General features: G+C 43.9%; 1 protein-coding gene across 2 annotated transcripts; it reads right to left on the minus strand.

The window, feature by feature from the left end:
• Positions 1-330: 330 nt before the first annotated feature.
• On the minus strand, positions 331-95,722 carry HIC2 (HIC ZBTB transcriptional repressor 2). Of its 2 annotated transcripts, XM_073313415.2 has the most exons (4): positions 95,369-95,707; positions 50,819-50,962; positions 10,826-10,969; positions 331-3,145 (listed from the first exon to the last, which is right to left on the minus strand). In XM_073313415.2, the coding sequence occupies exon 4, from the start codon at positions 3,107-3,109 to the stop codon at positions 1,409-1,411; it is 1,701 nt and encodes a 566-aa protein (XP_073169516.1). In that variant the 5' UTR covers positions 3,110-3,145; positions 10,826-10,969; positions 50,819-50,962; positions 95,369-95,707; the 3' UTR covers positions 331-1,408. The 2 variants fall into 2 exon arrangements, 1 of the variants encoding a protein (XP_073169516.1); XR_012155125.2 differs by lacking the exons at positions 331-3,145; positions 10,826-10,969; positions 50,819-50,962 and adding an exon at positions 77,992-78,274 and having other exon boundaries at positions 95,369-95,722.
• Positions 95,723-144,179: the final 48,457 nt, after the last annotated feature.

Below are 144,179 nucleotides of genomic sequence, written 5' to 3' on the forward strand. Positions count from 1 at the left end.
GTGGTAAAAAAATCCCTTAATTTTAATTTAGCTTCTACTTTATACATTTACTTACAATAAAAAAAAAATACCTGCCTAATCTTTCACTAACCATCTTATTGTTCTCATGAATTCAAGAGGTAGCAAAGGTAACGGGTCTGTTCACACAGACTCGCTCTTTAGTGAGGGAGGAAAGCTAAAAACATACACACACACAAAAATAAAATAAAAAAAAATTAAAAAAAAAAGTACCTAAGGAACTTGTAGCAAGTCCAGCCTACATCAAACCCCTTCCCTACCCCACCCACCCCAAGAATTAACCTCAGACCTTCCAGTTCAAACATTCACATAAACATTACAATGGTTTTTCCTTTAATAAAACAAGTACCTCTAAGCAAAGAATATTCATACGAAACTACTAGAAAAGTAAAGACTACCCCCTGCTCACTGAAAGAAATTTCCAGGGCACCCACACCCCTGTTCAGTCATGGGTAAGGCTGCAGAGGTGGCGAGGAGGGGTGAGGCATGTGGTTAGGTATGCCAAGGTTAAAGACTAAACCCAAAAGGGGGGGAAAAAAAAAAGTGTTGCCATTTCCTGAACTGAAACACTACGTGGCACACACCTAGGTAGACTGCTTTAGCCATCTCCACCTCATGGGGAAGGATGACGACTCCCATCACCATCACAGCTTCCCACAGAATTTAAATGGGCTGCCAACCCTGTCACAGTCAGTCCACAGCTTCTGCACTGGGTACAGCAAAAGCAATGCTTTGTGGTTTTGTAACACATTGTTAGAAAATGGGGTTCTTTTTTTTTTTTTTTTAATTTTTTTGTTTTTTAAAGGAGTCGCAAGAAATGCCCTTATTGAATCTGGTTGTAAGGACATTAGTAATGTAACATTAATGCAAAAGGAAAGGCAAAGCCCACAGAGTAGCCAGTGGATAACACGTTCCACTTGCACTTTTTGTTAGTGCAGAAAATAACACTTGATCAATGTCTATAAAGCACTACAGGAGTGCCAAGGAAGAGGGGGGCGGGAGAATAAAGAGTTGGTACAGCCCCAGCTGATCAGATGGAATGTCTCTCCCCATTCCCACTTACCATCCAACAGGCAGGAGACCTCACTCCTGCTACCTGGGTAGAGGGATCAAAAGAGAGACCAAGTCAACACCCACAAAAATAAACGGCATTTCTTGCCACGCCACTGAGATTTAGAAAGGGGGGGGTGGGGAATGATTTGAGAAGGGCATCAGCTTGGCTGTGGACCTACGTTTCTTTGTCTTTTATTAAAAAAAAAAAATCTTAAAGCTACGTTTGTTTAGGCCGCCCATGACTGAACAGAGGAGGGGAGTTGCCCTCTTAAGCAGCAAGTCTACAGAAAGGTAAATCACTGCGGATGGGCTTGAAGCTCATTCTGGAGTCTTTGGCTTATGTGGGAGAGGTATGCATTCGCAGGTGGCTGATCAGATTGCGCTGCTGGGTGAATTTCCCACCACACAGTTGACATTCGTAGGGTTTTTCTCCTGAGTGGACACGCATATGCTCTGTCAGTCGGTACTGCCGGGTAAAGCGCATCCCGCATTCCTCGCAAGCAAAGGGCTTGAGCCCTAAATGGCTGCGCATGTGCCGTGTCATGGTGCCCCGCTGTGTGAACATCTTGCCGCAGATGTTGCAAGGGAAGGGCCGTGTCAGCCAGTGAGTCTTCTCATGCTGCCGCAGAGTGGCTGGATCCTTGTAGCTCTTCTCGCATACTGAACACTTAAAGGGCCGGGATTCTGCAGCATAGGGCTGGTTAGGGTTGGACAAATCCTCAGCTTCCTCCTTGTCGCCATATGTGCCTTCCTCCTTGATGTAGAGGTCTTCCTCAGTGTGCGTCTCTACGTGGGCGTTGAGCTGCTCGGAGCTGGGGAAGCCCTTGCCACAGGGGATGCAGACATACAGGTTGTCACCGTAGGCCACAGGCTCAAACCCCTCCTGCCGGTAGACGTAGTTGGCGCTGGTGTGCCCCCCACTCTCACACTCGCTCTGTCCACTGTCATCGCTCATCTCCTTGCCGTTTTCTATCTCCTCTTTACACTGGAATGCCTGCTCCGGGCCATAGGCGTTGCTCAGGTTCCGCTCGGCCGACTTGGACAAGGGACCCACCAGGATGCCATTGGGTAGCCCCTCGCCTTCCTCACCACCTTTGCCCCCCTCTTTCCGGTCAAAAGCATTGTCTTTCTTGATCCACTCCTTCTTGCGTGCCGAGTGCCGGAGGCTCTTGCGCTGGCCGCTCTCCGCCAGGGAGTGGCTCTCCTCGTTCATGTCCATCTCCATGGGCTCGCTGCTGTCTGCTGCACTCTGGGGGGCTCCGGCTGCAGACTCGTCGAATGATGAGGCACTGTTGGCTGCGGGGGCTGAGGCAGATTGGGGAGAGCCGTGCTGGCTTTCACTGTGCTGTGTGTCGTCCTGGGAGGCTGCCGCGGGGAGCGACGGGCTTTTTTTGGACAGGTCGAGGCCGAGCTCCTGGTCGCCACTGCTTCCATTTGCACTGCCGCCGTTCTTGCTGGCTCCCCTGCTTAAGGAGTGAGAGTTCTCTTGGTTAGAGCTGCTGATGAAGATCTCATCGTCAGAGACCTTTCCCTTTGGCAGCTCCTTTGAGTGTGAGCCCTTCATGCCCTCAGTTGACCCTGAATAACGAGTTTGGATGACTGAAGTGGTAGAAAGCCTCTGACTCCTGGGGGGTCTCCCGACACTGGGGCCGCCGGCCCTGCCAGTGAAAGACCTCCCATTCCGCTTCAGCTTCTTCCTGCAGAGAGCTGCCAGGTCGTGCAGTTGGAGGTAGCTTGCTGCGGTGAGGAGAGCATTAAAGTTCTGTTCACCGGGCTGGTCAGTCGTTAAGAGCTTCCCAGTATAAATAAAGTCCAAGATCTGTCGGAACACGGTGGGGTTCACCATGTCCGTGTCTAAGTTAATCAGGTTGTCATGCAGGACGAGGGATTTGAAATACATGCTGCTGGCTGCCAGGATGTTCTTGTGGGCACGAAACAGGGCATTTTCTACCACAATAATCACATCACAGAGGAAACCTTTGGCTCGTTGCTGGTTCAGCTGCAGTAGCAGTTGTTTGGCATGATTTGGCAGTTCCATCTCCACCTTCTCTTCCTTTCACCTTCACTTTACCACCTACAAGACAAGAGAATAAGATCTGTGAGCCCACCATTTCCACTTGGACAAACCTGTGTTTAATAGACTGGTTTAACAGACTGCTGTTTAATATTAGGTTTGACACTGACTAAGGAGTTCTGGGTGCATTCCAGCACTGCAAGCTGTGCTCCTGCTAAGAATACAGGGAGAAACATTTCTCATGCTAAAGCCTCAGGGTTTTTAAAATATATATCTATATCTATATCTTAAACACTCATGATAGGCTGAAACTACCTATCCAAAGATCAGCAGGGAAGCAATGGTTAGTTTTCAGTTTGTTTTTTTCCTTCGGCGTGAACCCCTTTAAGGGGGATGGGGAAAAAAAGCAAGCTGTTCCACCATTATTCATATATTTGAAACATGTAAAATATTTATCATAAGCAGCAGCTTTCATTGCTTTAAATATATGGTTTCTGTCTTTGGGGTTAAAAATAATACAGGCAGCAATTTATTCCATATGCAATGCAAGTTAATTACATCGAGGTGGGAAATCGGGGGGGGGGGGGGGAGGGGAGGGGGAAGAGAAGGGGGAACTTGTAAGAGTATAAAATGTGAGTTTAAAAATTTCCCCCTGTTCAAATCCACATCCTGGTCCCCAGGAAGACAAGGACGACAAAACCAGGGCTCCAAATTAATTAGCATTGTTAAAGTTCTTTAAAGTGCTAAATGTTCATGTTACCACTCCTAAAAAAAAAAAAAAGCTTGTCAATAACTTTACATTATTTTCTTGGATTAAAAAAGAAAAATGAAATAATAGTACACAAGGGTTTTGTTTAAACAGATAAATCACCTATCTCATGTTTCCTCTCTCATTCTGTCCCCTGAATGATGGTGAGATTAAAGACCACAAACACCTTTTCTATCCATATATTGCATATTTTTTATTACACACACACACACACACACACACACAGAGTGCGCTAATATATCTGGACTTTTAATGTTGGCAGCACGACTGACTTTTAAACATCATAAAAATCCACTGGATTTCCAAGCACTATTTTATCTTTTGAAATGCATGGCAAGGGGGAAAATCAAGATCAATTACATTTGAGGATTTCCTGGGTATTACATGGAATACTTGACACTAACCCTCTATTATGCGCATTGTATTTGGATTTCCAGTTCCTTTTATACTTCATTAGCTGGATTTCATACACACAGAATCCAGCCCTGTACTTCACTGATCTCAGCATTCAAATTCTGTGGAGGCATTTCCCTGACATCTATTTTAAAAAGTACCTGTTCCCTCTCAGCCAAACGAGTTTTGGGTAACCGGTCTGGGGTTAATGAACTTCCTCCAGATAGAAATGTAAGTTTCCTCTTAAAAAAAAAAAAAGTTTGTGATTTTTCTCATTATAAATGGTTGCTTAAATTCATTGGTCTCTATTAAACACCAAACATACAACACACGTCAACACGTTCTCTAGACCTTGGTTAATTAGTTTGTAGATTATCCTCTATTCTTCTCCCTCTAGTGAACCTCAAGAATTAATTCCAATTAACTTTTGACCCAGAGCTGGAATAAAACCACTATCATCTTCATTATGAAGCTCTTACCCAGGGAGAGTTCATACTGAAGTAATTGAATATAAGGACTGGTCTCCAAAAATCAGCAGTAAGCAACATGAGAAGTGAGAACAGAGAATTAAGCAGAGCGTTTGGAGGCCATAAAAGTTCTGGCTGGATTCTCTTGGATATACAGCATCTGCCAGAGCGTGTTCATGCTTTTAACCATCTCTGTGACTTGGGCCTGTTCCACACAGTTTTTGTACCAATTTAACTATTTCAGTTAATGCTGTGATTTTATACTGATATTGTTAAATCAGTACAACCACTACAATTGACACACAAACAGTTATATTGGTATAAAGGCACCTTATACCAGTAGATCCTATTGCTATAACTTTAAGTACCTTTGCACTGATATAACTGTCACCACACTAGATGTGCCAACTTAACAAGACCAGTTTCAAATCAGTCTAGTTAAAGCAGTCCAGGAATGGAGGGTAGACCAGCCCTTGGATTTCTAAAAGGAAAAGAAGGGAAACGGGGTGGGCAAAGGCTGAAGGTTCCAATGTGCTGACAACTCCTTTAGAATACTCCAAAATATTCTCCCTCCCATTTGTCTACATCTTTCTAGTTCCCTCCATGCTCATATGAAATCCAGAATTGTAGTGAAAATTTGCTTCCACTAGGTCTCTTTCAGCATTACAAGCTTCTCTCCCACTCCCCATCCTGCTGTCTATCATTCAAATGGCTTTCTCCAAGGAAACAGGCCTGGAATATAGTATTCTGGTAGCAGTGAAGGGGTTAACTTCCTCTTTTTAAGCTCAGTAAGTTAGTTACCAGTTAATGTTTTTATTACTTGTGCTTCCCATTACCCCATTCAGACCCACCGTATCCCTCTGGGTCAAGTCTCATGTACTCAGGCTAAAGAAATATTGAATTATGTTGTCAATCTCGAGGCTTGAAGGGAAAAAAAAAAATCCATGCTACCATTAGCCAGTGGTAAATGGTTAAGAGTTCCCTGTCAAGGGTGGCCTGTGCCATCAATTTCTGTGCCATGCAGGCTTTCACTGGACAGCAGAGTTTCTAGCTCTTATGGCTGTATAGAAAACCTTCCAAATATAAGCCAATGCAAAGCTTTCTTCCCAAGTCGGCTAACAGGCTGCTCCACCAGTGCTTCCACGGCTGCTAACAGTTTGCAAGGCAGTCAGTTTACTCTTCTACAAGAAGACTCACTTTTTACATCTGGCTAGTAGGTGGATCTGACAGCAAGTAGGTGTTTGGTAAAATTTTCAAATCATGTTCATTATCCACATTCATCCAATCCAGTGCTCGCGCACACATACTTGGTATTTGAATTTAAATACCGAGAGCTACATTCACCTGTACACCCTGGCTGTTCTGTATTGTCTCAGTAACACAAGGCAGCCAGAGCGTACTGGTGAATCTGGCCTCTACTGTGCAGAAGTTTAACACTGTTCCCAGAGATGGGTGGATGCTAGAAAGGGTGGAGGACAAAGAATAAAATACAAGCCTGAGCAAAATAGTAATTATTCATTTCTTCTCCCCTCCCCATATGGCATTTCTGTCTGGTAGGGAAGCACACACTAGCTGCATGAAAGCCCTAGGAGACTAGGGTCTCCACTATTTGATACTGACAAGCACTTTAAAAAACTATGCATGCTGTAATTAGCCAAACTGGAGAGTTGCAGCACACATCCAATTTGTCTGGTTTTCATGGCTTGTTTCCGGAACTCCTGATTAAGGGGAAGAGACAGCAGCACACAAAAGCACCAGACACCCACATTTATCATCTAGTCATGTAAAATATGACTAACTTCTGCGTCATCGAGCCATATGGACAGGGAAGGGGAGAAAAACGTTACTTACAGCATAACTAAATACAACACCTACACATAAATAAATACCCATTGCTCAAGCAGAGCAAATGGTCAGCTAGTTGCATTGGTCTCACTAACAGTATGGTTGTTGTTTTATGTGCATATAACACCCCTTCCCACAAAAAGAGAGTGATTTTAAGCTGTTCCATAAAGGAAATATGTGGGAAGGAAAATGAGAGACAATAAGAAGTCTTGCCTAGCCAGACAAATGAGAAATTTAGTAGGTTACTGAACTAAAACCCAACTTATTTCACAGTTTATGTCACTTGGAAATAGTGATTGTCCAGGCAAATTTGTATATACAGAACATGCAATATGCCTGAATTGCAAATGCCAGTCTGATATAAGGCTTTGCAGAGATTAAAGGGCTCCTTTAGTTGCTCAGGGGAAAGACCTTTGATTAAATCATATCAAATAAATCAGGGAACTAGCTGAAGTAGCTGGCATATTCATTTCCACGTTACAGCACAAATGCCAACTATGGAAGTAACTATCCTAAATGGGCAAGTCAGTACTTGGAGGGGTGGGAAGAAAGAAGTGTTGAATTTTAACTCTTATTTATGAGGTATGAAAATACGTCTGTGACCTTCCTTCCTAAGTAAGTCTTCTTTAGTTTTTTTAGCATGGTGCGTGTTCTTTAATGATGACTGCTTATTACAGAGCTTCAATTTGTATCTTTGTGCATCAGCATCACAAGTATTAAGTAATTACTACCACACATTGCTATTTTGTGGCACTCATGAAAACCAGTGAGCTTTCTAAAGCAATCATGGAGTAGCAGAGATGGGGTTGAAGATTTTAAAACCAGTAGTCACTTTTCAACTTCAAGCACTCCAATGCAACGTAACGGATTAAGTGTTCCCCAGACTAGAGATTCCTGTTGATTTAGCAGCAACAGCGTAGTGAACTCCATGAAGCAGCACTGTCCCAGGCCAGGTCTAGAGGCACTTTGCCAGTATAGCTATATCAGTATACTGTACTAGCAAAAAGCTCCTAGTGTGGACACAGCTTATTTCAGCCCCCACAAGCAAAATAAGCTTTACCAGCAAAAGCAAGTGGCACAACTATGCCAGCAGATATTTGTAGTGTAGACCTGGCCTTTATCTGTATCTTCTGAAGTGCTCAGCAAATCATCATAAATCCATTACAGACATTGGTCCAGAACTGACCAGCTCCAAACACCCACTTAACAGGGATGCATCCTGAGATGGAGTGCATCCTCTTGTTCACTAGATGGGTGCAGGAATTGTTCAGCAATCCATAGCATTTAGGAGACTATACAATCCCTAGGATGCTCCCAAACAGTAAGGAACAGCATAGATCCAATTAAAAAAAAATACCACAGCATTCCAAATAAATAAATGGTGAACATTACAACTTTATTATAAATACCTGGTGCACCTGTATCATAGCTCTGAAAGGGGACAGGATATTAAAGCTTTACAACTGTATTAGTGCTGAATGCTCAAGAGAGCTTCCTGAAAAAACCCAAAACAACAACTGTGGAGCATCAAATGCTAAGACTGTTTTTGGACCACTGAAAGAAGCCTTGCTCTATTCTAGGGGAAGGAAATAAAAAACAAAAGTTGTTCCATTCCAGGAGTAGCATGGGCACAGTGGGATTTCAGATGCTTTTCCATTAAGAAAGATACTTAAAAACATGGCAGACTCTCTTTGCTGAGTAGGAGACTTATTACTAACATTTGTGATCAAACACAATGGAGCGTCCTTTGCATACTGTCTAGGACCAAACAGAACTAGGGGTGTATTGGTCACATAGTAGTAGAGATAACCCAGTTATAAAGGAAGGCTCCTGCCCAGTTTCAGTGACCCTGCAGTAACAGCAACCGCTTAGTATACACCGTTTCCAGAAGTGTGAACCTCATCAAGGATCCTGATGCACAATAAAGGAAGGAAACAAAATGGGAGTCTTAGCGTTACAGGGAATTCACCCCCACCCACAGCCAGAGTCTAGCTAATGGAAAAATGGGAGAGAACAGAAATGTTATGCTTCTAAGATATTACACACAATGAACAGCATTAAAATAAACCTACACTAACTAGGAGCTGGCAGTGTCTTCATAAGCAATATTGCCTAAGGAACTGGATGCTTGTGAGAATTGATAATCAATTTATTAAATCAGTGGCTCAAAGCCAAACTAGGGCATATTCTGGTCTGATGGGCATTGAATACAGCGTAGAACATACCATGTGCTCTAAGAGCTTTGCTGCTTTATTACAAAGTGAGAACAACTTAATCCTCTCTCCATTTACCATCAAGACTTCGGAAAGGAAATTGGTTAAAATTAGACTGTCAAAACACATACAAACAGTAACAAAAAATAACTACTTAGGATGAAATACTAAATGCCACTACAGTGCTTTAGGATTGTTTAAGGACCATAAAAAAAAAAGATACTTACACCCATCCCCAAAGCAAATCCCAAAGAAACGAAGACTGTAACTATCTTTGCAACCTATGGCAGGAGACGCTATTTCATTTCACTGCTGAGTTTCAGACTGGAGTGTTAGACAGTGTTTATATTTTGAAAGGAACACCAGTGAAGCAAAGAATAGTTCCAAAGCAGACCTAACGAATCCCTTGCTTCATTTAGAGAATTTGTGGGCGGCAGAGAGGCTAGATATGGAGAAGCTGTGTACTGAAATAACTATGATTGATAAAAATCTAACATGGAGATCAGAAGCTCTGCATCAAATTAGATGCCATTAAACTTTAGCCTGCCTTGCACATTTTAATATACGAAGGAAAAGGTGGTATTCTCCTTGACTGCCTGCTGTCCCCAGCAGCTCTGCAGCACTCCGGTGAACATGAACAAAAAACAAACGGGAAGTTTATTCCCTGTTCTGCTTTCTTCTTCCACCAATTTATTTGGGTCCCTCTAGCCTTTAACAGACAGAAGAATGCACTGTGTCCAACTGCCACCAAATTCCTGTGGGCAAGTCACTTCACTTCTCTCTGCTTCAGCTTCCCTATCTGTAAAATGGGGTGACAACACTTAACCCTTTTCAAGAGGCTTGGGTGAAAAAGGGCTTTATCAGGATGTATTCCTACTCTAACGCTCCCTTCACCCCACGGCCATCTGCGCTGTGGGAATACTGCCCACATGTTAATTTCATCGTGGTCTTTGGGACGAGGCATAGGAAACGTGGGCTCTCACGGATGCGCACCTCCCTGCAGACTGGTGGTGCCTCACAGGTTCCCTGGGGAGCTGCAAATGCCCTGTAATTAAACACACACGGGGTGCATGGGTTCAGCTCTAAAGCAGTCAAAGCTGGCCCTAGGGATGTGCTGATAGTGATATCCCAAATGGCAACCTCCCATCCCCTGAACACAGTCAAAGCACTGGAGCTGAAGTAGCGTCAATAAAGTCCCCCTTTTCATTCTCTCTCTCTCTCTTTAAAAAAAAAAAAGAAGAAGAAGAGGATCAGCAAAAGCTCTAGGTGGAAGGGGTGAAACCCCAGGAGATCCAGGTGGGAAACTGGACGCAGCACCATGGTGTTCATGGAGAGAGAATCTCACACTTCGTCTCAATATATTTCAGACTAGCCCTGCAAGCAATACAAGGGCAAAGGTGTGCACAGCAGGGGCCGAGCAGCATGCACAGTAGGAACCGGCTGCACAGTTAAAGCGGTAGGAATAGGGATGGGGGAGAGAAGGGAGGAGTGCGATATCTTGTCAAACCATAGGGTAAGATGTTGGGAAATTAACGTGAGCCACACTTGGGCTGCTGTGGTGAAATTAGTACTGTGCAGAACTGCTCTCAAAAAGAAAGGGAGTCTCTGCTTACTAAAGCAAATGCCTCAGAATTGCTGCAGAATCTGTTCTGCTTGGTTTTTGACACAAGCATCCTTGGGTTTGGTAGCCTGTGTTGTGATGTCTGGACATGAAGCACGAGGGGAAAAACAAGCTCAGCAGCTAGGGACCCCTGGCTTCTGTCCTCAAAATGTGAAGAGCAAAAAGGTTTGAGGATTCCTGCAGCACCGTGTCCTCCTGCCCAAAAGGTAACAAGCAGCGCCAGATACCTGATGCATAGCAAACTGCACATGGGGCAGAAAAACTCAAGAGGGTGAAGAATGCAGGGATTCCTTAAGGCTAGTATGTGTTGACAATACCAGGAAAACAAAGGGCGATCAGGTCTGCGTGAAGCTGCAGCAAAGCAGGGGCAACTTGTTATGTGTTGAAACTCGGAGCATTAGAATGCACGTTAACCACTTCGTTGCCGCTTACCATGCCAGGTACATTGGGCTAAGGGCACCTCCATCCAGTGCTGCCTGACGTGCCAGGTACATCCCATGATGTTCCATTGAAATCACAACAGGCCATCAATAGAACGTGGCTGCACAGATGCTGAATGAAGAACCAGCAGGGACGCTGTTAAATGCAATTAAAAAACTGCAATCAAAATTGAAACGTACATTTCAAATGGCCACCTAATTTAAAGACAACAACAACTGCTTCTATCGTTAACCCCCTCTCAGACTGTTGAGCTGCACAGGGCAGGGATGTGCAAACATTATGGGGAACCCCTTGCAAACCTCTTGGATCCTTTTCTCTGGCAACCTCCTTTCTCAGAAATACAAGAACCCGAAGAGCTTCAGATAGGAACACGGAAATGCTTCCCAGGGAATAGCTGTCCATAAGACACCTTCATCACCTCATTTTGCCCCCTGAAGGCTATCTAGCAACTAGACACTACAGTGATGGGTGATTTAGAAATGCTTCTCCATTGTTGAAGTCTTCATGCCACAATCTTCAGAGTCCCATACTCTGCACGATGCTTTTCGCATGGCTTTGAAGGAGCACTTCTAAAAGCTGCCACTGCCCTACCTTGAAATCCGCCTGTCACAGAACTGCCATCGCGTTAAGCCAATCTGGTTTCCTGTGGACCCAGTTATATACAGAAAGGGAAAGAGTCCATTATTCCAAGACTGAACCTCAGGGCATGGCCTACTGTATCGCACTACAGTGGCACATCTGCAGCTCTCCCAGGGACGCACCGTAGCGTAGAGGCTTCTTGCGCTGACGGAAGAAGCTTTTCCCCCTACCTAGTTAATCAGTCTCTCCAAGAGGCAGCAGGTAGCTGTGTTTACACCAGGGATTAGATCAACCTAAATACAGCACTCATGGCACAAAAATGGTTCACAGCCCTGTGTGACGTAGCTCTGCTGATCTAATTTTTAAGCATAGACCAGGCCTCAGTGTACCACAATGATAACGGAGCTCTGACGATTTAGGACTTTCACTGTGTCTCAGTGATTGAGGATTAAACCGATTCATGGCAAACTACACCACAGTCCCCACCTAAAACTTAGGTCCATCTAACTACATTGCTCAGGGCTGTGAAAACGTTATGTCCTGTGCGACCAGATAGCTCAACCTATTCCCTGTTGCAGACACAGCTAGGTGGACAGAAGAATTCTTCCATTGACCTAGCTACCGCCTCGCAGAGAAAAACCCCTTCCATCATTGCAGGAAGCAGCTACACTGCAGTGCTGCAGCTGAAGGTTGCTATACATTAAAAATGTATAATTCCACCTTTCCTGCTGAAAAGAAAAGCTTATGCGACCTCCCCATTTTAAGTGAATGTTACATAGATGCTCCAGGCTTGTGAAACTTAGTGCAAGTCCTACAACCTCAGAGTCTCCTCCCTCAGGAGTTAGCATAATCAAATAAAGAAGGATTACTGAGAAGGATAATCCTTTGGATGAGACATTAAATATGGGTCCCTTTATAGGGCTGTTTGTAAAAGAGGTATATACCACTTGTGAAATCAGGGAAGTAATTAAAACTAAATTTTGCTTCAAATTGGAGGAGAGCCTGCAAAGCACTTTTAATGCTGTGAATGTTGTTGTCAGGTGAACACAGTTACACAATATGTCTGGGCCTGATAAACCAGGGGTTCAAGGACAGAACATGGCAAACATTCTTTCCCTTCCCCACAATGTCTCCCAGCATCCCTCCTACTATTGGTCTACGTGGAAGCCTGTGGACATACCCCCCCAAAAAGACTCGGCCGGGGGGGGGGGAGGTAGGCTTTAAAGGAGGACAAGGTAAAACTCAGGAAGAGGAAGGATGGCTGGAAAGTTCCTAGACAGCATTTGATTTTTGGGCTCAGGCCTACCTGGCTTATCAGGCATAGTTTTTATGAGGGACTGTGTTGATATTTCAGAATTTTCTCAGCAAAAGTAGAAATTACAATCTACAAAGCTTGTCCAAGAGGCAATAAACCCCCTGCCTAGCTTCATAGGTACTCATGGACTAGAAAACTTGCCTAGCTTCACAGGACTCTCAGCAATGAGGTTCTGCTCCCCTGTTAGGGAGCAATACATTTGCATAGCTCTAGTTCTTTTTGCCTGCCTTGTGTGCCTGTCCAGCTGGGAGTTAATGATTGGATAGCACTTCTCAAGTAAGTTACGATTCTGGCCATCATTTCCATGTCCCAGAAAAAAAATCAAACTGCAAGACACCTTCACTGTAATGAATTTCCTTAAAAGGGATTGATAGTAAATGAGGACCACTGGCCTTGCAGCTATAAAGCTCCTCCCTGGAGAGGATACAGAATGCAGAGAGAAGGTTCTTCATTCTGCCTGGACGTGTGCTGGGTTCAGGCCCGAAATATACAGAAAGCTGAACCAATACCACCTGTCACTTTTGTAACTAAATCATTTTTATGCTGAAATAACAGGCCTTTTGCATTAAGATTATAGCTGTCAAAACAGGCCAGATTTATTGACAAGATTTCATCAAACAAAGGTGAAATTTAAGCACATACACTCCTACTGACCCAGTTTACACTGGACCAGGATCAGCAGTGCAGAACCGGTTTAAAATGGACCACTGCCAGTGTGAAAAGCTGTGTTTAAACAGAGTGTCTGTATTAGCTTAGGCACAAGGGTTTCAGCCCCTGCGAACTGGAACCTTTACCTCTCGGCTCTTTCTGGAGTAAGCCAATGACATCCAGGCTGTGGGTAAGCTACTGCTGAGTATATAATGGTGGCTGCATATGCCAACACTAACTCTGTGAAGCACGTGGCGATACCCAGTTTAGGAGGGGGGTGCTGAGCAACGCATTAAAGCATTTCTGGAATCTGGAGTGAGACAGCAGCTCAAATGCAGATTTACATACAGATTACAGCAATTTGCTACTAGCTACTGTGAAGCAAGAAGCTCTGCTCAGTGGTTACTGCTGTAAGGGAAAAACAGCTTGCGGAAACAACACAGAACTGTTTAAATAAAGATACATTTCCCACTGGTGGAGCCTCCCCATTCACACGGAGGCCAAACTTCCCACTGGTCTCTGCTTGTGCTGCCCATCCCTAAGCAGAAATCTTGTACAGAACACGTTTGTCTACTGCTGCCCACATGAACCAGCACCCATGAAGCAGTGAAACCCTTGTGATATTTGCCAAGCATGATGGACTCCAGGGATGTAGCAGAACCATGAAACAAAAACCACAGGAGACAGGAGGAGCAGGTAGCAATCAACAGACGCTGACACTCATGCAACTCAGAACTGGCTGAACAAGCTCACCAAAACCTGCATTTCGACAAAACCCACCAGACAAAGGCAGCCCTAAAGCCAAGCAGTCGTCTGACACAGCCTCTTATTTCAGAAAGACGTCCATATCCTTAAGCAGACCCAGCACATACAAGCAGAAGACACCCCTGACGCACCTACCACCCGGGTCCCTTTGCCAGAAGCTGGAAATGGGCGACAGGGGATGAATCACTTGATGATTACCTGTTCTGTTCATTCCCTCTGGGGCACCTGGCATTGGCCACTGTCCGAATACTGGACTAGATGGACCTTTGGTCTGATGCAGTATGGCCGTTCTTATGTATGCAAAAATTAATCTAGCTTCTTACAGTCAATTACCTTTGGGCCTTGATATACAGAGTTCTTCCTTTAAGATTTATCTGGATGTCCGAGACCTTTCGAAGTCTTTCTTGCCTGGAGCAAGTCAAATGGTCACGTTTTCCCCTACCTGCCCTGGCTTGCCATGTTTCATTTTAGGATGGCAGGCTAGGGGACTGGGCATAGAACAACTCTCTGCCAAAGCTGGCAAGTGACTCATGAGAGGTGGAAAGAAGTCCAGGAGATTCTTTGCCTATTCAGGGGACAGAATTTACTATGCTTGTATCTTAGAGCTTCAAGAATTAGCACATTTCCTCTTTGGGTTGTAGGGTTAAAACTGAAGTCAAAAACCTCCAGGCAGGCAGGTTCCCCTTTAACGATCTTCCTTTGCATAAAACTAGCATGATTGACAAACCAAGCGCCATGTACAATGGCAACCAAGTCCACCATCAACACCAGCAACATGCCTGCCTGACCCATGCTGCATCACATAAAATCAACGTCCAGACTCTACAGCCACAAACTAACCTATAAACCATGAGAGCTACATTCTTCAGCCCCATCATTCGTTCTCCCAACCCCTCCTGCACACCCTTTCCAACAGGGCACTGCACATGCACTGTTGCTATAAGCAGCTCTGAATACTCTGCTGAAGTCCTGCTCCAACGTGAAGCCGTGCCCCTCAGCGAACCCCAAGTATGGCTATCCCTCCAGCAAATAAAGAGGTGGTCAGGGATGGGAAAGGAGCAAACATTCCCACTGTCATAAGAGGAGCTGAACATCAGTGTGCTGGACAGCCTGGAGGATGGAGGAAGCAGTGGCTGTGGAGTTTAGTTGGCAAGGGAAGAGATTTTAGAGGTTTTAGATTTTCAGCCCCGGTCTACATTTAACATTTAGATCAATCCAGCTACATTGCTCGGGGCTGGGGAAAATTCACACCCCTGAGCAACAGCGGCTATCGGTGGTAAGCTAAACTAGCTCCCGGTGCGGACGCTGCTGCATCAATGGAAGCATTCTGCCATTGACAAAGTACTGCTGCTCAGGGAGGTGGAAGACCTACACCCACAGAAAAAGAGCAGTTCTGTTGATGCAGGAAGCACCTACTCTACGGGGTAGCACCCATAGTGTAGACGTACCCTTTCAGGATCCCGGAGCGGGAGGGAGTGCCCCACTCAATCTTTGGCGCTCTCCTTTGCCCGACGGTGGCAAACTTCACAGCTGTAGCTCCGCTATTCCTATCTACTACCACTTGCATTGTTGCAATCGCCGGTAGAGAATTAAGAGTTATAAAGTTTGTTAAACCAGGCTTTGGAGTGCTGAGGGAACGGGGCAGATCTGGAGACAGGCTCTCCCACACAAGTCCCATTTATTGTGTGTCCTCAGTGAGCTTCGCTGGTTGTGTCACGAGAGGAGCATTCCACACAGAGCTGACTGCACAGCGTGACAGTGCAATAACCCCATGCACTCACTGCTGCAGCAGCTGCCCTGAACACTGAGTGTGAAGGCAGTGATGGCAGGGGCTGAGGAGAGGAAAAGGTATATGAGCACATTTTGCGCTGCCATGAGAACTTAGACCAAGCTGTCATTACACTTCTACATCCTGACTACCAGAGAGCACAGAAGTTGGGTGTCCTCAACAGACAAAGAAATAGATTTTGTTATCACAGGTATGCAATTTTTGCCTAGACCCAAATGTCTGTGCAGCTAGTGATGACGTAATGCATTAAACAGCAAAGTCGTCATCCAGCTCCTCAGCAAGAAATGAAGGCGGTGCCTTTGGCGCTCAGTTACCTTGAGCGGCCATTATGTACTATGAATGGTTTGCTAAGTACTAACTGGTTCCTCAGCCCTGTACAGGTTTCTACACCTCAGAGAAGTCTCCACTTCTGAGTCAGCCGCTAGAAATTCTTGTCCTGGAAAGTCCTCTCCCTCCCACCAGTAAAAGGCAAAAAAGAGTAAATCCAATGAAAGATGAAATTGGCCACAAATTCCGCAGGACAGGGCGCATGTCTTACTTTGTAAAGCACCATTTAACTTCACAGAGTACCAAACAAGGAGTAGTAAATAATAAATAATCATCATTTAGCAGAGATGCTGTCTGTAAAATTGGAAAAACACTGCTGTTCCATACCTTAATCAATGCTGTTGGTAGGACTGCCAGAGATACTGCTTGCCCTCACCTGACTTACTCCAACAAGCACCCTGTTTTTATTTTAGAGGCGATTTGGAAGATTTCCTATGCTGGACATCTGCTTTTATTGACACTGTTGAGATTAATGTTTTAACAGAGAGGTGATGAGGATGATTAAATATACTGTGGGAGATGTCTCTTCCCTTCATCCAGTAGAGTCTAATTTGCCAGTTTGCATCTGTGTACCACTAATGATTCATTTACAAAGCATCTGTGTCTGTCTAGGCTTTCATACCATGCTGAGCACCATGGTAGCTGAGCATATCACTTGCCAGTTACTTCATATAGTTTGGAGGACCAGATTTTGCTGTTACTCCATGAGAATCTCGTCCTGAGTTGGTAGAGCTAGAGTCTACAGCACAGTGATGAAGGGTTCCCCACCCTCCTACCCACCACGGCTCTCTTTTAGTTCCCCACCTTCCTGTGTCGCTGAGTTTTCATGCCTACGTGTTCTGGCACCAGTTTCAAATACTGAGAGAATTCAATGTGGCACAATCTGAAGCAGATCCAACAGCACCCCTTGCAAAATTCTGTTTGCTTGGGGTGTGTGATTTTTTTGTTTTCTGGACAGGTGAGTGAGATGCCATTAGTATTTTCCATCATCACCACCACGATACAGGCAAGTGAGTAGATACTGACCTAGGCAGGTATATTGTCATAACAATTCTATAATGCCAGTTTAAAGTACATTCTATGGGTTACAAAACAATCAAGCGATGAGTATGGGGCAACTAGGAAAGTCCCATTATCAGGATTACCTATGGGTGTTTTGTTGGTAACTGCCTGAATACCCAGGGTTAAGTATTTCAAAAGTCATTCATCTTCAGTTACCACCTATGCAAACTGCTACTTTAACTGCCTATTCATTTGCTGAAGGACAGAAGCCTCAAAGAACATTTTATATGAAGACTGAATGGATTCCCTTAGTTCTTTAAGATATATTAGCACAACCTCATTTGGCAATTGCCCCCAAGGGTGCTGGGGAGCAGAGGGGTGAGGCAGATTCTATTTATAGAGGATAACACTGGAAGAAACAGGAGCTACTGGAGAATCAACCGTGAGGGGTGAAGCTGTGACAATGCTGAATCTAGCAAAAGGTGCAGACACAGTCTTTGTGCCAAAGAAAGCTCTCACAACATGCAATAGGTGGGGCCACATTCAAGTTTTAGGCTTGGCTGGCAGGTTTCACAGGCACTCCTGATGAGAATTCACATAGGTGTATTCCAAAGCTGCAGGAGAGAAGAACTAAAAGGCTATTTAAATATAAAAAACTGCCAAGTCACTTCCTATAGAGCTCTCCCCTTTCCACTTGAAGGGGCAGGTGGTAAAAACAGCAGGTTGGACTGATTTACACTGGTTTAAATGGAGTAGTTGATCCCAGCACGTTTACAGCCATATCACGGAGATCAGAGTCTGGCTCAGCTAAACAGAACAAACTATCAGTAACCACCTCAAGGAACATGGATGCTATATATCAGGGGGGAAAAGTATGGTTACCACTCTGCCATTTCTATCTGAGCTCACTAAAATAAAGTAACAGCATCAAGGAGCTCTCTAGAAGGGATGCCGATATGCTCTTTGGAAGAATATATTTGGACTAAAACTTTACTCTTGGCATGGTGAATTCTCAAACACCTGTACCCAGTATTTAACTGCCATTGCAGGACCTTGGCTGAACAGCATTTAACCACATGGTGGGCTAACTTAAATTTAAGCATCATTGTGCCACAGTGCAGGTGCATCAGCACAATCTGCATCCTTGCTGCCTCAAACAAAACACCTGGTGAGACTCAAGCAGGTGAAGAAACCGCACTCATCAAGAACCCTAACCACACTAGGTAGGAAACAGTCATACTCTGATGCAGTCCAGCTGTCTTCAACCCCTGGTTGGTTGATTGCCTGATCAATCTACTACCCTAGCTATACAGTATTCAAGGTGATTTCTCTAGAATTCCACAGAGGTGTCAGTCTTTAAGATAAAATACACTGCTCAGCCATTTTAAAGAACTAGAATAGCAAAAACCACCTCACCATCCATCCATCCTGCAACAAGGAACTAGTCCATCCTGCGACAGGAGGAGAAGATAATGTACTAGTAGTAGGTCTTCTCCATCCCCGACTACTATGATGCTGATGTTTTTGGAGGCTTGTCTCCTCAGCTTCCTTATTAATACCAGTGTTCCTGCAGACCTTAGAGTAACAACGACAATACACCCGTATCCAAGAGTCCTCGTATCTCTGAGTTTCTCACAAAGTTAGTCCTTGCATATCCAGGTCTCCCACTGAAGTCAATGAGAGTTTTGTAACAAGGTATTTACTGGGCCCCTCATCATCTTACACAGGGGAGAAATCCTAGATGGCTGGGAGCAGCCTGGAGAAACATTCCACTTTCAAAGGGGGTTATTTCCTTTTTTAAAAAAACACTAACTTTTTTTAGCCAATTTTTCATCAGTCTGGTTTAATGCATCCCAGCTGTATATGAGAATGCTGGCTCCCTCACAGAGATATTCCCAACTGTACATATTCATTTCTGAACAGGTAATGGGTCTTGGCACAGCGGCTGGATCCTATGCAGGAGTTGGATGTGACATGTTGGGAAAGGGGTTGAATTCTCATCTCCTGTTCTAACAGGAAGGCCATTCAATGAATACACCCAAGAACCTGAAACAGACACATGTCTAAATTTGTGACTTTTTTTTTTAAACTACGCTTTACTGTTAGCATTTTTATTTTCAATGCTATTGCTCTCTCCCACTGATTTTGCCCTGACTATTTAGCAGAGAGATTTTCTGACACCCATTCCTGGAGTTTATAACAGGGAGAACCCTACTTAGCTCTGTTGGGTTTAGCTGGTATACAAAGAACAGACATCACTGACAGCCACAGAAACATCTACAATGCTAACAGCAGGATTTATGGGTAGCTTCTGCCCCTCAAACTGCAGAGCCAAAGGGATCTTGGACAGCAGGTTGGTGTGTCTCAGAAGAAAATTGACTTTTTAAAAAACAAAAACAAAACAAAAAACATGGTCTTAGTAAGAAAGTGGAGGAAATAAATAGAGCTTTGGAATTCTGAATTCCATGACTAGGGTAGTTTTAAGAGAAATTCCTGCATTGGGCCTAAACACACAAGCTGAGATTTATAAAGGAGCCTAAGAGTATCTCTACACTACAATTAAAAACCCGTAGCTGGCCCTTGCCAGCTGACTCGGACTCATGGGGCTCAGACCAAGGGGCTGTTTAATTGCAGTGTAGACGTCCAGCCCTGAGGCTCTAGGACCCTGAAAGGTGGGAGGGTCCCAGAGCTCGGGCTGCAGCCCCAGCCCGAACAAATTGTCTACACCACAATTAAATAGCCCTGCAGCTTGAGTCAGCTGGCACGGGCCCAGTGTGGATCTCTAATTGCCATGAAGACATGCTGTAAGTGACTTAGGAGCTGCTGAAATCCCCACCCACAATGATTATTTATACATACTACAAATTTTAGAAACTGATGAATAGTATTCCCATTTTAGGATATAAAACAAGCTTTTTTAAAAAAAGATATGGGCTTATCTAAAACACATTAGAACTTCAGGGAGAAGAAAATCCAGGTTCAGATCTGAATTTTACATTTAGGACTGCTTGTATTTAAGAAACAAAACCTAAAAATTAAACCTCCATAATTTTGCGTGAGCGAGATATTTAAATCTCCAAATTGAAACCAACACCTAAGGCTTTTTTCCCTGGTTTGAATTAAAAAACAAAAAAACCACACAACTGTAAGGATCCATCCCTCTTTCCAGTTCTGGCAGCTGAAATTTCACAGGAAAATGCCAGACTTTTGCCAAGGATGGTGGAAAGTCTCATGAGAATGCTAACCTACTAAAAAAATCCTCCACTTAACATGGCCAAAATCCCAGTGGATCTTGCTGGATCTCAGCCATTTGGAATTCAGCACCATTGAATTCAAACCTTAGCCCCCAGTGCATCCTTCTTGGATCATTGCTAATTAAAAAAAGAAAATTGTTATTCAACTCTGCTTTTTTTTTTTTAAATTAATTGCTATTTTCCTAGAAAGGGTAAAGAGTATTTCTCTTTTAATGAGTCAAATTATTGGAGAACTCAGTGACAGATTATCTTAAAAATAGTTTGAGGGAAAAAAATAAATTAGAAAGAAAACCCCCCCCACAAAACAAGAAGCACTTTACCACCACAGGGTTCCTTTCCCCTGCTGTGCACAACCATTAAATGCCATTCTGCCTCCTCATTTGAGACACTGAATCTGAAAGATCCAGCATAAAAGGCCTGGTGAACACTGTGCCCGATAAGAAATGTTTAAAAAAAATATGGTTATAACGACACTGAAATAATTAGAATATTCACAGAAGTTCCCCTTGGATTCAAGTCAGCATGTGGGAGTGAGGGATTAAGATAAAGTATTCACAGCATTTCCCAGTCAGATGCTGAGATATCAAAGCCTGCGTACTAAGGTGTACTGGTGTAGCGGGGGTGGCTACCTAATAGCAGACACTGCAAGCAGCATGAGTGAGTGAGTATAGTTTGGTTTTTTAAGTTTGTGATCTAGTTTTAGTGCTCACATGAGAGAGTAACAGCTCTAGCCTAGTGTAGGCAGGCTCTGGGCAAGCTTTCCCCAAACCTCTCTGTCAACATATGCCAAACCTGAATTAAATCAGTACTGCTCCTTGATATCGCCCACCCACCCACAGCAAGCCGGAAATGCCAATTTTGTCAACTTCTTCAGTCAACAAATTGGGGCCATTTTATTGTCTCTTCTCCTACATGACAGTAAACAGTTACTCTTTGATTACAATAAAGCAGGAAGCCACCTGAGCAAGGAAAGTATAGTACTGAATTTTGTCATCATCACCTTCCGTACCAGATCTCAGCTTTTCACGAACCTTCCTGGACACGGCTGTGAGGGAGAGTGAATGAGTGCATTACTCCCATTTTACAGCTGGGGAAAATAGGGCACAGAGAAATCAGTGACTTCCCCCAAGGCCATATTTCAAGTCAGTGACAGAGACTAGAACAGAACCCAGGTTTCCCAAGCCCCAGTCTGATACTTTAGTCACTAGATCATTCTTCATCTTGTGGAAGGGAAAGGCTCCTTTCCATAGAGTTTGCGACTCCCTTTCTCCCAAATGGCCCTGAAGCTACAGCTAGAATCTGCTGCACGGGGGCGTGCATTGTAGCAGCTGATTCAGTAAGTAACAAGGTCTTCTGAAACCAAGTCGAACAGCTCAAGTGATTTAGTGTTCCTGCCTGGGCTTGCCAAAAGACCTTAATGCAAATACAGCCCCAGGAAAGTGAGGGTGGGCTCTATGGTTCCCTCCCCCTCAGGGCTTTTTCTTCAATCCCAATACACTTCATTACAGTTGCACTTCAACTGAGAATTCAGTTTATTTTCTGAAGCAGGGAAAGTGGGTTAGTAACCCACAAAGAGCGCAAACTCTGGTGTTCCAGAGGATTTGCAGTCATCTCAAAGGGGTGTTTTGTCCATTGACATGTTTGCTGTCACATGAGCCACTGGATTCCAGGCAAGTAAAACAGGCTCACTCACTCCAAGGAGTGACACATTCACACATGGCATTACTTTTCTTGAAGGTATTTACAGTTTACTTTTTAGTGCTACTTTAAGTTCAAAGGGTCTAGTAAAGCCCCATTAAGCCATTTACATCAAACTGGTTAGTTAATTATCCTGTTGTAGACTTTAAATTAGTGATTTATAACCCTTTCCCAGAGATGCCAGTATTTGGAAGCACTTCAGCAGGGCAGGGGTTTTGCGGGGTGGGGTGACAGATGGAAAACACACAGACTTGTGTTGCACTCAATTAACTTTTTGGAGGAGAGTGGGGGAAGACACCCCACTGTTTAACAGGCGGCAGGGTTCGGAAGACTATATAGCATGAGCTCTTCCCTCCTTTATAAGTCTGTCTCACTTCAATACTTCCTCATTTGTTTTTACATGGTGCGTTGGAACACCTAAGTTGGACCAAAATCCACGTGTGCTAGTTCAGATATAAAACCAAGGGCTGGATTTCCAGAAGTGGCCATCACGCAGCGGGTTGAGCGCTTGGAGGATCCGACCCCTTATTTTGGTGCCTCAGCTTCTTCTGAAAGCCCAGAACATGGTGGCTAGAAAGGGAACCCGGTGACCTGCTCCGACCAGGGTTTATTTGGTCATTCCTTTTCAGAAAGTGCTCTTCTGCCAACCATCTCATTTTCAGTGGACAGCAGTTTGCTCTCTAGCACCTTTATGTCAAACTCAAAAAGCGCTAGAGACATCCTTCCACTAAGCCTCATACGTAGGTGCTGGAACTGGGGTTGGGGAGGGCTCTTGCAGTGCTGCCGCACCCCCTGGCTTGAAGTGGGTTCCATGGCTCTCAGAGCCCCTCCCAATACAAACCGTCCCAGCGCCCCGGCCTTTTCTCTCTCTGAAATGTGCTATGCCCATTTTATACAGAAGTTCATCAGTTCAGCCAGGGGGAAGCCACAGCACGGATAAGTGGCAGAACAAAGTCTAGACCCTGGGAGTAGTGACTCCTAGGACCTTGTTCTAAGGACCCCTCATTTTTAAAGGATATTTTTGTTCCTGTAGGCTCGGGTTATTCCCATTAGTCCTTCCAGCCCATTCAGGGGTTTTCACAGGTAAGTGAATGGTGCCCCTAGGCCCATAACCACAAAAAGCTAGTCAAGCCCCACAAGAACAGCAAAATGGACAAATGTTAGTTTCTCTTCGCCATCCCTAACAGCTATTACCGGGCTAGAGGCAAATGACCTATTGGACCAGTATGCTGAATTTTACTGACCAATTAAAGTGGTGACTTAAAACCACTGCTACATACATACAGACAGACTGACAGTTAGGAAGCAACTTTGGTGCCAATCCTGCAAACTGCTTTATGCAGACCAGTCCCTGTGCTCATCTGCAGCCATATGAAATTCAGGGATCCAGTCACACAGGCCAGCTTGCAGATTAGGGCTTTCAAAAGGTGACCCATTCTGTTTTACCCTCAAATGAAGGCGTGTGAAAAAGTCAAAGTGTGTTTCCATTCAAAATATAAGGAAGTGGTCCACTTGTGTGGAAAAGTCCCACAAAATGTAGTGTTTTTTCTACTCCCAAAATGGTCCCCTTTCCATGGAAAAGGAATATTATTCTCAAGCAAACCCAATTTAATTTGTCCAAAAATATCAATTCACATTGGAAAACTTTGAAACTTTTCATTTCACAGGTTTTTGATGTGAAAGCGGCCATTTCGTGAGGATTTGGCATAATACCCCCAAAGTTTTTGGGTCAAAAAATGGTCTGGAACAAGAGGATGAAACAGTTTCAAACAAAGTTCTATGAAAATATTATCGCTTTTTCACAATTTACTGCTGCTAACTGCAAGCTCTAGGTCTTCTAATAAAAACATAAGTAAACAGAGGAGTACTTAAATTGTCAAATAAATAATAAAACATTCTCTGAATTCCCCCGCCTTTTCTTGGAAGTAGTTACACCCAAACCATCAGTCACCGGTATGTCTACACTACAGTAGTTATACTGCTGTAGCACTGTAGTGTAGACTCTTGCTATAGGGACAGAAAGGGTTTTTCCATCGCTGTAGTAAATCCGTCCCTTTGAGAGGTGGTACCTAGGTCAATGGAAGAATTCTTTTGTCAACCTAGTGGTGTCTACACTGGAGGTTAGGTCAGCTTAACTAAGTCTCCCAAAGCACACTTACATTTTAGGTGTAGACCAGGCCTCAGTCCAGTAGCTGTTCTGTTGTGCTAACCCTGCCGGGAACACACAGTAAGGTAAGAAAGTTCAAATGCAAATCTCAGCCACCAAACAGCCCATCACAACCTGAACATTAGGATTCTAAACAAAGAATATCAATTTTTCTAATTCAATAGGAAGGAGGGGAGAGAAGAGGGAAACCAGTGTGGATAAATGAGCAAACCTTTCTTTTACCTCCCTAAAACCTTCCATTTCTAAGGCATGCAACAGCCATGACCACTTCTAGAACAGGTGTGTCCCATTAAATACTTCCCATGTCACACTTGTGTCCCTTGGACACTGTTCTAGGGATTTAGTACCACTGCACACCAGCTGTAGTTCACCCCACAGAGGTATCCTGTAACACCCTACAAAGGGGGGGGGAAGAGGAGGGGCTACTCTCAATTGCGTGCAGAGCCCCTCACCATATGACCTTCTACAGTCATTCATTGGCATCTTACAAACACTTGTGCTCTCAGTGCATGCACAAATACAGAAGCAAAAGGCATGCCCTCCTCCCCCAGACTCACATAACAACGAGTGTATTTCCAAGTTAAATGTACAAAGGGTTTCAAATAATTATGCTGGTTATTTTTCATTTATTACTTGCAAATCCTTGGCTGATTTTATGCCAAATGAAAACACGGAAGATCGCCTTGAAGGAGGATACAGAACTACTTAACTAGGGAACAACTGCTCGGACTCACTTCATAAGCTGGAACTGCTATTCAAATATTGTATATGCAGGATTATCACAGGCTGACTGGCCCTTTAAGAGGAGTTGGGCTCAACCTTCCCTGAAGCAGGCCAGCCATCCTCCCAGCTGGTCCTAACGGACTAGGAATCAGAGGGCCCTGGTCAATTATTGGGCCCAGCTGGGGAGAGGTCAGAGGGTTTTTAACAACACAGCTGGGCAAGCTCAGCCAGAGGGAAGCCAGAAGGATGGTTGGGTTCTCTGGGACCCCAGAAAAGCTGGGAGCAAAGCCAGAGCAGACCCTTAGCGTGGACGAGCTGGGCCTAGTAGAAGATTCAGGTGTTTCATTTGGGACTTTGATTACTGTGGGAGGGAGAGTTGAGCCCTGGAGGAGCAGGTGACCAACCATCAGTTTTCTGTTACGTTAGGACTCTGAGGGAAGCAGCCTGAAAATCTGCTATGGTAAAAAAGACTGGAAGAGGACAGGGTCTCAGCCCACAAAGGCCAGAAGGCTGTGGGGGCCAAGCCATGTGCATCTGCAGGAGTGACTGAAAAGTTGGATATGTGGAAACTGAGGCAGGGAAGCCACAGGGCCTCAGAGGAAGTTAAACTGTGACAAGAATCTGGAACAAAGGAAAGTGAGCAACATATACATCTAAAAGTAAGTGAAAAGCCATCCACATTGTGTGCGTGGGGGGGTGTTGTTATTGGTTATTCGTTTTACTGTTGCACCTAGGGACCCTAGTCCTAGACCAGGTCCCCATTGTGCTAGATGCTGTATAAACACAGAACAAAAAGACTGTCCTTGCCTTCCTGGGTGTACAATCTAAGTGTAAGACGAGACAACGGATGCGGGAGTACAAGTAATCATGAGACAATACTGGTCAGCAGGATAGGGTGTAGGCTCTGCACACCAACTGCCTGTTGTCAAGTTTTCTGTAGCCACTGTGATAAAGGAGGGACTTGAAGGTGGATAATGAGGTGGCTTTATGGATGCTTGAGAGGATGCCACCAAGTGCAGCATGGGAGAAAGCACTAAGGTATGTGTTTGAAAATCCACATGGGCAGGGGAGGCTGGCATCGTGGGTCAATCAGAGGCAAGCACCAGCAGTGTGATGGTGAATCAGAGATGGCAGGTAGGGTGCGGACTGACTGAAGGGCCCTGCAAGTGAATAGAAGCAGTTTATGTTTGATGTGATAGAGAAGTTCCAATTTAATTCTTAAGAAACTGTTGGCCCAAGACCCAGCATTTGCCAAAGGGACTGTGGGTTACGAAGAGGAAACTTGAGGCAGCAGGTCAGGAAGTGCCATCACCTACAGCAGATACCAAGAAAGGGCAAATTGAATAGTAAAAGCTTCTGGGTAACACAAAGAGCAATGCTAGTTTGGTGGCCAGTCCTTACTTCTCTATCCTCCTCCACCAAAGGGGCCAGCTGGACATCCCTACACATGTATACGGTCACTGCATCACCTCCTGCCCCACAAAAGACAGCTCAAAGTATGTGGTGGGGAGCCTGGGGACCGCTGGTACCAAGCTGTCCCAGGGTATTCATAGGCTATCGCAACGATGCCCAAATGGCGGGCATGCACCCCTAGGGAGGATGCAGAGGGAAGTTCGGGGAGGCATGGCGGGGACTAGGTCAAACCCCACAGGAGGTGGGGAGGGAGCACTCCCCAGCCATGCTTTGCCCCCAGATCCACTCCGGCCCGGCTCTCAGTCCCCAGGGGGTGTGGACGGGGTGGTGGTGTTTGAGGACCACTGGGTTATAGAGTAAGGCCAGAAGGGACCACTGTGACCATCCAGTCTGACCTCCTGCATAACAAAAGCTAGAGAATTCCACCAAGTGATTCCTGCATCAAGCCCATAATTTCTGGCTGAGCTAGAGTATAGTTTAGAAAGGCATCCAACCTCAAATTAAAAAGACTCCAAGTGATGGAGAATCAGCCATATCCCTAGGTAGACTGTTCCAATGGTTAATTCAGATTGAACCGCCTGAACTCACATGAGTAGGGCCCTACCAAATTCATGGTCCATTTTGGTCAATTTCACGGCCGTAGGATTTTTAAAAATCATAAATGTCACGATTTCAGCTATTTAACTCTGAAATTTCACAGCGTTGTAATTGTAGGGTCCTGCCCCCAAAAGGAGTTGTGTGCATGCGTGTGTGTGTGGGGGGCGGTTTTGCAAGGTTATTGTAGGGGGGGGTCGTGGTACTGCTACCTGCACTTCTGCGCCGGCGACGCTGCCTTCCGAGCTGGACAGCTGCGGCTGCTGGCCAGGAGCCCTTCAGAGCCACTGGCAGCAGCAGAGCAGAAGTAAGGATGCCCTGCTATGGTATTTCCACCCTTACTTCTACACTGATACTGGCAGGGCGCTGCCTTCAGAACTGGGCACCCAGCCAACAGCTGCCATTCTTCGGCTGCTCTGCTCAGAGGGCAGCGCAGAAGTAAGGGTGGCCATACTGTGACCATCCCCCCCCGCAAATAACCTTGCAACCCCCTTGCCACTCCCTTTTGGGTCAGGGCCCCAGATTTGACAAACACTGGTCTCCCCCATGAAATCTGGTCTTTTGTGTGTTTTTATCCTATACTACACAGATTTCATGGGAGACCACCAGGTTTCACGGTCCATGACGTGTTTTTCATGGCCGTGAATTTGGCAGGGCCCTGCAGATGAGCATATCCGTCCATCCATACTGTTGTGAAGGTAGAGAGAGCTTCAGAAATCATGAGTAGCCTGGAGGCATGAAGCAAATGGATGCCCAAGTGCCTTTAATAGGGCTGGGCAGAGTCCAGAGTTCAATCATCTTCTGAGACCCAGCTTTTTTAGGACTGGCTGAGAGCAGGTTAGATGAACCAGCTCCTCAGTCCAGTTTAGGTCACCAGTGAAGAGAGGAGTCCTTGGTTTCAGTCTAGGCCTTAGTAAACCTGCATCCATTTATCCCACAGAATCTTAAACTGCCTCTGTCTGCACCGGGGAAGCCTAGAGCTGGGGCATCCTCTGGCAGTTCTGATTTGAGGTTTGTGTAGGCAAAACATACCCCTAGCTCTAATCACTGTTCTCTCCCCTCTATTCAAGCGATCCAAATTCATACCTACACAAACAGCTGTCAGCTGTACCCTTATTCTTTACTCAACTTGGTCTTTGACCAGGAAAAGATCTATGGCATAACAACCATCACCCGGTGTTCTGTCACAACTGAAGTTCAACAGTTAAGCTTTTCCTAACCCAAAGATTTTAAACAGTTTCCACTCTTCACTGCTATTACAAATTTATTTGAGCATAAGCTTTCGTGAGCTACATCTCACTTCATCGAATGCATTCAGTGGAAATCCACTGAATGCATCCGATGAAGTGAGCTGTGGCTCACGAAAACTTATGCTCAAATAAATTGGTTAGTCTCTAAGGTGCCACACGTCCTCCTTTTCTTTTTGCGAATACAGACTAACACGGCTGCTACTCTGAAACCTGCTATTACAGTGACTGCTACGTCAGGGATTTCTTGGCAGAGTATGTCTACACTGCAGCTGCAAGCCAGCCTTGAGCTAGTTCTACACAAGCTAGCATGCTAAAAATATCAGCGGGGACGTCACAGCTCTGGCAGAGACTTGGTTTAGCCACCTGAGCTCAGACCCAGGGGTCAGGTGGGCTTGAGAGTCTGAGTTGCCACATACACACTACTATTTTTAGCATGCTAGCTAACACGAGTCTGTCTACCTGGGCTTGGAAGCTTACTTCCAGATGCAGTATAGACATAACCGAGCTGACCACTAAGGGTAAGGGCCCAAGTCACTCCACAAGAAAATGAACACACAACGCAGCTCTTCTGCTGTTTTACTTCCAGAAAGCCAAAACGCAGGATGTTAACATTCCAGCTACTGAAAACCAACCACAAGATCACATCTGCCTCACCTGGAGAGAAGTTTAAACCCAATTACTTTTCTGTTCCTCACAACAAACAGGATACAAATCTAGGGAATCTTTCATACTTAATTGCTACTTGGTTAGATATAGTCTTATTTAAGAGAGAGCAATAAAATATATTGTCTTCAGCTCTAGTATACTCACTCACTTTCTTTGCTAAATGCAAGTGTCAGGAGTGGAAGAACTCATACCACCATGGACAAGGTCAACTTATAACTCTATCCGAACGTGCCCACATCTGGACTGGGATAGTACACCTTTCTGTTTCCACACAGAGCCACTGGGTCTTAATTTCGGTGCAAAGGGGGGAAAATAGCTAATTTCAGCTTGATGCACAAGGATTTAGCTGCCAGTTGCTAGCTGTGTGGGAATTGAGCTGTACAATAGCCTATGGCCAGGACTCAGTCCAAGCGTTGAACTCTCACTGCTGCCAGCATAGCTAAGCACCTAATCCACTCGATGTTCTCCAGCAAACTATAGCTATTTTGAGAAATGTCAGTCTTGGGAGTATAAACTCCTAGCAACATTCCCTTTAAACTGGACTGAATGCATTATGTAATTGAAAGGAGTTTTATTAGTGAAACAGCACAAATCCCACTGCCATTAAGAATAAAAATTCATGAGCTACTGAACAGCAATGATTATTCAGAAGGCTGTCATGTTTACTGTGAAACCATAGCCATGAATTAGGCTTTTAAAAATGTAATGTATAAATAACCTACATTTTAAAATAATTTTACCCAGCAGCTAGCTCAGCATTCAAACCATTTTACCATCTGCCTTTCATATCACGTTTTTCCCTTTCCTAAATCACAAGACCAAATATATGGTTAAAGGGTTAAATAAAAACAATCCCCTTAGGTTTTCTTTTTCAATACACAGAGCATAGGAAGATAGAACAGCTGTACATGAATGCTAGCATCCTGACAACACCAGATCACTTAAATTTTGCTCTCAGATTCCTATAGTTGATTTGCTCCCTGGGAGGTCTGGAAGATTGGTGTTAGATGCCTGCTATTCCCCCTTCTTTTTTTTAAATTTTTGGGGATGAAAGGAAAATCCAAGGCTATGCTATGTGTGTGCATAATATTATAACACACTCACATGCAGAGTGGGTGCCACTAGAGTTTTTTTTGACATTTGTCATATTACAGTATGTGTGCTATTTCCTGTAATAAACTTGCTGTGGTGGTTCCTATTCTTAACGACCATGGGTGGTTAGCAACCACTTCTTCATGGCACCTACTGTACACTTCCCACAACCTCCTCCAGCCTTCTACCTATGTTCAATTCTGAAAGTGTAAGTAATACTAAAACCACACCCAAAAACCCCAGATAACGCAGACAGTTTCCTGACAATTTCCATTCTGCTTTGCTTTCCATGGTCTAATGATGGAGACGCTGATGTGCTGGATACTGGTCACGCTGGAACCTCCACCACACTTCCATAATACCCCTTATTAGAAAATGGACATTGTGTCAGTTTAAAAAAAAAAATCATAATTTTCAATTAATGGTAACCATTTAATCCTGTTGTCAATCTACATTTCCTTTAACTGCTTGGATTAGGGAGAGGAGGTTACGGAAAAATATAGGACATGTCCTGAGTATAAAGATTAAGCATATATTGCCATCAGGGAAAGTATTAAAAAAAAAACCACACAGCCTTTTTCCTGAGCAGAGCCCACTTTACATGAAGAAGCAGAAGACAGGTATTCATCACACTGTTCCTATGGAAACTGACACTAAGCAACTTCCCTGTTCTACCTTTCGGCTGTCTGCATGTGTGCCCACAGTACTGTCTGGAGCATCCATCCCTTAAAATGTTCTCTCATCAGGAGAGAGTGAAACTGTGCAGGAGGACAGCCACATTAGAGTCAGGGACTGGGACAAAACTAGGAGTGAAAATTAATGAGTCCTGCAGCTTGTTGAAGAGAACAAACAGGAGAGTAAGAAGCTGGCATGATGAAGAAAGGAATGAGATTTATCCCCACCTGAGCCTTGTCTATACTAGTAAAAAGTATAGCTTCTCTCTTTTCTTACAAGATAGCTTTCTCATTGTAAAAAACCCACACCATTATGCTTAGAGTAGATGTGGCCTTTGACTGAACCTGTAAAGCCTGGAAAACAGAAGTGAAGCAGAGTTGTAAGTTCTCTTCTCATTGCACACCCAGATTTGACGTTAGGCAGCTGGTTAGCACCCCTGCAGAAGGTGTACCTGGACTCTTTTATTGGAAAATAAACATTCCATTAACTGATGGAGAACAGTAAAGCTCAGAGTCTTGTTTAAAGACTATAGATCAACTTATTACTATGTTTACTCTCATAGCAAGTGGACATGCTAACGATTTCCTGCAGCTAAACTAATGCCAATGCAAAGCTAACCTGTTTGGTTTTTAAATCAAGGGACACTGATCCTGTGATGAGGTTTCTTGCCCAGCAATGTAGTTTCTCATACATCAGATGAGTGATTTAATCTGATGGCTGTTGGTAGAATGAGTTCTTCATTTTACCCAGTCATTAATATAGTACACTCTGATTGGCTTTAGGAACAGACCTCTTGTACACTTCAGCCAATCAAGAGGCAGAGTTAACCACAAAAGTACATAATAACTAATCTGGTCTGGATTTAGTTATTAAGATTAAAACAAACAAGCAAACAAAAAAAAACCCACCCCACACCACCCAACCACGCCTAAAGATCAGCCATCCAGTAACCTGTTTGGTGTAATTACAATGATAAAAAAAATCCTACATCAGACTGAGCTAAATTTTCCTAATTCAAGCATGTGTCAGGACAAGTGTGGCAAACACCACTCGGCCACTCACACTTTCTGGGAGGTTAACAATATTGTTGGTTTTCAAATGGGGGGTGAAATCCTGGGGCAGGGCAATCAAATCCTGAACTTTAGTATTATGGACTGAATAGGCAGGAGAAAGAGGGGGGTATGTGGCTTATTTGTCATGTATTTTTGCTGCTTGTATTGTATGATGTGCAGGCCTGGTGTGAATCACCAGAGCATATGCCCCGGGTGGTATAAGAGTTGGTGCTTTCCTAGTGCCTTCCACATGGGGATCTCAAAACTCTTAACACACACACACACACGAACAACCTTTTTTAAATGGACTGATGGGGGAGGGGAGATTCCGATGGTGCACACTTCGAATAGAAGGTCCTAAAAATTAAAATTCAAGACCACATCTGGCCAAATAGTGAAACTGGTGACTCCTTTGGAGCTACAAATTTGTTGCTATCTATATTAATTCTTGTTTGCGTGTGAGTGGGGGCAGGCAGGTGGATGGTTCAAAGACTAGTGTACTGTTCCTTTAAACAGGGGCTGGAGGAGCTTCTGGGCAGCGACTTCAGAAAGAATGAAGAGTTTTATGGACAATACTACTTCCCTTAGCTAATAAAGTTCTTTGTTCAGTGTTAGAAGAAAGTGACTTTTTGCAATAGTTTACCAATGTCCATAACAATTCCCTTAATAAGGAGGCAGAGGGGGCTGTTCTGGTCCCGTTTGGATAGGTCTTTTCTGCAATTAATCTGAATTACAGTAATAATACCCGTTGGCCCCAACTGAGATCAGTGCCCCACTGTCCTGAACAGCTTACAATCTAAAGAGACAAGACTGACGGAGGGTGGGAGAGGGAGAAAACCCATGAGTAAGTGACTAAAAATATCCATCGGTTAAAACCAGAATAAGACCAATATTGTGTGCTTGAGGCCTTTGGAATTAGAAACCTGCTTAAAAAGGAGGAGTTACTTCCACGCTTGTTCAGTCCTGTCCGATAGGGAGGACAGTCCGAGACTGTCGACTCCCAAGAACCTCATTCCGCAGAGGTTTTAAAAGGTATTCGCGTCTGCCTGGTGTTAACCAGAGGGGCACCGAATCAGGCACACTGGGCAGGTACAACTCTCCTTTGCCGACGGAAGGGTTGAGCAATTGGGTTTTACTCAGACAAGTGTTTGCAAAAACAAAACAAAAAAGTCAACAACTCTTGTGCACTCCCAGTTTTTTGTTATATAAATCAGACTAATTTAATCTTGGCACAACAGGAGCTCCCCCAAGACCCTTGCTAGAGCCCTGGCATGGAGGTAATTGTGAGAGCCAGGCAAAGACCTGACCACACCCATCACAGCTACTTTGTGTGAAAGGAACATTACATTAGCCCATAAGCATTACCATAGCCTAACTTCTCTCTCTGAATACCACCTCAGGCAAGGACTGTGTAGCCCAGAAAGGGGAAAAACCATTTCCAATTTTCTAAGATTCCCGGATCCTGCTTATCTTCAACCTTTCCCAAAACTACGGAATCCCTAAGACATGCCTTCTCCGAGGCTGCCTCCAGATGATAAAATTACCCTCTTCCAATCAGGGAACAGAAAAAGTACAAGGTAGCCTATATGACCAATCATAAATAGCAGCGTGAAGATTGAACAGTCAGTCACACAATGAACAGGAGCAATTCATAGAATAAAATAATTCACAAAACAGCTGCCAAATAAAATGTGACAGTGACCATCTGCTCATGGATATTCCATGGGCAGGAAGAGGGGCTAAATTCACTGGGCTAGCTATTTGCTGATCATTGGGAGAGAAAGCATGTGCACCAAGAAGCAGCTAGCACTGGCTGCTGGGAGTGCTCTCGGCCAAGAGCTGAGCATCAGCATGTTCCACCCACTACTTTGAATAGGTACCCAGGGGAGGTGGTGTGTATGCCATGTTAGCCAGCTTCAGCATACTCCAGGGAAATACTTTTTATCTCAGTCTAAACACACAGTTCCAGCTAATCAGGTTTCCAACAATGGTTTGGCTGGATACTGAGGATGCCATAGAACGTGACATGTTCTGACCACCTTCCGGGCCAGGTTTTGCTCTGTCAGAAGCCCAGTACTGACAGGACCTAGGTTTGGAATATTTGACAAACGGTTTGTGGAAAATGCATTTAAAAACTCAGGCCAGGTCTACACTACAGACTTTAGTTGATGCAAGTTACATGGGCAAAGAGCTGCTAAAGTTGATATATCATTTGTGCACAGGCATAGTTGGCTGTTTGGATTGGCACCATGCCTACTCACCAGGAGTGCTTTAGTCAGTGTAAAGTGTGGTGCACCAGAGATAAGTATCCCAGCATGCTACGTGCTGCCATCTAGCGTGAGGCCTTTTCACAATGTGTTCTGGGGTAGAAAATCACTGTCCCAGGAATCTCTGGGAGCTAGGGGTCAAGTTCCCAGCACGCAACTTTTGCCATCCCAGAATGTCATCCACGTCCCATAATCTTTTTGCCTTTTTTTTCCAAAATCCATACAGAAGTACAGCACTTTTGGCACTAGCCCGCCTTGCTACAGAGTACATAAACAGAAAAGGCTAACTTTCTATGAGTATGCAAGTGTTGGTGGATCACACGGCACCAATATCCAAGGCGGCTGGTCAGGGAAGACGCATGACACTTGAATCTATAAGAACACAGGACTGTTCATAAAGCTGCGGACAGGGACAATCTTTCCCAGCTGAAATGCCCATAGTCACTCTGGGAACCCAGACTCCCTCTTGCTCACAAAGTCGTACACCAGCCACCTTGACAGCACCAAGGAGAGATTCAGTTATTGGCTCAGCTGGTGCCAAATGACTTGAATGTGCTGTTGGTAGACTGTTGGGATGCTGGCAGTGAGAAAAATACCAATGGTTAGAACTGCCTGTAGTGACGGACGCTATCCAAGAGGAAAAGCCACAGCCAAGGTGGAGGTGCAGCAGCTCTCTGACTTTGAACAGCTAGACAAGAGCTCAGCTTTGAGTTATGCAGTTGAGGGAGGTTTTGAAAAACCCCTTCAGTGGTCAGCCACAGTAATGTTCTGTGCTCGACTGTTCTCCGTGCCTGGAGAACCGGTGCTTCTAGGAACTGTGTAGTGCTTGCTGTACATTTATAAATGTGTATTTCCCTCAAGCTAGGAATTATGTGGTGCTTGCTGTACACTTACAAATGCTGTGTGCTTTGAGTACCGCCGTGCATTCTGCAACATTTCTTGGGAACTCAAAAATAATAGTATTCTTCAAAAATAGAAATTTATTGACTTGCAAAACCAGTGTAGAAAAGCAATGTGCAAAAAACAGCAGGCAATGAAATACAAACTTTAAACTTAACAGAATGGAACTTTGACATTGGAAAGGCAGCAAACATTTCTGCCCATTTCAGTGCACAAATGTAGTCTGTGGCTACACATACACTGACCTGTAAGAGCCAAGGTTGGTGTACGTGCAGCTGGGGTTTCCCTTGCTGTCACCCAACATGGAATAGAAAGGCTAAGGATGCAGCCTGTGATGCCACGGGGGTGAGGGGGGGGGATGGATGTAGGGAGCTGCTACTATGGAGTCCTCCAACGATGGCAAAAGGAGAGAGTCTGGAATCCTTGGATCTGTAGGTCAACCAGGGTCTGCAGCAGTTGGGTTTGCTGCCTGAGAAAATCCATTATGTGCTGGATCATCTCCCTCTCCTTTTCCTGACAGGATTTCTGGGCCTGTCTCCTGTCCGTTCTTTCCTTCTCCATGCCATCTGCCATGTTGGCCCTCCAGGCCATTTGTTTGCAGTCCAGTGCAGCATTAGCTTGCAGGATCTCCCTGAATATGTCCTCCCTATTCCTCGTTCTCCTCCTAGTCAGGGCCAGGAGTTCTGTGAGCAAGGGAAGGGTGCCCTTCAAGGCTGCAAAAGCAGCAGCTGCTGATAAAAAAAACAGATGTCATTGGATTTACAGTCCCAATGGAAAGGGAAAGACTTTCAAAACTCCCTTCTCTTGTTCCCATAAACACTTAATATGAAATGCTTATAGATACTTCAGCTTTGGAGCCCAGCCACAAGGAGAGCAGCCCACCAAGGGCGAGGAAGGAATTTCAGTTGCATGAAACAATAAATGTTGGTCTCTATTCCATGGTTACATGTGCAGGGCAACGGCACTGAATAGTGGCACTATTTTCCAAGGCAGCGAGAGTTTTAGCTGACCTCTTGCCCCTGAGGGTAACGAAGGCATAGAACACTCAGCTGCCAATGGCTGCCCGGGTCCACATGCCTCTTGCCTGTTCACTGCAATGGTGTGGGAACATGTACTACCGCGGAGGAAGAAATCAGCCATCCCTGGAAATCTTCAGGAGAGGGTTGCAGAGTATCTCCCGGCTATAAGAGACTTCCCTATGTAGATAAACAAGCTCCATCTGGCTCCCCACCAGCTCCCACCTCTAATCCAACAGGGGAACGAAGAGCAGGTGCCAGCTCTAACTCGTTTGGCAAGAGCAGAACAATGAAAAGCAGATACCTTTGTCTTAACCAGGGGATGGGCCAGCTGCCATCTTGGAACTTCAACATTGTAAAGAAAAATGCATGCTTGCCAGAGGTCCCTTCCCCTCCACTGGGCTCGTCCATGCTCGCCTGCTGGGACTCGCTAGATGGGGCGAAGTCTCAAACAGGTCTTGGCTCATGACATCGTTGGAGTCTCGTCTCTTCCTCGTCGCTGTTCACAGAAGAAACCTCTGGCTTCTCAGAGGTATCCATGGTGGTCTCTGGGGTCTCCGCCAACAACGGCATGCTGCTCGTTGTAAAAGCGGCAAGTGTGTGGCTCAGCACCAGATTGATTGTTGGCCTCCCTGGCCTCGTGATATGCCTGGCCAAATTCCTTTATTTTCATGGGGTGCTGCAGCTGGTCCCTATTATGCCCCTTTGCTGCAACCCCTGTGCTATCTTTTCATAGGTGTCTACGTTTCTACAGCAAGGTGACTTATGTCAACCTAACCTTTAGGGCTGTCTACTCTTAACTGAAGATATTCCAGGAGATTCCCCCCTCCCCCAACATTACGTAATGTCGTTTTCTTAAAATATCCTATTAAAATCTCCTGGATTGCTTTCAATAGTCTGTGGGAGATTGATGCCAATTCCAGGAGACTACAGGCCAAGCCTGGAGGGTTGGCAACCCTGCTAACTTTGCAGCGTAGACCAGGCCCTAGTTCTGCTAGTGTCCTATCCCCAATGAAGACAAGTGTCTAAGAAGTGTAGCCAATAACACTGTTAAAACACAAGACACCAGAAAATACCACTCCAGTAGATCCTCCACATCTTCATAATCTTTGGCCCTGAGCAGCATAGTACTTGAAGAGAAGTTATTGCTGCTAAGAGACACAGGCACTTCTGAAAACTTTACCCATAAGTCACATGGACTGGGGGGTGGGGGAGGGAAGAGAACTTTGCAATTTGGGATGAATATTTTGAACAAACTAAAGCAATCACCAACAAACTGATGTTGAATAAATACAAGGAATCAAATTAGTCCTTTATAGAGATGAGTTATAAAGACTGACAAGTCTGAAATGACCTGAAATAATAATTTTCCATGTACATGAATATTTCTAACACAACTATCCAAGGGACCGGAGAGAGAGAGAGTTGGTTGCCTCTTAAAGGTGGACCTTTAACTAAAAAGGTTGAACAAGATTATAGTGGAAACCCTGAGGATACTTTGAAGTGGTTTTGCTGTGTTTGGGTACACCATCTAAAAACCACACTCTTGGGATTTTCCAGCAAGCTTGTATTTCCTTGCTCCACCAACTTTCCTCCCCCCACCCCCCCCATTATTAAAAGGAGAGTTGCTTGATAAATTAAAGTAGTATACTGAACAGAGAAACCGTGGAGAGGTTAAGTAACTTGGCCGAGGTCCCAAAGCATGCCCAGTAGAAGAGCATGGTCTACAACCCAACTCGCTGTCCTTTTGTAACAAATCCAACATAGTAGACAGGCAGTTAAGTAAATTACGTATCTGCATAGTTTGGACTAGAGCACTGATCTTTCAGCTCCCCCAAAACACACACACACACACACACACAATGACCTCTATCACCTGGGCTAAAGCTGCTCCCCCATAGCTTATAATAATTAATAATAAAGCCCCTCTTCTTCTGAGGGCCAGACACTAGAGAATTATATTACACACATACATAGGCAGTACATTATGCACAGATCTATAGGGTGAGCCATGCAAAATGTAACATTTAAGGTGCCTATCACAGAGATATCTAAATGCAAATATAACACTTTATAGAGACCAGACAAAAGCTCCCTGCCCTCTGTTGCTTACAATGTGTGTGTTCCAGTGAAGCAGAGAATCCTGCAAGGGGATGATAATCATGGTGATCACTGAGAGAATGATTTAGGTTTGAGACTGGAGGAAGGCCAGCTGGACTAACTTGTTAAGTGCTGTAGTTAGAATGGAATGGAGAAGCTCTGTTCCACTCCCATCCCCGTCCCCCCCCCCCCCCGGCATTACCTCCCCCCCAAAAAAGGGGAGGGGGGAAAGAAGAGTCCAAAAGGAAAACAGAACTAACAGTACCCAGGTCAGGAGTAGTATACCAAATATACTAAGAACACCATCATGAGCTCTCTCTCACAAAATAAATTCTACAAGAGCACCTCTCCCCTCCACCCCCCGAAACACACACATTCACTTCCAGTCTTAGAAGCTCATATCAAATTCCAGGCCAAAATAAAAGTTATAAGCCTCCTGGTTCTTAGAGTCAGTCTTAGACAGGACTGTCCTGACCCAGCATACACAGATTTTTTGTAATTGTAGGGACTGTTCATATGTTAGGGGTATTACATGTAAACAAATTAATGGTATAAAATACACAGGTCCTGTCCACACTACAACTTTTAAACCAAGTTTATCAGTTACCTGCATAAACAGCTCCAAACATACTTTGTGTTCACACATCACAAGGTTAATTCTTGTTTGGCAACTGGTAGCTTACAGTATTCCACCCCTGCCAGAAGAGAAAACGGTCTTTCTATAACCAGTTCAATGTAGTTTTTTGCATGGTGAATAGAACAGCTCCCCCTACATACTCTATTGTGCACGTGTAACCAGTTTTTCTATTTCTACTCCCTCTCAACTAATAGTAATAGGGTATCATAGTGTGTAATGCCCCATTCACTGCTAATGCTGCTCTAGCTGTAGGTCTTCCAAGAACACCCCTGAGACAGTATGGGATTGTGTTCCAGAATGCAATTATAGAGAGTTAGCCATTGTGATAGATGTCTATACCAGGGGTGGGCAAACTACGGCCCAGGGGCCGCATCCAGTGCTTCAGACATTTTAATCCGGCCCTCGAGCTCCTGCCAGAGAGTGGGGTCCACAGCTTGCCCGTTCCGTGCGTGCCGTGGGTCCATGCGGCTTCCGGAAGCAGCAGCATGTCTCCCCTCTGGCTCCTACACACAGGGGCAGATAGCATCACTCCTGCAGCTCCCATTGGCCGGCAACCACAGCCAATGGGAGCTGCAGGAGGGATGCCTGCAGACCGGGCAGTGCACAGAGCCGCCTGGCCATGCCTCTGCGTAGGAGCCAGAGGGGGAACGTGCTGCTCCTGCTTCTGGGAGCAGCCCTGATCCCCCTTCCATCCTCCAAACCCCTCGGTCCCAGCCTCCTGCACCCCAGAGCCTGCACCCCAAGCTGGAGCCCTCATCCCCCCACTGCAACCTCCTGTCCCAGTCTGGAGCCCCCTCCTGGTCCCCAACCTCCAATTTCATGAGCATCCATGGCCCGCCATACAGTTTCCATAGCCAGATGTGGCCCTCAAGCCAAAAAGTTTGCCTACCCCTGGTCTACAACGAGGAAATGAACAGAGAGTTGTGCTGTGAAAAGAGCTGCTACGTGGACATAAAATTAACCGATGCTTGTTACAACACAGTTGAGACAAGAACTCGTTAAAAAGCCATGATTGTACTTGTAGCATAGAGAAGGCCTTATACACATGCGACATTTTTGCACTTTAAAACCTCTGGACAGATTTTCTTCAAATTTGGCTTATTCCTCAGATTTAAGTGAGGTCACAAGTCAAAGGGATCTTTGAGCTTTTTATGTTCTTCCATTATTAGCGTAAAAGATTTCTGATCCAAAAAGGATGGAAAATGCCTAGCACATTAGGGATGCTAGGCATTATTGACTAAATTAAATAAACACCTGACAAATTCTCTCCCCTCCCTCCACTAAACAGATGCAGATGTAAATAAAAAAATAAATAAATAGAAAACTTCTTTATGTGCAACTGAAAGGGTAAATGGAGGAAAAACACAAACACTGAAATTCAGCCTTCACTACAGTGTGCGCAACCTATGTCCACTACTATGTGAAGGCCTGTCACGTGCAATTGCATTAACACATTCATAAAGAATTTTTTTATACGGGCTCTGCACGCTTTTAAGGAAAATACAAGTCAGGCCAAGTTTGGAATCCTCCAACCTATGCAGTTAAAATTACAGCAGCCCAAATTAAATTCCTTTGTGGAACTCAGATTCAAAAAAAGAGGGGGGAAAAAAATCTCCCCAAACTTGAATTATCTAAGGATTTTATCATGAAGCCAGAGAGTAGTAATATTTATTGACATGCCAAGAGTCCTGCAGCGCAAGAATTTAGGAACACCCAGAATACAGATACACCTAAATATCTTAAACCACCATTTTGTTTTATATAATGTAATCTTACAAGTGGGGATGATCACACTGCCCATTAAGGTTGCTTGATCCATTTCATCGTAAGATGGTGTTTTCAGTTGCTCATAATTTTACCAGTTTGTAACTGATTGGACTGAAGTTTTCCATGCTGTCTGCCTCAGGCTGATTTTTTTTTTTTCTTTTTAAAGAAAATTTGAAAGGAAAATAGTTCAGCCATTGCCAAGGGAGGGTGGGGGGAAAAATATATAATGTTTGGCCCATATTAAATTCTAGCAAACTTCTCTTTGAAAAACTCCAAGCCCGCTATGTGTTGAAGGTAGAACTTGACTTTTAGCGTGAGGGTGGCCTTGGTGAAAATCTGACCAAACCTAGCCAAGTTATGGAAACTTTTTTTTCGGGGGGGAAAAAAAAACAAAAAAAACCAAAACCAAACCCAAGTTCTCTCATGCTCAGACTTCAGATTTTAGCAGCTTAATTACTACGATTATTAATACCTTTTCCAGAATGGCTATTCTGGTAAATTGTCAAGTATAGACAAACCCTCAGACTCTGTCCAATATCTGTGAAACCCACTGGCAAAGTGTCCAATCCTCCTCTAGTGCCAGTCCGCACAAGGTAACAGCCTACTACAGTTACTAGTTACTCTGTTTGCTCAAGTGGCAGAGGCCAGTTTGGTGCATCTGAAGGGTCCAACTCTGCTGATGACCTACTTAGGTGTCAATATGATGGAATCAGCTTCTTCAGTTCTCTCTCTCTCTCTTTTTTTTTTTTAAAGTAGGCTATCAAAACACCCACAACCATGTTAAAAGGACATTAATGTCACAAAGTCAAGCCCTCAGAATCAAAGTGGCCTGTGCAGCTTTAATTTGGTCCCCTTGAACGTATGCATAAGTACATATTTTCCACAGGCCTCCTGCCTCATTCAGTGCCCAGGATGGATGGCGCTCACTTAATGAGCGGCTATTCACAATATTGCTTTCTCGTTGCACAATGTGTGGCCAGGAGCCTTATTCACTGTATTCTATCCAAACCCTGCTCTGAGGCAGAGTTATCAATTTCCACAGTGGTTTTTCTATGGTGCTCGTCACTAGAGGCCGAGTACTTCAGAAACATTCATGAATTTATTTTCACAACACCCTGTGAGCTGAGGGAACATCATCCCCATTTTGCAGCTGGAAACTGAGTCAGATTAAGGTCAAAATTAACACTGAGTTTGGGTGTACAATTTGAGATGCCTAGGCCCTCGGAGCACTTATAATCACACTTCATTTGTTCAAAGCAGAGCTCAGCTGCTTCTGTTGCAGCTGTGGGTGCCCGGCACTTCTGCAAATCAGAACCAGGGTCTCAAGCAGGGCACCCAGAAAATGAGGCACAGACAATTAGTGAGCACCTGTGCAATGTTTGGTTTAAGTGACTTAACTAGCATCACACAGGAACTCTGGCAGAGACATCAATAGTCACGTTCTCCAGAAGTCAGCTGTCTTATCTGTGACACTGTCCCTTCTATGCCAGCAATCCCCCGCCTCACTTGTGACACTCTTTCCAACTGCTGCAATAAGCAAAACATGGGTCCTACTGAATCATCCCCAGAATAGGTCCATCTGCAACGTATGAGACAAGCATCCTGTGGGGAAAAAAATACTATGATCATGTAATTAAATCCTGTATCAATGCATATGCACAAAAGGCTGAATTAAGGTTACACAGGCAACCTTAATAGTGGCATTTCATAACTTGACTTTGCAACCTTACTAATGTTCTTTTAATGTAGTGTTGTGTGATTGCTTTTGAAAGAACATTTACAGACCATCTGTGAAAACACAAACTTGATTTTTCTCAGTTGAATTTGCCAGGTTTGGGGGCTGCTCAAGGCTATAAAAAATTGGAGCCTGAAGCAACTTTTGTGGGTTCATTTCCCCAGAGACCAGCATAGCTAAGAAGAATAGTCAACCTAATGGAGAGAGGAAAATTATAGTACGTGTAAATCAAATAGGGTCACAGAAGTAAACTGAAACCAGTTCTAATCTCTGTATCCCACAAATCCCTCTCCCATGTGCTCTCTGGCACCACTTCAGAGTAACCTGGGGAAGAAGCATGTTCACCTGTTTCAGTGTACACGATTTCCTCAGTGGCTACAGAAACAGGCACGAAGAGGATCCCACCTGGAACAGCCATTGTACTTCCTGACCAGAATCTTGCACATGGTAAACTTTATGTTGAAGGGGAGGAAACGAACAAACAGCCTGTGCTTGTGCCCTCTCTGTCTTCTTTGAAGAACTAATATCAGGAGATTTATATTCAGGGCAAGAGCCCATGCTGGCAGGAGAGGAAACTGCTTCTGAGAAGGAGGGGGAGGTGGGTAGAGGGAATAGCCTCCAGTTTCTTGGCTTGTGATCAGCAAGCTGGGACGCATTCTGTGGAACTAGGCCAAAGTATTAGTAGTTATATTCAAAAGAATACTTGAATCCCAGCTCAAGGGAGCCTAGTTTGTGGCTCTCATTTATGCTGTACATCAATTGAATATCAAACCACATTTTCTGCCTTCTGAATAATAAAGCTTAACAGTTTGGGACTCCCATATGGTCTATTGTTAAGATATTTCCAAACACTGGCGGCTGTTTTATTTCTGAAGGAAAGACGACTTCTCCCTCCTCCGAGCTTTACTTGGTAAAAATAGGCATGTGGCAAAATAAAAATAAAGTGCACCAAAAGTTCTGAGAGGAGCTTAAAAATGAAGGGGTTGAAAAGATGGGAAATACATTTTGAAATATAAGGGGAGGGGGGGAGGGGAGAGCCACTGTCTCATGCAAATGCGTGTTTCAGGCAGAAGCAGCTGGTGCCACCAGGCCCTGCAGTACAGAACAGGGGGTGCAGAAGCTTTCAGAGCCCACGAGCTGCCCTAACAAAGGAGGACCACACAGATTCAAGCCATTCACAAAAGGAGCCAGGCTGATTATTTGATGATTACTTACAGGGGGGTCTTTGCCAGTAACGTAGGCAATAATACCGGAGAACCTGTTTAATGTGTAACCTGGGTTTGTCTTTTCACACGTCCCTCTTTACTCAGCTACTCATTCTCAGAGGGCAAGGCTGTTGGATGAAATTATCAATTTTCTACACAAGACACTAAATTTGTTAATAAATCAATCTACAGTGCAATACACACTGCCACTATTTTACCTGAACATTCAGGTGAAGACGGGGAGTGTTTTTATTCCCACTTCACAGATAGGACAATGAGGCAGAGAGATATTAGAAAACTTGTTCAAGGTCAGAGTCATGGTCAAAGCTAGGATTAGAATTAGACGTTGCCCACTTCCTGTCCTGTGTTCAGACCAGTTGGCCACAAGGCCCTCTTTGAAAAAGAGTAAGTCAGTTTGTACTGTAACAAAATTTGACAAGTGTGCCCAAGCACCCAGTTCCATTCAGTAAAGGCCAGCAAACTGCTCAGAAACCTCTCAAGTCCTATAATCCTAACAGACAGTGCTGTTAGGACATCCAACTGAACAAACTCCTGCTCTCAGCAAAAAGCACCACAAACTGGCCCGAAAGAGGGGCTATCCAGGCCTCCTCACGGAAGAAGATGAAACCCTGCATCTTGACCATCCATGGTGTAACATACTGGACTGTGTTTAAGCAAATGATCCAGGAAGATAAAAGAATTCTCATACCAGGCAGGGGTATGGGGACACAGCAAGATCACCAAAACCTAGCAGCCACTAGACTCCAAGGAACTAAGCTTTTTTTCCCTCCTGCTGTTGTCACTGCTTCACCCTTGCCCCACAGCACCTTCTCATTCCTTCCTCCTCCCTTCCTCACACATTCTGCTCTAGAGAAGAACAACCAGTAGCTCACAGCTGTCACCTGCCTCTTCCCTAGAGCTATGCAAAACCCAGAATTTCCATCCCACAGGGAATTCTGACATTTCAACATTTGTCTTCATCCCGAATCAGGGCACAAAGTTGAAATTGTGAAACTTTTTGCAGAACAGAAATTCTGAAAAATGTCTTTCCAAAAAGTTGTAATGTTTCAATTGGACATTTTCCATCAAACCAGTTAGACACTGAAACTAAATAACTTCAGTTTGGGCAGTTTACTGAACTGAGCTGAAATGTTTTATTTCAAGTCAGTGTGCTATTAAACCTCAGTCACAGGAAAATCTGTGTTTCATTAAGGGAAGGCATAATCCCCAGGGATTCTGCCCCACAGAAGATAAAGATGGCTTGAACAACTCCTCCCAAAAGGCAATGCGCTGTCAGGGAAATGCAGTGTAATGTTTTGTTGAACTGACCTGAAACATTTTCTTTCCAATCAGTTTTAACATTTTGATTTTTTTTTTTAAACTCTGGTTGAACCGACCCAAATTTATTTCATTTTCTTAACCGGGGCAGGGGGAAGAGCTGAAGATTTTCAACAAAATCAATTTTCCCCACAGAAGACTTTGATTTTGCAGAAACTGTATTTTCCATTGGACAATCATTGACAGAATTTCCAAGTAGCTCCGTGTCTCACTATGTATAAAAGACACTTCTGGGAAGCATAACGCAGAATCGAGGGGCACAGAAAGTATCCTACAACCCCACGTACACCCTTACCCACTAGCTACAGCCTGCACCCCTTCCCAGCCCTCATTAACTTCATCAAAAGTTCCATCAAATTTTATACAGAAGGATAACTTCTCTGTGGAGTTTCCTGGATCCTCCTAGAATAAATTCTCTCTCTGCTGTAGAATTCTGGGATACTTTAAAAATAAGCTTTTGATTGAAGCTCATTCTCTAGAACAGAAATTTCTCTAAAATGGTATTTTAGACTTGAGTCAGTTTCACAGCTATGGAAAGGGGCTTTAGAAATTAGGGAAAACACCCCTTCCCTCCCCCCCACGACCTCAAAAGGATTGAGGTCATCGTAAGACTAGACTGTAGGGTTTGGAAAGAATTTTGAGAGCCTCTACTATAGAGGTTACTCAACACAGTTGCCCGTAGGTAGATCCCATCCTTCTACTGCTTGAGCTGTTGATGCTTCTTTACTCACTGGGTTGAAGCAGTGAGTGTGTATGGAGGTTCTTGAGGTTGCAAGTTCTTTCTCATCCCACACGTATGTGTCCAGATCATCCATAATGACACAATGGAGGATCCTACTGTTAGAAGGAGTGCAGGGTTACCCTCCCACTGTAAATAGCAAGATGCTGCATAAGGACCAATGTGTATTCCTAATTCTTATATATCTTGGGAAAGGGGAAATGGGAGGTGCGCATATATTTTGATTTACTTTTTTAAAAAACACTTAGCCCACAGAATTCCAATGTTGGAAACTGTAATAAACTTTTTTATAAACCCCATAACCTTGTGACTGTTTTATAGTTGTAAGGAATCATAACCAGAGAAAGATTTAGTCTAGCAGTGATCTGCCCTCAAACATATTAATCTGTCACATCTAATATAAAGGCAATAAGGAGACTAATGATTTCACAGAGTAACTTATACAGACTGAGTATGGATTTAATGGGATCTTAAACTTAAAATTACCCCTGAAGCCAGAGTAAATGTCTCAGCCCAGCACCTACTAGCCCAAGGACTAAGCCTACTAGCCAGAGTGGAAAAAACACTGTTTTTATTCATGATTTTAAGCCTTCAATATATGTTTTACAGTTGTATTTTACTGCTGTTGGACATTCTCCATATGGCTGTGACACACATGACCAGCTTTCTTTTTATTTCCTCCTTTAGCTGGGAGATTTGATTTTTCTGTTTCTCACTACAGTAAGATATGCAATGGGGGACAGGGCCTTTGCCACCATGCACTCCCCAAAGCTATGCTGCCTGACATGTAAAGGAATACAACAACAATGCATTGTATACAACATTTTTAAGAAAAAGAAAAAGGAGTACTTGTGGCACCTTAGAGACTAACCAATTTATTTGAGCACAAGCTTTCGTGAGCTACAGCTCACTTCATTGGATGAAGTTGCATCTGTTCATCCGATGAAGTGAGCTGTAGCTCACGAAAGCTTGTGCTCAAATAAATTGGTTAGTCTCTAAGGTGCCACAAGTACTCCTTTTCTTTTTGCGAATACAGACTAACATGGCTGCTACTCTGAAACCTAACATTTTTAATATCAATTCTCTACTTAATATTTGAAATGTTAGTTTTTTCTTTTCTAGCTTCATTCCACTTTCTTTCCTAGCACAGATCATAGGGTAGGTCTTCTTGCCTTGTTTTTAGGGTATGTTTCATGTCTCCTTCATTTCCCTACACCCTAGCTGCTCTTTCCCCTCTATTTTCTCTCTCCTGCCTTCTCACCTGAAATCTGTCCTCTACTTCTCTTCTCTGGCTTAATAATTCAATCATCTAGATCTTAAACCTCTCCCTTCTTTTTCCTACCCACTCACACGCTCCTCAATACCCTTCAGGGAACAGAGTTCTGGCCCACTCCACATTTGGTTCCTTCCTATCCTCCAGAGAAGTAGCAAACAGCTCCTAGGGACATGCAACTCCCCACTCTTCCTCCAGAAAGGAAGACAGCAGCTCACTCAATCCTTCCGACCCCGGACCTGCTACTCAGCCCTCTAACCGATCCCAGTTGCCCGTTCACTCTGCAAGAACGGTTAAGTAAGTTTTTCCAAACCGAGATTAAGAGAACCCTGAATGCATTTTATAGTCGCTTGCATACAGAACGAGCCAGACCTGAAACCACTACTGATGCTTACAAAAAGTCTTTTGATGTTGAACCAGGGAGCCCTGGTTTCAACAGTAGCAAGACCAATGAAACCAAGTGTGTCAGCACGGCTGACTCAGGATACTGGAGAGAGTTTTCTACACTCTCACGTAGTGCTGTAATATAGACGCCTATGCCAACAGGAGCATTTTTTTTCCTGAACGACGTTGGCTAGGTCAGCAGACGCCTCTTAAGTTGACATAAGCCCCAGTGTAGATGGAACTATGTCAGCATAGCTACATTGGTCAGGGTGTGGGTTTTTTCCATATCCATGACCTATGCTGCTAGGCCCACATAACCTTTCACAGTAGAATCCCATCAAGAACTTCAGAACATACAGGGAGGGACATTGGCTCCCTGATAGCAGAAGGAATTCACGTTTGAAGCAGTAGGAAACTGCTTCCTGGATACAGTTATTCACCACATGGAACCAGTCACCTCCCTGCTCAATATTAAATTGTAACATTATTAGTGCCTAGGATGAACTTTTAGTTCCACTCTACAGCAACGGACAGACTACAACATGTTGGAGAGACAGAGAAAAAATATCCAGGTGTGAGACGCTTATTGCTCTGGCCACTGCAAAAAAAATGAAGGCTTGAGCTCACATTTTTGCCTGATTGCATAGCTGTCTCTGCTACCCATCTAATCTGCTTAGAAAACTGGTTTTGAAGGATATGGTTCAGACATACCAGTCTGGGGGGGTTCGGGGGGGGAGTAGCGAGAAGTGCTGCAGCTGCAAAAGAGATCTCAGAGGTTGCAACACACGCTCTCTCCCCCTCCTCCACATACAGTCAACTGCACTGGGCGGATAGGCTGGAGATTCTACAGCGTAAGCAATAAGGCAGAACAAGGTGTGAGAGCCTCTCCCCCCCCCCCCTTTCCCTAATACCCACACCCTTTGGGGGTGCAGTGGAAAAAGCAAGAGGCTGAAAGTCCAGCCACCAGAAAGAGGGAGGTGGCAGAAATACCTGTCCTGGCTCATTTCAATTGTGAAACCACTTTCACGATGGGCTGGAGGGAAACACATGTCACTAGATGTTATACTGAATAAGGAGTTGCAACGTCTGTTTCGTGGTTCGGTTTTGAACCCTTATTGTGCAACCTGATTTTCTCCTATTATCCAGACCATTTTGCAAACTCCAACACAAATTCAGTTGAGTCATATGTCCTGGAAATTAAACATATCAAGGGGGAAGGAGGGAAATCCACTGCATGTTTTGGTAACAATATCTGAAACTCACACACAGAAATCTCATTTTATAGGTCGCTGCCATCTCTAAACTACGGCTGGATGATAGAGGGAGTATAATTTTAAGCGGCCCTTGAACACCACAAAATAGGCCAAAAATTTCAGTCCATAACTCGAATAGGTCACCAACAGAAGATGAAGCAGCAAAATTAGCGGACCAGATTCTGGCTGCACTTACATCACACCAGTTAAGTTACTCCAGATTTACAGTAGCAAAACTGAAATCAGAATCCAGAATCAGAAGCACGTTAAGAAGGCAGCTGCATTTTTTTTTTTCTTTTTTTGTTTTAAATGCGTAGGACTTCAACCCAGTTTGCTTTGTTTCAGAAGTTTGCGCTCCCCTTTTCAGGGGGGCTAATGGTCTTTAGCAGTTGAAAGAAGACTTCTAAACATTTGACATGTGTGCTTTTTGTCTTCTTTGTGATGGCTAAAGAAGGTATAGGATAGATACCGGTATTTGTCACTCTCTCAAAGTTGTGGTTTTTCCCCTGTTTGTCATCTTCCTCTTCCCCCTCCCTCCTTGGAAATATCAGGAATGTGACACTAGTCATTAGGAGGGTCTCTGAGGCTGTATTTTGCGAGCACGGACTCCTTAATTGGTGCAAGTGTAGAGAGTCTTAAACAAAAACTTCCTCTCCCCAAAATGATTATCATTTAAGTTAAACAGGTGTTAATGAAAAGAGTTTGAGTCTGACTAAAAATCCCTTTTCCCGCTTAATTGTTCAAACTATCACTGTCTTAACTCTTGCAAGGTCACCATTTCATTCATTCTCAAGTCCTCAGAATCTTTCAGGCCACTCTTTTTCCTACCAAAGACCAGACAAGGTTCCAAGTGCAATTCTAGCCACCCACCCCCATTTGCTGGTCATCTCCCCCTCACCCCCCAATTTTTAGGTTATTATACGACAGCTGGCTGAAGTACACAGGTATTATAGATGTAAATGGAAGCCAAAAATATAGCCAGCACAGGGATGCTCAGAACATCTGATATCAGGGGACACCCAATCCACCAGCAGCACACCACATGGTGTTGATAGGGCAAAACCCAACCTGCTTCTGCTGAAGCACAAAGCTAAAAGACCAAGTATTTTTCGCTATCCAGAGAAGTGCCGTTTTTTCCTCCTGCTTAGCTCCCGTCCTCAGCTCGGGGTACAATTCCGAAAAATCATTAGAAAAAGGTATTTGTGACTCTAGATAACATGACTAGTCCTTTGTCTTTAAATAGGTCACTTGATTCAAGAATCTCATGGCGCTTGGCAGTACTATTTGCCACTTCACAGATGTGAGGTTAGATGACTTGCTCAAGGTCACAAAGCAATAAAAGGGGGAAATGCCCAAGGCCAAAAAGCAATAAAGGGGGAAACTGGACATGGAGTCCAGACTTCTCCAATTCTGAACCCACTACCCTAACCTCTAGACCAAAGGCGTCAAACAATGGGGTAGGCAGGCCAGATCAAGCTCAGCCGATGGACTTGTCTGGCCTTTGACATTCAAATACTGCAAAATCTGAAGCTTTTATTTTGAAAAAAGCATTTCTAGTCTTCATGGTTATGAAGGTAACAATCCAAATAAGTGTGTGAAGCCCGACAGCAGCATCCTTCCAGGGCTGCAGGCAGCCTGAAAGATGTTGACTGCCCACCCCCCATTAATCTCATTAGGATATTAATGCTGAAGCCCAATGACAACACTTCAGTGATCAGCAATTAAATAGTTAATGCTTCCATTTGAGCAGATGGAATGGGAGTTACTGTAGGGAAGAACAGAGGTGGCACAGACAGGGAAGGCAGAGAGAAGGAAAAGGAAGATGGGAAGACGACAAAAGGCGCAGAAATAGCAAAGATCCTGACGGGCAGCATAATTTCCCTCCTTGGTGCTAATTAGCAACCAAACCATGCAGCTTTTAAGACCCTCTGCAGACTAAGCTAGTCAGGACACGTTAGCTAACATCACATTTCTAAATCCTAGTAGAAGCATTCAAGTCTATATGGATCGAGTTTCTGATGACATCACAGGGACCAAGAGCAAAGCTATAATGTGGTGTGAGGTCACTGGGATGACAAGCAATAGAGAGCACCTTGCATCTATGTTCTGGTGTATTTTATATTCGATAGACAAGAATAAGTTGTACTTCTCAGGCCGAAGGTTGCATGTGAAAAAGTTAATATTTCAATTTCTAGTATCATTTTGTAGTTAGACACTACCACAAGGCTAGTATTCTCTCTGCTGCTTCATCCAAAGCCCCATTACCCAATGGAAAAAGGGATTAAACTACTAGTTTGCACTCCCCTCGAACTTTCCAAATCAGAGGATTTCAAATTGCTTTAAAATCAATGACTCACCTACCTTGAACGCAGCTATAAATAGTATACCCGTTTGATAGATGGGTAAACAGTCCCTCTGAAGTCACCGAGATTGCAAGGCTGTGATTGAGGGCATATTTGACCCAAAGATGTTGACTTCAATGTGAGTTGTGGGTGCTCATCATTTCTGAAAGGGAAAAAAATAAATAAATAAATAAAACCACCAATCAGGCTACCTTTACTTAATTATTGAAGCCTGGAAATTTTGGCTAACATTAGGCACCTAAGTGACTTATCCAAGGCCACAGAGACCAAAACACCCACCCCCACCCCACTTCAACAAGGGGATTCCACTTCTTGGCAATGGTCTCTGTTCTCTAGAGCTGGGGTCGCATTATTAGGGGCATGGTCTCCTTGGTCTTTATGGCTCCAAAGAGTGTATAGAAGGAGAGCAAGGAAAGTCTAAAACTGAACTCTGAAGTTTTATTTTGTGGGAGTGTGGCATACATATGGGATAGGGGATTCTATCTGAGAACCAGTGATTCAAAGAGATTTGGGGGTCATAATGGATAAGCAGCTGAACATGAACTCATGTTCATGTGGCCAAAAGAACTAATGCAATCCTGGGATGCATCAATAGGGGAATCTCGCATAGGAGTAGAGAGGTTATTTTACCTCTGTATTTGGCACTGGTGCGATCACTGCTGAAATACTGTGGCCAGTTCTAGTGCTGACAATTCAAGAAAGATGTTGATAAATTGGAGAGGATTCAGAGAAGAGCCATCATTAAAGATTAGAAAACCTGCCTTATAGCGATAAAATAAACAGATTGAGCTCCTTGAGTCTAACGAAGAGAAGGTTGAGGTGACTTGATTACAAGTCTAAGGGCTTGTCTACACAGACAGCACTGCAGCTATGCTGCCGTAGGCTTCAGTGAAGATTATGTCGATGGGACATTTTCTCTCGTCGTCTTTGTTAATCCACCTCTGCGAGAGACAGTACCTATGTCAATAGGAGACGCTCTCCTGGGAACATGGCACTGTCTACATGAGGGGTTAGATCAACAGAACTACGTCACTAAGGGGTGGATGGCCATAGTATCTCCATGGGGAACAAATATTTAATAATGGGCTCTTCCATCTAGCAAAGGTCTAACACGATCCAATAGCTGGAAGCTGAAGCTAGACAAATTCAGACTGGATAGGAGTAAATATTTGACAGTAGGGGTAATTGTTCCAGTGGTTAATTTACCCAGGGTCATGGTGGATTCTCCATCACTGACAATTTTTAAGATCAAGATTGGATGTTTATCTAAGGGATATGCTCTAGCAATTATTTTGGTGAAGTTCTATGACCTGTGGTACACAGGGGGTCAGACTAGATGACCACATAGATTCCAAGACCAGAAGGAGTCAGTGAATCCGTAAGAAGGGAACTGGACTTGCCCCCTTTCCTCCTCCAGTGATGACCAAAGTGCTTATAGCAAGTTTTCAAGGGGCAATAAAGATGATGCCCTGGATCCCTGCAACACCATTTTCACAATCCATTACCCGACTTATTATTCAAATACACAGAGTTCCCCCGTGCTGGGGCAGCATCGCCCATCGACACAGAGCTGGTTCAGAGTTCTTACAATAAATACCAGAAGAGTTATGAATCTTGTGACGTCTTCTAGCCCTTTCAAGCTGACAAACTGTTCCCCAAATACTGCTGGAAGACTGATAATTTCTCATTGCTTGTCCTGGGCAATAGGTGTGCCCCTCACCAAATAGGCTTACCACTTAAAAGCTTAATTGCACCTGTGGTTTAAACATTATCCCCAACAGCACTTGGGAGTATTTGGATTTGGGCATTCCAGGTGTGGGACTCAGGCCTGCGTTCACAAACAGAGCTGGGCAAGCAGGAGTGGAAGCCGCTGGTAAGAGCAGGTTATATACACCAGAGGGCAAAGGCGGGGTGGGGGGGGGGGAAGTGTTTTTGTTTTGATCAGATTTGGCTTCACTTGCATTTCCAGCTGGGTTTGGGTAATGTCCACCGCATTGTTTGTGACTAAGGGCAGGTTTCCTGGTCTCAGATTTCATTTCCACAACAAAAAGATGAAAGTTTGAACCACTTGTACAACTTGGGCGTTTGCAGCCAGCAACGGTAACTGCACAGCAAGCACACTCCTCTGTGCTCCTTCATCCCACAGGCTATGTGAAAAATGGAGGAAGAGGAAATAGCCCAGGTCTGACCTGGATTACAACTTGCCATCCTTCCTTTACAATCTGACGTTTTACAAAAAGGTTAATGCTCCAAGATTGAAGGCACACTCAAATGCTTCTCTATAAAACCTTTTTAAAAAAACCTGCAACCTACAGAGGCAGTCCTCCTTTTCTCCCCTCTCATTTGGCAGATAGGGATTCCTATACCCCACAGTTCTTCTGGAGAAGACCACAGAAGATCAAGTTCCTTTCATTCACTCATTTGTGGACCCATTTAGTCCATGCTATGTAGACATGCAATGCACTCCGTTCCCAGAAAAGAGTTTGTGCTGCTTCTTCGGACACGGTGGGAGAAAACAAATAAAGTAGGCCTTGAAACTAGGTACATCATAGTAGCCAAACTTAGAGCCAGGGACCAGGAATCAGCAGGTCTTAAATTCTAATCTCTGTTTACAGTGACTTACCATATTAACTCAAGCAGCGCACAAACTTTCCGGGTCTCAGCTCTGCAGTCTACAAAAGGGAGAAACTATAGGGTGTTGCATGGTTTTAATATAGCTCAGATATGGGGAGCTTGCCCCTCTGAGGGTGTCTGAGCCCCTGTTGTTACTGCCTTTGTGTACTCCAGGATCTGGAAGGACCATGCCCACCTATAGGGGTCGGATTCCCTCCTTACTCCCCCGCCATATGAGCTCGTTCTGGGGGAGCCTACCCTTCTGGAAGGGTCAGAGGCCCCATCCCCAGCCAGGATCTGCCCATTTGAGTGGGGGTGCAGAGAACAGGTACAGTTCATCCATATCATAGGCTCTAAAGCACACGAGAGGGATGGAACACCCAGAGAGATGAATGGAGCAGTTCACATATCTCACTGCTGTTTCAGGTTGTATTCATCTCCATGGGGTGTTCTCATTCAGCTCAGACCATCACAGTGTGAGGAATGGGCCACTTCGGACCTTTCAGAGCCTCCAATGCTACAGATGCCCAAGCAGAGGAGCCTTTTCCCTCCATCGTCCCTCAAGCCCTCCTGTTTAAAGGACGATGATTGTAAGGGCTTGCCTACACTTAAAATGCTGCAGCAGTTCAGCTGCACCGCTGTAGCATTTCCGTGAAAATGATACCTAAAGGAGGTGTAGGTACTCCACCTGCCCAAGAGGCAGTAGCTATGTCAAGGGGAGAAGCCCTCCCATTGACATAGTGCTGTCTACCCTGGGAGTTAGTTCGGGATAACTGCGTTGCTCAGGGGTATAAATGCCTGCATGGATTTCCTTGAAATTTGCTATGCTTTGTGGGAGTGCAGGGTAGGGTCACTGACCCACATTTGGAGTCAATCGAGCCAGGGGTTCCGGAGATACAATCCTGGAGAAAAAAATAGACATTTTTGAAAAAGTTTCTAGGGTTTATCTTGTTTTGCACGGAGCTGAAGATCAAACTGTTGCTGTGATGTGTGTCAGAATGGTCTCCAATCAGTCAATTTTCACCCGAGGTAGTGCATGGTACCCACTAAGTCTTTGGAAAACCCAAATTGTGAATGGTATTTAAGAACACGTTCACTTCGCTTGCACAGATGTGCAGTCTGGAAGGACTGAAGTGTGCATGCGCCGATAAAGAAAGAACCATTTCTATGCAGCCACTTTGTGCTTGCCTGCATAATCCAAGGGAATGTGCTGACACAACTGCCCCAGTGAACACCTTGCCACTGATGTTTCTAGTCCGAACCTTTGTACCTCTGTCCAAAGAGGGAAAGTGGCCTAGGCAACTTCTCTCCCCCCACCCTTTTTGTCTTTTAACAGTGTTAGACTGAATCCTTTTAGAGTAGCAGCCGTGTTAAGTCTGTACTCGCAAAAAGAAAAGGAGGACTTGTGGCACCTGAGATTGAATCCTGTGAGTGAGTGTGAGCAGGCTACGCAAAGAGCTTGGACACTGTAGCAACTGTGTGTTAAAGGGGCATAGCTGAAAAGAGGGCAGAGTTAAGATTGTATCGACAACCTTAAGTGAGCATTTCCTGGTTTTGAGAAGTTTTAAATTTTCCTCAACTCTGTGTTCTGCAAGAGGCTCACCTACCAGCAAGCAACCGTAACTCTGTGTTAATGTAGTTTTTTGCCGCTGAATAAATATATTTTTGGGAAGTACACAGATCTTCATATAAAAACCTGTGGCTATGGGCAAGGGATCTGTCTCTTGGGCAGGGTAGATTGATTTAAATCAGCAAGCAGGAAACCCCGATTTAAATTATTGATTTTTAAATTTCATTTTGCACTGTATTTTATTTTCCTGAAGTAGGTGGATTCTTGTTAACACACGTTATTTGCAACTAAATATAGCCTTTTCACTAACTTTGATGCTTCTCTTTGCTAACCAGGAGACTACACTATATCGATACACAATTAAATTATATAGCTCAACTTTACCTTTATTCAGATTCTTACTTTTTACATTTACTATGTTAGAAAATGCTTGAAGATGCAAGAAAAAATTTAGTAAATAAAAAAAATGTGATTTGTGTCAAGCTCTATTTGGATGGAAATTCAATTCAAAATATACAAACAATTTTAATTTTTTTAAATTAAACTACCTTAAAAGTGCCTGATATATTAACTCTTTTCTTACCAAAAGATGTTTTGATATGAAAATTGATTAAGCAAAGGAAGTATGAATAGTTAAGTAACTGAACTGATAGATTCTGGCCACCCTGTCCTTCAAGATTTTAGAACTAGTAGATCTTACCCTCTCACACCTAGTTTTTAATTCATAGATTGGAAGAGGAAAACAAACTTTCCTGCAGTTTCAACTCTCAGTTGGTTTCCTCACTTTTTTAAATGAGCTGAACTAAAATGAAGAAAATATTCTCTGCATCTGCGGGAGAGATGACTGTTAAAAGCTGGTTTCGCTCTTTAACAAGTGTGGTTACAGGTGTTTAGCCTGTAACTTCCAGCAGCTCAGTGGTTTGATTTTCTTCAAAACTTGGCAGCAAAAGTACTGCTTAATTTTTTTGTATTAAATTATTCTAATAGATTATAATAAAAGTGTAGGCCTTAATGTAGGTTGTCATAATTTTCAAATTTAATTTTAAATAGGTTTATTGAAAAAAAACCTTTATTTAAATGAAATCTAATTTAAGTAAAACTGTAAGGGTTTTTTTTTTTATTAAAAATATGATTTTTATCCATCCTGCTCTTGGGAATAGTGAATTCCATGCATGGATCAAAGAGGGCATGTAGAGCTAAGAGAGACAGCAATAGGAGTTGGTTCTGTGTTTAAAAAAAAGAAAAGAAAAGAAAAGTTAAACTAGATATCCTGGAGACGGAGTATTGTCTACCAGGTTACAGCAGCTTTCAATTAAAGTTACATTTTATCCTTAGGCAAAGTTATACAGTATCTCTCTAATATTAGCGGGGGCACATTTTCAATCATGTAGATCTTATTCCCCACACACCACATTAATAATAGAACAACATTGTGAACATCGACCAAATCAGCTGGGAAATAAGAATTTTCTCTTCCTTCTCCTCTAAAGAAATATCCCTCCTCTAGAAATATCACTGAGCAACTGGAGTTAAAGGGGAGGGAAGTGGGGTGAAAATGCGGGGGGATGTTTGCTTCCCAGTAACGTGTACAATAGTGTGGCAGGAGTTCACACACAGTATACGTTTTTGCGCAGCATGAATGACTGAACCCCCCACCCCCATCTCACACATATGTTAAGGCTCAGCTTCTGCTTTAAGCCACCATAACCAGAACAGAAGTAACACCAACATACTGTTTTGAACATGCTTCAGAAAGGTCTCGGGCTCTGGCCATGACTCTCCGCGAGTATTGCAGTCCAATGACAGAGGCAGCATTAGAATGCGATCTACAGCAGAGCCTCTCTCATCCCCTACCCTGCCTGGGAGGCATGTGAGAAGGCGGCTCTTTGCAGCAAGTCTCCGGAATGCAGTATGGCCCCAGGCAGCAAGAGTGGTTTCCAGAGAGGCTGTTTGCCAATTGTTTCTTGTAGGGTCCCACAGCTCTATTCTTTAATATTAAAGACAATGGGGATCAAAGGCAATGGAATCTGTGCCTCTCCCAGCCCAGCTCCTGGGTAAAATTCTGAGCCTCATTAGCAGCCTTACCTTGCTGAAGAGGATTCCTATTCTAGGCACGGAAGACAGTTGTTGGCAGCCAGGCAAAGGAGACCTTGAATAAAATTGTCAAGAGTCCCTGTGTAATGTAAAAAGAAAAGGAGTACTTGTGGCACCTTAGAGACTAACCAATTTATTTGAGCATGAGCTTTCGTGAGCTACAGCTCACTTCATATGCATCCGATGAAGTGAGCTGTAGCTCACGAAAGCTTATGCTCAAATAAATTGGTTAGTCTCTAAGGTGCCACAAGTCCTCCTTTTCTTTTTGCGAATACAGACTAACACGGCTGTTACTCTGAAACCTGTATAATGTAAGTTCCTACATCACTTTAGCCTGCTCCGCACTGCACGGTTAGGTTGACGTAAGCTGCCTTGCATCAACCTAGCTGTAGAAGTGTCTCCACTTAAGTTTGGCTACCGCCAACATAAGTGCCTCTCTACAACAGGTCTACACTACAGACCTATATTGGTATAACTCAGGGGGGAGGAGAGGACAGGACAGTTATATCAACCTACTCCCCCCCACCCCCCATAGACAGTGCCGTGTCGATGGAGAGCTTCTCCCACTGACAGAGCTACTGCCTCTCAGGGAGGTGGATTAACTATGCCAATGGGAGAGCTCCCTCCCGTGGTCATCGCAGCATCTTCACTTAAGCGCTACAGCTGCATCAGCGTTTTTAGCGTAGACCTGCCCTTAGCGACACCACCTCCCCAAGCAGCAGAGAGTCAACGTGGATGTAGTTAGGTCAACGCAGCGTCAGTGTAGACACGGCATTGCTTACATCAACTGTTGCTGGCTTTCAGGAGCAGTCCCGCAATGCCCCGCACTGACAAGACAATCCATACAAGTGCTCCTGGTGAGGGACACGCACTACCGACATAAGGAGCCAAGTGTGCGCACGCAAGCGATTTAATAACTGCGGTGACTGTATGCCGATGTAAGTTAGGTCCACGTAATTTTGTGGCATAGACATAGCCTAAGAAAGTCATGGGGACTAATGATACTAAGTCACATCTGAATCTGAATCCTTCCCATGCCATCACATTTTGCTTAGGGCAGTCGTCGTCACTAGTCAATCCTAGAGAATCTCCTAGTCAATTGCGATCTCTTGCAGTGCAGCCGCTAAGGCAGGCTTCCTGCCTGCCCTGGCCCCACACCACTCCCCGAAGTGGCCAATGTGGCCCTGGGGACGGAGGGGCAGGGGTCTCCTTCCAAGCGCTGCTCCTGCCTGCGAGCACCACCCCCGAAGCTCCCATTGGCTGGGAACAGGGAGCTGCGGCTAATGGGAGCTGCGGGGGCGTTGCTGGAAGAGAGGCACGGTGTGCAGAATCACATGCCCCCCACCCTCCAGGGGTGCGTTGGCCCCTTCTGGGAGCGGCGTACGGCTGGGGTAGGCAGGGAACCTGCCTTGCTGCGCTACCAACCAGGAGCTGCCTAAGGTAAGTGCTGCCTGGCGGGAGGCCGCACCCCAACCCCCAGCCCCTCCAGGAGCCAGCAGCCCAAACCCCCTCCTGCACCTCAAGCCCCTGCCCCAGACCTGAGCCCCTCCTGGAGCCAGCACCCCACACCCTCTCCTGCACCTCAACACTCTGCCCCAGTCTGGACCCCGTCCTGCATCTGAACTCCCTCCCAGAGCCTGCACCCCTCACCCCCTCCCAAACCCTTACCCCAGCCCAGTGAAAGCGAGTGAGGGTGGGGGAGAGCGAGTGACAGAGAGAGAGGATGGAGTGAGCAGGGCAGGGCTTTGGGGAAGGGGTGGGGTAGATCCTAGGTTGTCCTTAAATTCAAAAAGTGATCTTGGGCATACAAAGGTTGGAGACCACTGGCTTAGGGCATGAACAAGACCCCACCCTCTCTCCCTCCCTATCATGTTGTTTGGCAGAACACCTACTTTGTGTTTCTATAAACATAACTTTTTTACTGGGACAGGTTAGGCTGGAGGGCCAGTTGGCTGCTTTTCCGGTGGTCCCTACCCTTTGACAGTCCTCCCTAGAGTTAAAGGTCCCACCAGCATTGCTTTAAGGGTCATTTAAACACACAAGCCTTCCTGCTGCATCTCATGATGTAGTACCCAGGGAAGACCTAAGTCACTTAAGCACTTTTAAAATGTTTAGCCTGTATCCCTGCATACAAGCTTGCTAACCTCAACCATGCTTTTTGGAACAATGCTGGAATGGCTTGTTGCCTTGTACATTTGCTATTAAGCTTTCACCCCTGGTTCAGGTTCATGCACTGGCTGTATATACACTAGGAAAACTGGGACCTAGATTTTATTAATGGTGGTAGCAGCAGTGGAAACCATGACGTAGACGTGACTCAGACACTTCCAGTTGCATCATCTAACTGCTTAGAACAGGTCCAGAAAGGGCAGCGAGGAAGAATGCACATGCTTTTATGTTGTTAGCATTCGTGCTACAGCAATGGTGGGAGATTTTCAGAAAAAACAAGCAACAGGATCATTACTGTGGATACTGGATGTTCATGACCTGGGTTAAGAACTGCTTAGTGTATCCAGAGTCCATGCTGCCTACTTTTAAACGCCTTCAGAGTCAAGGGTGGTGTTGTGTCTAGGTAGTGGCATGTTATCTAAAACATGGAACTGGTAGCAGCATCTCACTGAATCAAACCCCAAAAAACCAACACCTTACACAGAAAGTGGATGGTTAGTCAGCTTTTTCCAGCTGACTTTTGCACATCTACCGTGATAACTGACTGAAAGGCCATACTCAAAGAGCAGTTATCAATGGCTCATTGTCAAACTGGTAGGACATATCAATTGAAGTCCCACAGGGATCTAGCCTGGGTCAGGTACTAGTCAATATTTTCCATAATGATGGATGAAAGAGTAGAGAGTATGCTTATAAAATTTTCAGATGACACCACAGTCAGAAGAGTTGCTAGCACTTTGGAGGACAGGATTAGAATTCAAAATGATCTTAAATTGGTCTGAAAAATCAACAAGATGAAAAAGTCACTAAAGAGAAGTACAATATTTAGGGAGGGGGAAAAATCAAAAGCTCCTATGCAACATAGGAAATAACTGGCTAGGCAGCAGTACTGCACAAAAGGATGTGGGGTTATAGTGGATCACGAATTGAAACAGTCAGTCAATGATGATGATGCAAAAAAAAAACCACACACACCACGCAATATGTGAAACAGGGGAAATAATTGTTCCACTCTACTCAGCACTGGTGAGGCCTCATCTGGAGTAATGTGTCCAGTTTTAGGCTCCACATTTGAAGAAGGACATGAACAAACTGGAAAGAATTGGGGGCGGGAGGGGGGGTATGTTTAGAAAACATGACCTATGAGGAGAGGTTCACAGAAATGGGCATGTTTAGCCTAGGGAAGAGAAGGCTGGAGAGATGCATGACAGTCTTCAAATAAATAAAAAGCTGTTTAAAAGAGGACTGATCAATTATTCTCCATGTCGACTGAGGCTAGGGCAAGAAGTAATCTGCTTAGTTTGCTGCAAGGGAGATTTAGATTGGATATTAAAACTTTTTTCCTAACAGGTTATGTAAGGAGGTTGTAGAATCTTTATTATTGGAGGCTTTTATGGGAACAGGTTACACTAACTCCTGTCAGAGATGGGTCTGGGTATACTTCATCCTACCTCAGTGCAGGGGGATGGACTAAATGACCTCTTGAGGTCCTTCCCCAGGCCCAGATTTCTGATTTTATTTTAAGAGAAAAACCTAGCTTCCATGGTGGCTTATCCCTCTCACTGAACAGCAGCCCCCCCAAAAAAGTCAATTTGGAAAGTGTCATATTAGAGGAAATTGGATACACTATGCCCCTACATCTGCCCCCCAGAATTCAGTTAATTGGCACCCAATTCATCTCCATATCTCATTTAAGGGCTCAGACATGAAGATACATTGCAAAACCAGAGCATGAGAGGATTTACATTTTTCCCCCAAACAAACTTCTTTGTAGCAGCATCTAAATTCCCTCTGGTGATCGCTAAAGGAAGGGCACAACAGCCAGGGAAGTGTACTTGGACATCAGTCCGGTACTGTGTCAGGGTTAAGGTGTCCAACACTGACCAAGAGGCACTAGATTCTAGTAGCAGGCAGGAACAACTTTCCATCTGTCTTAGTTTTAGTGAGTTAAACATCAGCTTTTGATAAAGAACGTAATGTCCTAACCTTAGAAGTTTGCTCTTCTCCTTGATTTGGAGTTTTTCCACAGAGCAGGTGTTTTTCCCCCTGTACATGTATCTTGTTTCCTCTTATTCCATCTAGGCATTTACAGCACCCATCACTGGGGTATTCCACCTGCCCTCTCTAACTACTTAGATACATTCACAAAGAAAATAAACCCAGACTTAAAAAAAACCTGTCAGTTATGTCAGCTGAAGTTTAATTAGGATTAATTAGTGGCAAAACAATGCTCTATCTACAAAGTCTCACATTTATTTATAAAAAGCAAAATTCGCCCAGGTCTATAATACAGGTCTTGGGCACAGCAGCACTGTAATAAAGTTGCCTGGCACAGTGCTTACTGTTGACTTTCAACACTACTTTTAAGCATTTAGTTGCAGAAACATCAAGGATGATCCATCTCCAGCAAAACATGCTTCACCTGCATGGAGAAGTCCCATTTTGTAAAGGAAGGGACAGAGCCACTGCTTTTCATTCAGAACACAACTGGAGCCTACCAACCAAGAAAGTGGGTTAGGATTAAACCACTGGAGTAGGGGCTGGGTTGCCAACTGTCTAATCACACAAACCCAAACACCCTTGCCCTGCCCCCTCCATCCCCCCTCTCTGTCGCTCCCTCCCCCCCACCCTCACTCACTTTCACCGGGCTGGGGCAAGGTGTTGGGGTGCGGGAGGGGGGGTGCAGGCTCTGGGCTGGGGCCAAGGGGTGTGGAGTGGGGTCTGGGCTGAGCCTGGGGCGGGGATGCAGGGTGCAAGCTCTGGGAGGGAGTCTGGGTACGGGAGGGGGCTCCGGGCTGGGGTACAGGAGGGAGTGAGGGGTGCGGGCTCTGGCCAGGCAGCGCTTCCCTCGGGTGGCTCCTGGTCAGTGGTACAGTGGGGCTAAGGCAGGCTCCGTGCCTGCCCTGGCCCCACGCTGCTCCCGGAAGTGGCCGGCATGTCCCTGTAGCCTCGGGGGGGCGGGGCCTCTGCCCCTGCCTGCAGGCATCCCCCCTGCCCCCCCCTTGGCCTCAGTTCCTGGCCAATGGGAGCTGCAGAGCTGGTGATTGGGTGTGGGGGCAGCATGCAGAGACCCCCTGGACCTCCGCCCCAGGGACATGCCAGCTGCTTCTGGGAGCGGTGTGGGGTCAGGGCAGGCAGGGAACCTGCCTTAGCCCCGCTGCGCCACTGGACTTTTAGCCTAAAATCTTCCAGTTTGGCTTCAGTAACCTCCGAGAGATGTAGAGTCCAATTCTGGGAGATTCCTGGCGAACCCGAGAGGGTTGGCAACCCTAGTAGTGGCCCTACTGCTCCCTCTAGCAGATCCCTGCTTTACAGGCCTATAAAAAAGGACCCAGAGACTATTTAGGTCAACTCTCCAAACCACACAAACATTGCTGAGCATCCCTTCCGAGTGCTCCCTTGCTGCTCCTGTCTCCATGCTGCAAAACATCTCCAGTCTTCATCTGAGTCAAAAACATAACAAATAGCGTGTAGGTGTCCAATGTAGAAAAGATCCCAAATTGCATCAGTGGGATAAAACCTCAGACCAAGAAAGGATTGAAAGTCTATTTCAATACCCCTGACCAAGGCTGGAGTCTATCTGTCCCTGCTGGAAGAGGTAACTAATGGGCATTCAGGAGGCACTTGAGATTTCGACATCAGAAGTCGAACAAAAGCTGAACATGCTGTGGTCGACAGATGGCCACTGATCACTGAGGCTCAGACTATTCTCAGAATTTCGAACTTGTCACTTCCCTTAAACACCAACAGTTCACAGTTTTAAATACAAGAACAGGGAGAGGGGAGAAAACTTAAAACCACCTGAGTCAAATACCAAGAGCCTTTTTGATTCACAGTGCTTTAAACTGCTCAAAGACCAAAGATTAGTCTAACAAGAAATTCCTCTTTATGAGTACACGGCAGCCCAGATGACAAAAATTAAACTGCCACTCAGCCCTAGTAGAAATTCACCTATCTTTCACCTCCCACTGACATCATTAACATGCTACCGTCAGCAATAAAGAGCAATTGAGATCAAACACAAACGAGCAACACCACTCTTCCTCAGGTCTCCCCCTAATGGGTCAGAATTTTTGGCTGGAGCTGGTCTTTTCCTGATAGGGCGATTTAGTTCACTTTTCAGTTCGTGCCACTGCTATGATACAAAAAGTACAGAGCCAGGAAATCCCATGTTCACACCAACGCAGTCCTTTTCATTCACACCTTTTAGCACATGGAACCCAACATTAGTCATCTAAATGCAAAAATTAATCCGTTTTAAATGTGGGTTTGGGCACCTATAATCAAAAGCCTCCCCTGTTCCCAAGTTCTGAGGCCCTTTCTTAGATTGGGAGAAATTTTTTATAAATCTCTCTACCACTTGATTTGTACAATAGTTTGCAATACTATTTTTAAACTGCCAGTAACTAAGCTAAACCATGGCCTGAAACACCAAACCAACTGCTGTCACAGTCCAGAAATGTCGGGGTTTTAAAACTCAAGTCTAGTCCTGTATAAAGGGGCTGCACACACGTGTCAATCAGCCACTGTGGCAAAACAGAGGCGCTCAGGCTGAGATTTCAGAATGGCACAAACTTTTTTTGTGGGGAGAGAAACTGCCAGTCCCCTAACACATCTGGAACACCCTCTGAATTTTCAGAGTAACAGCCGTGTTAGTCTGTATTCGCAAAAAGAAAAGGAGTACTTGTGGCACCTTAGAGACTAACCAATTTATCTGAATTGTTAGTATTGACTCCGGGGTTGGTACTTGGAGAAGCCAGATGCTACTCCATTCTAGTTTTGTTTATCTATCTCCAGTTTCACACAAAGTGACACTTTTGGTAGTGACGAAGAAAAGAGGGAAAGAAACCAGTTATATATAAGCTATACAGGAGATAGGTATTGTATGAATGAGAGTTTTTACAGACTTAAACTGCCTACACTCAGGGCTTGTCTACACTTACATTTTATAGCGCTCTAACTTGCTGGCTCAGGGGTGCGAAAAATCGCCCCCCTGAGCAAGCAAGTCTGAGCGCTTCAAAGGCGCTAGTGTAGACAGGGGAGCTAATCCTCTCGTGGAGGTGGATTACCAGGAGCACCGGGAGAGTCTCTCCCAGCGCTCGTGCACGACCACACTCGCACGTCAAAGCGCTGCCGTGGGAACACTTGGAAGCTTCTAGTGTAGCCATGCCCTCAGTGTCCTGAAATTCTTCAAGAGCTGGTCTGACATTTTTACTTCAACCCGTATGAGGAAGCATCATGAATCCCCATCCTCCCGCTCCTAGCATCAGAATAAAAAGGAAAAAAGGAAAGCACCTACATGGTATTTATGCAGAGTGGTAAACAGACAGGTGATAAAACCCTGGGGTGTCAAGGCAGCAAAAAGCCCTGGCAGGAGGGCTGATATTGCCATGCGTTTGGATGCTCAGCAAAAGGCTGATAATTAAGAACACAGACCTAACCCTACATGATATTGCAACAGCTCAAGTACTGTTCTGAAGCAGGTAAACTAATATTGCTTGTACCTGTTCCAAACCACATATTAATACATGGCTTCTGTTTCTACAAAGCCTGCTGGCAGCTCTCCTGGAAGGAGCTCCTATCTCCAAGACGATCTTGCATTTTTGCCTGGTTTCTGAAAAAGGATCTCAAATAAGTGGCTGGAGCCCACGGTTTTGGAAACCCCACTGTGTTTATCTTTACTGATAAGCCTGCAATCTTGGCTGGGAGTGCATCAGCCCGTGTCTGCAGCAAAACCCTCCTCTAGCCAATGCCTTCTTACAGGAAGGGGTCTCGGCCTGGGCATTTCATTTAACCCCTTACTGGTCTGTGAGTAATGGTCTTCTGCATCAGTGCCTTTGTAAAAAGGGCACAGACAGAAATAACTCCATTGAGTCAAACCATCAGATCCAATTAAGTGGGTTTTAGCCCACGAAAGCTTATGCCCAAATAAATTTTTTAGTCTCTAAGGTGCCACAAGTACTCCTCATTTTTGTTTTGTTTTGTGCTGATACAGACTAAGGTGGCTGCCATTCTGAAACCGGTCTCCATTGAGTCAATCGCTGAGAGCCCTTTGGTTTTCTGAAGCTGGAGAACTGCGCAATGCCGAAGTGTAGTTAGTAGGTTTGATCCTTTGATAGGGGACTGAAGGTCTGCTCGTGCAGGTTTCTTAGTACTTGAGCGTTCCATCCACATACACAAACCAAGGCTAAATATCAAGAGTCCCTAGGGACTTCCCAAGGTTGTGATGCCTAGAGCTTGGGCAGCTGAATGCTACAAACAAGAGGCTGTTCTGAGAGAACAGTCTCCACTTCTTCTCTTCCCCACTCCCCCCCTCCAGTCCCCTTTCAACACACATGAGGTGGCCATCACCAAGCTGTTTTCAGTTAACCATGTGCCTTGCCAGAGGTGTTTTTTTAAATGGTGTTTTCAAAAAGTTATTTTTATTTATATTACGTGCATACAGTGAACCAGGCTTTCAGAAGCAGTACAAGCCTAGAGAGGGCCTTTGCACTCATGAGCTGCTGCAGCCTTTATTCCAGACACACCTCTTGCCAGGTGGAAGAGCATTTACTCATTAACTGATCCATAGAGAACCACTTTCCCTAGGTCTGCCTGTCCCCATATCCTAATCACATACAAAGAAAATAGTACAGCAAAAGGTACTACCTGTCTCCCCACTGCTCTTAAACAGACACAATCAGCCGACTGGAAATTCCAGCTGAAACATTTTCATCTCTGTTTTGGAGCAATACAGTGGGTCCTGGCCTACTAGTCCTCCAGCAGAAATGAGACGCCAGGCAAAGGATTATAATGAGTCTACTGGAATTTCCATTAGAGCATTACATCTCGGAGGGACACAGCGCAATAAATAGAGCTGGGAATGCTAGCCGGTCAGTGTTCACATGGCCTGGCACTCCTTGAGCTTGACGAAGACAGCAAGTTTCTTCAGCAGCGTTTGCATGGGTTTATTTAACTCACGTGACCAGTTTCACACTTTCTTACTAAAGGAAAAATGAGAGCACAAAATTGTTTCTGGGCAGCAAAGCATGCCCATCCAGAGAGACACAATTTTACTTGAGTGCCGATCCAAAAAAATAGTTTCGTGTGCAACTCTGCTGGTTTTGCTTTCACATCCAAATGCAAAGCAGCTAGCAGAATTTCACTGTGCAGGTCCTCATAGCAATGGCTGTAAGTCGCACATTTTCCCCCTCACCCTTGGCTTGTCCTGCACAATCTAAATAAACCTTTGCCAGACACAGCCTTTCAGATCACAAAATAAATTCCTAGAACCTGAAAAATGACTTTCCTCTTCTGAAATGATCCAAACTGAAGCATTTTGTCTTAATTGTACAACAAGTGGCTTATAGCAGTGATAGAGGAGTGGAGATGTGCTACAGAAGTAAAGAAACAGGAGGGGGCAGGCTGATCCAATTGCTAATGCCACTCAAAGCCCAGAAACCCTCACTGAAAGGGTCAGCTGCATGCTAGACTGCTTCTGGACAGAAATGGCTCTGCCATCCCCTGGCCTCACTCTTGCGAGGTTCTGAACAAGTCTGTGCGAACTCCAGTAGTCCTGCATTTGCCCTCCACTTTATTTCAATCCATTGGAACCATGAACGGTACAGCCATGTGCGTGTGAGTACAATATGGTTTTGGGTCCAAGAACAACAACAACATAGGAAGGAAGAGAAGGTAACATTAAATCAGTTCCAGACAGAGAAAAAGACAGCCTGTCACTAGTACATAGAAACTCACAGAGCACTCTCACATAGAAGGGGACCAGGCCAAGTGACTAACCACCCCCAGCCCATCTCTGGAGAAGTTTGATTCTGGAACTGCATCCAGATCTGAACTCCCTAGCTCAGGCCCACTAACCTTCTTGCCAGGTTGCTGGAAAGAGGGACTCTCAAACATCTTAAAGTTGTATTATTTGTTTGGATAGTAATGCCGAGAAGGCCCCCTTGGGGTGAACACTGCACAAACACATAACAGAATCCCTGCCTCAAAGAGACTATGAGCTCTGTAATACAGCTCTATAATATCAAATGCCATACTATGTAACTTAAATACGTGCATTTATATAGTTTTTCCATCAGATGACCTCAAAGCAAAGCACTCTTCAGAAGTGAGGAGGATTTATTATACCCAGTTTCCAGACGGGTGAACTGAGGCCGAGGTTAAGTGATTTGCGCCAAGGCAGAGCAAGCGAGAACCCAAGTAGTCCCAAATTTCCCCTTTCCAGGCTCTAACCACGAGACATGCTGTCTTACATTTCACCTTTATACTGTTGTATAGTAGGCCAGAAAACAATTAACCACAGGTGAGCAATAAGATCCCTCAGCTGGCATACAAGTCATTGAGCGGGGGTTTAGGGTAAGAGTATTTGCCAAGGTGAATATGCTATGAAGCAGGGCACCATTTCCAAATACAGTATGTGCTAGTTTTATATATTGTCCTTATCACCAGCATTTTTTTTCCCCTGATGGTGGCAGTGAGGTGGGGGATTGGGTGAAGAATTTCTCTAATTTATATCAATAATTTAAAAAATAAATTTGTTGAGAGACACGCCTGCCACAATGGAATATTCCACCAGGAAGAAAACTCCCCTCTCAAGCGAGTGTAGATTGCGAAGCATTCTGTGAGCAACGTCCTTAAGCTAAATACAATACTGCTTCAGAATGCTGGGGAAGCCTGGGCACTGAGTGACTGCAGAAGAATTAGCAAATCAGAAATTAAGATATGCCACCCCCAGAGGTGGATACTGGTCCTGCCTAAAATTGGCTTCTGCCTCAACACCAGAAACGGAGTTGCTGCTTAAGGTCTTGCTCCTCTCGAGCAAGGAGCTGACAAGGCCTCTCCCCCTTGTGTTGTGTTGCTTTGAGGCTATTTCACACCAGCGACCAGCAATATTGCTACGTGGCAGGACACACTGTTTATGCATGTAGTTTGTGATAAAGGGTTTAGCTGCTGGAAAACACTAGGCATGGGAGAGAAGATAGGGAGTTCTTATCTTGTCCTGCAATAGATGGTACTCAGTTATTGAACTCAAGTCTGTACTGAATGGAATGGATCAGCAGCTCCCTCCCGTTCATTGGCGAGAGAGAGAGAGAGAGAGAGAGAAGGAAGAGTTTATGCAATGATTTACTGAACAGGAAAAATATTGATGTGTCTGGTTAGAGCATCTTGGAACACAGTCTCATGAGATGACCATCTCCATATCAAGTTATTTTAAGGTGTGGAACATCCAGCATGACCAACAGAATTCCAGGTCTAGCAGAAATAAAAAAAGATTGAGATTCAGGTTAAAAAAAAAATTACAGCATGAAAAGACTTTTGTAGGAGTACAGCAAGAAAAGATTGGAGCTATTTAGTTCACTGAGAAGACATAATGGAGGTTTGCAAAACAAGGAATGCTACAGAGAAGAAAGAAAGGCAAGCAGGCACTATTTATCCCCCCCCCCCCAATAACAACTCAAAATGCATTTGAAACTGAAATACAACACGCAGTTAGCCTATGGAACTCATTGCCACAAGATACAAGAGGCTGGGAGCTTAGGAGGATTTAAAAAAAAAAAAGAAAATTTAAAAATGGATGTGAATACCCAGCTACACAAATCTGAATACAAATCTGAGGGATAAAAGACCTCGTGCTTCAGTACATAAAACCAACTACTTGCCTCCTCTATGAGCAGGTTATTCCTTAAAAATTTACTTTTACTGGTCCTGTCACCTTTCTCTGAAGCATCTGGCATTTGCCTCTATTGGAGTGGATGCCAGACTAGACAGACAGATCCTGGTTCTGATCTGGCATAGCAATTCCTGCATTCCAAGCTGGAAAGGAAAGAACATGCTGGGGAAAGTGTAGAATATTAGATAGCAAGTTCCATTAACAGACAGCCCTGTTAGATAGCCTTTGCTCCCCATCAGGCCTGCACTCAGGATAGTGGGAAGCAGGAGAGCATGGCAGTGGGTAGGTTACTTCAAGAACACCAAGGGCCAAACTTGGACTTCAGTTGTAGGTGCTTAGGGGGCTAAGTTTGGCCCTTTAAGCCCCCCTCAATGGGGGAAGGGGTGCACTGGAGTAGATGTGTTACAAAAGAAAAGAAGGACCAGCAAAACGGCCATTTGCAGACTGTACTGTAAAATGCTAGATTTAAAGCAGAAATACTGACAGCGCCAGACATGAAGGTCCCAAGAGCGAGCTTAAAAAAAAAAAACAACACACCCAAACCAATCACTCCTGTGCTACGAGTGCTTCTGCAGCTAGAAAACCTAGTTTTCTTAGCGCTCCTTCCTATTAGCCTTTGGATGAGCCTTACCTCTCACAGCAGAGCGGTAGGGCAAATTCATACACCAGTTTGTAAACCTCAGGCCCAGGACACACTGCATCCACTCCAAAGGGGCATTTAAGACAATGGCCTCTGTCTTCCTCTTGAGCTAGGAGGTTCTGAGTCAGCTGAGGAAATTAGGCCCATGTCTCTGGATGAAGCTTCCCCGTTGGCTTTGGCTCCAAGCCAGATTAGCCCTCAGATTGAGGCCTTGTGAGGTGTACTCTACAGAAATTGCTACCGGATATCTGCCCAGAGCAGCATCCTGGAAAACCAGCTCGCTCATACCCCTGCTTTGCGGACACTCTGCTTGAAATCAGCTGCCATTGTTGCATTATTAGTAACTATTATCATAGCACCCAGGCACTCTAGACATGGACCAGAACCTCACTGTACTAGGTGCTGTACAAACTCAGAACCACCCCTCCTGCCCCCAAGTCCTCATTCAACTACCCATGCCAGATATCGAGCAGCAGGCACCACCACAGACAAGAGACAAATAAACCGATCAACATTAGAAGTAGTTGCAACACTAGCTAATAAAAGCCAGGAAATCCAGAACCTACAAGTAAAGATACTCTCGCTTATTGTAAAACAGAGAAAACTACATTATTGTCCACACTGATGACTGACTATTTAACTTCATTTGAATTTCTTAACTCAGTTACTATTCGACATAAATTTGTCTAAAATGGTTAGCAATATGTCAATTTAATTCATTAAAGAAGAAGAGTTGACACAGTAAACTTATTTTTGGACCAAAAAGGGCTGCATGAATGAACCAAGGTTTATTCCATTATCTCATCAAATCAGTACATAAAAATCGAATGTCTCCATACAGCAATAGAACAAAATCCTGAGTCTGTATCACAAAAAAAGTCCTCAAAAGATTGGGAATGGGGAGGACAAATTTAGCAGGCACGGGGTGACTGACAAACCCAGTTACTGTATATGTGCATTAATGATTCCCTTGCCTCTTAAAAAAATACTACTTACTGTTATCCTTTAAAGTTGTACATAGGGTTGCCAGTTTTCGTTGGATGTATTCCTGAAGGTTTCATCACATGACCATCTTTAATTCCTAGAGACCTCCAGGACAATCCTGGAGGGCTGGCAACCCTACTCAAACTTGTACATCATGGCCAGGAAAACTGCTTTTCGGAACATCTCATTGTTCCTTACTAACTTCTTTCCACCCCTCCAAAAAGGGCAGTCTATAGAATTACCCCAAAAGCTCTGTACAAGGGCAATGGTAACAAATCCATTAAGTGGAGGGCAAAACTACCATGTCTCTTGTCCTCTCAAGGCACATGTGTAACACCTTATTAACAATTAATAGGTTAATACCTTGCATTTATATAGCATCTTTGGTATACAGGCCTCAAAGTGATTTACAGAACATCGGGATGTGTTCTTACCCCTGGTGAAACTGAGGCATGCACACACAAACAAGTCAGGTGTCTCACCCAAGATCATGGAGCAAGTTGGGGCAGAGTAAAAATAGAAACCCAAGTTCACTGACTCCCAAATCCTGGATCTAACCACTTAACACTGCATCCTAAACAACGGGAGCTATGTATGTATCTAATAGAGAATAGTCCTCATCACCAGGGGTATTTAACCCATCACCCTGGCTCTGAAGCAGCTGAATATTAAGCACATTACATATCTGGTATAAATTTGTGCACCCTTGAAAAAGCAGAGCATTTGAAGCCCATTTGGAGTTATGAACACTATGATGTTACAAGGAAGAACATCCACAGAATGAACCTGTAGAATTAGAATGCTTTTACTTCGAGAAAGGAGAAAAATCCTGCTACTAATCCTTCAGACATTTTAAACAAGCCTGCTAAAGTGAAGCTCTCTCTCTCTCCTTGGCAGAGCGGGGGGAAGGGGGGAAACAAAAATCTTACTTCAACTGGGGGTATAAGAAAGATCATGAAATTAATTTAAAAGCACTGAAGTAACAAAAAACAACTACAAACAAAAAAAGTGAATACTTCACTTCTCCTCCTCCCCCACTCCCATAGCAGACAGGGGAAACAAACAGCTCACAGAGGGCAGAACGGTCAGACTCAGTTTTTAAAATATTAATAAGAAAAAAATCCACCCAGTGCAGCTTTAAAGATGAGGGCTCTTTATATTATTATAGATAGATACACACACACACCCTAGATTCCAAGGGGGATGAGAGATTTGGTGGCTACTAGCATTTGTCAAAGAACTGTAATGGAAATATTCTAAAATGCATGCAATAGTTATAGGCTTTTTCATGTCTCTGGAGGGGTGGGCATGGAGAATAGTAAAAAGAGGAATTAAATCCTGTAGTGTTTTTTTGTTGTTTTTTTTTAAGTTTTCACTTCAAATAAAGCTTTGTTTTAAAATGTATAGGGCCAGCTGTTAGTGCATTGAGCTGGAGGTCCTGGGTATTAGCCAACTAGACCCTGTGAATTGTGTTTAGTGAGAAGTTTATTAGCTCAGTAAACACCATTCTAGTTCCCCTCACCCCCAACTGTAGAAGTTAAACCATGAGAGCATACGGGACCTCGAGCACCCAGAGCAACAGTTAGCTAGATTACAAGAGCTTTTTAAAGCAAGTTACTATAGTATTTACAGCAGTGAAATCACAGCACAAATGGTAGGTAACATTTGTGACGGTGGTTATCATGTTATGGCATAGGTAAGCTAGTTTTCCTTTGGTAATTTTTATGAGGCAAGCAGTAACAAATATCATGAGGGCACTTGGCAAGGCAGGACAGAAACTTAAATACTAGTGAGATAAGTAACAGAGAGATGGGGGGGTTTGAATCAGAAAACATTCCTCGTGGTCTGTGTTTCTTGAGTGTGACCAATGACAATTCACTGTTTTAATCTGTTGGTGCTCTGTCACCAGGAGGTATGTATGGGAAAACCTGTCAAGTTCTTGTTCTGAGAACACACAGCAGGGAGGCTCAGTGCAGTCGGTTGTAGCTCAAGAGATGCACCATCAAGAATGACATCTTATCACTTGACCCAATCAGAGAGCTGGCAGAGCTTAGAAGCAGTCCGAGTAGGATATACGCATGCCAGGGACGTTGAGAGGGAAAGCAAGAACTGTTTCAAGTTCCTGGGTGACCGCATGTGTTGGCAAAGCTAATGCTACACTGCAGGATAATTAGGTTTCGAGAGCACGAAGCAATAGGCAGGGCATCTTCAGACCAGCCAGGGCTCATGACAGCTGTATAAGACATGAGTGCAGAGATGACTTGTTTAGCTGAGCAGAGAAAGCTCTTCCCAAGGTGTTCTGGACAGAAAGTGTAACTAGTTTTGACCAGCTACAGGCAGTATTTCAGTTTAGACTATGTTAGACAAAAGGGAAATCTGGATTCCTGGTCACTGAAGTCTTTCCTTGACTGACTTCCCACCCCACACCCAGCCCCAACAAGCAGAAAATGCTCGTGACCAGTAGGATATAGCCAAACACTGCAGCCTACACAGATTAGTGACTAAATAAAGGTCCATTAAAGGGAGCCTGCTATATTGGTGCAGTGAGTGAATGATACAGTGGAGTCACATGTGTGTTTTCTGATTGCAGCTTGGATTCTATGGGTATGTCTACGCTGCAATTAAAAATCTATAGGTAGCCAGTGCCAGCTGACTCAGGCTTGTGGGGTTCTGGTTAAGAGGCTGTTTAAAGGCCATGTAGACATTTGGGCTTGGGCTGGGGCCAGGAGCTAGGACCCTACAAGGTGGGAGGGTCCAGAGCTCGAATGTCTACACCGCAGTTAACAGCCCCTTAGCCCAAGCCCCTTCGCCCAAGTCAGCTAATTGCAGAGTAGACATACCTGAAGGGGTGAAAAGCAGCAAAGCCAGGACAAATAGTGGTGAGGAACCAACTCTTCAAACCCTCTAGCAGCTAGGCTCCTCGCTGTTGCCTCTCCTTTTCCCAATCTGAGGACTTCCAGAGCTGTAACTACATTTGAATCAACACCAAACAACTTGGAGAACATAACATTTTTGAACTTAGTGATAGGTGGGTAGCTGTTGTCCAGGCCTTCCTGGATGGACCTGCGTGACCAAGACCACAGCTGCTCTGCCTTTTATATTTTCTTCAACGTTCTCCCATGCAAGGAGTCAGAGAAGGACTGAGAATCCAATTGTTACATTAAAATGTACAGTGAACTGGGAGAGCATTGGTGCATTCACTACCTACAGAATTGGTATTCATTTTCAGTCATTTCCCTAGTGAGAACTGAACATGCAGTTATACTTTAGCTGCCTGTCTGAAGGGACCACGAATTTTACAGTGGGTGAAATTATGAGTTATGGTGTTTGCTTAGGGAGCCAAGACTTGGCCACTTGCAGCTGGAGACTTATTCTATAAAGATACTGGGAAAAAGATGCATAGGGCACATTCTGCGCATCCCAGAATGGCCACATCAAGTTAATGTTTGGGGTTTTTTGCCACAGATCTCCTCCAGCATAGAAAGTCCTTGGGGAAGTACTGGCAACTAGGATGGGTTATATCCAAGAGCCCAGGGAGAGGTCTACTTGCAGAGCTGGGCACCAGGAGTTCTAGATGTCCTTTCATGATTGGTCATTCTTCTTACGTAGCATCTCCTTTAAGTCAAAGAATATCAACTTTCTAAGAGACCACAAGTAAGTTATTTTCACTTAGTCATCTAGGAGAATGGGAAGATGAGTGTCAATAGCCTCTTCTTGCTCTAATGGCTTGTCTTTAGGGGGAGACACGGCTATTCTGGAATATTTCCCTGCATGGACACACTGTTCTGAAATAAAGTGACTATTATAGAATAATTAATCTACTCATAAAGCTAAATTCTACCAAGATAGTTATAGTGGGATAGTTTCTTTGGAACAGCTAGATCGGTCAATTAGACAAGGCCTTAAGACAGAATTTCAAGAGTCCAAGTAAGAGGACTGAGACACAGGGATTTAGGAAAGAGTGCATGTCTCAGTAGACAGGGCTCTGCCACTCACCTGCTGTGTGAAATTGAGCCCATTAGTTCACCTCTGTGCCTCTACTTCCCCTCCCACCCTTTGTCTTGTCTATTTAAATTGTAAGCGCTTGGTGGCAGAGTCTGTCTATTACTTCGTTAGTATAGCACCTAGCAAAAACTTTAGTGACTTCAGAATCCTAAACTAACATGGCCCTTTAGCCCCTACCTGTTTGAAGCTAAATTACACAAGATAATAATTGTGACTCTCTTTATTGAAGAAATCTCATCTTCCAAAGTAAATGTTTTCTAAGTTGTTGCTGCCAGGCTCTGTGTTGAGGACCCCTGGACAAGGAAGAGCTACCTAACCAAACCAACCAAGGACACGCCAAGGCCATGTCAAACCTATAATAAAGCAGTTCCAGAGAGCACACTCAGTTCAATCCCCTCCTCCACCAGCAGCAGTTAAAGACAAGACATCCAGCTCTTTAAACTTAACCCTCTCCCTTCCAAAGAATGTCTGGAATTTCTTCTATTTCCCTACAGAGAATGGAGAGGAGAGGATTGGCAGTGGGGTGAGACAGATAAGAATGCTTGCCTTAGCTGCAGGTTTTGTTAAGTCTACCTGGATGCTTTGGGCATGTGATGGCAAGAAGGAGACAGCCTGGAAAAAAGGGGCAAATTTTTAACAGTGAGGGTAATGAACCACTGGAACGTGGTGAATTCTCCATCACTAAGTCTTTAAATCAAGATTGGGTGCCTCTTCTAAAGAATACACTGTATCTTAACCAGGAGTTACAGGTTTGATACAGGAATTACTGGGTGAGGTTCTCTGGACTGTACTATGCAGGAGGTCAGACAAGATGGTAATGGTCCCTGCTGGCTTTAAAAACCTATGAATTACATCTGCAAAAGACTCAGACTACAAATAGCTGGTATGATAGCCAAGTAAACAGAACCTGTAGTTTACAGCATGGTTAGAGTATATAAAACACCTCCATAAAAAACACAACAGTATAATCCAATTGCTGCAGGTTTCATTTATGAAGCAACAATAAAGTTCCTTTTCCCCCCCTCCAGAGTGTCCTTTAGGATTTGCCAAGATGTTGTACAAAGTGCCAAAAGAAGGTTAACAGTAGTTACTGTTGCTGGGAAGCTACGAAAGGGTAGCATACTGCAAGCTAGACCCACATGTTTAAAAGCCTGTATTGCAACCATACATACACAGAATTTCCTGTGTGAGAATGCAAGTCCCTGCGCCACTGACATTTGGGCCAGGGCAATTTACTTATTTTTGTAATCCTTTCCCAAAGCTGATGATATATGGTATTTAAAATGGTAGATATAAGACCACTGACCAAACTATTAGCTGCTCTACATCATGCATGCACTGTTTAGGATGTATCTGCCAAGCCCCACTGACACAGTACCATAGTAGCAGGAGATTCAGCGTACACACAATGTGTTTTTTGGCAGTCCTGTAAAACTAAACAGTTGAGTGTGCAATCTAGGAATCGTACTGGGTCCTGAGATCGTCAACTATCATCTGTGGCGGAGATTTTCTGTCTGCAGTCAGCAAGGAGCAAGGGATTTTTCCCCACTCAGATGGGGTCTTTACCTGTTAACCATGTCTGTGTCACCTCCTGGTTGGATTATTGCAATGTACCCTTCTTGGGGCTACAGTATGACTTTGAAGTTTCAGCTAGTGCAGAATACAGCTGCCTGCTCACTTAGCTGCATTTCTCACAGAAATCACATAGGACACCTGGGTTCTGTGGTGGCTTCCACTTAGTTACTGAGTGTAATTCCAGGGGGTGCTTTTAATTACTGAAGCCCTGCATGATTTGGGTCCTGGCTAGAGATCAGCTCTCTTCTTGCATATTAACACCCGGTTTTCGTTAGCAGGGCGGTAGGCTGGTAGTTATGCCACCCAATCAAGAGTCTATCTAACATGCACAACCAAATTCCACACCCTGGTATTTAGTATTGTAAGATTACCAACATACTAAAAAAATAAGGCTGCAAACAGTAAACAAAGAAACCCGGAAATATTTCCACTGTCTCGCAATATTTCTGTAGTCAAAACATATTCTTAATACAATCTGCATCTTGGGGACAGAGCGCGAAAGACAGTAAGTGGAGTAATATTGTCATCCCTACCTGGTCACTTACAAAGGGAGAGACTGCACAATCCTACACATCTTAGGGGATTTCTAGATTCTCTTTCCCTCATTCGTGAGCCAGGAAGAATTAAAAATATCTGCCTACACTAAGCTAAAGGGAGCCCTCCCCTCACTTCAGACACAACCACAACAAACATTCCCAAGTCAATGGCTTAATGGAGCACCACTCTGTGGTTATACCCACCACTGGGATTTCATCATGTTTGAATTTATTGCAGCTCACATATCAAGTCAAGTCAAAAGGAGGCGTTCAAGATTTGGACGGTTTTTATTTATTTTTTTTTTTTAGGGGAGAATGTAAAGGACAGGACAGAGTAGGGACTGCTGGGGTATGTTTGTATATTTGTACACCTGCAAACTTGCAGACTCTGAGAAAAAGAAAAAGAATCAATTCCATTAAATAGCTCTATAAATCAGTTCCACCCAAAAATCAATAGGAAACTACATCCGCTAAATGCTAGGTAACACCCACACTGGGTGGGGTGCAGCTGTCTGTGAAAGCGGCCACGCCAAAGCCCTCAGTAGCTGCTCTTCACCAGGTTACTTGCACGACCTGCAGGGATACTGGTGTTCCCCACATTTCCCCCTCACCCAGCTCTCTGTTGGCCTGCATTGGCTCTATTTTAAACAGAGCACAGAATGGAGCTACAGGGTATCTCTGTGCTGGAGCTGGAAGTGCAATTTCCAGCCCAGGTAGGCATGCCGTGCTCTCTCTGATCGAGCTAGGGTGCTAAACACGGAAGTGTAGCCACGGCAGGACGGGCTAGCCACCCCCACAGAACACCATCCAAGACCTCAGCCCTGTCCTCAGGAGGCTACACCTCTCTCCAAGTGTGCAGCCACAGCTGCGCCTCTCTTCTCACCATGCTAGCTCGGTCAGAGCTGGCAATTTCACCTCCAGCTCCAGCACAGACACACCAACTGACTAAAGAGGGTTCAGTGTCACCCCCACCCCAAAGAGTGGCAGGAGGACACCTTGACCAGAAACACAAAACACACACACACGCACCAGTGTTATGCTCTTTTCCTAATAGGCACTGATTCCATGTATCTAGGCACTTGAAACCCTAGCGTTTGAAAGGAGCTTAGGCCTTTAGAAAGAGCTTCCCAACGTATCACATAATTAACTCTCTTCCTCCCCACTTTGTGGATAGCTGTTGTCGTTACACCAGGCGGTGGTGTCCGGGGCCAAAGCTCATCCTCCATTTTGGACAGAGGGCTCTGGCTGGCTTGCTGCGGCAGGCTGCTGACACCACCTCACGCTGGCTGCTGTTGTGTGCTAAGTTACGTAATGATTAAAACGGAAACAACTTTTATTTGGCGACAAGCTCTCTGTGCCTGAAAGAGAAGAACACTACAGACACCATAACTCTCCCCAGAGACAAGTGTCCCAATACTAGATGTCAGCCTTCACGTGGTTAGATATCTGCCCATTGATGGTGATTAGCTACCATGCTCTCACTTTCCAGTTGCGATTTGGCTGCAGCTTCACGGTCTTTTCTACAGGGGAGCAGATGTCTTGCCCCCATCTTTCCTGGCAGTAGAAAGCTCTGTAACTTTCATTTGGTCATGGCACAGCTAGAAGGGTACAGAAAATTCATATTTTATTTCAACCAGCAAGAGATTGACATACTGAATAACTGTACATGCTAACTTTCATTTTATGCACTTCATATCACAAATCGTGTCAAACCAACCTGATAGCTTTCTTTGACAGGGTAACAAGCCTTGTGGATAGGGGGGAAGCTGTGGATGTGGTATATTTTGACTTTAGTAAGGCTTTTGATACTGTCTCGCATTACCTTCTCATAAACAAAATCGAGAAATACAACCTAGATGGAGTTGTTATAAGGTGGGTGCACAACTGATTGAAAAATCATTCCCAGAGAGTAGTTATCAGTGGTTCACAGTCATGCTGGGAGGGCATAACGAGTGGGGTTCCGCAGGGATCGGTTCTGTTCAATATCTTCATTAATGATTTAGATAATGGCAGAGAGAGTACACTTACAAAGTTTGTGGACAATCCCAAGCTGGGAGGGGTTGCAAGTGCTTTGGAGGATAGGATTAAAATTCAAAATGATCTGGACAAACTGGAGAAATGGTTTGAAATAAACAGAATGAAATTCAATAAGGACAAATGCAAAGTACTCCGTTTAGGAAGGAACAATCAGTTGCACACAAACAAAATGGGAAATGACTGCCTAGGAAGGAGTACTGCAGGAAGAGATCTGGAGATCATAGTGGATCACAAGCTAAATATGAGTCAACAGTGTAACGCTGTTGCAAAAAAAAAAAGCAAACATCATTCTGGGATGTATTAGCAGGAGTATAGTCAAACAAGACATGAGAATTAATTCTTCAGCTCTACTCTGTGCTGATTAGGCCTCAACTGGAGTATTGTGTCCAGTTCTGGGTGCCACATTTCAGGAAAGATATGGACAGAGAAGAGCAAAAAAAATGATTAAAGGTCTAGAAAACATGACCTATGACGGAAGATTGAAAAAAAAAAATTGGGTTTGTTTAGTCTGGAGAAGAGAAGACAGAGGGGACAAAGTTTTATGTACTTGAAAACTGTTGTTACAAGGAAGAGGGAGAACATTTGTTCTTCTTAACCTCTGAGGATAGGATAAGAAGCAATGGGCTTAAATTGCAGCAAGGGCAGTTTAGGCTGGACATTAGGAAAAACTTCCTTACTGTCAGAGTGGAAAAGCACTGGAATAAACTGCCTAGGGAGGTTGTGGAATCTCCATCACTGGGGATTTTTAAGAGCAGGTTGGACAAACACCTGACAGGGATGGTCTAGATAATGCTTAGTCCTGCCTTGAGTGCAGGGGACTGGACAAGATGACCTCTCGAGGTCCCTTCCAGTCCTATGATGCTGGGTGCTGCGTGTTTGCCTATTTTCATGCAAAATTTATGAAATTCAGACAAAGTTTTTAAATTGCAAAAGCGAACTTAAGGCTCAATTTTTTCTTTTCATATTTTGTAGTTATCCCAACAGGGAGGCTCTTGTCTGGTGTTATAGATGGGGCCTTATCATTTAGTTTGGGTCTCAATACTGCCCAGGGAGGGAAAGAGAAGTGGACTGTATGTTGCCTTCCTCTTCGGTTCCATGGCCAAGTGAAGAGCTGATGTGGTCTGTGGGTTGCTGAGATTAGGCCTAAGTATTTATCCCACCAAAGCATCTGGGGCCCTTGTCATGGTCCAGGAGGCCAGCATACTAGGTGCTGTACGAACAGAGAACAAGAAGATGGTCCTGGCCCCCAGGGACTTACAAGCTAAGTAATTGCTGCAAGATACTGAGCACCTTCAACTGACTGATGTCAGTGGCATTTGAGGGCATTCAGCATGTTACAGGATCAGGCCCACAGTCACAGGTTCCCCCAAAAAGAGATAATCACTAGGCCCTGGATATCCCTGAGGAGGCCAGTCCAGGAACACACAGATGGCACCCTGGTGGGTAGGCTGGATGTTTTTAAGAACAAGAACAAGCATGAATTGTCTGACTGAAGGCTTCAGTTTAACCATTGGCATCCAGCAAGAACAAAGCATATGCAGCAGCAAACGGACACCCCTTACAAACTCCATCTGAACGGTGGTCAGGTATTCTTACAGGCCCAGTGTACCCAGAGCAGTTCAAAACAAACAGCCTACAGTCTATAGGCACAAGTAAGTGCAGCACACAAAGCACTGTAGGGGACTGTTACAAATGCAACGCTTCATGGAGTAGTTCAGTACGTATTAGATGGCTGGCTGCTCCATATAAAGTGCAGCATGAGACCCAATGCAAATCTGAGTGGAGGAGACAAAACAAGATGACGACAGACAGGAAGGAGCACGGTGCTAAGAATGGGAAGGTGCACAGGAGAAAGTAGGGCAGACACGAAGGCAGAGTTGGAAACAGAGGAACATGCAGAGTCTGGGGGCTTTGGAAGAAAGGCAAAACTTGACTTTAAAAGACATGGAAAGGGGAAGTCAGCATGGAGATCAGATGGTCAACTGGAATTTAAGAACTGGCATAGTAAAAGAGTTAAGTCATGCACCAAATTGTTTAATAAAAGAGACAGGTCAATTATGAGGACTGCCGTAGGAGAACTGGGTTCAGAGGATTGCAAATTATTTGACCATTAAAATTCTCCTCCCAACCCATCTCAGTCACTCAAGCATCAGAACTTAAATCCCATCTCCATCCACTACAAAGCTAAGCTAAGCTTTCTATGAATGGGATAGAAGTTTTTTTTTCAAAACAGTGCATGTTAAACAGCACTACTGTGCTGGTTCAATCTTGGACAGCATATTTTATATATTTATTTATTTTGATAGAACTGGATCAACAAGGTGGCTGACTTCATTCTGTCAATTCCTAGAACAAAAGAAGGGAAACAATACAGAGACTTTTACGAACCAACTTGCTCAAATCCTCAAGCTGCCTACCACCCAAAACAGAACTGATGTTCATTACTAAACAGTTCTAAAATCAAGTGACACTTTTATGCAGTTGTCCATTGTAGACTCTGCTTTTGAGGGAGAGATTGTTCACTCAAATACCAGTGAATTAGAAACTACTATGCAAGAGAGAGTCCATTTTACTAATTACTGCATAGTGAAGAGTTGCTCTTCTATTAGGGACAACTCCAATTCTGTTGACTCTGGTGCCTTGCAGAATCAGGTCCCATTAGAAAGCCATTCTTAAAACAAGTACAGTAACTCCTCACTTAACATCTCCCCGCTTAATGTTGTTTCGAAGTTACATCGCTGCTCCACTAGGGAACATGCTCGTTTAAAGTTGTACAGTGCTCCCTTATAACATCGTTTGGCTGCCTGCTCTGTCCACTGCTTGTAAGATTCTGTGGAAGAGCAGCAACTTTACAAGGGAGCATTGCACAAGTTCCTCTTCTCCGCCTCCTCCCCCCTCCCTCCCAGTGCTTCCCCCGCTGCCAAACAGTTGTTTGGCCCCAGGTAGGACTCACTGCATCTCCACTCCTGCCCCTCCCTCCCAGAAAGTCCTAGGCACCACCAAACAGCCGTTTGGCAGCAAGGAAGCACTGGGAGGGAGAGGAACGGGGACGGGGTGTGCTCTGGAGAGGGGGTGGAGTGGGGGTGAGAAGAGGTGGGCCTGGAGTGGAGCAGGGACAGGAAAAGGCGGGCCTGGAGCATCCCCCAGCAAAGTCAGTGCCTGTTCTTCTTGGGGGAAGCTGCCGCTGCTGCTGCACAAGGTGCTTTCTAGCATCCTTGCCTGCAACGGGCTGTGCTTGTGTGGGGTAAGCCAGGGGCACCTCCCAACCACAGTACAGTACTGTACAGTATACAATGCCTTTTGTCTGCCCCAAAAAAATTTCCTTGGAACCTAACCCTCTGCATTTACATTAAATCTTATGGGAAAATCGGATTAGTTTAACATAGTTTCACTTAAAGTTGCATTTTTCAGGAACATAACTACAACGTTAAGTGAGGAGTTACTGTAAAGTATCATTTTTTAAAAAGGTGGTTTTTATTTGATACACCAAAGTGATAATGTTTGATTTAAAAAGTTTACCAAGGGGCCTGATTAGCAGGAGAATTGCAAGTAAGATAATAAGTTGTCCATTTCCCTGCCCTTCAAATGAAGGTTTTATGTTCTCATCAAATGCTTCTTTCGCATTGTGTGCGGTGTTGTTTTAGCTGTGTTGGTCCCAGGATATTGGGGAGACAACATGGGTGAGATCTTTTATTGGACCAACTTCTGTTGGTGAGAGAGACAAGCTTGCAAGCTTCTCTCTCTCACCAACAGAAGAGATATTACCTTGTCTCTCTTTTACATTATGTCAAGTAAGTGTTGCATGTCCTTGAAATTAGGTAGTTTTCGGAGTAAATCCAAAAAACAAAAATCTCTGGGTCCACTGGCACATCAGAGAGAAGAATTTTTGGTAATTCATTGACTAACAAACCTATTCAGGAGATTTTAGGGTTTTCTTCTTTTTAAAAAAAAATAAAGACCGACAAGAAGAGCCAGAGACTTACTGAGAATCACTCGTGCCAATCTATTTTACATGGAAGGCACTCTGACATTATGATAATGGGCACAGGACAAAACCCTGAAATGCGTGTGCAGCTGGAAGAATCATGTCTTATCTCAAACCTCTACACTGTGGCCTGAGGCCGACTGGTCGAAGAACAAAATGTGCATAGGGTTAGGACTCGAACATGCCTTCCCCAGACGGTCCCCTGCAGCGTTTGAGCCAGTCCCATTGCTAGAGAGAGGAGGTAGAGGGTGCCGCTTCTCAAACTGTCCCCACCACTTCCTCTGCAGCCTCACGAGCAACTGTAATGTCAAAATGGACGCCCCTTTCCGGTCGCAGCTCCCCTTGCTGCAGCACAGGGGAGGGAGAAGAGTGGCGCTGGCTCTACCATCTGCTTCCCAGCCAGGCTCTGGGAGAAAGGAGGAGAGCAGGTCTGAGCTCAGATGCCGCTGTCTGAGCGTAGGGGCGCACCTAGCAAAGGACAGTTCCCCTCCCGAATAAAGGACAGCCCGGGAAGCAGGAGAGTGGGAGGAGTGGGGACTGAAGTAAGAGAAGCTGAGAACCCACACCCAGTGAAGACTCTCCAATGCTCTGCGCCAGCCCCAATGTGGGTTAAAATGTGCTCCAGACACATGCCCCTTCTCACTTCCTGCACTAGGGACTATGGCGGCTCCACACCTGTTTGAGTCTCCTCCACATTTTGAGAGGATCTCCAGCAGGAAACTTGCAGGTGGTTTCCATTCCCTTTACAGAGCACAGGGAGCAGAACAGGACCGAGAAGCTGTCCCAAAGTATCAACTGTGACCCAGGGACCATTTTGAAATAGTATCTTCAGCTCCTGGCCCAAAAGACTGGACCACACCAAGTGTCAGTTACAAAGTAGGAAAAGTCCACTAGACTTTTGCCTTGGTAGCGTACAAAGCATTCACCCATGTGAGAACCAGGCCTTTGCCAAGAGCCCTCTGCATAAAATCACATTAATAATAATAATAATCCACCAGCAGTTCTCTTTTGTTCAACAGCTGCAATGTCCCCACTCCTTGGACTGGACTGTGCAAGCCCTTACTCCAGCAGAGTCACACTGACTTCCGGAGAAGTGCCCAAACGTTTGCAGAGTCTGACCCTAATCAGTTATCCGTCTTGCACCTATCTGAGCCTTTGGATTACAAGCTCCTTCGGGCCAGGAAGGCGGTCTGGTTTTTGAGTACATTCTATCAGCTGCAAAGTGCTCTGTGTCCATGTGTGGCACTAAGTCTAATTTTTGGTGCAAAGAGCAACTCTACACTCTATCATATGCTCATAGGGGCTTTTTCCACTGAACATTTAGCTCTGACCAACAATTAGTTTGCACTAATTAATTGATTTCTTTATTTTACTGCAAAAGTCGTGTGTTCATATTACCACTTGTTTAATATTCAAACCCTGACTCTAAATTAAAAGAAAAAAAAAATCAATCTGCAAAGTACGGGCTTGCAGAAATACCTATATGGCACAGCACTGAAGTCCGTGCAATGCCAGGATACCCTTCGCACCTTGGCATTCCCTCCTTCTGGAAGATTTAAGAAGAGTGGGAACTGAACGTTTTTCTAGCACAAACATGCCCAATTAGTTTCCAATAATTTACACTAAATTTAGCAGCGACTGGGTTCTCTCTCCCACTGCCAATATACGAGCTCCTGGCCAACACACGAATCACTCCTCCTACACCTCGTGAGGCACAGCTCAGCGTGGGGGTGGGGCAATAACATGGCGATTCTTATTTTTGGGTGCGGGGGGGAGGGGCGGGGCGGAGGGGGGAACACTTTCTGAAACTTCCCCTGAATTGCTGCATGCCACAAAGGACAGCTGTTACCTTCTCACTTACAAAAACGTGACCTCAGCCAATCAAGCTACAGCCCTAGGGCTGTAAGATACCCTCTTACTCACCACTTTGACTGGCCAAACCTAGTGAAATAAGGCAGCTTTCCTCTCAACCTCAAACAGGCATGTGCATGGCTATTGCTTCAAGAGGTTTTGGGGGAGGGCAGGGAGAGGAGAGAGGGTGCAGATCAAGCAGTTTCAGAGACAGACAAGCATGGATCTATGTATGATCAGTGAGGAGACAAAGGCGAGTCAGCAAATATTTTGAATAATGTCAGAACATCTGTAAACTGGCTTGGACTTCTCTGGACTCCTGTCCCTTCTCTCTTGTCTAACCAGTTCACTGAGAGCGGGGGGTGAGATGAACCCCCAAGCGTCTAACACATACTACTGGATGTGCTGGGCTGATTTAGTACACTGCCATCAGTAAAGTCGGGCTGTGCCAGGGATGCAGCTGGTTTCCCTGCCATTAGAGGGGGCGGGGGGATATCATGGGTGGATTTGGTTTCTCAGGACTCTGTTGGATGAGGTTGTATTTCACAAAACCCTACTCACATATGGTTCAAATACAGATCCCACTCATCTGAATCCCCCAGATTCCGGGAGGGGAAAGGAGTCACAAAAGATTGGTTAAGTTTTACAGTTTAGTTTGCTCTACGTGGGGAGGAAATATGTACCATCACACACATTGATGGTGTGACCTGGGTGGGGTTGAGGGGGTGTCGGGGAAATCACAGCATTGCCATATTTCAGATCTGGAAATGCAGGCACAGAGGAGTTAGCACCATCAATCTGACAGTTATGAGGCTTAACTGTTTATAAAGCACTTTGAGATCTTTGGATGAAAATGCTATATAAGGACAAGTATTCTACCACTTCCAACCTGAAACCACCACTGTTTTAATGTAAAGCTACTGTATATATTCCTTTTCCCACAGCCTACAGTAGCTGACCACACCCTTGAAACAGCTTTCCATTTAACAAACTGCTTCCCACTGCAGTAGTACTGCAAATTCGAACTGCTTTTCCTTAACAACCAGCTCTCCTTGCAGATATGGGCAACTGAACCAGAAGTGTTAAGCCTGAAATAATTAGGCAGTTTGCACCAGAAGAAGTTAGACAATGGTAGCAGCTATTACTCCTTTCCTTTCATAAAAGATGAAGGAAAAAGCCCAGGAGGTCATCTAGCCCATCTTTCAAATATCATGCCCATTATACAGATGGGGAAACAGAGGCGCGAGTGACTTTCCCAAAATTACACAGCCAGTGAGTGGCAAAGGAATCATTACATCCAAGCCTTTGTTTTAGCCACTAACCAGGGATTCTCAGACTCTTTCCTCGCTGCGTACTGCAAGTTAATGAGGAGATCCCCTTGTAGCTTTCCAAGCATGGACCACCTTGCCTCTAACTGGTGACGGAGTAACAGCACTATGGCAACTACAGCAGCTGATGACATTTAATAACTGGAAATGACGAGTGCCAGCACCAAGTGGCCAGCCAGCTGTCTACTAACCACTATCAAGTGGTCCACAGACCACAGTTTGGGAAACTCTGCATTAGCCCATGCCCTTCCTTTCCTTTTCAAGCAGTCCCACCCATTATAACAGGCCAGTATTTTCAAACACCTCCGCAACTTGGATGGATGTAGAGCGCAACACGCATTAAACTGTTCTTCTTGGAGTTCGCTTAAGAGTGCTGCCAACTTGTAAACAGTAGAGTCAGTTTGCTGCCAACACAATTTTGACCTAGAGCAAACGGAAGTGCTTTTCCAAGAATCTTTAAGGCTGTTGAGTCACGCTGTATGCTGGCACTGGACCACGTAACCCAAGAGGGGAAAACAAACACAAGAGAAGAAACCACTCCTAGCAGAGGTTAAAGGGGGACAGATGACGGTTTTCAAATTATTCGGGGACATTTCCAGGAAAGAGGTGGTGGTGCAAGAGACTCTTTCCGAAGAGCTATTCACCACAGGGGAACAAAATCGCATTCATATTTTCATTGTTGTGGTAAGGTTAAGTAGATTTGATACTCCGGATGGTAAATATTCATGATATTTTGCAACACTGATTTAATAACCGTACAACAGAGCCTAACAAGCCCAACTTACAAGAGGCCTGGATATCAAGTTTTGCATAAGATCATTGACTCAGCCCTTTAGGATGCATTATTATTTGTATTATGGTGGCTCCTAAAGGCCCGCAACTGAGGTCAGAGTCCCATTGTGAAAAGATCCAGTAAAATACAGTCCCTCCTCCAGAGGGCTGAGAGCTAAATAGACAACGGATATCATCCCCATCTTACAGATGGGGAACTGAGGCAGAGAGAAATTAAGTGACTTGCCCTAAGTCACACAGGAAGTATGTGGCAGAGCCACAAACCAAACCCAGATCTCCCAAGTCCCAATCAAGACCATCCAGAAGAGCCGACATACAAGCCACTGGTGCATTCATATGCACCAACTCAGGGCAGAACAAGGTTTTCCCCCTTTTTAAACGAACAACGTCAGACCAGTTATTAAATCAATTCAGCAGGTATAAGAAGCTTTCAGCTTTGGGAAACTTGGGTATAACTGGATTTCAGGTCACAAGTGAAATTACTTTCAAACCAATCCTAAGCAGACATCAGCCTATGAACCTCACAAAGCTACAACACAACTGGCCATCTCTGACGAAAGGAAACCTTTTAAGGACATCACCCACAGGTCAGGATTTAAATGTATGAGCAGAGCTCTGAAAATGCGTATGTGGGAAGTTAATGGATACATTCTCTGTCATACAAACATTGGTAGGCCTGGTCCCTGCCCCAAAACACTTACAGATTTTTCTTTGAAAAATAGGTTGTGTCATGTCTGAAACATCAGAGTATCAAGAGCTTTCTGAAAATGGACAACAGGTTTTTTTTCAGAGACTCAGAGTTTAATTCAAAAATATTCCCCACAAACACTGCTCTGAAGTCTTTATTGGACAAAAGGAAAGGTTTCATAGGGTCAGACAAAACTCAGATGGGACAGTGGCATACTGACAGCACGTGGAAAGACTAAAATAAGCATGATGATTTTAGTCCTGTATGACGGTATCTTCTTGTGGCACATTGAAGACTGGATCCATGTACAATGAATGCTTCTTTTATTTAAAAGAAAAAAGAAAAGCTACAAACATACATTTCATGAGTGAGAATTTTCTGTATACCTAGGTGAAGGCAATTTAGGGGTGAGCTGGGCTTGCAAAATGTCAAGCAGCATAGTAAATTAACTTCTGTGTTGTGGCATTTCCAATGGCCACCATATCATGCATCACTTTTAAAACCCAGAGTTGTAAAAGCAAAGGGAAACAAGGAGAAGTCTATGGCCAGCAGAGTTAAGGACAATATACTTTAAAAAACTCCTTATTAGAAACAAAAAAAATCCAAACAATGGTATTGTCCACTGGTAGAAATTATAGAATTATAATGCAGAAAAGGCAGAAGGTTTCAATAAGTATTTCTGTTCTACATTCGGGGGGGGGGGGGGGAGAGATAATGTAGTCATATCATCGGACGACACTCTTTCCATTGCACTAATATCTCAGAAGGTCATTAAACAGCCACCACTAAGGGGACAGAGGCTTCTCTTTTACCAACAGAAGTTGGTCCAATAAAAGATATTACCTCCCCCACCATGTGTCTCATATCTTGGGATCCACACAGCTGCAATGCCACAAACAGCAGCTACTAAAGTTAGACATCTTTAAATCAGCAGATTCAGATAATTTGCATCTAAGAATTTTAAAAGAGCTGGCTGAGGACCTTGCTGGACTGTTAATGTTTGATTTTCAGTAAATTGTGGAATGCTGGGAAATTTCAAAAGACTGGAGGAAAGCTAATGTGACAATATTTAAGAAGGGTAAACTGGATGACGTGAGTAATTATAGGTCTTTCAGTCAGACATTGATCCTGGGCAAGGTAGTGGAGAAGCTGATATGGGACTAGATTAATTAAGAATTAAAGGGGTGATAATATTGTTAATGCCACAGGGGTTTGTGGAAAACAGAGCCCATCAAATTAACTTGATTTTTTTTTTAAATGAGATTACAAGTTTGGTTGATAAAAGGTAATAACGTTTATGTAATATACTTAGACTTCTGAAAGGCATTTGGTATAGCACAACATTTTGATTAAAAAACTAGAAAGATATAAAATGAACATGGCACACGTTAAGTGGATTAAAAACTGGCTAACTGATCGATCTTAAAATAACTGTAAACAGAGAATCACCATTGAGGAGGTGCTTCTGGAGGTTTCCCCAGTGAGCAATATTTGGCCCTCATCTGTATAACATGTGTGTGACAGACCTGGAAGAAAATAAAATCATCACTGATAAAGTTTGAAGATATCACAAAAATTAGAGGAGTGGTAAATAATGCAGAGGACAAGTCACTGACAGAGCGATCTGGTTCACTTGGTAAACTGGGTACAACCAAACTATGCATTTTAATATGGCTACATGTAAAAAGTATGTAAAGAACATACGCCATACTTACAAGATGGGAAACTCTCTCCAGGGAAGCAGTCATTCAGAATAAGATGTGGGGGGACATGGTGGATAATCAGCTGAACGTGAGCTCCCACTGCAATGCTATGACCAAAAGGGCTAATGTAATTCATGGATACATAAATAGGGGAACCTCTAGTAGGAGCAGAGATGTTTTCACCTCTGTATTTGGCACTGGTAGAATACTGTGTCCAGTTCTGATGTCCAAAATTCAAGGAGGGTGTTGATAAATTGGACAGGGTTCCAGGAAGAGCTATGAGGATGATTACAGTATTAGAAAACACGTCTTATAGTGACAGATTGAGCTTGTTCAGTCTACTTAGCTAAACAAAGAGGAAGTTAATAGGTGACTGGATTACAGTCTACAAGTATGTACATGGGGAACAAATATTTAATAATGGGCTCTTCAATCTAGCAGAGGAAGGTCTGACACGATCCAGTGCTAGAAGCTGAAGCTAGACTAATTCAGACTGTAAATAAGACACATTTTTGGGTGGTGGTGTTTTTTTTTGTTTTTGTTTTTAAAACCAACGAGGCTAGTTAACCATTGGAACAATTTACCAAGGTTCGTGGTGGATTCTCCACCATGGACAATTTTTAAATCAAGATTGGACGTTTTTCCTAAAAGATCTGCTCTAGGAATTATTTTGGGGAAGTTCTATGGCCTGTGTTCTACAGGAGGTCAGACAAGATGATGACAATGGTCCCTTCTGGCCTTAGAATATAAGAAGAGCTGCTTTGGTTTGATAAGTTCATGTATCATTGAAAGTTACCCCTTCTTCCTTTACCTAAGAGACTGAAGGATAGATAATGCCTCAGGCCAGCTTGCTAAAGCGCAATGCTTTCTACCTCTCTCAGCCAGAGGATGAGCTAGGGCAACAGTAGAAAGTTTTTAAAACCTAGTCCTGACAGACAACACCTGCTTTAGCTAATGGGTGGAATCACACCTAGCTCTTGGACAGCACTATCAATATATCTGAAAGCTTTCTGCAAAGGAAGCAAAAAATGAATAATGATGCATCCCAGTTTTAGGTCCAGTGGTATTAGGAAAATGATCCACTGATGACAATGTTTTTCAGACGTGGACTTCCTGCTTTTCTGTAAACAGTTTTCACCGCCAGCTGAATTGACAGAGTAGGGAGACAGAATGGATCAGTATCTCCATCATGCTGGCTGTTGAGCCTGGTAGAACATCAACACTGTAACAGAAAGCGTGATGGAGATGAACAGTTTGTTCCAGCTATGCTAGCAACAGAAACCCATTCAGCACTGGCTGAGGTGGCTCCATTTCTGACTACCATTTTCTACAACAGATCTGTTCACTAGCAGAGACAGGGCCTTCAGCTCTCAGGTTACAATTTTAGTTACTGTGTAAGTGCAGCCTTGTCTCTTCACGTCCTGCAACATACATTTCAGGTTGCCTGATGGGCAAGAGATGTAGGCTTGGGTAAATCAGATTCCCCACTAATTTCCAAACTTTTTCAATAACTCAGGTCTGCAAGTAGAGCCCTTGTTTGGGATCTGCAATTACCAGGATCACTCTCCACCCCTTCCTCCTCAAACAATACGGGCTCTAGGAAGGCACGAGGGTTGTCATTTCAATAATACAAAACCCTGTTGCTTCCACTCCAGAACAGCTGACTGCAGGTGCATAGTAGGCTGTGCTTATTAACAAAATAGGAAATTGGATATATAGAAAGAAAACACTGGGGATTAATCCTGGATTGCAGTTTGTGGCCAACACTGGGCCTCCATCCAAACACCGATGACAAGGAGCGAAGTTTTCTCCCACCTGTCACTTAAAGCAGGTACAATTATTGCAGTGTTGTAGTCTCTCTCCCCTACAGCTATTGTGACAATCACTTTTATATCAGTTTCACATTCATAATGAGCTCATTATTTTGTTTGTTTCTTGTTTTGCCAACAACCAAGAATGGAGGGTGAATTCTCCTTCCACAAAATTGCGAATTAAAAAAAAAAAAGTGACTAACTCTTACAAATTTTGACAGCTAGCTGCTAAGGCACACATTCTTCAGGGAAAATATTCTGGTCTTCAAATTGGCATTCTGGTGGAAGTTTGATGGGCCAATTTAACAGGAAAACGCAATTTTAAAGAATATTTTGAGGCAGATTTTGAACTACTCCAGGCAGAAGAAAAAATAATTACATGTACCATTGCGGCAGCTTAAAATAGTTGCTTTAGCACCGAAGCTGCAGAGCAGGAGACAAATCTCTATCACAATGCACTATCCCTGAAATGGAGAGTGTATTGTAAACTCACTTAAGCAGCCTCAGTGATACAGTCAGTCCTTTTCAATCACAGCCAACCCAATGGGACAAGGCTTTTCAGATATTTTTCTCAAAAATATTCTTCCGCTTGTAGTTGGGCCAGGACTCTGGTGTTGTAAGCAATTCCACAGCTGAGCCCTGTTAATTCTTCTCCAAGCCCAGCAGGGTAGGCATGTCCACTGATGCTGAAATGGTCCCCCTTCTCACTGAGCTTTGCCTGTCACAGTACAGCCTACGTAATGGCTGCATTGCAAATGCAATTCCATTTTCTCCCACTCTGAGACTATATCTGCTGTGGTGTTGAAACCCAGGGACTCACTTTGTGGCAAGTATTGTTGACTGCCATTAAATCACAAGATGCAGCAGCAGCTTTGGGGTACAATGAATCGTTAAGTTACAATAAAGTCTAATTTTGCTAGTGTACCAAAAGTTTGGTGTCCTGTGGTAGGGAAACTGAAGACCATCTTTCTAGCAGTACCACGACCTGCAATCTATCAAGCCACGATACATCCATCAAAAGACGGAAGTGCAAAACACCATAAACAATGCAAATAGGAATTCTGATTCTAAAGCAACTATGCATCCACTAAAAAGCATTATCCTATTTTTCTATACCTATTAGCCAGAAGTATGGATGGGAATCAAAACAGAGCTATATATTCCATTTTCTACAAGGGCAAAAGAATTTGTAATATGCAATTTAGGTTTATCACTACAAGCTTTAAAAATGCTGGAATCTAAGAACTCGCAGCAACATCCTTTAGTCAAAATTTGGATTTTCAAATCTGAACAGTATTTTTGGATTGCAGTGGTTTGGGGGGGCTTTTCAATCCATTCCACACCAAAACAGATTAGCCATAAAAAAAAAAAATTAAAAAAAAAGTACCATGATGCTAATGAAAGTAAATTGAGCCATGCACCTTCTAGGACTGATGCCTCCCCTCACCCCCTTTATCCTTTCACTCATTGGCCTCTGCCAAACAATTCAGTACGGCCACAACAACACAGCACATGATAGCAAGTGCTTCAAGCATCTTACGATATTTATTACTATCTACAGGTCCATAAGTCATTTTGCACAGCAACGTATGTGGACACTAACATGAGTTATTGCATTAAAGATGTAAATCTCTCCCAGATCTTTGGCAAGAGAGTTGTTTTTAAAGGGGGGGGGGGATATAATTATGTATTTTTTCTACATTTCACCCAGAATAGAGAGGATACACTAAGAGAACAAGTGCTACAGGCTCACACTCACTCCCTTTTGCACCCCACCACACTTAGATCAAACAATATATTTTAGACCCCAGAGAACAAGGTATTTATGGTTGGTGTCTTCTACCCACATTTGAATGGAAAGTAACAAATGTAAGCAGCCGTTTATTCTTAATGCTGATCTCCCCTATAACTAAAATGATATGCCAGTGGCAGGTGGCAAGTTTGAGGGGGGGATGGGAGTTGTTTCTTTTCTTTCTTTCCTTTTAATAAATATAACAACAAAGGGCAGCCAGATTTGACCTAATGGGTCAACCATCAAGAGTTAAACTGATTTAAATAATTAGACCTAGAATGTCAGGCACCACCACAAATAATTGCTCCTAATGCTTTTAGGATTAGATTGCTAATGAAAAGGCACAAAAAAGAGGCCACTTGCAGTTGTGGAAATAAGTCAATTTTCCTTTCATATGTCATTTTCTCCATGCAGAGCTGCTGTGATATGATCCTAAGGAGCCATTTATGGTTCCCTCTCCAGAACTGCTGCGGCATAAGCAATAGCTTTAAGTCACAAAAAATTCGGACTGTGCTATTTATATGTACAGTGCATTTATTAAACATAAAAATTAAATATTTTTGTTCAAAGTTCAGGATGTTTTTTCAGTGAAAACCATGAGGAGTAGCATATTATCATCTCCCTTAGTTGGTATATAAATTCCACCAGATTATTCAAAGAGCATTTTGCAGTATTTTAAGCTTCCTTCAATCAAAAGATAAAAACAGTCATTTTGTAATAAATCGTGTTCTTATTGGTTTTTGGCTTGTTGCATGAATATATTCCCTAATTAAGTAGTATCCAGTGGGATCTGAGTAGCCCTCTGGTACATACTTGGTTTCATATATAATTCATTCATTTTATGTAGAGCTATACACCCTTACACTCACAGACACTGAATGCAAAGTTACAGCTCTCTCAGTAACAAGAGGTAGCGGTTTTATTTTGTTTCTAAATGGCAAGTTTTCCTAGCAAAAAGTTGGCAGAAGTTATAAAAATCCCAGAGTATATTATAGGGTACACAAAAGACTCCAAGCTGCGCCTAAATAAAAGGCGCTCTGCTCGCATTAGCGACGAACCGACTAGCTACTCTCTCTGCACTGCTGTGAAATGACCAAATAAGAGCGCCCAGCTGGCAGCACTGATAAAGGGATAAACAGACATGCTGGAAAACCCTCCACCCCTCGCTCAGATGCCCGCTTCTACGTGGGACAAGTGCAGACCGAAGTAAATTATTGACTTCTCCCCTCTCGCACCGGTCACGATCAGCTCGGACTGGGTGTTCACAACACGCACCGAACTGCGGCGAGCATAATGGGCGCCTCGGAGATCGCCCCGCAGCAGCTGCCGAGCGTGGTCATTTCCCGGGCGCGAGAGGTTTTCATTCAGAATTCGGCCGGGGTAAAAGATTCACTCACACGTCTCACCATTCTTATTGATCTGGGAAGAGGGAGCCCACGTAAGCCTCAGAGCCCCCATTGAGAAAAAGAAGAGTTCACGGCTTAGCCATGGGGATCCCACCGGGTCTTGCTTTGTAACCCAGGGGAGGGGGAGTATGGTATACAGCTGAAGGGGGGGGCGGGCAGAAGCCCCACTCAATGGCAGATAAAATGTTACCCTCCGGTCTGATTTAACAGCAGCTTGGCCAGGTTTTAAATCTTTTCCCCAGGTAGCTCGTACACTAAAGGGACTGTGGGGGGGGGGGCGCACCGGGAAGCCGGGTCCTAGCGAGCCCCAAACAGTGGGGCTGCGTAGTATCCTCTGCTCCGTCCATTGCATTGGAGACGGTGCAATCGGTAACAAAAGCCAGAGACACCCCCCCACACACACACACACAAACACACACAGTAGCAGCGGCGGCTCCGTCCCTCCTTGATCTCAGGGCGGTGGGGAGGAGGAGGAGATGGGGCAAAAGTTCAATGCGATCCCACTGAGCGGTAGGGGTGCGTGTTTGGGGGAAGGGGTAAGCTTTATGGGGAGGAAACCTGGCCTCCGGGCTCCGGAGAGCGGCATGGGAAGAAGAACAGTGGCCGGCGATTGCCACCCCTATCTCGACCTCCCTCCTGAGCGCTCCGGGGGGAGGGGAGGGTGGAAATTGGTGGACCTGAGGGGGGGGGGAAGATATTCATGGGAACCCCTAGCACAATACAGGCAAACGCAAAACACGCCCCCACCCCAATGCACTGCACCCTCCCTGCCCAAGAATGGCTCAACCGCGATCTCCACGCAGGGGGCGGGGAGGGGGCTGGGGCAGCTAGCGACTCCGGGGGCTGCTGGTCCCCCTTGGCTCCTCCAGGCAGCAGCTGCCGCAACCTCCCCGCTGCCCCCTCCCCCCGACCGCTAGGCATCGAGCAAAAGGGGCAGAGCACCCGGGGAGGGGGAGCAAAAAGTTTCCAGCCGCTGCCACCAAATAGCAGCGATTTACCATCCAGCGATCCATCCAAATTCACCCCCTTCCCCGCCCCCTTCCCATGCAGCAGGGGCAGCACATGGGGGGAGAGAGCAGCGGCTGCCGGGCACGGGCACTGCAAGGCAGGGGACCCCCCCCACGCCCCTGTGCGTGGGTCTCCCCCCCCCCCATTGCACCCGAGCAGTGGGCACATAAAGAGCACGGGGCAGCAGGGCTGGGCGGAGAGCCCCGAGCAGCAGCCGCTGGGCTGGAGTCTGCCGCGTCCGGCCCCCGGGCGGAGAGCCCCGGGCCCTCCACGGCTACTTTGCCTCGTTACCTGTTTTCTCTTTTATTGTACGGGCAGCCGCGGCTTTGCTCCCCCTTCCCCTTCGGCTCTCGGGCTATACCAGCCTGTTCCTCATCTCACAGCCTTCCTCCCAGCGCCATCTTGCAAGCTTGTGACGTTGGGAGCTGCTCACCCCTGACCCACATTTGAATAGAAGCCAAAATGAAAAAAAAAAAAGGGGGGGGGGGGAGAAAGAAAAGAAAAGGAGGAGAGGGGGGAAGAGAGAGGGAGAGGGGGAAGAACAAAAAGAAAGAGAAGGAGAGAGAGAAAGGCAACAGCCAAGCAAGTGCTGCGCCAATAACACATCAGCTCCTGCCCTCTTGCCAGCTAGTTTAGTAATAAGCAATTTCCTGCTTTTGCAATAAATGTTGCAGCAGCAGCGCTGGGAGAGAGGGACAGCGAGCTTTGTAATTCCCATTAAAGGACGCAGGCTTCCCCCACCCCCCTCCCCTACCACCCACACCTCCGAATTCAACCCCGGCATCCTAGCACTCGTTTATGGCAATCTAAATATCGCTACTCACGCTCCGATTTTCAGCAATCAGAAAGGCATTTGTGAAGATTATTTCCCCCTCTCCTAGTGAGATCTAGACTGTGTCTGTAAAATAATTATAGGGACTATAACCTGTAAATGTGTTGAGATTTTCTTTTAAAAAATTAGTTTCATGCTGTATGCAAAACCAGAAAATTTTACAGTGCAATCTGTATGTTATTCGTTTATTACCATTACTTATTTGTTAAGCACTGCCAGTATGTTCTGTATCATACAAGACAGCAATAGAGACATAGCCCTTGCCCCAAGGACTCAATAGGAATTTAAGATTTCTTTTATTTATTGGAACTGTATTGGAGGAGAAAGTTGTTTGGGATTTATATCCCCAGTCCTGCAAGCATTGACACGTGTTTAATTTTACACACATGAGTAATTCCCTTGAACAAAATGGGACTAAGTGCTTAAATTGAGCATGTGCATAATTTTTTTAGGATTAGGGCTTTAATTTTAAAATTTTTGAACGGATAGATAAGTGTCAACTTTTCCACATTGATGAGCATGGCCAGCAACATGCATGTAATGCTGAATAGGAATAATATTTAGTATTACATTTTCAAATGTGTTACATTTTCCAAATGCTATACGGAACTTAACTAATTAACCTCTAATAATGAAGCAACATATATGACCACATATTATGGCAATTAGATATAAGATTCTTTTGCTCCGACACAGAAATAATTGGAATATTTGCAAGTGTGAGATAACGTTTTCTTTTATTTGATATGTTATATATTTATTAATAAAGGAGGAAATTATTGTGCCAAGGGGGTTTTGCCTCTCAGAAGTAAAGTCCTCAATATCGCCCAGGACCCAAGTCCCTTTTACATTGGGCAGGGTGATGACATTACTGAAGTTGATCCTATAATTTGTAATGTCTCTGAGAATTTGATGGTAGCCCTGGCAATATCAAGTATTTCAGGGGCTTCTTGTGCAGATCCAGGCAGTTAAGCTCCATCATAGCCCCACAGCCTATATTAGCCTTGTCTGATAATAAAGTTCCTTTCATAGTTGCTCACCTGGGGTTTTTGCCACAGAGGTCTCAGTCCCACCATAGGGGCCTGAATAGACAAATAAAGATAAGAGAGATCACAACCGAGTGTCAGAAGGGTCTGGACCTGCAGTACTCTCACCATACCCTCAGTAAAGAGCAGAAAACCTCCGCTGTGGAGAGAACAGCGGATCTGACTGTGAGTACAAGACACAGCGAATTATATCTAGATCAGTTCAAGATTCCTGCCTCACTGATGCTCACAGAGAAATGGAGTGGTTCCCAGCTATATTTTAAACCTAGTGGCCTTGCAAAAAGCTAGAGAGGTGCAGGGAACCATCTTACTCCATGCTGTGCTGGAGGAGTCATAGGAGAATGCCCAACCTTTGTGGCATGTGAACTAAGCAGGGAAGAGAGACCAATCTGGAAGCTGTTTTAGCCAAGTTTAGAAATTACTTTCATCCAAAATCTCCATAGGACCCTCCGTTCTGGACACACCCACTCTAAGGAAATGGAGACCTGGACAAATACCTAATGGAGCTGAGACAAAAAACTATACATTAGGAGGTTGGCACGGTGGAAAATGCTATGATAGGACACAAATCTGTGTTCAGCTTAATATATACATTAGAGTTATATGGCTAAAGAGGGGCTAATGAGAACTCCAGACTTGGCCCTTCCATTAAAACTGTGGATAGCTGAGAATCTGCTGGAACAAGTAGGGCACAGGCTATGACCACACCTCCATCTGAACAAGACTTACAGGCATACAAGAGAGATACCAAGATACTTATAGTGTGTCCAAACAAGGCACACAGCCATGGATGTTGCCATCCAAACAGACAGTGCCCCCAAAACACATCCACTGTGGGCATGTCTAGCATTGGGTACAACATGTGCCAAGTAAAAGTACTACTCAGGCATGGACAGCAGCAATGTCAGGGCCAAGACCAAATGAGAAAGACAACTCTGGCATAAATACATTGTTCCTGGGGATTGTGGTGTGGCACATATGAGTAAGTTGGACTAGATGACCTCCTGAGGTCCCTTCCAACCCTGATATTCTATGATTCTAAGTTCTGAGAGATGGTTGGTACTCAGTGATATCTTGAGGAGGACAACCGTTCCAGTTCTAATCAGATACTGGTGCTTATAACAGTTATTTATATATATATATATATATATATGCTGCAGTAGCCCGCTGAGGCCCCAATCAGGATCAGGGCCCTTTGTGCCAGGTGCTGTACAGACACATACAAAGACACTGACCTTGTCCTGTGGATGGTGGTGAATATGTTGAAGCCACTGGATCTGATGCAAGTACAACAAACGGATTTCATCCTAGTAGTGTATTAATAGTTCAGAATAGAAGCTGAAGAGCTAGATAACCTGACTGGAATTATATCCCCTACTCCCATTAGTCTCCAGCCCTTCCTCATAAACGTCTCAGTGACGCTGTTTCTGAGCAGAGAAGCATCTGTGGACCTTAATATTAAATACAAGATGGAGGCACTGCAGGCAAAATTGGTAGATGAAACCTTTTCAGGGCTGTAGTAAGTTGAAAGGCACTCGCCACGCATGGATGGACTTTAAAGCACCTCCAGGCTTTCAAAGCTATGCTGATGGCTGGCTTATGCTCATGGAGGAGGACATTGCTGTGATGTGTAGAGTTGAATCCCTACCCTGTGGATCAGCAGTGAAGCCCTCACAGAAAAGAACATGTCACTGCAGAAAGTAAAGAGGACTCCGGAGCTGGTGTGCCCCTGTGCCCTGACAGCCATTCAGCACCACCGCTCCCAGCGGCAGTGGATGTCCAGTGCCACCTAGCAGGCAAAGCAGTTGTTTACAATAGTGAATGAAAAGGGTGGGTATGGGTGAGTTAAACTCGGCATCGGCTAGTACTGTGTTCTCTTTCTGCACCTTCTAGTGCAGGTGCAGATTTAAATAATCACTTTTTGCAGTTAGACAGCAAGGGAAATTTCCAGCAGTGAAACTTCCAGGGAGGTACAAGAGAGCCACTTCATTGGCTTTTTGCAATGTCTTTATTGCAGGTGCAACACAGAAAATAATCTGACTGCAAAGGTCGGCAGGGTATAAAATGCACAAAGGAAGAAAATTGTGAACTAAATCAGGAATAAAATGCAGTTCTAGGAAGGAAGCAAAGTACGGGGGCAAATAATCATACCACCAAAGGTTTGACTGAAAGGAAAATACAGGCAATTGCTAAGCTACCAGCTCCACAAAGACAAGAAGTGGCTACAGCAGTTTCTAGGCGTGGTCTGCTACCTGATTTACTGCATCCCGAATGGGACAAGACTGAGAGTCCAACTGGAAAAACTGTTTCTTAATGATATGAGGATGAGAACATAAGATTGCCTATGAGCAACTGAAAGATGCATCTTTTTAGGCATTGGTACTTAAGTTCTGACCTAGAACTGTGCGAATTGTGCTCAAGTAGAAAAAGACCTGTTGGTAATAGTATATGCAATGTAGTCGTACCAATGTCTGATAAAGAGGTTCTTCTACAATCAGACCATAAGCCCCTGGAAGGCATGTTCACTAATCCACTCAACAAGAGACACTCCAGAATGGCCATGGAGGACACTGTGTTTTATGCCAAGATGTATTTGAAAAGCTTCTCCATCTCTTCTATCTCTTCATCTGTAAATACATCCATGCACTGTTAGACTATTCTCACTAAGACCTCTTCATAATTAGGTTATTTCAATTCCCCACCCCTTTTTGTGGATTATTGCTACTCGAATTATTATTGCAGTTGATAGATGCTTGCAGGAAAATTACTTTTTTACCCTTGCATATAAAAACCTCCACCTCTAAAAAAATTCTTTGATAATTAAATTCTAGATAGTGCTGGAGTTCCACTTTCATTTTTCATGGAGCTTTGTTCCAATGGAATTGAAAGGCAAAACACAAGTTTTTAGGAAACACGTGTTTAATTGAGAAGGAATCTTTACTGGAAACATAATATGAATCCAGAGCTATCTAGTGAAGAGATGAATTGTTCAGGTCCCACCTCTCAAAACTATTGTTTTTGTGTGTCTAGCTGTAAACTCAGTGGGACAGTCCTGCGCTGGTTCAGATTTGGAAGATTCTCTTTGCAAACAGTTCAATATCATATACACAGTGATATATTATTTTAATTTTGGGGGGAGAAGGAGGGACAGTTGTATTGCTGTAGGATGAGTTCTTTTGTTTTATACCAAACATTTTATTAATGCACTATAAAATACCTATGTCTGAAATGTTACTGGCTATAGTCTGTGCAGTGGTTTATCTCCATTAGATTATGGGTACACAATATCACAGGTGGAAGACAAGTGATCAGTAAGTGTGTGTACAAATTTCAGTCTGATTTGTTCAGTTCCACTTTTATTTTTGTACTTATAACATCTTTGGTTAGAGTTTTTATGTTATTATTTATTGCTAAGATAGGGGTACTAAGTCGTATTTTAGATTGTCTATAACAAACCATAGAACCAGCAGGTGCTTGTTAAAATGCAGTTCTGAAATACTTGTGGAGTAGATTTTCAGATTACATGTAGCCTAGAATTAATCTCTCTCTTTCTACATGTTAGAGATAAATATTAGAAAAGCAAATACAACAATATATAAATACTTTTTGCTTTCTTTGTGTGTGTGTGCCTGTTTGAATGAATGTGTGTGCTGCTTATATGAGTAATTAAGATTGCATGCTGAAAGATTAACCTGTCGTAAGATGGATAGGAAGTAGATAACATGGCCAAGAAAGCCATTCCAATAAGAGGAGTGCATTAAGAAGTAACATGTATTGGAGAACAGTACACTGGTTGCCAGTTGGTGTCTAGGTGGAATTTAAAGTACTGGTTTTGCCTGAATGCTTTGGGACCTACTTGGGAATGGTGTGAGATGGCTCATTCGCCGGTGTAAGCGTGATGGAAGAAATGGAATTCGTTCCAGAAGAGGAACACAAAGGCTATGTCTACCCTGCAAAAAGAGATGTGTTCTTACATTGGGTTAGCTATCTCAGACCTTGTCTACACTACAGGTTACTTCAGTATAACTTACATCGCTCAGGGGGTGTCAGTAATCCACATCCCTGAGTGACATCAGTTATACTGACCGAAGCGCCAGTGTGAACAGTGCCATGTGGATGGGAGAGCTCTCTCTTGTCAGCTTAGCGCATCTCCGCTCCACCACAAGCTGTGCAGCTGTGAGCGCTGTAGTGTAGATATAGCCTTAGTGTCAAACCCTACGGGAGACATGTCACAGTCACTGTATCTAGTGGAGGTCAACCTTATACCCCTCCTACCTGACTAGCAACTCTGAGGTAAAAACGACCGGTGCCTGTCTGCTCCAGGGTTTTACATGGAGATAGCTACTTCATTGTACAAACACACCTATCTTGCAGTGAAGATGTAGCCAAAGAGAAGAGCCCTCATAAGGCTATTCAATGACAAGCCCTGAAAGGGTGGAGGAAATTGTCCAGAACAGAATTAAAGATCAAGGCAATGCTTCAGACTTGGACAATCCAAAGCAGTCTTCTGAATTAAGACGGTGAAGAAGGTAGTCACCAGATACAGATCAGAAGAACAAGGAAGATTCTATTAGGTTCAATTACATGCAAAGACGATCCTGGCATGTTAGGACACATTGCACTGCAGCTGCATGGCAAAAGCTCCTTTTTAAAATCCATAGAAATGCAAACATCACTTTCTCTGTCTCATTATATACCTGTAGGGTGAAATCCTGGACTTGGTGGAGTCTTGCCATTGACTTCAATGGAATCAGAATTTCATCCATAATCTTTATCTGACTCTCTTCCATCAACTTTTTTTCTGGATCGTCTGTGTTACTCTTTGCAATGGGTTCTACTCCATGCAGGTGGTGAAAGGGTTAATGTTGGCTTGAGAGGTCAGTTAATCACCTGGTTGCACCTGGAGGGTGGGTCAGGCCTAATTAAGAATGAAACCCAGCTGGAGAAGATCTGGTTGGTGCTATGAAGAGAGGAAGACAGGAGCAGAAGGGGGCTGTAAGGAGAGGAGAGAATTCTGCCGTGACCAGTCACTTTCTTGGTAGCAGAGAGTGGAGAAACCTGTGGGGACCAGGAAGGCTCCTGCCGGTGAGCAGGAAGCCTGGAGTGAAAGGGGAAAAGACACCTGAAAGACACAGGATTGGAGCAAGCTCCTGTGCATGACCCTGACACAAGGGTAGAAACTGGACCTCTGAGGAGAAGTCTTGGGGGGTGCTTTGGTCACAAAGAGCTCAGGAAGGGGCTGGGGGAAAGGCCTGTAGATGGCTAATGGTAGGAAGGAGTCATAGGAGGCAATGGTGAGGTGTCTGATGGAGCAAAACGTGGCTGCTTGTCCTCAGGATACTGGACTGGAACCCAGTGTAGTGGGTGAGCCTGGCTGGGTTCCCCTACCACTCTGCAGGAAAGTGCTGTGAAGCCCCCTGACATGAAGGAGCAAGGACAATTTAAAGCCCTGAGAGAAGAGTGTGAAGACCACGGGGCCAAGAGGTGGAGTGTACTAGGTGTAAAGACACTGGGTTTCCTATTGGACTTTCTTTTACCTGTCCAGTGGGCCGAGTCACGGGAAAAGAGACCTGCCCAGGAACAGAGCGATTGCCTGCAGCAGGTGTTAAAGAGGACAGAGCGGCCACGCCATGCCCAGCAGTGAGTTCAGTCTCCTGCACCATCATAGGAATTAGAACATGTCATGTGCAAACACACTGACAAGAGTGGGTGACAGTTACAGAGTGGCTACTTCTCCACCTGTGAAAGTGCCCATTGGCAAGTCAGCAATGCCTAGTGGCTAACGGTAACAAAGGCTGCTAAATGCTAATAAAACCCATATGTCCTTTTGTCAACAGGACGGCACTGGTTGAGGACTCAAGCCTCTATACCAACCGTGAGTCATCTTGTTTTGCACCAGAGCAGACTGTGTTTATTATGACCTAAAATATTAATGCAAAAATATGGGTGTGAAGTATGTTATGCTTTATGCTGGCAGAGGATTTGCCTTGGAGGCCAGACTGCCTTACTCTACCGGATGCTTTGCTAATTTGAGAGGCTGAGGCAGTCGAATGCACCTGACAAAGGAGAAAATAGCTTCACTGAGACTTTCCCTTCTGTTGATATTGATCTGTTTTCTTCTTGTCTTCTAAAAACCACCCTCCCGTCTGATCCTGATATCACTGTTACTGGTGTAAATCAGGAGTAACTCTACTGGCATCCATGAAGTTATCCTGGTGTATGTCAGAGGAGAATCCAGCCCAGTGTTTGATGTGGTTTAAATGAGGTTATAAACACTCAGGGTCAGTTTTGAAAGTCATCTTCTGTGATTAATGCTGATCACCATGGAAAGCCTTGCAAGTCATTTCATACCGTGTAATGGAAGGTGACTATAGTTCAGGGGACAAAGAATAAAGGGGTTGGGTTTTTTTCAGCTGCAGACAGGAGACTGGTTATGAGCATCTGCAAATGTTTAGTCTCCTGATTGTCTGCGTTGGCACTGAGGTATTAACGTGGCTTTCTGGCTTGCTTTGGGTGTGAGATACCAGTCCAGGGCTGATAGTATGGGGACAGAACTCCAGTTATTAATTTTTTCTTTCCTCTCTTTAAGATTTGTAGTCTATTTTTCTTTAAGACAGAAGGAACATGGCCTTGCCCTCACATTGTTCAAGCTCAAAGGACAATTCAAGTCCTATGTGAACTGCTAAGAAGCTGAAGAAAGCACACAAAGCCCATGCCATGCAGTGTGGTCCCTGTACCCTCTCCTAGGGATCATATGCCAGTGGTGTGAGACAGAGCTTCCCCTGGTTTGCTCTAACCAGGAGAGAATGTAGTCTCCTGACTCAATGGGTGCACTGCACTAAACTCTAGTGTAATTGCAGTAAATCACACAATAGCTTCTTGGACATGATTTTGAGTTGTAGTGAAGGAGGGCACTGGCCACCTGCAGCAGCACCCACTGCCCGGGCACTGCAGTCCTAATCCTGGCCTGGTATGGTGGAGGAAGGCCATGGGGTGTGGTGGGGCAGGACAGTGAGCCCTCTCTGCACTTACCCAACAGCGGCACCTCCCCTCCCACGAGGCTGGGCCTGGCTTGCCATTTCAGGCATTGCAACCTGGCACATGGGGTTGCAGCGCCACTTAGATTTGGCATCCTTGGTTGTGTGATTTCTGTGCAGTTGAACCCACACTAAACCCACCCCGGCTCTAACTGATGCTGGGGCCAAGCTGGTGCAGAATCAGGGAGCTGTAACTGGCTCCCTTACTTTTCTCCTGCTTCCTGTGCAAAGTGGAGTTCAGATGCAGGGGAGAATGGAGAGCTGCATACTGGTTTATCACTGCCATAGTTTCAGTCGGTTAGTAAAGTAACTGCAGCAAGAGGTACTCAGCAGGCTTTCATCTTGGATCTCTGTAGGGGAGAAGGGGTAGAGTACATTAACTCTTTATGCTAACCCAATTCCCTAGTGTGATATTTGCAAACTGAATCACATGTTGCCAGGTGATATTCTGCTTAATCTAAAACCCAAGTAAAGATAAAAATTGATGTAGGGGAGAGGGAGGGAAAGAGAGAGAGAAAATGGACATCATGAACAATAATTGCAAAAAATATATCTCTGTATCATAAATAAAATGTAGCATTTACATAGTGCTTTTCAGCAGACAGTAGCTAAGCCTTCTAAGCAGACAGCCTTCTAAGATACAGGGCAGTAAATATTATCCTCATTATTCCATAAATGTGGACAAATTATTGCTTCCAGTAAGCAGGTGAACAAGGGCCCTTCATATCTGGAACGGTATAACAACACTATGGCACTATGGTAATAATAATAATTAATAAAAGCTGCCTCAGAACTTCTAGTTCAGTGATTTTCAACATTTTGTCATTTGCAAACCCATAAAAAATTTCAAATGGAGATTGCGGATCCCTTTGGAAATCTTAAGGCATAGTGTGTGGACCCCCAGGGGTGCGCAGACCACAATTTGAAAACTACTGTTCTAGACCCATGTCAGCAGGGTTACAGTACTGGATATGCTTCAGAAACTACGCTTATCAAACTGGTCAATGGTCTTCTGAAGTGTCCATAGTGACAGTATTAGATATTTCAGCCGCTTTTAGTACTGCTAATCATGAGGTGATGTTGACTCATAATTAGGTCTCGGAAGATTGTACCAGGAAACTGCTCATGGCCATCATGCAGGATGCTGCGGGGTTCCATCTTATTAACCCTCTTGTTCAGTATGTATGTGGGGCAAGTAAGTGAGATAGGGCGGAGACATGACTGGTGGCTGCATCAGTATGTTGACGTCACTCCCTTCTATACCTTCCTGCTAACTAATCGTACTGGTGCAGATGAGTCTTGCGGCAGGGGTGAAGGATAATTGGTTGAAGTTCAATCAAAATAAGATGGAGGTGAGGAGAGCAAGTTCCACCTACCAATCACCAGAGGCAGTTGAGCTAGAGCCCACTTGATTTATGTAACAGGGAGTTGCTGGCAAGCCATTCTCCTTCCGTTTTGGAATTACTTCACCCTTTTGGTCCAAAATGGCTTAAATGTGTTGACCTTCAGGGCATGCTACTGAGACGATGTATTTTCCTGGATATTTGGAAAGGTGGGGTGTCATTGTATGGCTGGATTTCATTGGCTTGAATGACTTTCTGTATTTTAAAATTTTGTGTGCAACGTTTTACACCTGTGAAGGCTCTTAGGAGTATTGCAGAGGCACTTCTTTTAGTCTTTTAAAATATCATAGTAAACAAATAAATGGCATCTGTTCATGTTACTTTGCTGCTCAGAATCCAGGAGTGAGATAAACTATTTTAAGGAAAATGAGAAAAGATATTTAAAAAAAAAAACAGACAGTGCCCTAATAAAAAATGCATGGATATCTGTTGGTGTTGTTTTAAAAGTAAGCCACTGCACCTTTGTAATTAAGAATTAAAGGGTCTATATGCACATACGTACAGTGAAGACCCCCCAAGTGATTTTGAGATGAGGGTAAACTGTATTTTTTTCGCCTAGTTGGGTTGAAATTACTTACCACTTGAAGAGCATCTGCAACAGCGTACGGCATGGAAGCAATTTTTCTTTTGCAAGAAGATGAAAAAGATGTAAAAAAGGAGTCAAAGAGTAAGCTGTCTGAATGGGCCATTAGCACCAAACTCTAAAGATGTAGAAGTCAAACAGGATAGAAAGGCCCCATAAATTTTTACAACTCCTTGGAGAAAAACACTGTGATTATTAAAACATGAAACCTTGCTTTTCTAAAATGCTTAAAAGATTAATATAGAAATGTCATACTGTGGCTGCTGGAGGGATTATCCTTAATGGGAATGTTAGAATTTATTTTAACATGAAGCAAACATAGCCACTGAAGAAAGATCAAAAGTGGAACAAATTCAAGACTCTTAATTTCAGGAAAATGAAAGGATTTCTACTTTGTTAATTAGAATGAGCAAATTCTCCATAAATATTGTCCATATGTGACAACATCAAATGTGGTGATCTCATCTAATTAGTCATTACTTAGTCCAATCACTGGTGTGAGAGAAAAGCTTAGTTCTCTTTTGGGAGGAATGCAAAACTCCTAGTTCCCATTTCTGCATGAGGAAATTATCCCTTCTTGCAGAAGTAGTGTTTTTTTTGGTGAGGTCATGTGTGTAGCCAAATAATGTCTGTGGTAACACATGGTCTTCAGGCAGGGTTAGGTACATCACATGATGCAATGGGAAATGATAACTGAGTTTGTGGTCTCTTCAACGCAAGCCCCAAGGTTACATTTAAGAGGATTTTTTGACTTTCAGTTTTCTTTTTAATCTAGCTTCTTCCAGCAAACTGGTCCCAATGCTCAACATGCTGCTCTGCGCTCTAAGTAAAACTGCGAAGTTTAAATTAATGACTCGCTGTTAGTAAGAAACTTAATATTCTCTTTGCCATTCCGAATGGCACTTAATTTACTGTCTCTCCTTGTTTGGTCATTGCTGCAGCCAAACACCTGATTCTCTTCGAACTCCAGTTAGCAGCACAAGACCATCAATTCCAGAGGCTGTAATTGGTTTACAAATTGTGCTGGCGTCTACTTGTTTTTTCCACTAATGGGAAGCACAAAACCACACTACACCACGCTGCAGTCCTAACACAGTCCTGTCCTTGTTCCTCTGTGAAATGGCTGAGCAGATGGAACACAGGTTCTTTTAATATTTATTTTTTAAATGATCCGTCATCACGTGAGCACTCAGTTTGAGTCAGCCCTCCTGCTGGTCAGAGCTCACCTTACCTGATCACTCTCGTCACAGTGTGTACGGTAACACCCATTGTTTCACGTTCTCTGTGTGTATAAATCTCCCCACTGTATTTTCCACTGAATGCATCCAATGAAGTGAGCTGCAGCTCACGGAAGCTCATGCTCAAATAAATTGGTTAGTCTCTAAGGTGCCACAAGTCCTCCTGTTCTTTTTGTGGATACAGACTAACACGGCTGCTCCTCTGAAACCTAGTTTTGCAAGAAGAACATTCCTGGAAAGTGAAAAATAAAAGTGCTCTGTCACTATATTCTGTCCCCACAAGTGCATTTAATACAAAGTTCAGTGATGTATATGCTGAAAACAATACTATTAGTGAGTAATCAAATAGCAATGATAACATGTTTCTTGGAAAAAATAGTTTGCAACTATTTAAAAGAAAATCCTGATTCATCTGACAAAATCTGCTTCTTTGCATTGTCTTCCACAAGACAATAAATTGATGCCTAGTTCTAAACTCTGTTGAACACAGAGTGGGGTGGGGGGAGGTATTTTTTCATGCTTTGTGTGTATAAAAGATCTTCTACACTTTCCACAGCATGCATCCGATGAAGTGAGCTGTGGCTCACGAAAGCTGATGCTCAAATAAATTGGTTAGTTTCTAAGGTGCCACAAGTACTCCTTTCCTTTTTTACAAAAACAGTGTCATTCTTTTTGACCTGTCACTCGTCTGCATTGTAAAATCATGCAATCCTACACATAATCACTTAGGAGTTTTTGGTTCAGTCAAAACAACATCGTCATCCAGTTACTGTTAATGTTCACTTAGGGACATTACTTCATGTTCGAGTTCTTTCTTATAAAGTATCCCTTTGCACCTTGGAATGCCTGCAGCAATTTCAGTTGGCTCCCGTGATGCAGCTTGCTAAGGCAGAGTTGCTCAGCTGGATTCAGTCTTGACTTCCATCCGCAGGAAACATGCACTCTCCCCGTATTTTCTACATTCTCTGCAAGCAAATGTCAACACTGATGACGAGGTGACACAGTTAGAGATGTGGGTTTTTGGTTTGCTGATGGTTCTGATTAATGAAAAGAAAAATAATAATAAAAATCATTTCCCATTGACCCAAAAATGAAATTTTCAGCAGATTGAAAAGCTGAAGGAAAATTTGCTTTGACTTGGACAAATATTTCATTCTGATTTCAAGCTCTTTTTTTGCATTTTTTTTAAATTGAAGGAAATTTTGAAAAAAAGTTATTTTGACCCCAAAATCAAACTATTTTGTTTCTAGAATGTTGAAACAACATACGTTTGCAAAACACTTCAATGTTGGGGAATCCATATTTTTAACTCAAAAACTTTTGACAGAAGAGTTTTGTCTGGCTCCAAACACAATGCTTGAGATAAGGAGTACTTGTGGCACCTTAGAGACTAACAATAACTTTTTTATAGCTGGAAAGATTAACAATATTGTTGGGTGGGCTAAGGGAACCACTGTTGTGGCTCCTTGTGGCAAGTAGTAGTTTAGATAGTTTAGTGTCCTTTTTCCTTTGTAGAGAAGCAAAGTGTGTGTTGTAAGTGGCTTGTCTAGTTTTTGTAAAATCTATCCATGAGGAAGTTTGTGTGGAAGGTTGGTTTTTTATGAGAGTATCCAGTTTTGAGAGCTCATTCTTAATCTTTCCCTGTTTGCTGTATAGGAGGTTGATCAGGTGGTTTCACAGTTTCTTTGAGAGTGTGTGGCACAATCGCTCATCATAGTCTGTGTGATATGTAGATTGTAATGGATTTTTTACCTTTAGTCCTTTTGGTATGATGTCCATCTGTTTGCATTTGGAAAGGAAGATGATGTCTGTCTGTATCTGTACGAGTTTTTTCATAAAGTCGATGGATTTCCATTCCATACGGCTAAATTCAGTGCCTTGCATAATGACAGGTTTCAGAGTAGCAACCGTGTTAGTCTGTATCCGCAAAAAGAACAGGAGTCTCTAAGGTGCCACAAGTACTCCTGTTCTTTTTGCGGATACAGACTAACATGGCTGTTACTCTGAAACCAGTGCTTGCAATGTGCAGCTTAGTGGGGTATGCACTTGGCTCAAGAGAAGGAAGGTCTCAAAAGGGACAGAAGGAACATAATCAGTAGAAGTAGAGGAATCTAGTTAATTCCCAGGGATCTAAACACCTTAAAACATTCTGTCTTGGTTTAATAACTAATTGTAAATTTACAAAACCCCAACTGGCTTCTGTTGCAAGAAACTAGAAATATATCTCAAAATACTTAGAAAACTATCAAGGAGGAAAATGGGAACCAGGCTTTGTAGAATCAGAATCTTCATTTGTAAGTGGAAGTACAATCCACAGTTGTTCAGGCACTTGAATGCTTGGGAATGTTACCTATCAATACTGTATGAAGTTATTTGCACACCTGACTTTGTTTTGGCCACCATAGAAATCAATCTCCTACTTCTCCAGTCTGTTTGCAGACCATGCTATATGGCACACATCCTAATTCTGGCATGCCAAAACAGTACCTTACCAATGAGAGAGCCTGGGACACAAGCACATGTAAAAGATTACTGCTAATATGTGTAACAATTTCCGTATCTCATTACTATTATTTATATTCCCACAATTCTCTTTGAAATAAAAGCAAGATCCACCTAGGAAGAGACATCACTTTGTCTCTAGTCCTTTTTCTCCATATGGTTTTGGGAAATGTGCTGCTAAGATAAAATGAAAGCACTATAATTTCCTGAGGTATCCTAATTGTGACAGTGCTCTTTTGTTGACAGAGTTGTGGTCTACAGGGTGACCACATAAATAAGGTTGCTGTGGCAAAACACAGTGAAGCTGTACCTTGGCAAGTGTATACAGTCTCTAAAACTTAACAGACTTGAGGGCTGCACTCCTTGCCTCTTTGATGTTCCTTGAATTTGCAAGGGTAAGATAGCACAGTAAAAATCACCTATATGCCCTACGTCGTCATTAAAATATGCATATATTTTAATTAATTTAAATGCTCTGATTACAATACCAAATGCAGGATGTGAACCATTACATGGCAGTTCTGAATTCTGTAGATACCTAAAGCTTTACAGCCCAGTTCTGCAACCATTACTCACATAGCAAGTTTTACTCATATTGGTATTCCTATTTACTTCAGTGAAACATTAACAAGAAGGGGGGCAAGATTAGACCCTTAAACTTCATCTACCTTGTGTGCTTGCATTTAGTACTCTCCACTTTCTGGTATCCACCCATTTATTGGTTGCCTGACCAGTGGTTGAAAACAGAGGAAAAGACTGGAAAGTCCATATTTCCTAAAGTTATGAGAAGAGAAGAGACTTTTATTAAAAAACCTTGACTGTGTGCTGGGGAGAGATCCTAGGTTGGTTGCACTAGAAATCTAAATCTGCTAGCCACAACAGCTGAAGAATGTACCAGGACAGTGCAAGTTTCTCCATGCCACTCCACTAATGAGCCTCGGTCCTGACAGATAGCACCAACCTCTAGAACAGAGAGGACAGTTCTTGTGCTCAGGTGAAGTCACGATCCTATTGGAATCAATTAGAGTTTTGGCACTGACATAAAGGAGCCAGGATTCCACCTTCATGCCAATTAATCCTTGGCCTCTCTGCTGACTCTGCCAGTAAAACAAGGGGTATCAACTGTGGGTGCGGTTTTTGGGATGCGAACACATCCATAAGAACTTGTTGGCCTACACGTCATTTCATATAAGCTGCTAACAAACAATTGAATTATTTCCATTCACTGCCCGGCCCAAAGCTGAACCAGTGTCCTCAGGGTGAAAGCATTTCATGCCATTAGGTGGCTGATTCTAACTAAGGACTGGTCTGTACTTAAAATTTAGATCGACATAGCTATTCGCACTTTTGACTGGTTTAGCTATGCCAGCCTAACCCCCATTGGAGACTCAAGTAGGCTGACAGAAGAATGCTTCTATCACCCTAATTAACGTTGATCAGGGAGGTGGTGTTCCTACAGCGACATGAAAACCCCTGCTGTTGCTGTAGGCTGCATCTACACAACAGGGTTATGCTGGCATCACTACAGTGCCACAGTCCCTTACTTAGCCAATCGGTCAGGACCCTGGTCTTGAGCCCAGACCCATGGGGTTCTTGAGAAGCAGCTTGGACCATCATGCCACACCAATTTGTCTACATACCAGGGAATTCACAGACTTGGATGGGCCAGTTTCTAGGGTTCCGCAATCTGCTTCCTGATTGGGCACATGGTCTTCACCCTGATTGGCTGTGACCGTATATAAACTTCCTGCTTTCTTTCTGGCCTTGTCTGAACAACAAGCTGTTGCCTGCTAGCGGCTATTTGGACCCTGCTTGACCCTGCCAGCTGCCTTGTTGTACCTTCCTCTTGGATTGGATCTCCTGCCTGTTGGACCTCTTGTGTGACCTCTGACCACTGATCTGAACTGTCCTTTGACCGGCTTGACCCCTGGGTATTACATTATCGCTTTCCGTACCACCTTCCCCTTTCCCCCAAATATTTCCTACTAACAATTTATCCTGAATAATCCTGGCTTCACCATATGTTTTGATCTCCTGGTAGGCCATCAGCAGTGTCAAAAATAAGTAAAAAATTGCAGCTGTCATTTATGACCAGCAGAACAGAGGTTGTTGTCCCTCAACTTCAGAGTTCCAAATCTCCGGCACTCATACTTTTACACAGAGGCCTGCTCAACACTTCAAAATTAGATTGACCTAGCTACCTTGCTCAGGGCTGTGAAAAATTTAGTGTCCTGAGTTCTGCAGCTAGGTCGACAGAAGAATTCTTCATTGACCTAGCTACTGCCTCAGGGAGAGGAGGAGTAACTGTATCGATGGAAAAATCTTTTCTTTTGATGTAGGAGATATCGACACGATGGTGCTACAGCAGCACAACGGCAGTATTGTAGCTATGCCACTGAAGTGGGTGGAGGGTAGACATACCCTCAGATGCTAGATTGTTTTGTCCCAGTACTCTGTTATGGCAAGAATATTACAAGTGCACGAAGCCTGCACAGCGCCTGCCATAGGCTCTGTCTTAACCTATTTTTCAGGTTAAAAAATGGGGAGGAGAAGTTATAGGAGGAAAAACATTTAATGCTTAGCCTTAAATGCTTCTGGAATAACTAGAATGAAGTATTATTTAGCAGGGGTGTGTGTTAGGGATCAGATGGGGATGCTAACAAAGAGCCATGCTCAGCTGCAAACTGGTCAGTTATGTCTTGGCTAGGGAGCATCATGAGAGACCATGGTCTAGTTGTTTGACTTGTGGGTTGCATACAGATAGCCATGAGCTGGGGGCCATGCAACTGCTCACACCGGCTTTTTGATCTCAGAGAGGAGGCCTCACTCCGTTCATCCAATATCCAGCCAGCTCTAAGACCAGAGTCAGAAGACGGAAGACAAAGACCATGACCTGCATGGTGAACCAGCTAGATCCAGCCAGCAAAGCATGTAGCAAAATCAAGAACGTACCTGGTGTGCGCACCCAAAGCAGTCAAGGGGTTCAGAACACTGGTTTGATCAAATTTGAATGATCATTTTAACAGATTATTTCACTCTTTTTAAATGATCTTTTGAAGCAACCACAGAAAATAGCACACGAGATCTAATGTGACAGGAATGGGGTAGCTGTGGGGAAATGTGAAAGGAGTAACTCGTGCATACGTGCGCAGTTTTATCTACAGAGCTAGCACTTTTTAGGGAAGTTGGACATACAGCGAAACCTGACTTGTGATGACTCAAGGAATTGAGAGACTCAGTGAGCACAGTTGGTCTTCAAAGACGGAGTTCAGCTGCACTCAATGGGCCTGATTCACCACTCCACTCTACCAGCTTTGTACTGGTATGACTCCATTTAAGTCAGCGTGGCTCCATTTAAGGCAAAGGTGTTATGCTGTCATAAAACTGAAGTAACAGCCTGGTGAACCAGACTCAATGTATAAGGGAAGGTACCTTAAGGCAGGAGATTGCCAAGGAAGGATGATCTTTTGTACACCTTTTCCTGTAGTAAAACTTGAGTTATAGTGTGGCAGAATGTGGGAGCTGCTTTCTGCTGCCTTGTCCCTTGTGTCGCCATTTACACCTGTGCAAAATGAGTGTAAAATGTTACCAATTCAGAAGAGCAGCAGTTTGCAGCCAGTCTGCATAGGTGTGAGCAGTTTACAAAGGGAGCAAAGCAGTGAAGAACTGGGCCCTTAAAGGTCCCAGATTGTTTTACACACTTCATTGTGCAGGTCCTGGTTACAGTGAATATCTGCTGACAGTAAGGCGGTTCTGTGGGAAAAAAAGACTTCTCTATAAGAGGGTTTCGCTCTGCATGTATAGACAAGTGCATGGCTGAATGTACGCATGTGAGAGAGAGATGAGGCAGGTTTTCCAGGCCACCATTTTGTTCTTGCTCTGATAAAAAGCAACAAAATGGTTGCTATTAGTGCTCCCTTGGATAATGCCCCACAAAAATTCCAGATGTTAGCTCTGTGATCAGTCTGGATTAAAAGGAGTGCTTTCTCTTGGCCCATGTGCAATTTCTGTGCAAGGAACAGCAATTACCTGAATCCTAACTACTGTATAGGGATTGAACCATGCAAACAGGGCTTTTCTCATTGTGAATTATGGGCAGAAACTGCAATCTACCTTAGGCACAAACAGCTAATAAGCCCCAAATGAATGCACTCTACCTGCAGGGAAAGGGTTTATCCCACAAGCAGAATCCTGCAGTATTTTCACATTTCACTCAGGATGTTAACTGGCATCACAGTTCTCACTGGAAGGACACATGCTGCCAATGGGAAATACACATTATTCACTTTCCTTTATTTTTAACGCCGTTCAGGCACAACATGGTGAATTCGGACGCAAGTCCCAGCTCAGTTTCACAACCAGTTTGTAAGATTGTGTTCAAATTTTTATTAACATGATTGTTCTAGCAAACTGCTGCTCTCTTGTACGTGACGAGCCGAGTTTTGAATTTCACACGGGGGAACTGTAAGTGAATACGATGCAGGTTGCTTAAAACATTGGGTTAAGTCAGTGATTGTGTAATATGCTGTAACTGACAGGACCTCAAATGGAAGTGTCCACCAGTAACGAAAGTACAGTTAAAAAGGAAGAAATGTGCCTAGAGACACACTGGTAGGGAATCGGCAAGCCGTGGAAATAAGGGGCTGAGAACAGCTATCCCAAGATGGAGAATTTCTTATTTGCTTGCTCGCATTGAGAAACAGAAGGGGTATGGGGAACTAGGCCGGACAGCATAGTTAAGAAACAGGCCAGCTCTACAAATGAGGATAAAACCTTGCAGCCTGTTCTCATCCCTTAAAACAGTCTGTACTCAGCTAACAAATTAGTGAATCAGAGCAGCGATCTCCTGACATCTTGTGGCTTCACTGCAAAATACAACTAACCCTCCCCCAGCCTGAAGGCACAAGTGTCAGCTGAAAAAGTTGACCTTGGCATTAACTACAGCCACAGGCACTGAAGATCCTTATATTTATATATAGCCACATTCCTCTCTCAAATGCTGGGTTGCTTTCCCCTCCACCCACAAAGCATGTATGTGTTCAAGTGATGCTGCATCTTCCTAGGCACTTACGTATGGGCTTACCATGCTGTACACCAGAGATGGCCGCAAACCTAAATCCAGGAGCTGAATTGGATTCAGATTCTGGGCCTGCCACCCTGTCTTGAATGAATCAACCAAAGACCCCGGATCCAAACATCCCAAGCTTTCCCAGATTTCCTCCCTCATCTTTGCCCCAGAAACTCATTATTTCTCAGGTTGGTGTTGGCCTTCAGTAGAGACACGAGATTTTATTTTCCCTCTGTAGAATATAAGTAATTCCTTGGCTTCAGTGGCCCAGCTTCATTCATCTCACTCTGGGGGAACCAGCAATTTTAAGAGCATGAGATAAAGATTTCATTTTTTAAGGATTAATTTAGCTTTTTGTTTAAAAATCCATTGTTGCTAACAAACAATCTAAATTTACAGATTTTTAAAAAATCAAATGTATGCGTAATATCTGTCACCTGAAAGCATCGCCTCATTCTTGAATAGATTCATGAAGGAATCTTTTATCCTTCTTCTGAGCAGTTGTTCCTGACTTTGGTCTTTGCCCCAATTACTCTGTTTCAGAAGCTGGAAAGGAATGAACCACACTGAATAATCGCAAGCACAGACAGCAAAATCGCCTTCTTGCTGTCTGGGTCCCACTGGGTCTCCCTCTTGTTATTCGTTACACTGGAGTTTTAGATTGTGAATGGCACTGCACTGGCTATTAGAGACAACAGCCCGAGCCAGATTCGGAATCCCATGGGAATACCAACACTGGAATTGGAGAGAGCTCAGACTGCCCATGATGTGAGTGTAATGCAGAGGTGCTGGTTGTTGAGTACTAGGTGGGGAGATAAGATGCTTCTCATATATTTTACAAAGTGCATCGCACATGTTATCTACTTCAGATTGCCAGATTACCATACATGGGAAAATATGTAAACTACACTATGCCCAAAATCCCTCTGAAGTCCAGGCAGGGAGGCGTACTCCATCTCACAGAGAGTGGGGGGCTCAGTTGTCTCTGTGGTACTGTCCCGCCCCCCACGCTGGGAGACAAAGAGGGGCAGGCTGTGAGCAGGAAGGCCAGAGTTGGAGCCATAGGGGATGAATACTGTTCCCTGTGAAGCCCTGAAGGGAATTCATGGAAAAGTAAGAGAGACAGAGGTTATATTGACATTTTTGTGCCCCCCGCCCCAGCCCTTCACATTGTCACTTTTCCTAGACAATGTTCCAGAGGCAGAGCCCACGGGACAGAGGAGCCGGTGGCAGGGGATAACTGCAAGGGGCTAGGAAGCCATGAAGAGGCAGCAGTTCCCCCAGGGTCTGTGTGAATCCCAGCTGATTTGCAGGGTTAGGAGTTAGACCCACTGGTTCCTTAGCTAATACCCTCCTCCTATCACTTCCCAGGAGGATTTGGAGGAAACTCTCACTCCGAGGCCAAGAAGCGCTCTCTGTGGACTTTTCTATAGGGTGATGCAATTGGGCTCAGTATTACAAAATCAGCCAGTTTTTCAATTTAAAAACTCTGATAGTTTCTGAAACAGGACTAAATGACACGAGAGATTTCTCCCAGCCTTGGCTCATGTGTGAACCCATTTTAAATTCATATAACGTATGTACTTTATGAAGCCTATAATGGATCAAATTCTGCTCTCTGTCACATCATACAACCAACCCTCTTAAGTTCAGTGGGTTTGCCAGGGCTCAGAGCCAAAATCTGATCCAATAAACATATGCAACATACCACAATGAAACCTGTGCTAAGGGTCGCCTATAGTAAGTCACCTCAGTCTTATGTAAGCACTTGATACTATCACCAAAGTCAGCTTTCAAGTTTAACTATGTTAACCCTTTAAAGTCTACCACTAATATGCAACTGACTGTAACTTGTGGCGCTCTCTTAAAACAGGTTATAAACTGAAGATGATTACCAAGTGTTAAATAAAACAAACATGTAACCAAATGAAAATTATTAAATGCTCAAAGAAATTCCCTTTCAAATATTTATAATTAGGTGTAGAGATTTCTCATATATATACAAACACACAGTCTGTACAAGTGTGAATTTCCTTGACAGAAACAATTCACACTTATGAAAATGTAATGGTCGTTGTGACATGTCTTGCTGCTCCAAACTAAAGTCATCTGTTTCTCTCAAATGCTAAACAGGGTAAAGGCAGCTGCAATTTGCACTTTGCACTGGCCAGCGAAAGTGGGGGAGGGGGGTGAGATGTCTTCCCTAACTTGGTCCTTGAACTAGCCAGAGTACAAGGTGGCTTTGTTAGAAGATGGGTTATTACTCACTGGGAAGTACTGCTGTGTTGATATTACTAGCTGAATTTCACTTAGTAGGACTCTGCACCAGGCTAGAAGCTCCCTCTCCCGGAGAATATACAGCGTCTCACATTGACTCAGCGCCACCTGTCTAGAAATACATCGTTCTCAGAACATTTCTTTGGCTTTTTCCCCTATAATTAGTATTTGTTTCTCTCTCAATTTCCTGTCAAATCATTGTAAGTGTGGCATTTACAAGAAGTGGCATTTAACTTTAAGAAGTGGCATTTAACTTAAAAACACAACCCCCCCTCACTCCCCATTTTAGGAATATCATAGTTAGCTACTGAAAAGACCAATTAGGTCATCTTTCTCCTTACATTTCCAGAATATAGTTAGCCTCCCAACAGGGGATGTACAGTAGCAGATATTAAAGTGATTCTATGCTTGAATGTGTACGTGTGTGTGTGTATAAGTGAAAAAGAAAAATGTTACCTTACATCAGCAGCTGCATGTGGAGAAGAATTGACACAATGGCATGTGTAGGGGGCTCATTTGAATAAGTAACAAGAGGAAAGAGAAGAAGAAAACCTGTGATTTATGTCCATTTAGTTATTTTAAGCGACAGAATGCTTATACACAAACTGGCTCCAACTGGCTTTCTTAAGTGAGCAAATACCCTCTTTGCAGCTGCTAGAGCTCAATGCTAGCGTAGCTAGTACACTGTAATAATAATATTTAACTTGTTTGTCACCATTGAGAATTTTTTCTAGTGATTATTTTTTCTGGTGTGTATGTACTGATTTTAAGAATTCAGAATCACAATGCAGAAGACCCATCAATATGGAAAGGCAATCCTGAATATACACATGCAGACTGTCTGAATGGATCGCCATATTTTTTCACTGAAGAATTTGTTTAGGTTAAATAAAAGAAACAGGCAGGAACCTAGGGGGTTCATTTGGTGGTGCTCTCTCTGTTCTGCTTGGCTTCTCAGCTTTCAATAGATCCCAAGGTCAGGCAGTTGTTTGTTGCTAGGCCAAAGTGGCAGCCTCCCACCCTAACAATGCTGCTATCTTCATATCATCTGAGTGATGGGGGCAACATTGTGATACTTTGGCAGTGTTGCTAAGGAGGTTGCTAGGTTAGATTGATGTCACAATGTGGGTTATAAATTGCCTTTACTCTGCTGGCCCTTACTTGGCCCCATAATACAATGATCTAGTAGATGGCACCAAAGTCTTCAAATGATACATTGGAGCAACATGTTAAGACCCTGAACTTGGCAGCAAACACATGTGGTATCCATTGAACAAAGGGACCACTTGTAATATAGTAAAGTAAATAAGCAATTGCTTTTGATACTACAACCAAAATAATGATGCGTTCTTTCATGTCCAGGAATTAACAAAAGTGTAGTGACAGAATCCCGAGTTTGTGACCCAAATGCATGCACTAAAAACAGGGCATTCAGTTAACAAGGAAGTTCTGCACTTTACTCCCACTATTCCTGAAAGAAGAAAGTTTTTACAAGGCATCAGAGAGTGAGTGAGCTGAGGTATAAATTAGCCAGAAGTGTGAATTTCCCAGCTTTCAGTGGCGTGTGCCCATAACTTCAACAATACCAAAATATACCAGAGTCCTCTTTACATTAGTGTCTGTTTATTCTGGTACAAAAGCAACAGGACCTGTATTTATCCTGAATTATTTGCAATGCAAGCAGCGTCCACAGAGGATGCTTGCCACTTGCCTATTGCAAAAAATAATTGCTGAAGAGTCATTTTCACAGATTTTTTTCAAATTCATGAATAGAGCAAAAATTAATTTTCCGTCATTATTTTCAGTTCTACAGTGCCTACGTGTGTGTGTGGTTAATTTCATTTTTAAAAAGAATAAATAAAAATTGATCAACAGTCATGCCGTTCAGAGCTGTGCTGATTTAATAAGTAAATATATCATTAGACAGGCTTTTCTTTATGCACGACGTCTTGATAGCAGGGCTTTAGCTGCACACCTCTCATTAGTGTTAATGAAATTTATGTGGCTAAATCCCCATGCATTGCGTTGAGCATATACCTCAGTATATTTATAATTATTTTTAAAGACTGCATTACTCTCAAGACAGATCAGAACCCAGCTTGTACAAGGCCATTGTGGTCCATAGGGTGAATACATATTTATAAATGTTTTAAAAATGCATATTCTATTTACTCCACAGAGCATAACAGCTCTGCTAGCTAGCAACACATATTAAAGGAGATAACCAAAAATCCAGAAGAAATGTCTTTGAAAAATAGTTAATACACATGGGGTATTGCAGCCTTTTTAAAGATTAATTTCTTGGCCATTTATAATGTAGTTTTTATTATTAAAAGCCATTGGACCATATCACTCAAAAGCATGCTTTGTAAATTTCTTTTGCTCTTATTGAGCCCCATTCTGATCTCACACTGGTTTTATACAGATTTCAAAGGCATGAATTCTTGATTTACACCAAGGTGAGATGAGCATCAGGCCTACACAATTTGAGGATCACATCTAGCCCACCATACTCATGTGCAGTCCCACTGAAGTCACTTGTACTCACTGGGTACGTCTACACAGCAGTTAAAGCTGGCCCAGGTCAGCTGACTTGGGCTTGCCAGGCTTTGGCTGTGGGGCTGTCAAATTGCTGTGTAGACATCTGGGCTTGAGCTGGAGCCTGAGCTCTGGGACCACGTGAAGGGGGAGGGTCCTCCCAGAGCCCAGACACCAACCTGAGCCCAAATGTCTACACACCAGCTTTTAGCCTTGCAGCCCAAGCCCATGAGCCCAAGTCAGCAGCCTCAGAGCTATATTAAGGGCCATGGGTTGCTCTGCCACGCCGCACCCTCCATGAGAGAAAGGATGCTCTAGTTGTTAGGGTGCTAGCCGAACACCTGGGTTCAATTCCCTGCTCTGCCACAGATGCCCTCTGTGTTCTTGGGCAGGTCACTGAGTGTCTATCCTGCAATCACAGGGTGTGAGTGCAAACTCAAGTAAGGTACCTGAGCAAGCTTTAACGCAGCCAGTGGCAACACACGTTTCAGCACAGGCTAGCTGTGCAAATAATTACCCAGCGTTCCAGGCAGGCTTCTGGAGCCCGTGCGGGAGCACATCTCGCCATGTCTTCTCTGCTCAGGTCCTGAGCTAGGTAGATGAAAGCTAGCTCGGGGAGGCCTACGCAAGCTGTGATTGCACCCCAGGACTGCACTACAGCCATAGGGGGGCTCAGTAAGCCATCTGTAAAATGGGGATAACAGCACTTCTGTGCCACAAAGGGTGTTGCAAGGGTACAGTGATTAGTGATTGTGAGGTGCTGGGGTGGTGATGGGGGAACCATATAAGTGCCTAAGATAGAGATGTAAATAATTCTTCCTCAGCTCCAGAAAGCCCCTCTCCCCCGCCTTAAACCAGCTGCTTAGCATGGAAGACAGGATTTAGCTGTAGATAAACAGGATAATTTGCAGTGTATTTATTACAGCATAAAGAGCATGGGAGGAGGTATTCTCATTCCTGTTACACTACTCAGTATATGAAAATTCCCGTATTGTCAATAATACAGAGGCCTGATAACACAGGACATTCCAAGGTGACTTATTTTAATGGAGGTTACACACTACAACTGTGGCTTGGGGTGTTACTTTAACTCTGTGCCTTGATGATACAGTGTCTACCCTTAATACTGAAATGTACCGTTCTTGGAACAGGTTAAACGCTAACAAATACATTTTTATTTTTTTTAATAATGTGCTCAAAGGCGTTCACCGGCTATGCCAAGATTCAGTCCAAAGGGAATTTTTACAGCCAACTTGTAAATTCCCAACAAGAAAAGCTTAGAACAAGAAGTGTTGACATAGTCTTAACTACAGTGATTACTAAAGCTGATTTGTTGGGACAGAAGCAAATAAGTTTCATGCAGTAAGGCAAGAGTCGGGTATGGAAGGTGAGGCAGCTAAATTTTTCCTCTGAGAATCCCTGGAGGCTATTGTGTGAGACAGCACGTGAAATGAAGCTGAAGCAGATCGCAAAGCAGGCAGAGGAAGAAACTCATTGGAATTTGTTCATTTTCATTAAAGGCCAGGTGAATTTATCCATATATATATATATCTATATCAGAATTTCTTCTCTCAAAGGTGATCAGGGGTCTGCTAGCATGTCAGTGCTCACCTTCTTACCTACTATGGCTCTGATTTATTTCTTTGTATCATAGACCCCACAGAGGAACATGCAATGAACTCTTGTTTGTAATCTCATTGCCTCAATGAGGGCAGGAGCAGGCTGTTTGTTTGCAATCTGTCCCGTGTCTCTTAAGAGGAATAATAATAAAAAATCACTCCACAGGTGAGCCAAGTATATTTCCTTGTGGGACACATAAGAATCAGAAGTTTGAGATTTTAAAATAACAATCAGCAATAGACTGATACCCTTTTGCACATCTGTATTGGGCCAGATTCTGATCTACATGTCAGTGGCATTACCCCAGGCTTGTACTGCTGTAACTGGTAACAGAATCTGATCCACAGGTAAACACAAACAGTTCCTGAGACTGGGATTTTTGGACAATCATAGAATTTCGTAGGACTGGAAGGCACCTTGAGAGGTCATATAGTCCAGTCCCCTGAATTCATGGCAGGACTAAGTATTATGTAGATCATCTCTGACAGGTGTTTGCCTAATCTGCTCTTAAAAACCTCCAAAGATGGAGATTCCACAACCTCCCTGGGCAATGTGTTCCAATGCTTAACCACTCTGACCGTTAGGAAGTTTTTCTTAATGTCCAACCTAAACCGCCCTTGCTGCAATTTAAGCCCGTTGCTTCTTCTCCTATCCTCAGAGGTTAAGAAGAACAATTTTTCTCCCTCCTCTTTGTAACAACCTTTTATGTACTTGAAAACTGTTATCATGTCCCCCTCAGTCTTCTCTTCTCCAGACCAAATAAGCCCATTTTTTAATATCTTCCCTCAAAAGTCATGTTTTCTAGACCTTTAATTATTTTTGTAGCTCTTCTCTGGACTTTCTCCAATTTGTCCACATCTTTCCTGAAATGTGGTGCCCAGAACTGGACACAGTACTCCAGTTGAGGCCGAATCAGCGCAGAGTAGAGTGGAAGAATTATTTATTTTGTCTTGCTTACAACACACCTGCTAATACATCCCACAATGATATTTGCTTTTTTTTGCGACAGTGTTCCACTGTTGACTTATATTTAGTTTGTGATCCACTATGACCCCCGGATCCCTTCCTGCAGTACTCCTTCCTCGGCAGTCATTTCCCATTTTGTATGTGTGCAACTGATTGTTCCCTCCAAAGTAGAATACTTTGCATTTGTCCTTATTGAATTTCATCTCATTTACTTCGGACCATTTCTCCAGTTTGTCCAGGTCATTCTGAATTTTAATCCTATCCTCCAAAGCACTTGCAACCCCTCCCAGCTTGGGATCATCTGCAAACTTTGTAAGTGTACTCTCTCTGCTGTTATCTAAATCATTGATGAAGATATTGAAGAGAACCTATTACAATAGGTGTAATATAGACAGCTGGAGGGAACTATTTCCCCACCACACATAATGCCATTTTTTCATTTTGTTACTTTCATTTCCCCAGAGCCAGCCCATATTTGTTTTTATTCTTTTCAGTTTTCCTCCAGAGGTTACGTAGCAGGCGAAGGGAAAATTTTTCAGTTCCTCTGGCAGCAGTACAATCTTCAGGGTGGGGTGTCAGTGTGATGTCTTCTCCCACTGGAGGAATCAATCTACAGCTGCGCCAAGCTCCCGCTCAGAGTGGTGGCTCAGGTCCAGCCTGATCCCACTCACATTGCTTTCAGTGGGGCAGGGTCAGCCTGTAGCCCTCCTGCTTCTCCCTTAGGGTTTACTTCTAAAATGCACCATATTTCCTAAATGCTTAAGAGGGAACCTGACTCCCTCCTCCTTCCTCTTTTTAATGGTTACTTGTGGGAGGCAATAATCTAACTAGTAAATAGCAGGAAGGCTTGTTATGAGCGAGAACAATTTAGAATCACAACGTCGGGGAGAAAAGATTGATCCTGCTCTTCCTTTCCTCCCCCAATCCTTGCTCCCTCCCACCCCCAACCCCTGGCAAAATCCTTGGGGGGAGGGGAGGGGAGAAGATGGGATTCGGAAGGTGGAGAGAGCTACAGCCTGACAGGCAAAGCCAAAGCAAAACCCATTATTAAAGAGTCAACCCGCGGGCAGCTGTGCTGTTAAATGAAGGCTCAGGGCCAGACTGTGAACCACTTACGCACCCTGGTATGCGGCACATGCATCTGCTTACTTACGGGCCAAAGCGAACATGGTTTTACTGCAGGCTGAGCATGCACCTTTGACAACAGGCTGCGTTTTTCAAAACAAGATCTCAAATGTACAGCAAAAATTTGGGGGCAATCTCCAGATTCTCCTTTCATAGAATCATAGAATATCAGGGTTGGAAGGGACCTCAGGAGGTCACCTAGTCCAACCCCCTGCTTTCAGCTTTTTCTAGGAACCAATGTATTAAGCACTCAAAGAAAAATTCCTACGGTTGGGTGTGCATCGGCAACAATATTATTCACCTGGCCCCAAATTGTCATAAGTGAATTTGGCCGCCTTGATTTTCAGACACTCGGCTTGAGACACCTGACAATCTGCTTCCAAAACTGCTGAACACAGGCATTGCCAAGTCAAATCAGTGGGAACTGCGGCTGCTCAGCCCTCTTTGAAAATCAAGCACAGCGTGTCTCACGCTCAGCACCCAAAGGCAGAGACCACTTGTGACAGTGTTGCCATCTATACACATGGTTCACAGACAGGTCAGAAGATACAATCCCTGCCCCAAGGAGCTCACAGTCTAAACGCACACCAATGCCGGATGCAACCTAAAAGGAGAGCGACTGAGCAGAGATGTCCTCCTAGTTCCAATGGCTTCTTAAAAATTTGTTTTTAATGGTTAAATTGTAATATAAGCTAAGTGATGTGAGACGGGGTGTCCGGTTAGTAGTGGGAAGCAAGCCATAAGGAGAAGGATTTGGGAAGGGGACTTGGAGAGCAGAATGAGACCCTGGAATTCTCACCTGCTCCATAAAAGCAAGGATTTGTGCATCTCCACATTTTGGTCTAAATAATGAACTCAGAGTCACAGCGCTAATGCACCAGTAGCGAACCCAGGCTAAATAATGCAGTTAAAGCAATAGCTCGGGGGCGGGAATCATTTTTTTTCTTTGACAAACAGAATACATCCTGACTGTAAGTCAGAGAGGCTAGCTGTAGAATGAGCTTTTATGCTTTTCTTCAGAAAGTTTATTTTTGCTAGGTGTTTCCCAGATCAGTGAGTGCGCATCAGGTGAATGGAAAATAAACAGGCCAACAAGAACAGTGTGTTTAAATTGTAAATACTAAGTTTAAGATTAATAATATGGTACTAGCGTTTGCTTCCACCTTCTGCTTAACTGGGGGGTCTCTTACAGTGCTTGTTAAGAGCACCCTCTCCTCATGCTAGGGTGAAAGAGAATATAGAAGTATTGTAGCTCAGGCTGTAATTAGAGAGGTGGACCGAACTCTGAATGTCACCATGGACATATTCACTGTGCTCTCCCAGGAATACATCACCTTTTTTTTTTTGGTTTTTGTTGGGTTGGCTTTGTTCCTGTTGATCTAAAATCTGTGACATTTGCTCTGAAATTATAATGCAGCTCCATGTATGGAAGAACATTGCGTCTGAAACGCTGCTGCTGAGGAACCTTATCTGCTAATGCTTTAAAAAAAATCACAGCCTTTCGCTATTTCGGTTGATCATGATTTTCAGTAAATCATGTTTTAAAGAAAAAATCAGGGTATTTTCTGGACACGTGCATGCTCGGAAGTTTTCACAAACCCCAGTCTGAGCACAGCTGGCCGATCAGAAAGCTATTACTTCCTACTGAAACCCAACTGCTCTTTAGAAAAATCACTTCCCTTTTCCTACATAGCAAACCAGCCACTTTTTCTTTTCATGCACTAACTTCTTCAGTGAATTGAAAGGGATTTTTGAAATAAAAGATTGTGAACAGTGATCTAGGGTAGGGAGCAAAAACAGAGACCCTCCCAGGGAGCCATGGGAAGATGTATGCGATGTATGCGATGGTTTGAAGTAAATAGGATGAAATTCAATAAGGACAAATGCAATGTATTCCACTTAGGAAGGAACCATGAGCTGCACATATACAAAATGGGAAATGACTGCCTAGGAAGAGATTTGGGGGACATAGTGGATCACAAGCTATATATGAGTCAACAGTGTAATGCTGTTGCAAAAAAAGCAAACATCATTCTGGGATGTATTAGCAGGAGTATTGTAAGCAAGACTTGAAAAGTAATTCTTCTCCTCTATTCTGTGCTGATTAGGTCTCAACTGGAGTACTGTGTCCAGTTCTGGGCACCACATTTTAGAGAAGAGCGACAAAAATTATTAAAAGTCGAGAAAACATGACCTATAAGGGGAAGATTGAAAAAATTGGGTTTGTTTAGTCTGGAGAAGAGAAGACTGAGAGGAGACATGATAACAGTTTTCAAGTATGTAAAAGGTTGTTACAAGGAGGAGGGAGAAAAATTGTTCTTCTTAACTTCTGAGGACAGGCGAAGAAGCAATGGGCTTAAATTGCAGCAAGGGCAGTTTAGGTTGGACATTAGGAAAAACTTCCTTACTGTCAGGGTGGTTAAGCACTGGAACACATTGCCCATGGAGGTTGTGGAATCTCCATCACTGGGGATTTTTAAGAGCAGGTTGGACAAACACCTGACAGGGATGGTCTAGATCAGTGGTTCTCAAAGCCGGTCTGCCGCTTGTTCAGGGAAAGCCCCTGGCACGCTGGACCGGTTTGTTTAGCTGCCGCGTCCACAGGTTCGGCCTATCGCGGCTCCCACTGGCCGCGGTTCGCCGCTCCAGGCCAATAGGGGCTGTGGAAAGCGGCGCGGGCCAAGGGATGTGCTGGCAGCCCTTCCCGCAGCCCCCATTGGCCTGGAGCGGCGAACCGCGGCCAGTGGGAGCCGCAGTCGGCCGAACCTGCGGATGCGGCAGGTAAACAAACCGGTCTGGCCCACCAGGGGCTTTCCCTGAACAAACGGCGGACCAGCTTTGAGAACCACTAGTCTAGATAATACTTAGTCCTGCCTTGAGTGCAGGGGGCTGGACTAGATGACCCCTCGAGCTCCCTTCCAGTTCTATGATTCTATGATTCTATCACTAATACATGGAGAGACAGGAGAACTGGAAGAGGGACAAGCTGAAGGAATGAGGGTGAAGGAATTCTCTTCCAAAGAAAAAGGGTGATGCCTTTGAGATGTGACAAGGGTGTTCTCTGCCCCAGAGAGTACTGGAGGAAGGTTTGGAGGGATCCCAAGAAGGGGGAAACTGAGGCTGAGCACCTACAGGGCACTTTCCTGCCATGCTGGGGGCACTTAAGGAGGACTTGGCTTGTTGCACCATCCCTAGTATGAAACTACTGGATAATACATCAGCGACTGTGTTCTTGCCAGGATTTTAAGTGAAAGGTCGCTCCAAACTAGACACAGTTTGTACCCAGATTTGGTTCTAAAATTTCAAAAGTTTTGGGTCAGGCCTATCGTTACTAAAACCAAGCACAAATCTCCTAGCTCTGTTCAGACTCTGCTGGCTAACCTGACTTTTGGAACATGTTGTAAGCATTGATTAGACTAGATCTACACCAAAATGAACTGTGGAGTCTCTGTTTGAATCGGAAGTCCCATTTTCATCCATAGCATCACTCCACTGACTTCCTGAAGTGTACCCCAGGGAGGTTACACTTTGGTGTGAACTATTTGAGCAGCACAACCAAGTCCAGTTCCATTCCAGATGTTTCCTCCCTTCAAACTTGATCAGGAATCCCATGGGGCCTATGCCATTTTTATTTCCTAAGATTATCTGAGAGGCCATGGAAAGATACTGTACCAAACCACAGCCACAAAAAAATTATAAATAGTAATGACCATCCCACACCTGAAAGAAGCAGGCTATAATGATGCAGGAGGATAACCAGTCAGAAAGATATCCCTTAAGTGAAAGGTAGAATTGCATGAGAGAACACTAATTGAAGACACCATGTTTTGATTATTAATTCCTCATTTGCCTGGGTGAGGGTATGCCACTCCTTGGCTGAGTCTGTTGAACTGTACAGTATATCACTCTATCATTCTAATATCATCCTTCCGGCATGCTGCAGCTCCAAAGTCCTCAAGTTAATGTCATCGGAGGGTTTGTAATGCTTGTACGTGCTTAGCTCACACACATTAACTAATGAGTGCCTGTCCAGTGCTTTGAAGATGTAAATCCAGAATGCAAGTGCTAAGTATTATTTTTATTAGGGATTGGGGAATGCTCTTGGGCCACTCAAACACTGCGGGTTTAAACAAATGCCGACATTACTGGTGTTGCATTCTGCTTAGGAGAGGTTGTGAAAGGGTGTGGGGGAGGGGAGGAAGAGCCAGTAGATACGGCATATGACAGCTTGTATCATCCTAGCTTTTAGGAGGAGCTCTTCTATCCTTCCCATAAAAGACAGCACAGGTTTCCCTTTCGGTACAGAGACGGTGGATCACCACTGGGGAAAGAAAGGACTGATATTACAGGAAAATTTGTTTACAAACTAGGCAGCAGCCTCTCCATAACTAAGGTTGGGACCCTCTTCCCTCATTCTAGTCCCATTATAACTTTAATGTGGAACGTTGGTTTGGCCTGAAAATTGCTGCATTTATTCTGAAGGCAAAAGAGTAGTCTGCAAAAAAAAAAAAAAAACCAACCCAAATCGAATGGTTTCTGAGTTACAGCTCATTGACATTTCAACTCTCGTTCATTTCTGATTTTCCCCCCTAAAGTTTATTTCTCCTTCCAGCTCAGTAACAGTTTATTTCTACCCCTTCAAACTTGTAGCTAGTTAAGCTTCCTTGAAAACATTTGCTTTGTCTACCTTTGAAGAACATAGGAAGAAATTAACCAAAGTTGTTCTTAATTCAGGGCCAGCTCCTACTCCCGTTGATGCCATTGGGAGTATTTTGCCATTACTTTAGTGGGAGCAGGATCAGGGCACTATATTTTTGTGCAAAGACGTTTCTCTTGGCTGGCTGCAGATTAGAAGGAACATTAGACTATTTCTATAAATACCAGCCAAGAGATCTTCCTTCCGCTCAGGTAGCAGGGACCTGTTTTCTGGAGCTGGGAGAACACTTCCAAATCTGCCTCTGCAAGCGTGGGCAGTTTATTATGAAATGGGGACAGACTTTCCATATTTATAGCCACAATCCTAGTCCCATTATAAAGCTGATTGGAATTCCCTGTGGAGGGCCAGTAGTGCTAAACCAAATAAATAAATAAATAAATAAAATCCTCATGCTTTCAGATTTGTGGGACCAATTCTTATTGTAAACTAGGAAGTGGTGTGGATCTAAAGAAAATCTAATGACTTCATAAGCCTATCATAACTGAAAGGCAAGCAAGCTGGGTATCATGGAGGAAGCTCTTATTCTGCAGTTTAACAAAGAGAAACAGTTACTGAAATAGCTTTTGTGTGTGCAATAGTTATGCATTTCCCACCATATGGAATCAGAGCAGTTGAGTGCAGAGATGAAGTCTCTGCTTTAAAAAATTGTTCTATCCTCATTCATTTACCAGGGCTCATTTTACATTCCACAGGTCCCCCAGCAAAAGCAGGGTCCAAGGCGCTGGGGAAGGAACTGAGTTCTGAATTGCCTCCCCCTTCTGTCTGGCAGATAAAGGGAGAAGGAGGATATGGACGGGGAGAGTTTTCTTCCCCTGCAGACTTTCTGCTGGAGGGGAGAGCAGGCTGGACAGTGAATGGCCAACTGCAAACCCCAAGTGGCTGCTCGTGCTCAAGGCTGGCCCTGAGTATACGAACATTCTGGACTTCATTAGGTTACATTTTGGAACTGAGCCATCAAGTTCTGAACATGTTTTTAAGTCTTTTTTTTTTCTTTAATCATACACTTGATTTTCTCCCCTATAACTGTATATTGCAGAGGGGAAATCAGGAACATTTCATACCATGCATAGCAGCAGCCAAATCTGTCTTCAAAGATCCAGTTAAAAACAAAGAAGCCTCAATGCTTTTTTAAATCTGCTGCCCTGTCTTAAACTCACTTACACAAACATTCATGGACTTAATCTACCTAGATAACATGATTAAAAGCCTAAACAGATCAAATGTACATGTGCGCAAAGCCTTCCATCATGCTCTCGGAAGGGGTTTATTTCACACACCCCCTGTTTAAGAGATCCATTTTATAGATTCAAGGACAGCTCTCTCCAAGAGAAGAAGAGATGTTGCCAAGATACCAGATGTGGTTCCATTCAGGACCACTCATAGGAGCAATTCAAGATTAAATGAAATTAGATGTGTTGGTTATACATAGCGCAGCCTACTCAGGATACTAAATGACAGAGTTTGCCAATAATTAAGTGAAATCTCAGAGATGATGAGCCCCCAGAGCTCTGTGGGTTATGTTGGTCTAATTCTAAGTGTCATCATTATAGCAGCAGAGCAGAATATTCTACATAGGCCACAGAGTGGGAATTGTTGCTGTGGGTTATTAGCTTTTTACATGCACTATTAGAGGGCAGTGCAGTGCTTCATTACATGTATCTCTGATATTACACTCTCTTAACCTTTCTCTGTTATAAAGCTCCTGAAGTCTGATTGCCATTTAATAATTAATACTTAGCTTAGCACTTACTGTACAATGCCGTTTTCTTCTTCAAAGCACTTTACAAGCCTGTAATTAATCCTCCTCAAACCTCCAAGAGGTAGGTAAGCACAGTTATCCTCTTTTTACAGATGGGGAAACTGAGGCAGAAAGGTTGTCACTTAACCATGGGCCACCGTGACACTGACAGTGTTACAGCCAGGAGTAAAACTCAGGAGTTCCTGTGCAGAAACTGATATGGGACAAATTATTTTCATTTTGGTTCAGGTGCACTGGGGGAAGAAGATTCAGGGAACCCTTTCTGACCCTATAGCACATGCAAAAGAGGCTGCTCTCATTTGACTGGAGAGTGCTAGGATGTAGCCAGCTAGGGTTACCACCTGGCCAGTATTTGACCAGCCTGGCCAGTTTTTTTTATGGATGTGCCAATTACCAGAAAAATAATTTAATCTACCGGGTTTTTTTTTTTAACATAGGTCTAAAGATTTGCATTATTATCACAGTGCACTGGGAAAGTGTCTGTGTCCAGCTAAAGATGCTGCCGCATTCCCACTTCCACAGTTTAAGCAATAACAGATTAACACTGTTGAAAATACAACAGCGTCTGCCCAGCAACATGCCAGTGCACCGCACGCATGTGCGTGTGAGAGAGGGTTTGAGTCACAGGAGAGTGAGGAGACCTGTGATGGTATCAATCTTACCCATATGTGTTATCACTCTGCATACTATAAGAGGCTCCTGAAAGGAGGGGTTCCCGAGTTGTCTTGTGGTTGGGGGTTGAAGTTGTGGCAGGCTTTCCTTGTGTGTAGGAGGCTGGGTTTTTTTGCATTTGAAAGGTGGTAACGCAATAGCCAGAGCGGGCTCATCTGGGTGGGCCTATGCAAAGGGGACACTGCCGGGCAGTTGTAACAGTCCCACTACCCAACATGTTCCCCTGCCACCTAAGCAACGTAGTGTTTTAGGAAGGCAAGACGGAGCTGTTCCCCCCTGTGCTGCACCTTGGGTGATCAGTTACACCTGTACAAAATGGGTGTAAAACTGATGTGAGTGAAGAATTCTGACTAGGCTGCATTTACACAAATGGAACGACCACACAGGGGGAAGAGCAGGGCAGAATCAGGACCAGTGCCTGCTTCCACCCCTTCTGCTCCCCCATGACCCCAGTGTAAATAGGTTGTGGGAGCTTCTAGCGCGGCAGTGGTGTTACTATTAAAAAAGAAAAAATCAGCCCACAAATAGATTCAAACAGGAGTGTTCGCTGCTTCAGTCTGTCTGCACTGAAAATACCTGTATGTTCTTAACTCAGGTTAGCAAACTCCAAATAGCAGCGAAGACTCAGCAATTCATCTTTTAATGAAGATTAGCAGCTCAAGTTAAAACCTTGAGAAGAGCCTGGGGTTGAACTAGAGCTGCTGCTGACCTAAGTTTAAAGCCGAATTGCCATGTGTTCACAGCTATTTTGACCCATGTTTGCTAACTTGGGTTAAGACCATACCATACCATTTTTTTTTTTTGCAGTGTAGACATATCCTTCGTGAGCACTTCATGCAGATTTCGTGAACAAAAATGGTGGCAAATTGAATTGCAGGTTGGCTTGAGCACTCTGCAAGAAATCACAGAGGAAAACATTTGTCTTTCTATACAGAACATGACCCAAAACTTCATAGATAATCTTGATATTTAAAACAGAGGGAAATAATCGTGAAACAAAGAAAGCCAGATTCAGAATGATTTGGATGGCCCTGGTGACTGGGTCGGGAGAGGAATAATGCAGTTCAGTGTAGACATGTAAAATGCTTAGGCCAAAGGCAAGGAACTAAGTGAGTTCAAAATTCAACCACCATCATGTACATGAAGGAGGAAAAAGATCTGGGGATTGTTACAGAAAAATCACTGTAGCCATTAAAGTACATGACCACAGATAAAAAGACAAACACTACGTTAAATCAGCAGAAGGATGGAATACTAAGGAAAAGAGGTGACAGTGTTTGGGCCAAACCTGAATTCAGCAGAGTCATGGGTGCTCTCCACTTCTCCTCATTTAGCCCTTCCTGTATTCATTTAGGATTTTAGGCCTTGTCTGGACAAATACGGTGAGGCAACCTGGGGTGTCCATCTACAGAGCACTAGTGTTGCCGCTGCATACTAATTGCCTTGCTCCCTTGCACTTTGATCTACTCCCGTTCCGAAGCAGAGGTGATCAAAGTGCACTAGCGAATGTTTCGTGCATGGCAGCAGGGTCCACATGGACAGTTAGTGTGAGGCAAGCTAGTGCAGGGTAGATTCATACCCCTGCTTGTGGCATGCTAACTGTTCATCTAGCCAAGCCCTTAGATCTCTAATTGGAATCATGCATATAGTCCTGGTCAGAGGTGGATTGGGGTTTGTGGGGCCCTGCGCCAGGGCAAGTGGGGGCCCTTCCCCACCCCTTCCACCTGCAGTCCCCCCTCCCCGGCACTCCTGCCGGGGAAATGGGGTCGAGACGCTTCCCCGCACTCCCCAGCAGGAGCACCGGGCGGGCAGAGCAGGGCAAGCCCGAACAGCTCCACCCGGCTCCCCGGCAGGAGCGCTGGGCAGGCGGAGCAGGTCAGGGCACAAGGGCACCCATTTTTCTGGGGGCCCCCCCAATTGGTCGGGGCCCCTGGGCATGTGCCCCCTTGGCCAATCTCCCACTGGTCCTGGGCACCATCCCACAGGAAGTATACTGTTGCCTTGGAGAGCATGTAATATTAGGTGTGATAATCTCTTTAGCAGGATAGGTGTTAGGCGGGGAAAACGTTAAGGGAGGTGGGCTTATTCTGAAAGGAAAGAGGCAACTTGGAGATGACCGGAGGAATGTTAGCAAATTTATGGGGGGTACTGACAAAGTTCTTAGGCATGTTCATGCCACTGCCAATAAAGTGTTAAAACCTAAGGGGCGTACACTGAACATCTGGGCACTCAGGCAGGGCTATTTTACAAAAAAGTATATAAAGTTATTGCCTAAAACACTAACAAAGGCAGCTGAAGCAAAACGTTTAAATAATTTCTAGAGACTGTGCCCCAGCTGAAGGTTATAGTGAGAATCAGCAGCGCCGTTAACCCAAATGAAGTCAAGCATGTTAGGCCTCAAGGCCTTTGCCCATTCCTCAGACTCTTTTTGTGCTTATAAGTCAGTTAGAAGGAAGCCCCCACCCCCAACCATTTATCTGTCTCATGAAGAAGTCTGTAACGTTTTTTATTTTTCTGCAAATTGTCTCCTACAAAGCAGCTTTCAGCATTTCAGGCAGCATGTGGCCAATGCATGCTTCACACTGTCTTTTTTCTCGTTTATCCTCTGCACATGCAAGGTACTTTATACGCCGACCGAAAGGTCTGCCTTGTCAATGTGAAATGCGGTCAGTACAAACACTGTCGCCATTTAAAGCTGTACTGTATGATGTTGGAACCTTGTGTGGCTCCTCTCTCTCCCACCTACATATACTTTCCTTTACTTGCTTTCTTGTGCCTGTGTGAATGAGAAATGGGCAAACTCATTTTGCCACATTTCCCATCCACTTGCACGCTACAGGCAGATGTGCATCATTGTGTCTTGGCCCTGAGTGTTACCACGTTCAGTGACTATGAGAAGAGCTTCTATTATGATAAGCCTGTAAGCAAGCCCTTGTAGACCTAAGAAATACCAATGCAAATTCATTAATATATTATATGTTCTTTATTGGGATTTTTTAAAAAATAATTAATTCATTAATTATGTACTAGTTCATTTGTAAAACAGAACTTTTTTATACTTACATCTTCTGGGCATAAGGAGTTCTTGAGTTCACAGGCATATCGGGGAAGGATGCTTTAACCTGCCGTAAGAAAGACTTAGAATTCCCACCTCTTAAAATTGGGGAATATTCTGGACTTAGTTCACCACTCAGAATGCTCTGGTAATGTGTCTAGTCATGGGTACTGTGATGGGGAGTGTACACCATATGCATAATGAAGGGGCTAACTGGAGCTGGCATGTTCAGTTAAGGTACATAGTTACACCTGGAGGATGGGCCAGGCCCAAGTAAAGATGAATCCCAGCTGGGGTGGAGCTGAGTGGTCAGTATAAAGAAAGGAAGCTCAGAGTAGAAGGCTGGCTACGGAGAGAGAGGGAAAGGACTTCGTAGTCCTGCTCTTGGTACTAGAAGGCGGTGAGATGGCAGGTGAGCAGTTAATCTAGCGAGCAGTTGAAGAGGAGGCCAAGGGGGAGAGCTGGTCTGGTGATACTCTCCTGAGTAAAGAAGTCTGTTAGGAGGTCAAGAGAGACACAGAGCACTTCCTGGGGTGGAGCAAGCTCCAGTGGTGAGCACTGATAATAGGGCAGGATCTAGACTTCCAGGGAGAGAGAGCTCTGGAAACTATTCAGTTGAGGAATGCAGCAGGGGAAACTGAAGAGGGATGAAAGGTCAAGTCTGAGGAGGGCAGAAGTAGTTTAATTTTTTACTTTTGATTCTGAGGTTCCAGGGGGAGAGTCCTGTGAGTCCTGGCCCTGAAAGAAGGGTGAACCTAGAGAGAGGCTTTGGAGCTTGGGAAGACAGAGGGGCCAGTTACTTACTGGAGCACATGCAGAGATTCCTTCTCAAAGGAAAGAGAAAAAGAAGGAGGTAACTGTCTAGGCATAAAGTCACAGGCAGAGGGAAGGCTGTGATCTTCTTCCCAAGCAGTGTCATAATAAGGTATAGGAATCCCACTATAGGTAAGAGGACATCTGAACAATCTGAAAGCTGTTAGTTACTGTTACAACTGTTCCTCGCGGATTTGTCCAACGTCTTCACTCTTCATTGTGCCAGAGGTCTTATTTGATGGGGTTTACTCTTGGTTTCTTGTAACAGGAATCCTTACCCTTCTAGGCAAACTAAAGAGCTGTCATATTGGAATGAATATACATGTTACCAGAAACATTTAAGTGAAAGTATTACAGCTGAACTTAGAACGTGCTCCTTACTCTGATCCCTGTTCTCAGCCCGTTGCCCTCTTCCAGTTTGTTGACGTGTCTCCTTCCCCAAAAGAAACGGATATTATATGACAAATAAACTGTATTACAAATAAACACAGAAAGAGATGTTATTGCAACGTTAAGGTTGCGCAATTAGAGATTTGGGAAATACAGATGTAAGGTTCTAGGTCAACATTAACGCATCCACACACGCACACATGCAGTCCTGCCTATTCTTGTTTTACTGGTTACATGTGTAGCTTAATATAACTTTCTCTAAATACATACCTCAAAATACCCAGGACGTGCAATGGGACTCAATTTACTGGGCTATTAGAAAGTTAACACTCGTGTTTCCGGGCTATTTTAACTGTGCAGTTTGTATTAATATAGATCTTGCATTTAATATCCTGGTTGTTTTAAAGTAAAAACATGGTCACCAAGTTTCCAGGGTGTCAAATCTCCAGGTGAGGTAGAGGATTGTTCCATGGTGGCTTCTATTAAGTGGTAGTGTACCTAAGATGAAGTGGTATTGTAAAAAAACACCCCAAACAAAAAAACCCGAATGCAAAACATCAAGAATTTCACACACATGCTGATACTGGCAAAAAGCCAGAAATATGTTGGTTTCGCTTGGGGTGTGAATATGTTTGAATATTGGAATTCAAAAGCATTTTTTTCAACAGAAAGAGACAGTATGTTGCAACGGACTTTGGAGTGATAAATATCAACTGTGTCATTTCTCTCACAAAAGGGGTTTTCCCACGGTGATATCATAATATGCAGTTGAAAAGGCCACACTGAGATGTATAGAGCTATATATTTTAAAAGTGGCATGCGAGTCATTTTGTTCGGCTCGAGTGTTTGACATGCAACCTTCACGGTTCTGCATGACTGAAAAAACAGCCCCATGTCCCAAGGTTCCAACAGACCTGAAGTGATTAGTGACAGTGTGTCAGTCAGGTCATACAAATTTGTGTGAGCAGTTAATCTAGCGAGCAGTCGTTTGTCATGTGACTAGGCACGTTGGGAGTTTTAGAAGGTATTTGGGCAAGTAGATTTAGTAACCACTGGTAAAAAGGCACAACTCCATTCAAACCAGTGGAGTCATGCCTGTGTACAACAGAAGTGAATTTGGCCATGGCCACTTGCGGAAGATAATTATTATAGTTGTGGGTTGAATGAAACATCTTTGAAGCTGGTGGGTGTAACTGCAGACATTTGTAAGAACAGTTAAGCTCCTTTATAGCAGCCTCCACCTAAAACAAAGGTACATGGAAGTCTCCCCAGGAATTAGAATATGTGAGTGGAGGGCTTCACTAGGTATTGTTTTGGGTAAAGGTGTGTGAAGTAGTAAGAGACAGGACAAGAAAGAGGAAGCACATTGAAATGCAGAGAGAAGGAAGCTATGTACAGAGCCTGGACAAGTTGGCTAAAAGAGAGTTGGGGCTGTAAGCAAAGAAACTGTCTCCTGTTATTTGGTTCTTCCTGTGGAGGAAAGAAGGATTTATAAATTTCCTGGAAATAAACAAGATAGCATCAAAATTACCTGACTCATCATCCGTTTCTCCTCTTAATGGGAACCACCTGCAAAATCCTGAATTCTTGCTTGGCAGCTCTGTAATATTATTTATGCTTACAGTGCCCAAAGTCATGCTATATACTTTACAGCCCAGATAAAAAGACATGACTCTTGCCCTGACGCGTTTTTAACCATAGACTCTGAAGGACTATATATCTCCCCAGGAAATGTGTCCAGTTATACCTATATAATTATACCGGTATAGTGAGACCACTGCAATTAAGCTCTTAAATGATTTTATCTTTCTCTATCCACTAAAAGTAAGGATTGCAGTATTGTCTCTATGCAAGCATTACAAAGCACAGAGGCCAGCATTAAAAGGGGTAAAGTCATGACCATCCTGTTTGTGTTTATCAGCCGATCCCTGGTGAAGTTCTTTTATTGTTTGTTTTATGATCATTTTAATTAGTTTTAAAATCAAGAATTAATTCCTTCCCTCAGTGACTTGGAGCAGCACTCCCCAAAATAAATTCTCAGAGCGTGGACAACTTCTGCTGTGCAAGGCGGGAATGGGGAGAGAACTGTTTTGTGGAATAACTCACTCCAAAGGGAAATTCAGAAAGGTTACTAGTTGTTTAGAATTGAATAAGTATTTCAAATGCGAGCAATACTGGGAAGGAAAACTGAAAATCAAGGACCAAATCATGACCCCTTTGAAGTCAATGGGAAAATTCAGTGGGGCTAGACTAGGGCAGCAAATGAGAATGTAACTCCCAGCTCCAACAGGCTGCAGTTATTTTCCCCTTCAGGAATAAGAAGGTATCTACAAAATACAAAACCTAAATCACCTCCTTCAACATGAACTGAATTTGAAGCGAATATTTATTTGCAGAGGCTTCAAAAAGTTAACTCCTATTTTACAATTATTTCACATTTGTGCATAGCCCTACTTCCTGGTTCTGATGAGGTCTGGAAGCCAAAGTTCCAAAATACCATGAGAAGGTGCTGTTCTTGTGATGTTTCTAGCCAACAGGAAGCACCAGAAATATCTAGAGATGGGTCAAGCTGCAAAACTCAGATCTCGATTTTAAATACCTGAAAGGGAGCTCTAATCATGACCATTCTATGACATTATATGATTTGGCAGGTGTGAACCGAAGTCATAGTTTCAATATTCAAAGTACTTGGTATAGTTAGGGTTGCCAATTTTGGTTGGACATATTCTTGGAGGTTTCATCACACAACATAATCTTTAATTAAATACATCCGATGAAGTGAGCTGTAGCTCATGAAAGCTTATGCTCAAATAAATTTGTTAGTCTCTAAGGTGCCACAAGTACTCCTTTTCTTTAATTCCTGGAGACTCCAGGACAAGCCTGGAGGCTTGACAACCCTAGTTAGTAAGGTGGTCATGATAGGCTTAGCCCGAGTTATCCAGAGTATCATGGGATGAAGGTTTACTCCACCCCTCTCTTCCTTCCTGTTTTAGTCAGTGGGAGTTTCCCTACCCCTCCCCCACCCTCCGAGGGGGTTAAATTAAGCAGCAAGTTTCCCACTCTGCAGTCCTGTGAGTAGACTTACATTTCTTGCACTGGGCAGTCCCTTTACAAAACTTGGGAAGGCGAAAGGCATTATGTATCTCAACTTTCTAGGAAAGTTTATACATTGGTTTATACAGAAAGCTAATTTTAATAGAAGTGATGATGGCAGGTCAGTTAAGCACACAAAAAATAATATAACTATTTTATATCTGCAAGTTGTTTTAACCACATTAGAGAGTTCCTGCAAAGAGACAGCGGGCGAGGCGGGAGAAGCAAAAGGGGAAAAATCAAGCCAGCATAACAAGGAATTGCTCCCCAGATAGAGGAACTCAAATGAGCACAGATATAGAGAAATGTGTGCACAGTCTTTTGGTTTCTGTTCATCCTATATATAGACCATGTGCCAAATTCTGACCCTGGGCTCAGCTACACATGTATAAATGTGGAGGAGCACCATTATAGGGACAAACCTTTTTACCTTTTGACTATTAGTTTGTAAAACATAGGTATCAATTCTTGGTCAGCTTGCCTTTTTGCTATTACATTTCCTTAGGACCTGACACTCGAAAGTGCTGGGCGTGCATCGCTCTAGCTGGAGTCCGCGAAATCTGTGATTGCTCAGCACCTCTGGAAAGCAAGGTCGCACTTGTTAAAAAGTTTGCTCAGAAAATAGTCCTCGTTCTGCTTCTGTGGTTCCAGATCCCTTTCGATGGTGTCTAATACTACCCTGGCTGTTCTCGTAAGGGTCATCGAAATGTGTTCCTGCCGGAGTTTGCTGAAGCCCTAACTTTTTCTTTTCTGCCCCTTATCAATGAAGCTTCTCATCAAAACTCAGCAGCAGTGAAGCTGCTTACACAGGCTTCTCACAAAACCATCCCCAGAAAAGGACGTTGTTTAAGCGCCATCTGTCACTTTCAGTCCTGCAGTGAGCAATACGTTATTTGCAATTGAAAGAAAAAACTGAAATTATTTTCTAAGACAGGTTTCAGAGTAACAGCCGTGTTAGTCTGTATTCGCAAAAAGAAAAGGAGGACTTGTGGCACCTTAGAGACTAACCAATTTATTTGAGCATGAACTTTCGTGAGCTACAGCTCACTTCATCGGATGCATACTGTGGAAACTGCAGAAGACATTATATACACAGAGACCGTGAAACAATACCTCCTCCCACCCCACTCTCCTGCTGGTAATAGCTTATCTAAAGTGATCATCAAGTTGGGCCATTTCCAGCACAAATCCAGGTTTTCTCACCCTCTGCCCCCCCCCCTAAACTCACTCTCCTGCTGGTAATAGCCCATCCAAAGTGACCACTCTCTTTAAAATGTGTATGATAATCAAGGTGGGCCATTTCCAGCACAAATCCAGTTTTTCTCACCCCTCCACCCCCCTCCAAAAACCACACACACAAACTCACTCTCCTGCTGGTAATAGCTTATCCAAAGTGACCACTCTCCTCACAATGTGTGTGAAAATCAAGGTGGGCCATTTCCAGCACAAATACAGGTTTTCTCACACCTCACACCCCCTTTTTTTCAAAAAAACACACACACAAAAACTCACTCTCCTGCTGGTAATAGCTCATCCAAAGTGACCACTCTCCCTACAATGTGCATGATAATCAAGGTGGGCCATTTCCAGCACAAATCCAGGTTTTCTCACCCTCCCCCCCCACACAAACTCACTCTCCTGCTGGCAATAGCTCATCCAAACTGACCACTGGGCCATTTCCAGCATAAATCCAAGTTTAACCAGAACGTCGGGGGGGGGTAGAAAAAAACAAGGGGAAATAGGCTACCTGGCATAATGACTTAGCCACTCCCAGTTTCTATTTAAGCCTAAATTAATAGTATCCAATTTGCAAATGAATTCCAATTCAGCAGTTTCTCGCTGGAGTCTGGATTTGAAGTTTTTTTGTTGTAAGATAGCGATCTTCATGTCTGTGATTGCGTGACCAGAGAGATTGAAGTGTTCTCCGACTGGTTTATGAATGTTATAATTCTTGACATCTGATTTGTGTCCATTTATTCTTTTACGTAGAGATTGTCCAGTTTGACCAATGTACATAGCAGAGGGGCATTGCTGGCACTTGATGGCATATATCACATTGGTGGATGTGCAGGTGAACGAGCCTCTGATAGTGTGGCTGATGTTATTAGGCCCTTTGATGGTGTCCCCTGAATAGATATGTGGGCACAGTTGGCAACGGGGTTTGTTGCAAGGATAAGTTCCTGGGTTAGTGGTTCTGTTGTGTGGTATGTGGTTATTGGTGAGTATTTGCTTCAGGTTGGGGGGCTGTCTGTAGGCAAGGACTGGCCTGTCTCCCAAGATTTGTGAGAGTGTTGGGTCATCCTTCAGGATAGGTTGTAGATCCTTAATAATGCGTTGGAGGGGTTTTAGTTGGGGGTTGAAGGTGACGGCTAGTGGCGTTCTGTTATTTTCTTTGTTAGGCCTGTCCTGTAGTAGGTGACTTCTGGGAACTCTTCTGGCTCTATCAATCTGTTTCTTCACTTCCGCAGGTGGGTATTGTAGTTGTAAAAATGCTTGATAGAGATCTTGTAGGTGTTTGTCTCTGTCTGAGGGGTTGGAGCAAATGCGGTTGTATCGCAGAGCTTGGCTGTAGACAATGGATCGTGTGGTGTGGTCAGGGTGAAAGCTGGAGGCATGTAGGTAGGAATAGCGGTCCGTAGGTTTCCGGTATAGGGTGGTGTTTATGTGACCATTGTTTATTAGCACTGTAGTGTCCAGGAAGTGGATCTCTTGTGTGGACTGGACCAGGCTGAGGTTGATGATGGGATGGAAATTGTTGAAATACTGGTGGAATTCCTCAAGAGCTTCTTTTCCATGGGTCCAGATGATGAAGATGTCATCAATATAGCGCAAGTAGAGTAGGGGCATTTTTTATAAGAAAAGGAATAATACATAGTATTTAAAAAGTTTAATCAAAGAGACAACCATTTAAGATAACAAAACAGATAAACCTGGGGAGTTATTACTAGAGCTGGAGCTGTGAATGTAAAAGTTGTCTGTTAATAGTTTGGTTTGGTTTGTTTTTAAATGAAGTCATGTCAGTCATATTCACACGTTTTTTGTGTTTACTTTCCATGGAATGTTAGTGAGACTGAGTTCTACTGGCACAATCCTTTGTGGAAAATGGAGTTTAAGTCACATTCATGAGTATTTGTGGAAATCCAATTTTAAATTTGCGTGCATGGGTGTCCATGCCGGACATGCTTGTGGCCTCATGCAAGCAGGGAACATGAAAAAGACTGTATTTGCTGATCTATCACAACTATGCCACATAGCTCAATTTCAAATATCTACTATCAATTGAGTACAAACAACCCCTAAGATATTTGAAAATAAACTCAAATAATGAACAGTTTTGAGGAAATTGCAATCATCTACTCAGCTCTAACAACAATGTTCACAAATAAAAAGGCAAGTTAATTCTCTCTCAGGTGCAAACAACACCCAATTGCTTATTTAAAACAATATAAATCTCACATAGTTGCTTTTACTTCTGCTTTGTATATCCATTTAGCAAAGTCGGCACCCTGATACAATAATGATCCAGGTGACAAGCGGGGGACCCTATTGCTGAACTGGGGCTGAAGCGATCATATTGGCGCCTGAGGTTAAGAGGGCCCATGTTTCTGATAGGCTATATCTATCCCAGACAAAAAACCTCTGTGTTAAGATGGAGCTAAGGCTGAGAGTATGTATCAGTAATGTAAGGGTAAAAAGCATTGTAAGGATGATTTAATTACCCCCAAACCAAGAATTTTAAACCCAGATCATTCAGAATTAAGGCTACAGTCAAAAGAAACCCAGAGATTTTAAAGGGAAGTAATGCATAGTCAAGGTGCCCAAGCAATCTTAACTCTGCCCTGTAGAGACATCATGCAATAGCATTGTGATTAAGGTGTTTCTATTTTGTGGCCCCAGGTTAGGTTAAACTGGTTTTTAAAGACATTACATTTTTTCATCCCCCTCATCACCCCTTGTGACACCTCTATAGAGCAGGAAGGTAAAGGTCCTCTGAAGGAGGATCAGTATTCATCTATATTAATATTTGTCCATCCAGTGAAAGACATCAGGGAGTTGACTTCTTTGGTCAACTGGTTCAGACAACTGAAGTCCCTAAAGGGACAAGAACAAGAAGAGCTTGTATAATAGAGTTTAATTACTATGGCTCAGATCCTGCAATGAGCTCCATTCAGGCAGAGCTCTATGGCTCTGAGAAGCTCTTAGAACTTCAGTAGGGCTCTGGGATAGACAGAAGTTCATCTGCATGGATCTCATGGCAGCGTCAGGGCTTAAGGCAACAAAGTTACATATTGGATGCCAGTAACCCACAATTTGGACACATGTATGGACATTCACAAAAATAATGAAATGAAGTCCCTTCCTGAGAGTTATGTTTAAGCGGGATAACTCAAAGTCTAGGAAACCAAACTGAAAGTCTTTGTTTGCAGCCTGGGGATTTTATTTGTCCTCATACAAGAAAAGACAAAAGGAAGCCAAGTTCTAACATACTTTTAAATAAAAACTGTTTAAAATACAATTTTTCCTCTAACTTATTTTCATTGTTGAGATGTAACCAAGCTTCTGGAATTAAGTGGAAAATGTTGGCATAATATAAAATATAAGTCAATTCATTCTAATGATTCTGCATTTCACTTTCTCTAGTGACGTGCCATCAGTTCTGCTCTTAAGTGAATTGAAAAACAAATGTAAAATAGGCCTCGTGAAATTCCCAGTGGTTTGGTTCCCAGTGGTTTGGTCATTTAGCTGCATCAAAAATGTGCTTTAGTCTATGTCTGTTACAGAAAACCAGCAGGATTTCCCAATAGATTAGCTCCTGTATCTGAAACACCAAAGAAGAAGACATGCAAGGAAACTGGCAGCAGAACAGTGTGAGCAGTCAGGTTCTTCAGTACCATGGGGGGAATAGGCTAACAGTAAATACAAAGTCTGCTCTAAGCTAAAAACATACAGGAACAATAGGTGGAAGGATTTAGCAAAAGATCTCTCGTAATGACTCCATCTGATTAATTCTGAAGATAAATAAATGAAGAGAGATTGCACGTGTGTACTGTTCAGGAGTTCAGCTGTGTCCAGGGAAGGGTCTACTTGTTTATGGACTGTAAATGGGCAATATTATCACCTAGCCGATAGGGGTGTGTTCTGAGGCTTGATTCAGTAATGCTTGTAAAGCCCTTTGAGATCTTTGGATGAAAGGTCCTGTCAAACTGAAACATATTATTTTGCTCAGCAGCCTGTTAAAAGTGCAAGTGAAATGTACTTTATAAATCAATAAGTGATCATTTAACTGAAAGGCTTGCCTATAGCATTTTAGTTTCTCAATTTGTATTCTAAGTAGAGGATATATGATTGTTATCCAGAAAGCAGCAAAGGATAATGGTGGTGACAAAGCAGAAATTGAACAGAGATCCCAAGAGCAGAATGTCCCAAAACATAGAAATAACAGCGATTGAGTCAATTTCTCTTTATGCTTCAAACGGAGTTCTAGTTACCTGTCTCACAAGAATTTATATTAGTCTGCTTAGGCACAGTCATGGGGTTAATCCTCACTGGGAAATTCTGATGTTGCTAAAACCATAAACATAGTGTTATTTTTCCCTCTGTATATCCTCCTGCCTAGCTAGAAAAAACAACATTCAGGTACCGGTATAAGTTTTTCTGCTGTAAAATGCAAATATCTAGCTAAATTCTGTAGTACCCTGCATGGAAGTGGGAGGGAGGAGCACAGATTGCAGGAGGGAAGAATTGGGAGGTGGTGGCAGTAAATCAGTCTGTGACCACATAGCTGGAATGCTAGTTACAATTGCACCATCTCTCTCTATAGTACTCTTAATAAAGTGCTAAATTTATTTTAGAAACATGGAATCTTCTCCTGTTATTACCCAGCATGCAGTACTTGAAACAAATTCTGCTCTCATTTGCACTGATAGAAAGCCGTTGACTTCAATTTGGTTGTGGGGTTGTGTCAATAGAATAGAGAGTGGAACTTAGCTCATAGTGTTAAATCTTAGTGTCCTGGCCAAATTGCCTCAACCGCCAGCCAGAAGATCAAAGAGGGAAGTTTCATCAACTTATGAGTAAATGGAAACAGGACTACAACGGAAATCATTCTGCATCCTTATCTATGAGGTTGACTTCCAGTGACCTTTATAACTTTTATTTATTTATATATCAGATGCTGTTTGTATGTATGCTGTTTGCAACCTCACTATTTTAGGAAATCTTGGAAAGAATGAGTTTCAGAACAGCAAAAATCCATGGGGGTCATTGATAATTTGTTGATAGCAGTGGGTTCATTAAAACCATGCACTTCATTATCTCTTTAAGTCAAAGGCATGTTTGTAGACAGAATGATGAAATGTTTAGTTTTC

The sequence above is a fragment of the Lepidochelys kempii genome, chromosome 15 (assembly GCF_965140285.1).
Source record: "Lepidochelys kempii isolate rLepKem1 chromosome 15, rLepKem1.hap1, whole genome shotgun sequence".
Taxonomy (NCBI): domain Eukaryota; kingdom Metazoa; phylum Chordata; order Testudines; family Cheloniidae; genus Lepidochelys; species Lepidochelys kempii.

Coding starts and splice junctions, on each gene's coding strand:
- HIC2 (XM_073313415.2), bottom strand. CDS start 3,109: ATGGAACTGCCAAATCATGCCAAACAACTGCTACTGCAGCTGAACCAG.